At 44.3% G+C, this 141861-nt stretch overlaps 6 protein-coding genes and 1 pseudogene across 13 annotated transcripts; 3 read left to right on the top strand and 4 right to left on the bottom strand.

The window, feature by feature from the left end:
* The first annotated feature begins 16328 nt into the window (after nt 1-16328).
* SLC13A5 (solute carrier family 13 member 5) lies at nt 16329-44563 on the top strand. 3 transcript variants are annotated; one of them, XM_033089844.1, is made up of 12 exons: nt 16329-16467; nt 20916-21044; nt 21324-21460; nt 24284-24471; nt 25492-25660; nt 27199-27321; nt 32147-32362; nt 32762-32862; nt 33754-33872; nt 35850-36011; nt 39874-40011; nt 41181-44563. In XM_033089844.1, exons 1-12 carry the CDS (start codon nt 16366-16368, stop codon nt 41310-41312), a joined length of 1716 nt encoding a protein of 571 aa, XP_032945735.1. In that variant the 5' UTR covers nt 16329-16365; the 3' UTR covers nt 41313-44563. The 3 variants fall into 3 exon arrangements, with proteins under 3 accessions (XP_032945735.1, XP_032945737.1, XP_032945736.1); XM_033089845.1 differs by lacking the exon at nt 16329-16467 and adding an exon at nt 16496-16621 and having other exon boundaries at nt 41181-41434; XM_033089846.1 differs by lacking the exon at nt 39874-40011 and having other exon boundaries at nt 41181-41421.
* A 9223-nt stretch (nt 44564-53786) lies between these two features.
* On the bottom strand, nt 53787-70084 carry C21H17orf100 (chromosome 21 C17orf100 homolog). 3 transcript variants are annotated; one of them, XM_033091623.1, is made up of 3 exons: nt 69364-70084; nt 64524-64651; nt 53787-55015 (listed from the first exon to the last, which is right to left on the bottom strand). In XM_033091623.1, exon 1 carries the CDS (start codon nt 70052-70054, stop codon nt 69677-69679), a length of 378 nt encoding a protein of 125 aa, XP_032947514.1. In that variant the 5' UTR covers nt 70055-70084; the 3' UTR covers nt 53787-55015; nt 64524-64651; nt 69364-69676. The 3 variants fall into 3 exon arrangements, with proteins under 3 accessions (XP_032947514.1, XP_032947515.1, XP_032947513.1); XM_033091624.1 differs by lacking the exon at nt 53787-55015 and adding an exon at nt 60580-62286 and having other exon boundaries at nt 66662-70084; XM_033091622.1 differs by lacking the exon at nt 53787-55015 and adding an exon at nt 60580-62286.
* Nucleotides 70085-70120: 36 nt separating this feature from the next.
* On the top strand, nt 70121-76546 carry MED31 (mediator complex subunit 31). Its single transcript, XM_033091621.1, has 4 exons — nt 70121-70547; nt 71403-71480; nt 71817-71913; nt 76187-76546. Exons 1-4 carry the CDS (start codon nt 70148-70150, stop codon nt 76377-76379), a joined length of 768 nt encoding a protein of 255 aa, XP_032947512.1. The 5' UTR covers nt 70121-70147; the 3' UTR covers nt 76380-76546.
* Nucleotides 76547-76913: 367 nt separating this feature from the next.
* On the bottom strand, nt 76914-79677 carry TXNDC17 (thioredoxin domain containing 17). The gene is made up of 4 exons (XM_033091625.1): nt 79441-79677; nt 78802-78883; nt 78306-78381; nt 76914-77673 (listed from the first exon to the last, which is right to left on the bottom strand). Exons 1-4 carry the CDS (start codon nt 79583-79585, stop codon nt 77605-77607), a joined length of 372 nt encoding a protein of 123 aa, XP_032947516.1. The 5' UTR covers nt 79586-79677; the 3' UTR covers nt 76914-77604.
* A 153-nt stretch (nt 79678-79830) lies between these two features.
* Nucleotides 79831-137207, top strand: KIAA0753 (KIAA0753 ortholog). 4 transcript variants are annotated; one of them, XM_033091617.1, is made up of 19 exons: nt 79831-80038; nt 85354-85516; nt 92213-92837; nt 95418-95524; nt 96722-96784; nt 98175-98390; nt 100332-100542; nt 110791-111023; nt 112315-112481; nt 114309-114428; nt 115513-115602; nt 115837-115926; nt 118206-118284; nt 119303-119386; nt 122225-122410; nt 123552-123633; nt 126634-126754; nt 127223-127447; nt 135707-137207. In XM_033091617.1, exons 2-19 carry the CDS (start codon nt 85421-85423, stop codon nt 135822-135824), a joined length of 2913 nt encoding a protein of 970 aa, XP_032947508.1. In that variant the 5' UTR covers nt 79831-80038; nt 85354-85420; the 3' UTR covers nt 135825-137207. The 4 variants fall into 4 exon arrangements, with proteins under 4 accessions (XP_032947508.1, XP_032947507.1, XP_032947510.1 ...); XM_033091616.1 differs by lacking the exon at nt 79831-80038 and adding an exon at nt 83873-84676; XM_033091619.1 differs by lacking the exons at nt 79831-80038; nt 115513-115602 and adding an exon at nt 83873-84676.
* LOC117012774 (transcription factor BTF3 homolog 4-like) lies at nt 97562-98023 on the bottom strand. The gene is given in 3 exon segments (XM_033089205.1): nt 97562-97657; nt 97857-97978; nt 97981-98023. Coding segments are annotated over 3 exon segments (261 nt in total).
* On the bottom strand, nt 106532-107395 carry LOC117013968 (60S ribosomal protein L7a-like; annotated as a pseudogene).
* Nucleotides 137208-141861: the final 4654 nt, after the last annotated feature.

Below are 141861 nucleotides of genomic sequence, written 5' to 3'. Positions count from 1 at the left end.
TGTTTTGACGACATAACAAGAAATAGCGTGTAAGCTGTCCAAGGTTGTGGGAGATGGGAGAGAATATTAAAAGAAGGTTATTTCAATAATTGGTTTTGAAAAGGGATCTTGGTGAGGCTTTATTGTTTCAAGGGATCGCTGTGCTAAGGAAAATGATGTAATGACAGAGGTATTTCACTTCCCAGACAAAAATTACATGGTGGAATTGTGCCCACTTCTGTGGGTCGGTCGTGCCTTTAGAAGGAATCCTGTGGTCAGAATGGGCCTTAATCCTGGGAGACGTGATCATAGAGATTGCAGTCTCCCCAAGTATGACATGTTTGGGTGGGAGTTTGTTTTTCAGACCACATGCAATTGCACCAAATGACTAGTCTCTGGATGGAATTCAAGCCTGGGAATATCTGTGATTGTGTTTGGGGCAGACTCCAGGCCTGGCTGGATAGCGAAGTCAGGGGATGCCCTGCCGACTCCTGCTTAGTTGGCATGCAAAGGGGAGGAACCTTGTCATTAAACCCATGGGCAAGAAGCAGCAGCTCCACGGCCTTTCGTCTACATTTGTAGTCCCGAGTACTTTTCCCTTCCCTTCCTTCTGTCAAAGGTCTGTTTCCACACGTTCTCAGTTCCTTTTCCTGGTTAAAGCCCCACCTCCCTCACTTCCCCCTCCCATTCCCACCCAATCAGCAATCACAGCTCCCCTCTTTGTCCCCAAAGGGAGTATTTCAGGGACGGTGTTCAGGGGCCTTGTCTCTCTCCCAGGTGATTTTTTTCGATCGCAATCATGGTATGGTCACCTTAGGTGCTATCCATAGCACCACCTGACAATGTTATAAATTTTGCTTTAAATAGCTGGATGAATTCTAAAGAAATCATGTACCTGTATACAATACGATTCTGACACTAACCACCGGAGTTCGATCAAATTTCACATGATAAAGGCACAATCCCCCACAAGACGGACCTCACTTCAGTCACCAGCTGCAGCTTTAGGGATTCCCAAACCACCCACACTTCTGACTGGCTGTAAATTCTGGGATCCCCAGTACCCTCTAAAAACACCAGCCACAAGCTTGGGGGTCCTCAGGTTATGCTCACTTCTGATGAGCTGGCCACACATTTGGGGGTTTCCAAGACCCCTTCAGGTACAATAACTCACTGGAATAACTCACAAAACTCAGGATAGGCTACACTTATGATTACAGTTTATCATAAAGGATACAAACCAGGCCCAGCCAAGTGGAGAGGCACAGGGTGAGGTCTGGCCGGCTCCCAAATATGAAGTGTCCATGTCCTCAGGGATGTGCCATCTTTCCAGCACATAGATGTATCGTCAACCAGAAACTGTACCTGAGCCTCAGTGTCCAGAGTTTTTAATTGCAGATCCATGTTTTCATCTGCTATCATTTCCTTTCAACCCAAAGCACTTTATATACTATTTTGTAGCGTAGGTCTTTTGGCAATGAATTCTTTGTTTTCTTTTATCTAAAAGTGCCTTTATTTTGTCTCAATTCTTGGAGACTCTTTCCATGCATATAGAATTCTGGGTTGACAGATTTTGATTTTTTTTCCTTTCAGAACATTGAAAATGTTGCCTGCCCTCCATAGTATCTGATGAGAAGTCCCTGGTCATTTGAATTGAGAATCCCCTGTATGTAATCTGTCATTTTTCTTGGGTTGCTGTGAAGATTTTCTCTTTATTTTTGGTGTTCAGCAGTTTGATAATGATTTAGCTAGGTATAGTTTTCTTCATATTTATCCTGCTTGGGGTTTGCTGGGCTTTCTGTATTTTTAAATTTATGACTTTTGCCAGATTTTGGGAAATTTCAGTCATTTTTTGCAAATATTTTTCTTCCCCATTATTTCTCTCGTTTTCTACAGCCCAGATTAAATGTATGTTAGACATTTTGATATTTCCCTGCAAGTCCCTGAGGTTCGGCTCTCTTTTTTTTATCTTTTTCTGTGTTCTTCAGATTGGTTAATTTCTATTGATCTAGTTTCAAGTTCACTGTCTCTTTGTCATCTTCTATGTATTGTTAATATTTAATTTCAGATATTGTATTTTTCAATTTTAGAACTTCTACTTGATTTACTTTTATAATTTTTATTTTATCTGCTGAGATTGCCTATCTGTTTATTCATTACAAACATTTTTTTATGTCATCAAGCATGGTTACAATAACTTTTGAGATTTCTTTTTCTACTAATTACAACATATAAGTCATCTTAGAGTTGGGCTGTGTTGATTGTATCTTATTTTTTATTTTTTTGTAGAATGGGTCCCATTTATCTGGTTTTCTTTTTTTTTGTCAAACAAGGTGGGATTGAATCTTGAACATGGTGAATATTTTGTTGTAGATATTCTGGATTCTGTTATAGTCCTCTGAAAAGTATCAAGTTGTTTTTAAGCAGGCAATTAACTTATTGGGTGCAAATGCAGACTGAATCTCAAATCTCAGTTTAGATTTTTATCTGTAGCTAGGTTGTTTAAACCTGCATATTGTATGTGCAATTCAGGGATCATCCAGGGATTTGGGAGGAGTTTATATGCAGAATTTAAGACTCTCTCTTTACGACACTCTTCCGTTTCTGAGATTTACCCATTACTTTCCAACTGGTGATTCTCTGGCCAGAAAGAAAGAGGATTTTCTATTAAGCTTTAGGTGGCCTGCCTTTAGACTAAAAGCTGTGAAAACAGAAACTCACCCATTTCTCTTCCCCCAAGTGTTAACTAATGTCAGGCTGTTTCCAAGAGTCGGGTAGTGCTGTTTTTTGTTTTTGTTTTTTTCTCTTCTGTGCCTTCAGGTAGATGTTTTTCCAAGAAAGAAAGAAATTTATTTTCCCCAGAATTTACAGTTATTATGTATAGGAATGTCAGTCCTATAGGAGATTACTTGGCCGTATTGGAAGAGGAAATTCCTCTGCTTCCATCTTGAGGTGTCCACAAGTGTTGTCTTTCTTATTCCTGTCCCACTCCTATCAGACTCGCTCACTCCATTCCAGCCACACTGGCCTCTTTACTGTTCAATGAACTAAAACCATGCATACCCACTACAGGTGGGCATTTGTATTAGCTGTTCACTAATGGAAGCCTGGAAGTCTCTTAGCCCAGGAATCAGCTCCTTCACTTCTTTCAGGTTTGTTCTCAAAAGACACATCTCAATAAGACCTTTCCAGACCACTCCATCAAACATTTCTGCTACATTCCGTGACATGTCATATTTTACTTCCATGCTTTGTTTCCCCCCACCCCCCATCACCCTATATGTTTGATGGATTTTTTTATATATCTTTTTTCAACTAAAGTATAGTTCTATAAAGGAAGGCATTTTGGTCTTTTTTGTTCACTACTGCATCTCCAGTGACGAGAACATTGCTTAGGACGACGTATTAGGCCCTCGGCACTTATTAAATGAATGAGCGGATGAATGTAGGCTCTCGTCAGTACCCCACAAGAAGCATCTTTGTTGTTGCATTTTCCTCTCTGCCAAATCAGCTAGTCCTCCATTATGCAGAATTGCTTTGCTTTCTTTCCTCTGCTCCTAATTCTACTGGTGGGTTCATACCATTTCTCTATTGTATTTCGATCATTTTAACAGGAGTTGAGGAAGGCACAGAATTAAATACCTGGGTGCAATTCACCCTATTTAACCAGAAATCCAAGTTGTTCATCCCATTCTCACCTTTTACTCAGTATTTTTCTTAGCTTGTTTGGAAGCATTTCATTGTCCTAATAATTTAAATACCGATTTAACCAAAATGTTGATATACTATATTGAGAAGATATGGGGAAGTAAAGGAGAAATGGGTGGTAGCAATGTGGTAGGATTTGTGCAAGAGTGCTGAATACTTACCTTTATTATAGGAAGTCAATAAATAGTTTCTAAAATTGGCAAGTTACGAAACAGCAGTTGATTTTATTTAGAAATGTGGTGATAAATACTGGAAGAAAGTGCTAGCAGTACTGTTGCAAGTATGTGCCTCTGGGAAATAGGAAGAGGTAGGGTAATTCATTTGTTGTTAAAATAATGTTTAGTGCTGTTGAACATCTTGCTATAGTTCCTTCTTGGGAGCATCTCAACACTGTGTAGTGGTAGGAAGGGGCAGGGAGAGCAGCAGAGAGAACAGGCTGCCGCAATGATGACCACCGTGATGATCCTTAATAGCTAGATTAGAAATGTCACTAGGAGAATGAATTCTGCCATCTTTCATTCTGGGGCACTTCCACGTAGGGATGCTGATGGGAGAAGCAAGTAAGGCAATGCTGATCAGACGACACTGGCTCATTTTACCCTGACAGTAATCTGCTGGTGGGAAGAAGTACCAGATGTTGCACGTAATCAGGACATTCTAGGGCACGTGGTTGGGAGAACACTCACGTTTGTATGCAATCCCAAACTCTCCCTGTCTGTCTCCTTCTTTCTCTACCCATACTTCCTGGGGGTCATCTGAACCATCCCCAAGACAGATGAAAAGTACTGCACATGTCAATTCCAAATTAGGTTCATATATCCACTCTTTGGGGATTATAATAAGGGAAATCATTTTAGTGTAGTAAGAAACTGTCCCTCTGCTTGCACAATTTCCCCTCTGTTGCAATTCTTTCTTGATTATTTTTTCGTAAAATCATGTTCAGGGCACTGAACCAAAAGTTCCTTTTTGGTTGAAATTAAGCAAAACTAGGTTATTTATTATACTTACATCTTGTAAATGACAGCTAGGGTTTTGTTGATATATTCTCTGCTGTCCTTGGTTTTTTTTTTTTTGGCTAACATTTCTAAGCATTTCTAACATTTCCAGGTTCCCTATTTCTGTTTTAAATAAAATTTGATCTTTCTATAAACTTTAAGTTTAGTTTTTGAACTAATCCCCTCACTATTTTTATATAAATAAAAACATTATTATGAATTTTTAAAAAATATCGAAACTAAAAAAAGAACATCTGTTCATCCACTACTCAGCTTAAGAAAGAAAATATTAAAAAATAACAGCTGAGGTCTCCTGTGTACCCTAATTCTGTTTCCCTGCCTCAGCATATATAACTACTCTCCTGAATTTGGAGTTTATTATTCCCTTGCATAGTTTTTAAACATTTGCTACATATGTATGGACCCATAAACAATGTGTAATATTGTTTATGCATATTGTTAAAATGTACATATATTTTAAATGGAGGTAAAATATTTCTATAGCTTACTACCCCCCACCAGCATTATGTCTTTGAGATTTATCCACATTCAAACATGTAGGTCTAGTTTATTTATTTTAATTGCTGAAAGGTGTCTAATTGTATAACTATGCTCCAAGTTGTTAAACCATTCTCTTGTGAATTAAGATTTATAACTTTCCACTTTTTGTCATTAGAAATAATATCATAATGAAAAGTCTTCACAATAACTGACATTAATATACTCAGAAAGATTTTTTAAAAGATACTTTCTGAAACAAGAAACGAATGATATAAAAAAGACTATTCAAGGAACAAAAATTTTTAATTGAATTTCCTTTTAATTTAAAAGGCAATTAAAAATGTAATAGCAGAAATTTAAAAAAACAACTCTGTAGAAATCTTGGAAGGTAGAGGTGAGAACACTTCCCCAAAATAAAGCAAACAGACAAACAGAAAGGAAAGTAGGAGAGAAATAATAAGAAAATTAGACTATCAGTTCAGGAGATACAACATCCAAATAATAGGAATTCCAGAAAAAGAATAGAGAAATTGGAGAGGAAGAAATAATCAAAGAAATAATTTAGTAAACGTTTCCAGAACTTGCTCAGCACAAGAAAAGTCAACATCCTGATAAAAAGTATTTAATATGAAATTTCAGAGCAGTGGGAACAGGGGAAGATCCTGTGAATTTCCAGAGAGGATTTCCACAGATTTCCTTTAAAAAAAAAAAAAAAAAAAAGTCAAGAGCAAGAATGGATTTAGACTTTTTAATAGTGACACTGGGCATTAAAAGACAATAGAGAAATGCCTTTAAATTTATGAGGGAAAAGTGATTTTCAGCATAGAATTCTATATTCAACCAAATTTGATTAAGGATGGGTGTAGAATAAAGACATTTTTGATGCTCTGCTGGTTATCCTGATAAAAAGTGGCTTTTCCTTTTATGAACTGCCCTTGTCTGGTTTTGGTGTTGAGGTTATGTCAATCTCATAAAATAGGAGTGCATGTTTCTATTTTCAGGAACAATGTACATAACATTGGATTTATCTACTCTTTCAACTTTTTCCTTTGTTGAAAAATGTTCACAATAAGCTGATTGGAGAATAATTAGAGCAAAGGGGAAAATTGGAATCCTCACTCAGCCCAGAGGAATCTGTGATTTGCAGCCAGTCAAGGCCTTTATTACTATTTCGTGACACAAAACTTTGGACCCAGCACCAATTTGGAAAAGGGATCAAAGCTCACATTTTAATTCAGACATCATTTATATACACAGTGATCAAAAGATACTCGTACTTGCCTAACTTAAAAACACACAGTACAGCTTTCCCATCCCTGTGCTGCTTTCTCTCAGTCTTTAACTACTCCACTCCCCCATAATATTCACCATATTTTTACCATAATATGATAACCATCTCTGTATCCATACCCAGCTAAAATAATAAAGCATTTCAGATACAGGTGAAGTCCTCTCTCTAATCACAGGCCTCCTCCCCACCAGGTTAAAACTAGACTAAATTTGGTGTTTACTTATATTGATATTCTTTATACTTTTACTACTTCATTTGTATCCCTAAGCAAAATGTAGTATTATATGGCATGTTTTAAATTTAGAAACATTAACACACTCGTAAGTATTCTTCTGTAACTTATTTCTTTCACCAGATATTGTAAGCTTTCACCAAATACTTGTAAGCTTCATTCATATTTATGTGTCTGCCTCTAATTCCTTCATTTTTCATGTTATATAAAAATTTGGCATGAAAATACCCCAATTCATTTATTCATTTTCCTGTTATTGGACGGTTCCAATTTTTTGCTCTTGCAAACACTATTACCACAACTTTCTTTTATATGTCTCCTTGTACATATGTGCAAGAGAAGATTTTTTTTAGGGCAGTGGTCTCTGAACTTCTTGGCTCGTGTGCTCCCTAAGAGAATGTTGGAAAGCTCAGGTATCTCTTTCCACATTTTTAAGTTGGCATCTAAAATTTTTTTTTCATAAATTTAATTATTATTTTAACCATATGAATGCTTTACTTGTAGGTTGAAAATGGTTGAATATTAATAATTTCATATGGTTAAAACTAATAGTTGCAAAGAATGTCATGTCTGGTTATTATAAATATCATTTAAAAATAAAATTATTACTTCACTTTTTGAGCTGCATCCAATGGAATCTGTGTATCATAGTAACTTGATACTTGCTATTATCCACTTAAAAAAATACTCAAACTCTTTCTTAACAAACCAAAATTTTACATACTTTTCCCATGTATCTTATATCTCCATTCTATTTAGCTCATAAAACCTCTCAACATATTTTTCATTTGAAGTCTTCTATTGGTCTTCTAATCTTATTTCTCTGCATAAAAATATGTGTATAAATTGAAATACTCATGTTTTAAAGTTTCTTATAACAGATTCTAAGTGTTAAAGTTATCTTCTGTTTTGCATTATGACAACAACAATTATTAGTATACATTTGACCAAAGCAACATAAATGTAACATAGATTTTGATAATTATAATACATAAAAAGTAAAATTTGATTGGAAAGGCAACACAATAAGTTGATGGGGATTTTTTGTTGTCAATTATCAAAGGATGAATGTTACTTATATACCTGGATAAAGCAGGATTCAACATTGATTCTATTCTTATTTTCTGTTAGAGATGTGAACTCTGAGCAACTTTGTTCATATGAATGAACAGATAGAAATAGAAGATTTTTAAAGATCAGAGTTTCTTAATTCTATGAACTTTTCCCAAGTTACACCAAATTCACTAAAAATCATGTAATGATTTATCACAGAAAATTGTGTTTGTATCACTTGACAGCTTGATGGGGTTCTCACTCAATTTTGTTGACAGCAAAGAATTAGAAATCACCTAACTCAGAAAAACATTTGTTGCTGAGACTTTTAGGGTTCTTTTTTGGTTAACTTTCAAGAAGTACACCAAAAAGTCTTAGGATTTTCAAATGATCATTAAATATATCTTTCATGTAGAGGCATTGTTAAAGACCCAATATAATTGGAAAGAGTTGGGAAAACGAAAATATTGTTAATTTCAATACATCTGACAGAATAGAACATTTTCTGTTAATCATGTGCTTTAAACTATACTTGTGTCAAAATGTTTGAGCTGCAAATTTAGCTCATTTGGCTTATGGGAAGCATCGTCTATATAACCTAATTGTTAAAGTGAGTCTTTAAAAAATTGTTTTTAATTAAATTTATTGGGGTAACATTGGTATATGTACCCCTATGTTCATTGCATCACTATTCACAATAGCCAAGACGTGGAAATAAACTGTTCTTTGAAGGATGATTGGATAAAGAATATATATACTGGGTGGTGAACACACAATGTAATTTATAGATGATGTGATACAGAATTGCACACCTGAAATCTATGTAATTTTACTAACAATTGTCACCCCAATAAATTAAAAAAAAAAGAAAAAGTTAAAAAAAAAGTATATATATATATATATATATATATATATATATATATATATATACACACACACACTGGAATACCGCTCAACCATAAAAAAATATTGCCATTTGTGACACCATGGATGGATCTTGAGAGTGTCATGCTAAGTGAAATAAGTCAGATGGAAAAGGACAAGAACCATATCATTTCAATCATATATGGGGTAATGGGGTATAAAACAAAAAGCAACAAAGTAACAAACAAGCAAAGTCAGTCTTTAATGTTGATAAAAGCGAACTGGCATTTTAAGCAAATTGACCAGGCAGTTGGGAGGTCTGTGGCTGGAGCTGGGCTTCCTGTTACTCTCTAGTCCCGACTTCCTGTTAAACTTTATGGTTCTAACTTCTTCTGTGTGTGTGTGTGTGGGGGGCGGTCTGGGGGTGTGGGGGGGTGGGGGGGATCTATATAAGGGAGCCATCTTGAGAGATCGCTCTCTTTTGCACGTTGAGGGTCTTCCGGAAATTGCGTGTTCCCACACTGCTGTGGTGGTTTTTTCTTTTCCTGAATAAACCCTCTTTCTGATGAACTATCTAAAACATTATTTTTGTCTAATTAACAATGTCAAATTAACCATCCAAATCAGACTTACTTTCTGTCAAAAAAGCCTGATTTCGATTTTCCAATTTGAAAAGCTATGTTAATTTGCATCCCTGTAATAACCATCTCACTTCTGTATTCATGTAGCTCAAGTACCCAAGTTCATGTAACTTACATAATTTGATACTGTTTCTACAACATCACTTTCAAAGATGTAAGTGCCTTGGTCTTAATAATATTTATCATGTGTGGTAGGTCATATTATTTGCACACAATTCCCTCCCCACCTTTGCAATCCTTTCCTGTAGACAGAGTACATTTCCCCACCCCATGGACTTTGGACTTGGTCATGTGACTTGCTGTGACTGGCTGGTAGAAGGTAAGCATTGTATGTATGGTATGCTGTACCTGAGCAGAAGCTTTAGAGGTGCTGTAAGCCCTCTTGTTCCTACTCTCCACCAGGAGAACAGCATGTCCTGAAAGTGTCTGCTTCCTCATCCTGGGTTTCAGAATGAGAGAGCATGTGAAGCAGAACCACAGTCCAGAATGAGTATGGAGCTGCCCAGTCAACCCACAGCCAGGAGCAGAGTTGCAAAACCACAGACACCCAGCCGACTTGCAGCTGGGAGTAAATATTTGTCGTTGCAAGCCTAACCTAGTGAAAGCTGACCAATGCTCTCTTTGAATGGCAACATCCAGGACTCTGAGCAAATCAGGCCCTGACTTGTTAGTAACCAAACCTTGTTTACAAATAAAACTGTTCCCAAATTAAAGTGAGCAAACAAATGACGCCAGTCTTGTAACCAATCGTTAGAGCAGAGCTATCCAGGTAGAAACACTTAGTACCCTGCCCAAATACGAACAAAAAGACTCAAAAGTATCCAAAGTCCAAGAAATCTATTCATCAGCTGCCTTCCAAGCGCCCCTTATTCATATCACAATCTCAGCTGTGATACCATTTTCTTTGCTACAGTATCAGCCATAAAATATGAACTTGGAGAGGCTGGATTTATCAGTATAAGTATATATTTTCATTTACTACAATTTAAAAATCATTTTTAATTTTAGCATCGTAAGGAGTTGTAAAAATAGTACAGAGAGTGCCTGTATACCAGTTCTGCAGAGTGCCCCAATACAGCATTCCACATAACCATAGAGCATTATTAAAAACTGGAAATCGACATTGGTACAATACTACCAACTCAAATACAGTCTTTATTTAGATTTAATGATTTTTACATGCACAATATGTGTGTGTCTCTGTGTGTAATTCTACGGAATGTTATCACGTGTAGATTAGGGTATCCATCACCACAATTACGATATAAAAATGTTTACTCACTTTTTTATAGTTATATTCTCCCCCAACCCTAACCCTTGGCAATTACCAGTCTGTTCTGCCTCCCTCTAATTTTTTTCACTTGCAAAATGTTGTATAAATGGAGTAATACCATATGTTGCCTTTTGAGACTGGCTTTTTTTCACTCAGTATAATGCCTTTGGGATCCCTCCAAGTATGTTCTTTTTTACTGCTGAGTAGTATTCTACTCTATGGATGGACTGTATAGTCTGTTTATCTACTCACCTGTTGAACGACATGTGGATTGTTTCTAGCTTGGGGCTATTATAATCAAATTGCTATGAATATTCACATACAGGTTTTTGTATGAACATAAATTTTTATTTCTCTAGGATAAATACCCAGGAGTATGATGACAGGCTGTGTGGTAAATGTATGTTGAACTTTATAAGAAACTGTCAAACTGTTTTTCAGAGTGTCTGTACTGTTGTCTATTCCCATCACCAATGTATAAGAGATCCAGTTGCTACACAGCCTCACCAGTACTTGGTCAATATTTTTTTATTTTAGCCATTCTAGTAGGTGTGCATACGCATATATACTGAAATTTATGACAAATTTTCCTGAACAATGAATGTCTTCCCCACTTCATTCCCTCTATGAAGTGCAGTAGTATCTGCTAGGAAATAAATTTAATTGACAAAATGAACTTGACATTCGACATCTAATTAGCATCAAAAGTATAGTAGCTATGAATATTTTTAAGAGTAATCTGTGATTTCTTAGTCTTTGCACTAATTTGTATGAGTTTTCCAAAGTTAACTTTGATGATCACGTGAAAATGTTAAGCTTATTTAACTTCTTACTAGTATTCTCATAAAGATTAATTGGTGTAAGTAATCTTGAGAATGGAGAACAATGATGGAAGAAGCACATTTCCTGACTTGAAACATATTACAAAGCTATGGTAATCAAAACAGTATGGTATTGGTATAAAAACAGACACATAGATCACTGGAACAGAACAGAGAGCCCAGAAATAAATCCACACATGTATGGTCAATTAATATACAACAAAAAAGGAAAGAATATACAACAGGGTAAGGACAGTTTTTTTCAATAAATGGCATTGGAAAAACTAGACAGTCACATATAAAAGAATGAAACAGGACCACTATCTTATGCCATACATAAAATTTAACTCAAAATGGATTTAAGACTTGAATGTAAGACCTGAACCCATAAAACTCCTAGAAGAAAACATATGTGGTAAAACTCCTTGACATTGATCTTAGCAATGATTTTTTTGGACCTGACTCCAAAGGCAAGGGCAACAAAAGCAAAAATAAACAAATTGGACTACATCAAAAAAGCTTCTGCACAGCAAAGGAAACCCATTAGCAAGTGAAAAGGCAACCTACCGAATGGGAGGAGGTATTTGTCAATCATATATCTGATAAAAAGTTAATATTTAAAACATATAAAGAACTCCTACAACTCAATAACAACAAGAAAATATCCAATTAAAAAATGAGCAGAGGGTCTGAATAGACATTTTTCCAAAGACGGCATACAGATGGCCAATAGACATGTGCAAAGATGCTCACCGTCACTGATCAGGGAAATGCAAATCAAAACCACTATGAGATGCCGCCTCACACCTGTCAAAGTGGCTATTATCAAAAATAAAAATTATAAGTGTGGGTGAGGATGTGGAGAAAGGGGAACCCTTGTGCACTGTTGGTGGGAATATAAATTGGTGCAGTCACTGTGGAAAACAGTATGGATCTTCCTCAAAAAATTAAAAGTAGAACTATCATATTGAGCAATTTTAGTTCTGTGTATTTATCTGAAGAAAATGAAAATACTAATTTGAAAAGAAATATGCACCCCTATGTTCATTGCAGTATTATTTACAATAGACAAGATATGGAAACAAGCTAGTATCTATTGATACAAAAATGGATATAAAAGACAATCTTGCCATTTGTGACAATGTGGATGGAGCTTGAGGATATTATGCTAAGTGAAATAAGGCAGACAGAGGAAGAAAGATACTATATAATCTCACTTATATGTGGAATTTTTAAAAAATTACTCATAGATACAGAGAACAGATTAGTGGTTGCTAGAGGCAAGGGTGGGAGGTTGTGTGAAATGGGTGAAGGGAGTCAAAAGGTACAAACTTCCAAATAAGTCAAGGGGATGTAACATGGTGACTACACAAATACTGAATTGTGTATTTGAAAGTTGCTAAGAGAGTAGATCTTATAAATTCTCATCACAAGAAACATTTTTTTGTAATGTTGATGGATGATAACTACACTTACTGTGATCATTTGGCAATGTTTACAAACATAGAATAATCTGAAACTAATATAATGTTTTAAGCTAATTATACCTCAATAAAAAGCGGGTGTATTTTTAGAGCTGTATTTTATTAGAGGTTTTGTAAATCGAAGCTTTTGCTCAATCGATGGTTTTGTAAATCAATGACTTTGCTATAGAGATGGCATATTGGACTCAGCACTAATTTGGTTGTTCTTGGATTTTGTGGAGCTGAAAAACTTTCCTATATTTGTATCCTGTCTGGAGTCTGTTTTGTTGAAAAATACATCTGCCACCTTACTGTATCCCAGAGAATTCTCATCTCTATTTTCTTTAACATCCCCATTTTCTATTTATTAGCAATTCATCCATAGGCTGGTAAGTTTTCAAAAATGTAAATTGTACACAATGCTAATTCTGACTAGAAAGTAACAACTACATATTGAAACTGAGGTCAAATTGCTAAAACACATCTAATTAAAAATTTTTATACCAAAAAGTAGTAGACTTTCACTACCTTAGTTATAAGATGAAAATTCTATTAAATTATTAAGATGAGGATAAGAGTTGCATCACACAATTGCATATTATGTATCATTATAAGTAAAATTCCAAAATAATTTTGGTTTTACATATGTCCCTATTTTCAGTTAGGGACAAGAAATGCCTTGTAATGTTTGGATTCATAGTTTTGAGGAATACTATTTTTAAAACCCAATAAATAAAATATAGAATGCACCTTGATGATAGGTTCCTAAAAGCAGCCACATCGAGGTAAAATGCTTGCTACTTAATCCATTTTATGATAAGCTATCAATACAAGATATAAATTGATACGCTCTTTTTCATTACTTCATTTGTTTTCATGCAACGCAATATGTGGCTAAAATTCTAAGTTATTTGTGAAGTTGGGGGTATGATTAAAAAGCAGAGCATTTCTTTGGTAAATCAATTTGCATGCATAAATTGAACTTTCATTTCAGCTTTTGGGAATATTTAAATGACTCGAATTTAAAAAGCAGAAATAACTTTATTAGTTTATTACATATCACGATCAAACTTTTCTTCCGTGTTTAACATATTTAGTGAAAGAAAAATGTCTCTACTGCTAAAACCTAATTGGTCCAGCAACTGCCAGTAGGCATCAAATAGTCCACGCAATCTCTCTTCTATCTCGAGTTTCCATGTAAGCATGGGTCTATTTCTAGGCTCTTTATTCTATGTTACTGATCTATTTTTCTATCCTCTTGCCAATATTTAATAATTACAATAATTACTATAACCTCGTGAATCTTGAATTCTGATAGGTAATTTCCCCCCACTTCTCCAGAAGTGTCTTAACTATTCTTGGCACCTTGCAAAAGTTTGAATTTTTTGATTTAGCTTGTCAAATAAAAACTCTGTTGGGACTTTAATTAGAATTTAAATGAATTTATAGGTGAATTTGAGAGGAACGAATATCTTGGCAATGTTTAGTCTTCCCACCTATGAACTTGGTATAATCTCTACACTTGTTTAGCTTTTGTTTGTTGTCGTTGCACTTTAGTCTCCAGTATTCCTGAATTATCTTGGGATTTCTCTCAATAATTTTAATACTTTCTCATTCATCGGTGATTTTGACTAGCCACCAATGCTGTCTGGCAAATTTTACTCAGCTTGGAAGTCTCAGTTCAAATGCCACCTCCTCCGTGAAGCCTTCCCCATTTGCTTTTGTGACTCAGAGTATTTTTGTATATAATTGCAAAAGCAAGTATTAACTGATTGCTTACGATATGCCAGAGCATTGTGTTAAGCACTCTCTGAGCATTAACTTACATAATCTTTAAAGCAACCTTTTGAAATCATAGTTGGTGTTATTATCTCCATTTACGAAAAAAATAAGCTCAGAAAGGGCAACTTGTCTAAGGCACACAGCCAGGATGCCATAGGGCCAAGCAGCCTGGCTCCAGAGCCCATGTCCTAATTATGTTATACTCCCTTTCAAGCAGTTGTATTATTGTACTGAAATGGTGTACATGCATTCATTCATACATCCCAGGGAAAAAGTTGTTTTGCGTGCACACACTGGATCAGGCACTGTAAAAGGTGCGAGTTGAACATATGGTGTTGAATAAAAGACATTAAATAAAAATTACACCAATGAATATGTAGGCACAACTAGTGCTGAGTGCCCTGGGATGGGGCAGGGGAACCCAGGGTTAGATAATTGAGAATTACAAAGGGGAGAGGGCATAAGGCAGGCAGATGCAGGAAGGCTCTGGGGGAATATGTGTCCTTAAGTGGAAGTCACAGGAAGAGTCACGAACTTGATTAGGAAATGTGGAGTTTTAGGGCCTGAGGTACCCAGGTTGGAAAATGTCGGAAATGTGGAGCTCTGGGACTCCCGCACATGGCTGGGTTGAAGACAGAGGGTGGTAATTACTAAGAAGCAGGCTGTGGTTAAAACTCAAGCAGAGTTAAGAATCCCCAAAAGAAAGCTGCAGAATAAGAAGACAAGCAGGCAGAGGAGGAGAAGGGAGGAAAGAAAAAAGGGACAGACGTTGGTGGCCGTGTCTGCATCCTTGGACCTCCAGCACCTACAACAGGGCTCAGCACAGAATTGGTGCTCAGTGCGCGTTCGCAGGAGTTCTGCCAAATGAATGAACGACGCTGTGTGGTCTTGGTTAAGTCCCTTCCTCGCTGGATCCCCGTTTTTCTCAGTAAAATATCTGCTTGGGTCAGGCGGGCAGCGGGCTTCTGAGACCCACCAAAGTCGTTGAGCCCGTCGGCGGGTTGCGCGGGTGTCCGCTGGAGGGCAGAAGGCGCTCAGATTGCGGAGGACAGTGGCCTCGCCTCCTCTGTGATTGCCCAAGAGCGCCCGGGAAGCCCGGGGTGGGAGGGGACACGCGCGGGGTAAGGGGTCCTGTGGCCAGAGCAGCACGGACGCGGCGGAGAAGCCAGGAGTGACTCGGGAACGGGGGCCCCGCGGTACCGAGGGTGCGGGGCGTGGTCATCACCTCTGCTAGAGACCCCTCCGGAATGCGGGTGCGAGGGGAGGTAGTAATGAGGCGAAAAGGAGCGAGAGATTCGGGAGATAGATCCGAAAGACCGAGAGGCCGGTGGGGACTTTCAGCTGGGACCCCTGCAGGGCCCAGGAAGGGCAGGTGCGGACACAGAAGGGGGCCCACATGGCAAAGCAGGCAGAATGAATGACCGATCACGTCCCGTCTGGCAGCCCCGGGCATGCCTCTGTCCAGGACAGTTAGGAAAGGCTTGGAGAGTCATGAGGTGCCTGGGCCCCAGTCGCTCCTGGTGGGCCGGTCTCAAAGCGCCGGAATCCGCAGGAGCCTCCTGCAGCCGCCGGGTGGCAGAGTTGGGGGTAGGCGCGCCCCACCGACCCCGCCCAGGGCCCGCGGGGAGGCCCCACCGGGGGGGGGCGGAGTTGCCGCTGTTCCCCCCCCCCCCGCATCCACGGGGACTGTGGCCCCTTCTTAAGCCCGCGGAGCCTCTGGCTGCCCCTCACTCGCCTCTCCAGTCGGTCTCCCTCCCGCGCGATGGCCTCGGCACTGAGCTATGTCTCCAAGTTCAAGTCCTTCGCGATCTTGTTCGTCACCCCGCTACTGCTGCTGCCACTCATCATTCTGATGCCCGCCAAGGTCAGTTGCCTCTCCCGGCAGCCCCGTGGACTCCAGGCGCCTGGTCCCAGCAGCGGGCACCGAACCCAGGAGCACTGAGTTGGAGTGCACAGACTCCCGGGTGGGCACAGCTCTCCTGGGGGCGCGCGCACTTGGGAGCTCCGGGTGCCAGATGGTAGGTGCCCTGTGAAGAATTCCGAGGGGCACGGAGACCCGAGGCGCACCGACCTTGGGGTTCACAGATCCCAGGGTGCAAGAACTGTCCCAACAAGCACAGAAACGTAGATGTTAGCTCAGATCTCGGCCACACAGCACATCCATAGGCTCAGCCCGGGGCGCAGACTCTCCCTAGAGTGCATAATCTCATTCCCTCTCCCTCTCACCCACCCTAATACCACCCATGCTGACAGAGCCTGGGCGCTCGTCTTTTCCCCCTTCTGGCTCCAGCCTCTTCCATTAGCGATTGGGGACTTCGCAGCTATAGGTGGCTCCCGGTCAGTTAGGGACCTACAGAAAAAAATCATCACCTAAGTGGATTCTGAGTGCTGTTTTGCCACTCTCTGGCCCTTCTCTGAGCCTTGGTTTCCCTACTTATGGTCCACATTTCTATCCATCTCTGAAACCTAGGAAGCCACAGCTGAGTCAAAATCCTGCTCCAGCTGAAAAGCAGGTCAGGATTGGCCTGCTTCGCTCACTGCCTGCTGTGGCTGTGGCAGGAGGCAGACATGTTCCCAGGACTCACGCCTTGGGTGGCACCATCCAGGGCTGCAGGGAAGCGGTGTCCCATGCCCTGGCCTCCCACTGCTTCTGGGAGGGAGGCAGAGAATGAATGGCCTTGGCCACGGGGTGGAGGCGGTGCTGGGAGCCCTGGCCCAGGCTGTGCGGGGCTGTGTGAAGCCTATTTGGCAAAGGCCCGAGGCCTTTGAAGCCTTTTGTGGCTGCTGGCTGCTCCTTCCTCATTCCCTCTTTCAGCCCTTTCACTCTAAGCCCAGACAGGAAACCCCTGGCTTGCCCCCCACCTCCCAGGCAGGTTTGGCAAACAGAGGAGCTCTTTAGGGGATACTCTGGGGGCAGTCCTGGAGGAGCGGGGTTGTACAGGGGTATCAGAAAGCCAACTCTGCGAGAGAACTGGACTTCTTCTATTCACTCATCTTTGTGATTTTAGCAAAGCCCCTGCATTTTTCTGGGCCTTGATGTTCTCATCTGTACAATGGGGCAAGGTAGTTTGGTTCTGATATTTTATGGTTTTGGGTGCCCAAAGGAGTGATACTGGTTCCTAGGATGTGGAAGGGGGAGGCTGAGAGGAACATTTGGGTGGGCTGAGCACAGGCGCTGCATGGGCCAAGGACAGCAGATCCAACTGCGATGGCCCTTCAGTTGCCATACCAACTGTGAGCAGCCACTCTTCCTCTGTAGAAAGAAATTTGGGGCTGTTATTGTCTGTGGGAGGGAGCCAGGCAGGAGAGCTGTGATTTTGGTTCTGGCGGGGTGGGGGTAGGGTGGGGGGTGCGGGGAGTGATGTTCCCCGGAATAATTATAGTAGCTTGGCTGAACTTCCTGTTCCAGGAGCGTATGACTGAGACCCCACTCCTACCCTGGCCCCACCCCCACCCCCACGCACACAGATGGCCCTGGGCTGGGACCCCCAACTCAGGGTGTATATACATGTCATTAACCTGCCCTGGGAGTTAGGATCGGGTGAGGGAAGAGACGACATCGGTGAAAGTCCTTCCAAAGGCTGCCTTCACGTGCTTTCCCTCCCACTGGGGCAGGTGACGGGGAGCCTGGACGCCTGTCTTGGTGTTTTCTCCCTTTGTGCCTCTGTTTAGTCACCACTGACGAGCTCCCTGACCCTGGCCCCCAACCCCCAAAGCCACATCATTGTGCCAGGACACCCGGAGATATTGGCATGGGGCAGAGCTACGGGGAGGCCAGGGAAAGCTTGGCAGCCTAGCTGGTGCTGTCCAAGTGGGACAGTGACTCAGTGCACGCCACCCTCTGCCGGGGCCCTGGCCCCTCTCCTGCAGGCTTCCTTCTTTTCTTCCTCCACGCCACCTTGCTTCATCCCTGGCTTCATCTCTGCTCCACTTTTTCTACCCTTTCTCTGAGGACTTTTTATTTTTAAATAGCTTTTTAATGATATATTTTTTTGTATCATTTATTTTATTAAATTTGTTTTCAAAATCTTATTTTTAAAGTCTGTAAAGTATAAAGTAATAATGAAAATACTCTCAATTGCCATAATTTACTAAATTTTGATGGCCTTCTCTCCAGAAATCAATCTCATCTCTTCTCTTCTCTTCTCTTCTCTTCTCTTCTCTTCTCTTCTCTTCTCTTCTCTTCTCTTCTCCTCTCCTCTCCTCTCCTCTCCTCTCCTCTCCTCTCCTCTCCTCTCCTCTCCTCTTTTCATCTCTTCTCTTTCTATCTGGCTACACACACACACACACACACACACACACAGTATGTTCTCTTACCTACATTGTTTTTCACTAAGCAACATGTCATGGCCACCCTTGTTAATAATTATACGTGTGCATTTAGCATGTATTTATTGAGCCCCACTATGTGCTAGATGCTGATTTTTCATTCCCATTGTCCACTTCTAGCTTGGCTTTAAGTGCTTTTCCAGCCACATTCCAGCTTCACAGAAATGTTCTGAACCTACCTACAGGGAGCCGGGCTCCTCTCTGCAGGTAGAATCTACCTCATTCTGCACAGTTGCCACCTGCTCCTCAGATGGGTCTGACAAATCCTGCTCTCTCCACTGGGGGAGCATTCCAGATGAGGAGGGTCAAGTTTGCTTCGGGGGTGGGGCATTCTCCTGGGCCTCGTGACAGTGGCATGGAGGGGAGGGGGCAGTCAGCCTTGTGTCTTTTGTATTGGTTACATTTGGCACCTCCAGGAACTGTGCTGTGAAAGTTGCTTACATCTACCACCTGCTCTTTCTAAGTTTAGATAATAAAAATTCACCAAACACTTTATGTATGCTATATGTTAAAAATGGTACTCTTAAATCCTCGATTTCCAGGTGAGGACATGGAACAAGCAGGGAGAGGGGCCACGGTTGGGAGTGAGAGGAGTATTTTATCAGTGACATTGTTGAGTGACCGTTGAAGGCCAGACAATGGCAGACAGTGGACACTGATCAGGTCGGCCTGGTGGCAGAGCCCGGGCTTCTAACCACACTGTTGTCCTGTCTTGAGTCTGGTGGCTTCAATCAGCATTGATACCTGCAACCCCCAAGCAGGGGACTGGAGACAGTTTTTGTTGTCGCAACTGGAGAAAGTGCTACTGACATCTAGTGGTGCGGAGGCCGAGGAGGCTGCCAAACATCCTACCATAGGACACCCATCCCCACAAAACAAAGAATCATCCGAAAATGTCCATGGTGCCGAGGCTGAGAAACCCTGCATTAAACGGGAGGGACATGTCCTGGGTGCTCATGGGATGCTGAAGGAAGATTTATTCTTTTATGACTCAACTCAAACAAAGACTGTCTAAGTCTTCATGCAATGTTTCATGCATCTAATATGTGCTCTTTGGGGTGATGATAAGCAGTGATAGCGTACAGGTACATCTTCACGGCAGTGTTGTTACAGCTCCTGCTATGCTGGCCCATTCCTCTAACAGGCATTTACTGAGCGTCTCCTAAGTGTCAGGCCTGTGCTGGGTGCTGAGGACAGAGTGAATCCACAAACACGGGCTCTGCCCTCAAGGTGCTCGCTGTTTGGTCGTGGTAGTGGGGAGACCGTCCAGGAAACAAATGATGACAACCCCATGTGCAAATTGCCGAGGGTCTGGGTGGGGAGGAAAACACAGAGGGAGGACACAGACCCAGCCTGTGGGGGAGGTGGGGACAGGTGCCCAAGGAGACATGCTGAGCTGAGCCATGCGGGGCGGTGTGTGTAAGAGTAAGAGCTTCGGTTATTGCCAGCGCTCTGGGGTAGCTGGCACTCGGGGTATAAGCGGGCAAGGAAATGCGGTTGGAGGAGTCTTCAGGGCCTGCTCCATTGCACTGGGTCTCCTAAGTCATGCTAAGGCATGTGGGTTTTGTCCTGGAAGCAAGAGAAGGCTTTTAAACAGGGAGTGATATGATCAGATTTACAAAAGAGAAAGAAGGAGCAGCAACGTGGTGTGATACAACTAGAAAGATCAAATTAGAAGATAGTTGCAGCCATCCAGGCAGGAGGAGATGGGGCCTGAGCAAAAGCAGCGGCCGTGGTGGGTGAAGGTGGGAAGGGGAAGAGGCCAGAGAATGAAGGTCTAGAAGCAGTAGGTCTTGGTGACTGGGTTGGGATGAGGGAGAGGACAGAGTTAATAATAGAGACAGAGAGGTGGTTAATAATGATTATAATAAAAATGCCGATGAAACATTAAACAGTCTAGAGACGTGGGTATTAGTATCCACGTTTAACACATGATGAGACTGAGGGCAGCAGCATGCCGAGGCCTCAGGGCTGTCTCTTCAGTTTGTCAGGTGTGCCTACGTCATCATCCTCATGGCCATTTACTGGTGCACAGAAGTCATCCCTCTGGCTGTCACCTCCCTCATGCCTGCCTTGCTTTTCCCACTCTTCAAGATTCTGGACTCCAAGCAGGTGAGCAGACCCAGGGGGTCCCGGTGGATTCCTTCTCCTCCCCTTTGCTCATTCTCCAAGCCCCTCTCTGAGCTGCCTCGGCCCCAGGGGACCAGGTAAGCCCACCGTGGATTCTTTTTGGCACGCAGACACACCACTTGACCCTCCATCCCCACGTCAAGCTGTCCATGAAGTCAGCATCTGGTCTGCTTGCCTGTCTCTGGGGACTTGGGTGGCCATGGGCCCAAGTAGTCTGTGGCCAAGAGACAACCCTGATGGGGCCTCCCTGCCCCCTTCCAGGTGTGTGTCCAGTACATGAAAGACACTAACATGCTGTTCCTGGGCGGCCTCATCGTGGCCGTGGCTGTGGAGCGCTGGAACCTGCACAAGAGAATCGCCCTGCGCACGCTCCTCTGGGTGGGGGCCAAGCCTGCACAGTAATTACACCTTCCCTTTCTTGCCACAGGGCTCTCTGTGGGCCCCAGGGCGAGGGAGGAGCTGTAGCACAAACCGATCACCCTTAGGTGAGGGCTGGCTGTAGGATTACCTGGGTGTGGCGGGCAGGTGGACCTCTGGATGGGCATGTGACAATCTTAGCAGGGGATACCAGATGCATGGGCAGTGGTGGGAGCCCGTGGTGACAGCAGTGGGTAAGGGTTCTCTGAATCCAGGGGACACTGGTTAGCAAGGGTCCCTGGATGTTCAGAGGACTTCCTGGAGGAGGGCTGCAGAGTTCCACAGGGAACAAGGTGGGGGAGGCTGGATCAAGCCATGCCTGATAGGGCATTTGTGGGGAAAGCAGACCAGAGGTGGTTCAACCACCCAGCTCAGGGGGAAGCAGAAAGGTCATCCTTCCAAAGCTGGCACATCTAGTCCCTCTGTAAAGAAGCTTCTTATCTCATTTTCTCTCATGTCACTTAGGATCTTAGCTTCTCCCTCCTCTCTTAGGTCTCCCCCACCAATCCAACCAACCCATGGAGTTGACATAATCAGAATCACCTGGGTATTCTGAGCATCTGCTATGCCCCAGGCATGACATAAGAGCTTATTTATCACCTTATTTAACTCTCACAACTCTTGAGAGTTGGGTATTATTGCTACCACCCATGTTCTGTACACGACGAATTTGAGATAGTGGTTAAATGATATGCTGACAGTCACTTGGGGACCATCACATGCGACCTGGCCTGTATGATGAGGCCTTCCCCCGTCTAGTCAGGCACTCAGGATGCACCTTTGTTTTGAGGCAATGCGCTCCCTAAACGATGGTGTGTCCCCCGCTCCCAGCCCCCCCAGCCCAGCCCTGGCAAGGCAGCAGTTCGTTAGTTCACAGCAAATCCCTCCTGAGATGTCCATGTGTCAGGAAGTGTGAGGGGTCCTGAGCCCGCAGACCCTGGGCTGCCCTCTGAGAGATGTTACCTGGTTCCCTTGGTGCCTCAGGCTCCCCTGAGAAGAAAGCTTTGTGACTGGTCTCTGTTACCTTTTATGGTAGCAAGCCCATCCAGTGGTTGGTTTGTAGGTCAAATCAAAAGCCATTGCATTTTCTAGAGATGTGAGACCTCAGGGGCCTCAGAATTCTTGCTCTCAGGATCCTTTGAGTGGCCAGCTTTTCTCCATTAGCAGGTGGGCCTCGTTCTGAGTGTGCTGAAACATTTTTGCTCCCAAATCCAGGAAGTTCGCACATGCTTCTGTGCTCCTTTCTGCCACCTGGCTTCTTCTCTGAGCTTGGCTTCCAGCTGTCCATGGCACTGCCTGCCCGGAGGGTGACCTTCATGTTGAGGCCCCCTTGGTGTCTGGGGACATCATGTCAAAGCCTTATTCATGCAAACTTGGGCTCTCCTCCCAGCCTGGATCCGAGCCTTTGTTCTCACGGGTCCATGAGGCCAACCCTCATGGATACCAGCTTGGACCTCGGTGCAGTGCAGCCGTCAGGCAAATTACTGGCCCTGGGGAGAAGCCTGACTGCAGAGGGCCATGGAGACCGAGAGCAGTTGCTTCCATCCAGCCAGCCGTCCCCAGGTGCCTTCTGTTCCTGGCCTTGTGCTGGGGTGCATGGAAGCCATGGAGAAGAACCAGACCCTTCCCCTGCTCACCATCCGAGGAAAGAACAGACAAGGAAACAGGTCCTCTGAGGCCAGCCAGTGCTTAGTGTTGAAGGAAGGATGGAGGAGGGTGTGTTCAGCCATGCCTGGTCTGACCGGGAGGGAAGTCACAGAGGAGGGACCTTATCTGACAGGTTTTTGAAGGACACTGAAGAATGTTCTAGGCAGATGGCCGATGTGGGACAGAGGTGGAAGACAGGTGTTACACATGAAGGGAGCATGTTTTCTGAATATTGTTTGTTTGATCTGATCCATTGCAGAGTGGAAGGGGTACAAAGTGTGTGTGTGCAGAGAGAGGCAGCGAGGGTAGGGGTGTCAGCCCCTCCCATGAGGGACATTCCACTTCCCCAGGCTCCACCCAGGCTTGCCCTACCTCTGAAGGCTACTCTGCAAGCCCTTCTGAACGTAGAGGAGAACAGGGTCTGGGGTGGGATGTTGGAGCTACCTGCATGTAGGGCTGCTCCAGCACACTCTTAGGTCACACAAGGGCCAGCTCTTCACATCTGGATGTTGGTGATGCCCCTGCTAGATGGGCCTCCTTAGAACCATGACAAGGGGCTGAGAAAGGCCTCTTGGTGACCCTGAGAGTCAGCAGACTAGATGGCAGTAATGTCTGTGGGAGAGAGGTAGGAAGGAGAAAAGAAGGAAGGCAGGGGAGAGGGGAGGGGAGGAGGGAGGGAGGGAGGGAGGGAGGAGGGAGGGAGGGAGGTGGTGAGGGAGGGAGGGAGGGAGGGAGGTGGTGAGGGAGGGAGGGAGGGAGGGAGGTGGTGAGGGAGGGAGGGAGGGAGGTGGTGAGGGAGGGAGGGAGGGAGGTGGTGAGGGAGGGAGGGAGGGAGGGAGGGGGTGAGGGAGGGAGGGAGGGAGGTGGTGAGGGAGGGAGGGAGGGAGGGTGGGAGGGAGGGAGGGAGGGAGGTGGTGAGGGAGGGAGGGAGGGAGGTGGTGAGGGAGGGAGGGAGGGAGGTGGGGAGGGAGGGAGGTGGTGAGGGAGGGAGGGAGGTACTACAAGTACATCCTCTCCTGGACTGCCCGGTCTTGAACTGGCCTCAGCACCCTGGCCTGACCTCTGCACCCCTGCAGGGGGACTAAAGGCTGGGGAAGGAGGTGGGTGGGGTGGGGTGGGGGTGGGACCCTCCCGCTCTCCCTTCTGCTCCTCTGCAGGCTCATGCTGGGCTTCATGGCTGTCACAGCCTTTCTCTCCATGTGGATCAGCAACACGGCCACCACAGCCATGATGGTCCCTATTGTGGAGGCCGTGCTGCAGCAGATGGAGGCCACAAGCACAGCCACCGAGGCCGGCCTGGGGGCCCTGGAGCTGGCAGAAAAGGGCAAGGCCAGTGAGCTGCCAGGTGAGCCCCCGGCCGGGTGCTGCCAGGGTCCACGGTAGCAGCCTTCCCCTCTGTGGCCAAAAAGCTTTGGCCACCTCCCCAACTCCTGGAACCCACTTTTGAACAGACATATAAGAGAAATACTTAGAAAACGCTATTTTCCTAAGTTTTAGGGATGTAATCATTGCACAAAAATTAGATCCTTTAGTAGAACTTACAGGAAGTTCCCCCCGTCAGTTCCCGCCAATCACAGAAATCAGTGCATGCTCATTTGATTATTCATTTGGGCATCTTTTGAGCACCTACTGGGTGCCCCTCACCCCTTCGTCCTCCTACTCATCCTCAGGGAGGCCTCCCCTGAACAGCTCAAACCTCTCACCCGCTCTCTGCTGCCCCAGGTATTGGGGTGGTTGTCCCTTGTTGCTTCCCCGCTAGGGGCCGAGCTCAGGGAAGTCAGACGGTGCCTGTTTTATTCTCTGCCTTGTTTGCTACACCATCCCCAGGGCGCAGCACAGGGGGGCTTGGCCCATGCCGATGGCCTGATGGCCAGACCCTGGGCCTGCTGAGGTGATGCCGACACATCCATACTTTGGACCCATGGAGCCCAGTGGGCAGGGTAATGAGGCCCCATGTGCAGTTCTTCTGACTTGGGGAAGCCACGGGGTGCCACAAACCAGACACTGAGGGAGCTCAGACAAGGGAGAGGTCTTGCCAGGAGGGGAGGACATTTGAGATGGATTTGGACCCCCCACACACACACACACACATGGAGTGACCAGCTGGAGCAACAGCAAAGAGGCAGGAAAGAAGGGCGTGTGTCTGAAGTTGCTGAATTTGCACAGGGCATCGAGGAGACTTGAGGAAGCCATGGGAAGGGACTGCGGGAAGACAGATAGAGCCAGACTACAACTTTGGGCTGGAGGCTGAGGAAAACCTGTGGAGGGAGCCAGCATAGCTGGCATGTCCCCATCCTCAGGTCAGCAGCAGAGCTGAGCCGATGGCCTCCAGGATGGCTCGGCTCACGGAGCTGTGTCACTACAGGAAGCCAAGTGGTTTTTGAAGGCCCTGCTATGGGGCAGCGGGAGAATTGTGACAGGAAGAGCATGTGCAAAGCCATGACCCTGTGCGTGTGCTACGCCGCCAGCATCGGAGGCACTGCCACCCTGACCGGGACAGGACCCAACGTGGTGCTCCTGGGCCAGATGCACGAGTGAGTCACTGGCCATGCCTTCTGGGGACAATTACTTCGGCCCTGGGTTTGGAGGGACCCGCCCACCTCTCCCTCCTCCTCAGCGGGGCCGTGGAGCTGGGGCCTAGCAGAGGTGGGAGGATGTGCCCCCATCAGCCTCTGGGTCCCAGCGCTGTTGCAGCTGCTCAGGACCCATCAGGGGTGGGAGGTGATGACAGTCCTCAGACCTGGTTGATTTCTGTCCTGGGGTAAGTCCCACCTTTCTTTCCTGGGCTCAGGATTCTCACTTGGACAGGTCAAATGATTGAACTCTACCACTAAAGTCAGGGGAAAGGACAACGTCGTCCCAGATGTTGTTGGGTCCTTGGTTAAAATTTGGGGAAAACACACACCCCTACAGATGTTCCCCTCAAAGCTGGCTCACCGACCTTGGTTGTAAATGGTGAAGGTCCTATGCTATCGGGGATCGAGAGATGGTACAAATGTTAGAGGTTAGGTCACTCACTTTGTCACCAGCTCGTTCACTCTAGTTCCTCTGATTGCCCTTGATGTGACCAGTGTCCTTGTGAGGCCCCAGGTAGACCACAGGGGTGGTCTGTGATCTGGAACTTTCTTTGGCCACAAAGGGACACAGGGCTTGAGGACCCAGTTCCGTGCCATGCCTGGCCTTGTGTCGGGTGGGGCTGGCATCACAGAAGTGAGGGAATCCTGGGCCCTGTCCATGGGCTATTCGTGGTCAGCTGAGGTTAGCAGACACCTGGAGAGTTCTAGGTGGGTCATGTCAATGCATTAATGAAGGTAAGTATAAACTGCAGGGGGCACGGAGGGAAGGAACTTAAATATCATGGTGCCCGTCCTGGGCATACAAGAGCCCTGGACAAGTGGGGAGGGCAGCTAGGAGGTGGGAAGGACAGGCCTGGAGCCTGGCTTGGCACAGCTGAGATCCAACAAGCAGACTATTCTGACCCCGTGAGTGTTTTCTGTAATGATAACCTTACAGTTCTCCCTGCAGTTCCTTTGAGAAAAAAAAAAAAAGAGCTGTCAGGGCTGAGTGCAGAAAGCTCAGCTTTTACTTTGACACCCTTGGGCTAAAGGGAGCAGCTCCTAGGGGAGGGAGGCAGAGCCTGGAGTGGAAGTGATCTTCTTCCAGCCCCAGAAACATCTTCTGGTCCCACCCAGGCAAGCTTTGAGATTTGCTTCCCTGCGGGAACCCTTCCTTTGCAGAAGCTCACAGAACGAGGGTTCTGAGGCTCGGTGGACCCTCTGAAGCGGTCGGCCAAGTTATGTGTATATAACGGAGTATTTTTCTGGAGGGAAGGGCCATGACTTGCATGAGACTTTCAGCAGGGTCTGGACCCCTACGAGGGTCAGTTGGTCACTCCTTAGGCTTGTCTTGTGTGTAGCCATGTTCTGAGGCCCCCCCACCTGATTGGGGGTATTACCAGGTGGTGGACTTGGGTGGCTGGACCTCAGGAAGAGGAGGTCCCTGCTCCAGACTGTCTCGAGGGGTCCACGGCTCAGCGTCTGGTAGAGATGTGGACCGGTATTTCTCCCTTCAGATTGTTTCCTGACAGCAAAGATACCGTGAACTTCGCGTCTTGGTTCGGATTTGCCTTCCCCAACATGGTGATAATGCTGCTGCTCGCCTGGTTGTGGCTCCAGTGTATTTACATGGGATTCAAGTAAGTTTGAGCTGCTTCCAGAATAGCGTCTAATCTGCCATGCGCCTGCAGAAGAATCCTCAGACTCAGCAGGCAACCCCACAAAGTTCTTCCTGCTTGGTCCTGACTCTTTCTCCAGCTCCACCACCTGTGTTTACTTGGACAGCCTTGAGCTCAAGCGAGCAGCTCCTAAGGGTGGGAGGCCACCTCAGGCTGCTCACTGAGCCTTTTCACATGCCGCTCCCTCTTCCTGGAATGGCATTCCCTGCCTTCCCGCCTTCCAGGCACCTCAGCCTCCCAGGCCAGCTCAAATGCTGCTTCCTTGGGGACACCTTTCCCGGCATTCCCTCACCCCCGTCCTGGAATTCCATCATGGAAGAAGTCCTTGCTTCTCCTCTGGGCTGGCCTGGCACCTCATAGCCCTGTCCCTCAGTACCTGTAGTCACGTTCCAGGGCTGCTTCTGCCCCCGTCCCGGGCAACTCTGGGACCTGTGGTAAGTCCTCTCTGTCCCTGGCACCCCGCCTGGCTCCTGACCCAGGGAGAAAGAGCAGGTGTGCCATCAACGTGAGTCAAAGCAATTCAAGGGAATCTTGTCCCCATGTGCAAATCGATACTGCTGGACAAACTTCCACTTGGCTGTATGTGTCCCTTAGGTCAGGTCACAGCTGACTACTGACAAGGTCCAAACAATCCAAACCCACACCCTTTACCGAATGCCCACAATGTTCCCAGTGGTGTGTGGGTTCTGGAAAGTTCACCTTCCTCTTCCCAGCACCCTGGCAAGTTGACCAAGAGTCAACCTTGACAGCAGCCAGACTTTGGACAGAAACCATGAGGTGTGCCTGGCACATATCTAAAAAAGCTGTTGTGATTTTAAAAGGCGCAAATTTATCTATGGCGCAAAGGTGACCCTGTCACCCTGGGATGGAAAGGACTTAGCTGTGAGCCATGTGCTCTGGACCCTCATTCATGGGCAGCTGGAGCCAAATGAAACATGGGGGCCTAAGTGGCCAGCGCAATGAAGTCTCAGAGGCGGGAGGCAAAAGTGCCCACCCAAACCTGTGAGTTAATGGGGAAGATCGGGCAATTTTGTTAGTTTTCTCCTAGAGGAGGGACTGTTTTGAAAACTGCTAGTAAAAAAATCTCTATCCATAATCAAAATCGTCATAGCAACGACATAGGAATAGTCGTAACTGTCCCTCCCACGCCACAACCCTGTGCAGGCCGCCCGTGAGAGGGAAGCTGCTCCCGAGGGTGCTTGGGGCACAGCGTGGTTTTGATTGAAGCCCTTTGCCCTGCTTCTTGCACCTGCTTCAGCAGGTCCTCACGTCCATCCAGCAGGCCTCAGGCAACCTGCCCCAAACCTTGCAGGCTGCTCGTGGGTGTCGGTGTCTCCTCTGGGACAACAGCAATAATAACGACCCACGTCTACCGAGTGCTTATTAAGTGTCAGATAAGATTTGAAGTACTCTACATTTGTCAATTAATCTTCATACCAATCTGTGCGGTAGGCACTCTTATTATTCCCAATTTACAGATAAGGCCACTGAGGCAACCAGAGGGGAGATGGTCTATGCAGGGTTGTAAAACTTGGCCGTCATGGGACTGACATTTGAATCCAGGCAATTTGGCTCTGGAGCCTGGGCGCGCTACCCTAGATCCCTGAGTCAGTCAGCCCTGGCTGCCATAGCAAAATGCCACAGATTGGGTGGCTTAGGCCACAGGCATTTATTTCTCACAGTTCTGGAAGCTGGAAGTTCATGATCAAGGTGCCAGCAGGTTTGGTTCCTGCGGAGAGCTTTCCTCCCGGCTTGCAGAAGGCCACCTTCTCACTGTGTCCTCACGTGGGGAGAGAGAGAGAGAGAGAGAGAGAGAGAGAGAGAGAGAGAGAGAGAGAGAGAGAGAGAGGGAACACTGTCGTGCCTTCCTTTTCGTATAAAGGCACAAGTCTCAATCGTGAGGCCCCATGCTCATGACCTCATCTAAACCTAATTCAGGCCAGCCTCCCAATAGCGTCACACTGGGGGTTAGGGCTTCAACATAGGAATTTGCAGGGACGCAGGTCAGTCCATAACAGTCCCCGCTTGGGAAGGCTGAGGGTTGCTGCCCTTGACTCCCCGGGGCCTAGGTACAGCCAGGTGTCAGAGGTACCAGCTGTAGCCTCCCCCCAGGCTGGGGTTGGCAGGGGCCTAAAGCCCTGAGGCCCACTGAGTTCCCTGGCAGAGCAAGCAGAGGGGAGCTGGCCTGGCCCCACAACCACAAGGACACCACCGGCCTCTAGAAGTGAACACCATGCCCCTGGGAACTCACAGCCAAGGACCTGAGCTGCGGTTCACTCACCCGGCATAGCCTCCCTCTGCTCTTGTTGACCAGCAGGGAGCCTGGAGACTTCTGGAGTCTGCCTGTGCTTGGTTCAGGCTTGCCACCCATCCCACCCCTTCCTGGCACGCTGCTGCAGCTCAGGAACCCTCACCAACGAGATGTATAGGGCGGTGGTGGTGGTGGTGGTGGGGAGGGTGGGGGGCTTAGCTCACAGGGAGCCTTGTTTGGACAGCTTTTTACCATCAGCTTGAATGACAGAACAGCAGGAGATGTCGTCCGGCCCAGGGCATGTCCTGCCATGTACCAGGACGTGCCTCCGTGCCTCCTGGGCCACCTCACCTGAAGCAGGGGGAAGCATCTCTGCTGTGCCCTCACTCGCATCCCTTATCCAAATGGTCATGGAGAGCCATTGCCTTTGGCCTAATCCAGAGAAACTGTGTGCGTATCTTCCTGAGTTTATGGGTGACCTCCTTGGCCACTTCCAGCCAAGGGATCCACAGACCCTCCGGGATCCCCCAGGACTAATGGAGTATCACTGCAGGCTTATACCCAACTTTCCTAACCAGGCTGATCCCTGGATTAATGGTGGGGGTTCTTCTGGACCCCTGCCACTGCAGAGGCACACGGGGGCTTAGGGGTCCTTCACCTCTCCTTGGCTCTGCAGCATATTCACCATGTTCATCTGCATTGTCCTGAAAGCCATTCTGCTGTAGGAGGACACTTGGCACCCACCCCAGTCCCAGGCTCCCACCGGTAAACTGGATCCATTTGCCTGCATTTCATGCCAGCCCAGCAGTCACCAGATGGGATTAACCCAGAGATGAGGGTGAAACTGCTTAGTGTAAGAGGGTCCGGAAGGCTTGGCTAGCTGTGGAGGGCCAGCACTGGATAACTGCCGATGCAATGCTGCCCCCAGAGTCCACGACCATTGTGGGGTCAGGACGTGTCACCAACATCAGACGTGGGCTCTGCAGCTGGGAGGACCAGACAGCCCTTATTCTGGGAACCTGAAGTCTCGGGCCCAGCCTCAGAGTCTAGAGAACGACAGGTGGCAGGCAGCAGAGGTGTGCTTGGTAGAACACGGACTCCCACGCCAAGGGGGCGAGGCCACTGCCCACACTGGCAGAGTCACCTCATGCCAGGAGATCATGGAGGGTGTACCCAGAAGGTGACCTTTGGGATGCACGGCCTTGCCCCTTGTCCAGCACGAGATCCTGGCAGGCTGTGCAGAACTGAAGCCCCATAACTGCTGCTTCCTTTCCCAAGCCCTGAGCACCCGGGAGACTATGTCCTAACATCCTGTGTCCCATGTTTAGGTCCCGCCTCATCACAAGTGTGGCCCTCACCCTCTCACGGGCAGTTTACCTCCAGCCCTGGCTTCAGGCTTCGGTGTGTGGCACCCATTCCAACATGCCCTGCCCTCCTATGAAGTCTGTCTTAGGCCCCAGGAAGGACACCCACATCTCTAGGAACCGTCCTCTTGGCCTGGCCCACCACCTTCAGGCTGAGAGGGACTGGACGATGGATGGAATCTCTCTGAGGAGAGAAGTCCTACAGGTCTAATCCTGGGCCCCAGTGGCCCCAGTTAGTCCCTCCCCATGGCTGAGTTACCCTCCACACCTCCTCCAAGAATCCCTCCTTCCTATGCCCTTTGCCGGCACCCTCTACAGGAGTTCCTGCAGTGCATCCTGGGTAGGCCGTGTTGGCCAATGGGCACTGGTCTCTCGGGAGCCCATTCACAAGCAGGGCCAGGGCTGGCTTCCTTTTCCATAGCCATGCCTGCTGCTATCTCCAGAGTCTCCTGGATCCCAAATCTTACCTCTCCAGCTCCTTGGAATGCAAGCACCCACCCTGCTCCCTGCTCGGCCCTGTCTCCTTGTTCCTTGTGTCCTCTTGTTCCACCCCAATGATGGAGCTGGCATCCCAGGACCATCAAAGGCATCTCCAGGTGGCAGTCAGAGGAGAAAGACTTAGGAAGCATGTGACAGAGCCCTGGACCCACCTCGAGCCAGCTCCAGAGCGCATGGCCTTCCCCTAGATGACGGGAACAGCTGTCTTCCAGGCGACTAGGCACCTGCTGGGTCACCAGCGGTGGCCTCAGTTCTGCTTATTTCTGCCTCTGATGCTCCCACCCACCTCCCCATCTCCGTCCTCATCCGCCCTGTCCTGCTCAGCCTCCAACCTTCCTGTCTGCCATCTCTTTTCTTGTCTCCACTGTCCCTGAGGCCTGGCCCAGACTGGCCACTCCATCTGGGCCATTTCTAGCCTCCTTGGGGAATACCGAGGCACCCTGGGGCATGTGCTGGGCACACATAACAAAGACTTCCCCCCTGCGTCCTGTGAGGTAGGGGAGGCAGAAGACAGAAATGAGGAGCAGGGAAGGGACTTGCTCAAGGTCCCCGCAGGTGGCAGGCAGCACCATAAGCCTTTATGCCAAGTTCTGCCGCCCAGTCCGGCTTCCATCCGACCAGCCCCTGACCTAACCAGCTCGCCCTGCCATTCTCTTGTCTTTGCATCCTCTAGTTTTAAAAAGTCCTGGGGCTGCGGGTTGGAGAGGAGGAATAACGAGAAGGCTGCTTACGAGGTGCTGCAGGAGGAGTACAGGAAGCTGGGCCCCTTCTCCTTCGCCGAGGTCAACGTCCTGCTCTGCTTCTTCCTGCTGGTCAGCCTGTGGTTCTCCCGGGACCCCGGCTTCATGCCTGGCTGGCTGTCGATCGCCTGGGCTGAGGGCGAGACACAGTAAGTGAGTCCTTCTGCAGCATCCTCCACGGCACTGCTGGGTTCCGTAGTTGAGTTCTGGACGGCTCTGTTGGTTCCATGACTCATTTTTTTCTCACCAATCTTCATGACAAAGCCCCAGATGTATTCCTGTGGCCCCGCCTGCCTCAGCACAGGCTGCGAGAGGCAAGTGAGCTGTTCAGGGTCCCCCAGCGTTGGTGGCAAAGCCAGGCCAAGAATGGAGGTGCCTTGGTTTCCAGCCAGAATTCAAACTACTGTCTGATCTGTGTCTTTGGGGTTCCAGTTTTCATACCCAGCTAAGCCCTTTTCTCCACACAGGGGCATTTAGACACGGTACAGGTTTGGTGCATGACAGCTACTACAGCTGAGCTGGCTCATCCTGTATGCTCTCCCCCCCAGATATGCCTCCGACGCCACTGTGGCCATCTTTGTGGCCATGTTGCTATTCATTGTGCCTTCGCAGAAGCCCAAGTTCAACTTCTGCAGCCAGACTGAGGAAGGTAAGGCTCCTGTCCTGGCCTCCCATTTATCAGGGTTGGGACCCTGGCGGCAAAGGCTCTCAGTGGGAGTCCCTGGGCTCAGGAGGGAGAAAATCCCCCCCTACTGAAGAGGATTGGCGAGATTACAAAGTCTGGACAGAGGGGGTTATTCAAACCTTCCTTGGGTATTGTTGAGTGCAAAATCCCTTCTCTTTTGCTTTTTAAAACCCTTGAAATCTTATTAATATTATAACTGGCACAGAAAAATATTTCCCATTTCCCATAATGTCGTCAGTATTTCCGAGTTTCTCTCTCCCTCCTAGACTTTATCAATAGGCACATATAATATATGGCTGTAATCAAAACACACAATTTGAATCCTGTTACTTTGTTGTTTTTGTTTTTGTGTTTTTGCTTGGGGTGACAAAAATATTGCGTGCTATTGCCGCAGTCTTCAAATTTATTGTTTCTAATAACAGCATTGTATTGCTTCGGGGGACTATAACCATTTTCCCTGTTATGGAACATTCTGGCTGTTTTTGAATTTTTCATGATTATAAATTAATGTGTTCATGTGTATAGCTTTTTCTTGGAGGGTGTTTCTTCTTTGGGATAAGTTTCTAGGAGTGATGTTGCTGGGATGAAAAGAGTCTGTATGTCTTAATGGCTCTTAAATGTGTTGCCAAATTGCTTTTCAAAAAGATTATAACAATTTATAAGGCTACCCGGGGTGTGAAATAGCTTTACCGTGTCTTCACCAGCAATGGGTGTAGTAATTATTGTAAATTTTAGCTAATTTACAGATATGAGATGGTACTCATTGTCCTTACAGGCTTTAATTCCCCTTTGTTAGATCTCCTTTGCTTTCAAATGCTGCTCTGTGTATGTGTGTGTTTTATTGTTTCTTTTCAGAAAGGAAAATTCCATTTTATCCCCCTGCACTGCTGAATTGGAAGGTGACTCAGGAGAAAGTTCCCTGGGGCATTGTGCTGCTACTGGGGGGCGGATTTGCTCTGGCCAAAGGATGTGAGGTAACTTCTCTAGCTGTGAGCTGCTCACAGGGTCCCCTTCTTTCACCAAGAGGGCAGCCAAAGAACCATGCCCCTCCAGCTCTGCAACCCTGGGCTGGTTCCACTGACTGTACATTTCTTGAGGACAGGGAGTTTGTCTTGTCATGTGTTATACGACTAGAAACTCTACACCACAAGTAGCGCCTGGAATAGAGAAAGTACTCTGAGTGACTGCAGAAATGAGTGAATTTAAGTGACCCTGGTTAGCCAAGATAGGCAGAGGACACTGTGAGGTCTCCTTTGGGATTTGGTAATAAGGATCTTTGCTCTGATTTAGTCCAGGGAAATCTTTCTTTCAAGGCCTTGTGAATATTTTCACCATTACCTTTGTTTGGTTCTCCTACTTGCTGAACTCTTTGTTGATATGGTTGCCATTTAAAATGTTTTCTCTAGCAAAGTATGTAGCAGTATAGAAGGGGAGAAACAGCTTTTGTGGGAAAACACCCCAAAATGTAATTTTCTTACCTCCCCGCCTTCCCTGATAGGAAAGAGATGAGCCACAGGGAGGGATGAGCCGGCTGGAGGCTGCTATCCTCCACCTGTCCATTTGTCCATCTGTGTATCCATCCATCTGTCCATCTGTCCATCCATCCAGGAATAGAATGTAATCGATAGGTCTATCTTGTCACTGCTGTTTCCTTAACATCTAAGACAGAGCCTGGTGCATGGTGGGTGTGTAAATGTTTTGTGGGTGAACAAACCCATCCAGCTAGTCACTTTTCCATCCAGTCATTCATTCATTCATCAAAGATTTCTATTATGTCCATGTGAGGCCATGCACCGGAATGACAGAGGAGATTGAGACATAGTCCCTATTCTCGAGGACTTCACAGTCCAGAGAGGGGGACATATATAGAAGAGCATTTCAGGAAGACGTGACACATGAGTAAAGGAATAAGTGTGTGGTGTAGAGCCGAAGGACAAGATGAGGCAGGTGAGGCTAACAGAAGCAACTTCACAGAGGGTCTGGGATTCAAGAGCGGGAGTATGGACTTTATTCTTAAGGCGCTGGGCAGACACGGAAGAGTTGAGGCCCGAGCGTGACTTGGTCGGACCTGCACTTGGGAAACATCACTCTGATGTCCGGAGTGGAGGCGTGGGCAGGCCAGTAGTTGAGGGAGACTCAACAGATGCTCTACCGCCTGCATCTCACTCCATCTCAGAACACTGGACTCCAGGAGCCATTCTCTCCTTGAAACTCCCTTCTCCTTTGGCTCCCAAGACACCATTCTCTCCTAGTTTCCTTTTAACTCTGACTGTTCCTGTTCAGCCTCCTTTGCTGACTTTTCCTCTGTTCTCCCTTAAATATGTGTGTTCCCCAAGGCTCTGTCCTTGGTCTCTTCTCTGTTTACTTTTCATTCTCTTCCTGGACAATCTCTTCTCAGCCCAAAGCACCAAATCCATATTCCCAATTCCTGGCTCAAATCACTCTCCAGAGCTTCTAGAACGGTGGGAGACTGAGAGGAGACAATGGACATGAGATGTTTGGGGTGACTGATTGGATGGAAGCGATGAGGGGGGCAGAGACCCCCAGGATGACTCCCAGTTTTCTAGGTTGGATAGCAAGTAGATGATGTGTCCATTCCCTAAGCTGGGGAGCCCAAGGAGAGCAGTAGAATCGGGCTAGAGAGGATGAGTGCAGGTTGGGGGTATGCTGAATCTGACATGCTCACAGGACATCTGGATGGAAATTTCTAGAAGGAATATGGATGTTTAAATCTGGATAGTACACCAGCTGGGCTTGAAATACAGATTTGGAGACAGTAGAGTGAGGATGGAGATTGAAATTGCAGGCATAGATGAGATCACCTATGGCAAATATGCAGAGAATCGGAAGTGGGGATGGGCTGAGCTCCCTGGAGAAAGAGGAGTGTCCCTTCTGGGCCTGGAGGAACTGTAACCTAGCTGCCCTGTGATTGCCCTCCTGGTGCTTCCCAGGTCTCGGGGCTGTCCGAATGGATGGGGAAGCAGATGGAGCCCTTGCACGCGGTGCCCCCAGCGGCTATCACCTTGATCTTGTCCTTGCTTGTTGCTGTGTTCACTGAATGCACAAGCAACGTGGCCACCACCACCCTGTTCCTGCCCATCTTTGCCTCCATGGTAAGTAACACTGCTGGGGGCAACTGTTAGTGCCCATTTCATAGGAAGCTGTTCACCCGCAACTGTGTCGTAGGTCACTAGAGTGGCAGTGAAATCAGGGACCAGAGCCTGACCAGGCTTTGGGGACCTCGGTCTCGCCCTGGCTCTGATAGGATGTGTGGGCTCTTGATGACCCTGGGCCTGCCCTCAGTGCTTTGCTTGTTCTTCTTTGTATTCTCTGTGCTAGCCAAAGCACTAAGCATGAATCAGGGGCTCAAAATTTATTTGTAAATGTAACTGACCATTTCTCTAGATGGGGAGACAGGATTTGCAGCAAGGAGGAGTGGACTAATGCCATGGGGGAATGATAGAGGGTCTCTGAATATGTAGCACTGGTGTGCAGAGATGGGGACGCCACCGGCTGGGACCCACCAGGAAGAGGTCTTGGGGAAGGTGGGGCTTGGGAATGGTCGTGGGGAGAGGATGTCTGGGAAGATGGAGAGCCCAAGGAAAGGAAATGGGGAGCATGACTGAAAACTCCCAGAAGCCTTGGGCCGTGAGCCCAGGGATCAGGAATGAGTGTGAGCTGAGCCCAGAGAGGTGGTGGGTCGTGGTGGAGGGGGGCTGCTGAGTGCCAGGCTAAGGAGTTTTGTTCTATGGGCAAGCATGGTTTTGGGTTGGGACTGAGAAGAAAGCAGAGCTTATAGGAAAATCAGCTGTGATCTTTTCTTGCATTTCCCTCTGTTATTTATCACATGGGGATTCTGACCTCAAGGTGGTACAGGAAGAGCCCTGGGTTTGGAGTCAGAAGACCTGAGTTCAAGTTGTGGGATCCTCGAATGTGTCACTTAAGTTCTTTGCTCCCACACTTGTGCTGAGGGTTGAGTAAGATGAGGGCGATGAAAATCCTCTGGATACTGCAAAAGGAGCCTGGGAGAGGTTGTGGTTGTCTCTCTGGAGTTGGGAAACAGACTTACTAAGGCCTGAACACAGTGCTGTCGTTTGTAAATTTCCATTTGGCTGCCCGGGTACCCATGTGTTTACAAAACAAACCCAATGGTTTCTCCTTCTAACCCAAGAGAAGAGGAAAAGTGTTAGAAATAGTAAGGTGGCCCCTCTCCCTCTCCCCTAAGCAGCTGCCCAATCAGATACAGCATGGAACATCTTTTGATGCTGGGCGTGTGGTGAGTCCTTTTCCCACCCCCAGCAAAGGCCTGGCTTCGTCACCTTTAGCCCCAGCAGTGAGCCCTGAGGGCTCCAACCAGAGAAATGGAGGTCTTAACTCAAGGGGGTGGCCAGGCCCTTTGAAAACAAGCTTTCCTAGAACCAGAAGCCCCAAATAAGATTCCTCAGTTATCTCCAAGCCCACTCACACTCCTCAGCACCCACCTGTGGGAAAAGAAAAGGTAGTGACCCTCCCATCTGGGTCACAGAGCCACACGGCGTGCATACACCATGTATACCTAAGGCCAGGACAAATGGGGGAACCAGGAAATAGACAGGCTCCTGCTTAGTACTCCCAGAGGGAGTGTAACTGGGTGCAAACTCCCTTCCCCAAATCTACTACGCCTCTCATATTGTATACATCTATTACAATTCCACTGACTCTATTCCCTATGCTGTACTCCACATCCTGTGACTATATGTATATTAAATTATAGTTGACATTCATTGTTATTCAGCTTCAGATGTACAGTGCAGTGGTCAGGCATCTACACTGTCCAGGAAGTGGTCTCCCTAATAAGACAAGTGCCCATCAGATACCCTACAAGCCTTTTTTTTCTTTTTTTAGATTTTTTTTTTAATTGGGGAAGGGGTACAGGACTTTATTGGGGAACAGTGTGTACTTCCAGCACTTTTTTCCAAGTCAAGTTGTTGTCCTTTCAGTCTTAGTTGTGGAGGGCGCAGCTCAGCTCCAGGTCCAGTTGCCCTTGCTAGTTGCAGGGGGCACACAGCCCACCATCCCTTGTGGTAGTCGAACCGGCAACCTTTTAGTTGAGAGGATGTGCTCCAACCAACTGAGCCATCTGGGAGCTCAGCGGCAGCTCAGCTCAAGGTGCCGGGTTCAATCTTAGTTGCAAGGGGCGCTGCCCACCATCCCTTGTGGGAGTCGAGGAGTTGAACCGGCAACCTTGTGGTTGAGAGCCCACTGGCCCATGTGGGAATCGAACCGGTAGCCTTTGGAGTTAGGAGCATGGAGCTCTAACCGCCTGTGCCACCGGGACGGCCCCCATACAAGCCTTTTAAGAGACCTGTTTACCCACAGGAACTGTAAAACCTGCTCATATCCTATGACTCAGCAATTTCACGGCTGCAAATATGTCTTGGGAAATCATCAGAGATGCCTACAAGCATATACAGTTGACACTTGAACAACGCGGGGGTTCGGGGCACAGACCCCTGGCACTGTTGAAAATCCCCGAATAGCTTTGACTCCCCCAGAACTTAACTACAGGCTCGCAGTCCCTGGGGAATTGGTTCCAGGACCTCCCTTGGATACCAAAATCCACAGATGCTCAAGTCCCTTATACAAAATGGCACAGAACAATGCATACAGTTGGCTCTCTTCATCCACAGATTCCCAACTGTGGCTGGAAAAGTGTTTTCAGTCCATGGTTGGTTGAATCTGCAGGTGGGAAACCTGGGGATATGTAGGGCTGACTGTATATTTATTGAAAAAAAGTCTGGGTATAAGTGGACCCACACAGGTCAAACCTGTGTTATCCAATGGCCAACTGTGTTATAAAGATGGACATTAAAGAATTATTTAGTATAAAATATTTCTATACTATCAAACCATTAAAAAATCAGTTTTGAAGAGCCTTTAATAAAATGGGAACATGTATCATTTTTTAAAGTTGAAAACGTAATACATGTGGCTTGAAATGTCTAATACCAAAGAGTATAGATCTTAACCCTCTAGAATCCTCCCTAGAGACTTCTGTTATTAATTTCTTAGGTATCTTTCTGGATGTATTTTAAACACACACACACACACTCTTTTTAAACAAATGATATTAGTCTGTGGTCCTGTTCTGCCTCTTAAATTTTTTAAAAATCTAACTATAGATCTTGGAGATCTTTCCATGTTAGCACACAAATCCTACTCAGTTCTTCTTTCCACCTACCAACTATTCCATTGTTTGCATACACGTATTTTATTTATCCATTCTGCTGTTGATGGCCATGTAGTCTGTTTCCTGTGTGTTTTGCTGTTATAATGTCGCCATGAACATCTTTGCATATATGTCTGCCCTCATGTGCATGTAAATCTGCATGCTAGATTATTAATTTTGATTTTGACAGACAGTATGAATTACATCATTCATTCAACAAATATTTAATGAGTGTCTGTCTACTCTGTGCTAGGTGCCGTTACATGTGGCTGAATTTTAAGCTGTAGAGTAAAAAAGATGGATCCCAAATTCCATGTTTAAAATGATCGCAAATGTGTACATAAAAACGTGCATACATAGAAGCATCCGTAGGTGAGAATACATGGTCCCTACCCTCTAGGCCCTCGGTCTGTGGCAGGACGGAGAGATGTGTGCACACGTGGGCTGCAGGAACACCGGAAGATTCCTTGCAGTCTAAGTGGCCAGCATGGTCTGTGGCACATAGTAGGTGCCCAAGGAATATATGTTGAATGAATTAGGGGGTTTAGAAAGGCCCCTTGGAGAGATGGCTCTGAACTCAGCCCCCGGGGTCCAGCAGCATTATTACCCAGAGACATGGCAAAAGGTAGAAGACCCCGAAGGACAAAGGCACAGAGGTGGGAACGTGCACAGTACATTAGAGGAATGCTTTTCAGAATAATGGTCCCTGGGAGCTTTTGTTTTCCGTATCTGTGACGCTGACGCTGCAGTGCTGTGTTTTCCCCCAGTCACGCTCCATTGGCCTCAATCCGCTGTACGTCATGCTCCCCTGTACCCTGAGTGCGTCCTTTGCCTTCATGCTGCCCGTGGCCACCCCACCTAACGCCATCGTGTTTGCCTATGGACACCTCAAGGTTTCTGACATGGTAACGCAGCCGCTTTTATTTGCTCCTATCAGCTTTGATGCTTTTGCCACGAGGGATGCCCCGTTTATTAATGACGTGTGATGTCATACGATTTGGGAAAAGCACCGAACATCCAAATCTATCCTCATTGTTTGCACTTAGATGCAGCTTTTCTTTGTTTTTTTGAAATGATCTCAAATTTCATACTGCTCTGTCTCCCAAAGCTGAGAGGTGGATTACAGAATCTCCCACCTGGAGGTGCCCGAGTAGTCAGCAGGGGAGCTCTCACTGAGCCCCTGGAAGGGGTGAGGGTGGGGGTCCCAGATGGCCAAGAGGGACTTCACAAACTAGCAAGAACCCGTGATATGGTGAGGAGGGGCAAGGCTGAGATGTGCGTGGGGTCGGGGTGTGTGTGGGGGTGCTAATGACAGCCGAAGAGATTGACAGAGGCATCTGCAGACATAGAAGCAGGGAACAGAAGATGCCTTGGGATGCCTTGGAACAGAAGATGCCTCTTCAGTTCTGCTTTGCTTTGTGGCGTCTGACAGGGGAAGGAGAGCAGATTTGCAGCTCTGGGAGGGGAGAAGCAAATGCATGAGCAGGGCAGGCCAGAAATGAAGGTCCCTATCAGGTGTCAGTTATCTCAGAGCCTCTGCTGGGTATCTCTGGGACTCCATGGAACATTCTCACAAAGAGGGTGGATCCCGGACTGCAAACTCAATTCCAACAGGAATGGTTAACGAGCATGAGGAGGCATCAGAAAGAGCCAGAGGAAGTTCTTGGGAAGCCAGTAGGTGCTGGTGGGGCGGTAAAGGTGCTGGGTGAGCACAGGACCTAGAGTCAGACCCAGGCTCTCCCAGTAACTCCCCGAATGGCGGGTGCGGGGAGGTTTGCCTCACATCGCCTCCCCTCCCGGAAGCCCCGTTTTCCAAATGCTCGAGTGGGAACAGAGAACCCATCATCTACCTGTTTCCCAGGGATGCTTTGAGCACTGGTGATACTTACTGGGCATGAAGTTGCTTTGTCTGGGGGTGGGGTGAGCACAGAGCATGGCGCAGGGACAGGAGGCCCAGCAAACTAGACTTTGTCTCCTTCTCTGCGAACACTAATTCCCAGGGTCTCATTCACCTTGGTTCTGACAGCCCGGCTAGCCGAGGATGCTTGCTGACTCTGGCCCTCTGTTTTTCCAGGTGAAAACAGGACTAATGATGAACGTAATTGGAGTCTTCTGTGTATTTCTGGCAGTCAACACGTGGGGGCGGGTCATATTTGATTTGGATCATTTCCCGGACTGGGCAAATGTGACACATATTGAGACTTAGGAAGAGCCACGAGACCACAACACAGCCCTGCCCTCCTGAGGATTCCCGAACCTTCTGGCACACCTTATAGCAGAGCTTTGGGGTTCACACCCCAAAGTGACACAATGATGCCCACACCCCACGGAGACCCAGGCCCAGGTCATAGCTGGGGTTGGGCAGCTGGAGGGCAGGTTCGGAAGTGAAGGGAGCCTCCCAAGAGGCTGCTGGCATCCATCTTTCCCAGGGGCCTGCCATCATCTCTGGGACACGCAGGCTGCAGAAGGACCAGGATGCAGGCTCCTGCCCCACTCAGCCTCAGACTGGCCCCACACTGGGCTCCGGTATCCACTTGCTTAGCTCCAGAGTCATCTAAATGGGAATCAGATCCCAGCTTGAGAGGTGAGAAAACTACCTTCCAGAGCCCATGCCTCTTGTTGCCGATTTGGGGCTGCCTCGGATCACTCCTGTCACTTGGAAGGGACAACCCAGCCCCGGGACCGCACATCTGGTCCTGGGCAGCTTCCCACTGCTGGAGTAAGGGTGGGAATCAGAGCCTCCTGGAACCACGAGGAGTATGGCGCCACCACCAAAGGATGAGGAATGCGAGTTGGTTACTTACGGACAACATCACCCACAGCACGCCGTGGGCGAGTCTGCTCCCCTCTTTACCTCGCCCCGTTTTCACTGACAGTTTAGATCCCTTTCCCATCTTCCCAGTGCACCGCCTTCAACTCCTAGAGCCCTGTGTTGTCTGGGCCAACATTCGCTGGGATCGCCTGGCTTGGGCCCTCTGGCACCCTCTTTTCTCCCAGGCAGGTCAGTTAGGCTCTTCTGGAAGATGCTTTTCCTGCCAGCCCACACAGCTGGGATCACACTCCACGTATGGGCAGCGATGGCTCCTTTGGGGTCTCGGGTATCTAGGTCCTCCCTTACCTGTAGGCCCAGAGTGGACACAGCAGTTAATCACCAAGAGCAGGGTCCCTTCGGAGTTATTCTGTCCTGCCAGAGTTCAAGCTCCCCCAGGGAAAGCCTTCCCTTCGCTGACGGGCTTTCGCAGCCATGCTGGGTGGTGACAGCATTGTTGAGAAGGAGCAGTGCTTGGTGGTCCCTGAGCTGACAGGCCCTGCCCATGAGTGACTCTACCTGAAGTTGCCGGAGCAAAGACCCCAGAGTGGCTGTGGGAACCCTCAGAAGCCCTAGGAGAGAGACATCAGCCACACCTACGCTTTTGCCCATCAACTCCATTTTCTTTTTGTGGTGCTCCGGAAGAGAGGCAGTAGCCGATACATGAGGTCCATGGATGACATTGTTCAGGGCAGCGGAAAGTATGGGAACCCAAGGGAATCCCCTCAAGGACCGAGCGTGTACCTGGCCCTCTGGGTCGGAGGATTCTTGACTGCCCCGTTTACCTCCCATGGAAAGGTGCACTGTGCTGTCTCCGGCTTTCTGGGGTGGGAGGCAGGCAGATGAGTGAACACTTACTCACTGGCCACCTCCTGTGTGCCAAGCCTCTCTGTACCTGGTGCATCCACTACTTATCTCATTTGACCTTCGCAGCAGCCCCGTGAGATAGGCAGGTGTTATTATCCTTTGTCTTTCGAGAATACTGAGGCTAGAGGCCAAGTCACGTGTCCAGAGTCACATATCATGTGAGTGGCACGTAGGGTTGCAATCCAGATTTTTGGCCTGCATGTCCACTAATCCTTCCTCATTAAGGGTCTTGGCCTTATAGGACCCATAGGGAAAAGTGAGTGGCCAAGAGAAAGTCCACCCCAAGGTCCTTCCTGCTCAGGGAAAATCGTTAAACAAGAGCCCCGTTTTGCTGCCTCCTTTGAGATGGGCTCACGACGATGTTGGAGCACACAGGGCTGATGTGTGCCTGAAGAAGCAAAGCGTTTGGTTGGAGACAGAAGTACGGAAATGGCTACCTGCTCCCCATACCAACCTAACACTGACGCACCCCGCAATCACAGCTCTTCACACTGCAGCTGTGGATGTGTGTGCCACAGCCATCTGAGGGCGCCCCAAGGATTTGCACTGCCTGCTGGGTCCGGTGCCAGCGCTGGGACTGACCCAGAGCAGGACACTGTAAGTGTGGTTGCTAAATAAAGAAGTGATCGGCGTGGTCAGTTAGATGCACACCTGGTGGTAGTGGGCAAGGTCAGTGAAGGTCATCCAAGGTGGGCACTGAAAGATGCGTGGGTCTGGCCAGGCTGATGGAGGATGCAATGGGCAGAGGACTCTACCAGACTCCATGGGGTTGAGGGCTGACGAGAAAGCTGGGTGGGGGCTTCCGGGGAGCAGGTGCCATAGTTGAGGAAGCTGAGCAAAGGCTGTTACTATACAGCTTCTCTTAAAGTCGGCAGGAGTTGCATTAACATTTATGGCCAGTGCCAGTCAGGATTGCTTTTAGCTGCAAGTAAGAGAAAACCCAGCAAACAGTAGTTTAAACCATAAGGATAGTTTACGTCTACTTAACAAGAAGTCTGGAAGTAGACAGCTGCTGGCTTTGGTCCAGCCTCTCTCTCAGGCCATCAAGAACTTGGGCTCCACCATCTACTCTGCCATCCTGAGGGTGTCTTGCCTTTCTCTACTCTCATGCTTGGCCCTCATACTACAGATACATCTACATGGAAGGCAGGAAGAAAGCAGTGTGGGGTGGGGTGCGGGCCTGCTGGCGCCTGCTTCAGCTTTCCCTTTTATTAGGAAAGCAAAAGCTTTCCCAGAAGCCCCGACAGACTTCCCTTTATGTCTCATTGGTCAGAACTAGATCATACCCCCACCTTTAGGCCAATCATGAACAAAGGGCAGTTGGCATGCTGTTGGAATACCATGAGACCAATTAGGACCCATCTCTTGGGCTTGGGGAATTGGCCTGTGTTTCCTGAAAGGAAGAGATTTCCACCCAGTACAAAATCTGGGTTCTGGCAGGAAAAAAGAGAGGGGAGCTATCGGGTAGGTGATGAACACAGTCTAGTGTTATGACCCTTTCAGAGGGCTGCCCTTCCTCCAGTCTACTTGAGTGGCTATGTTTCCATGGAATTCAGTAGAAATAGGTTTTAGGTAGGAAGAGAGTGGATGGTTGTCTGGTCAAGGGCTCAGTTCTGCTTCCGCTTCTCCTTCTTCCCGGAGACCCACTGGACTGGGAGGCTAAAGTCTGAGTCCTGACATCTGACACTGAACAAGTCAGTCCACTTTCTGGCCCTCAGTTTCCATTAGGAAGGGGCTGGACCAGAGGATCTCTATGGGCCTGGCCCCAGAGTCGTGGATCCTCTTACCCCACCTGATCCTTCATCTGTTTGGGCCAGATGCAGCCCCCTCCATCCCCCACCCCCGCCCCCATTCTCCATGCTGTCTCATCTTGGAGTCTATTACACAGCCTATACCCGTTCCCATCTGGGTCTCAGATCTTTTCCCCATCTGTATTGTGCCTCTTACGTTTTGTAAAGAGGTCCTACCCAAGACCCCTGAGTCCTCTCTTAGTATCTAGAGCAGACATTTGGGCCTGAGGTTAGCTGAACACGTAATCTTGACCAAGACTGCTCTCTCAACTGTTTTGCCAGGGACTTAGGACTCCGTAAGGATTCTATGTATCCCGAAAGTCAGGCCCAGGGTTCCTTACTCTCTGACCCCAGAACTGGGACCCTGAGCTGGGAACTTCCTTAGGGAAAGGCCTGGGCCTCCTTCTCTGGTAGGACCCGTGAACAAGGCGTCTCCTGGGACACATGAAGTCCTCGCTCCTCCCCACCATCTCTTGAACACTAACAGAAATAATGGATAGTGAGGCTTTTGCTCTGGGGAGCAAAAGTGGGGAATCATGTCAGTAGCACAAGTCCAATTCTCAAAATAAGTCCATTCTTGGTTGAGGACCTTGATGGCATGCTCTTGTTTGTGGAAATAAAGACCAAATGCTGGATTGTTTGGTTAAAAACTATACCTGGCAGTCCTATTCTTAGATCAGAACTCCTTTTTCCAGGGACTCTCTCCCTCTCGTCCCACAGTCTCTGAAAAGCTTTGTCTCCCCACCCACCAGGGAAGCTTCCTTTCACATTAAAAAAAAAAAAAAAGAAATCCATCAAGATAAACTTTCCACACCATGGGACCAGTTTTTACATTCCTTAACAGAAAACTTATCGTTTCAGATTGGAATCCTTGTAATCAGATATTCTGTTTCTTTCCAGTGGTGTCCTGAGCCCGGGCTCAGGTTCTCACTTCCCTGCCCTAGGAACGTCTTCCAGGCCCTTCCCTGATCTGCTTGTCCAAACACCCACTCTGTCCTTGGAGACGCAGGCCACCCACTGCTGGCAGTTTGAGAGCAGTATTTATGTCCCTGCTTCCAGCGGTCAAGGGTAGAGAAATACTAAAATTCAATCTCAGGGAACCCTATTATCTAATCAAGAAATTTTAACTACTTTTTATATTAAAAAAATATGAACACAGTAAAAGAAATTCCAACAGTACAAAAAAAGTATTGAGACGTGTCCCTCCCACTTAAGACGTAAGGCCTCCATCCCCTTCCAGAAAGACAAATACTGTCAACAGTTCCTTACGTGTCTTTCCAGATATTACACATATACGATCTTATGTGATAGATACATGTCCTTCTTCTTACATATGGGAGCATACTATACACATTTTCTGTCCTTGTTTTCACCCCCCACCCCAGCCTTCACACCCCTGCTAAAGTTATTTGGAAATCATTCCATTTCAGGACAGGGCATATTAAATTTGATTAGGGTGGGGTTTTTGTTTTATTTTTGTTTTTCTCGTTCAATAGTTAATTTTGTTTTTAAATTGAGGTAATACTCAATTCAATGAATAGCATAGATTTTAAGTGTACAATTCAGTAACTTAGAACTGTCTACACTGTGTCAGCAATACCCCACTTCCATCTCTTTCCCCCTGAAAGTTCTCCTGCCCGTTCAAGTAACCTGTATCTTCTCTAGGCAGCCACTGTTCTGATTTCTGTCACCATGGATGAGTTTGGTCTGTTAAACTTTATATAAATGGAATCCTACAGTATATACTCTTTTGTGTCTGATTTATTTGGCTTTAACGAAATGCTTTTGAAATACATTCCTGTTGTGTGTATCCGTTCATTCCTTTTATTATTGTTGCTAAGGAGTGTTCCATTGTATGAATATGCCACAATTCGTTTATTCTCCTTTGACAGACATTTGGGTTGTTCCAGTCTGGGGCTATTATGAATAAAGCTGGTATAAAGTTCTCTTTTTGTGGACATATGTTTTCATTTTTCTTGAATGTATGCCTAGGAGTAAGCCTCAGACTTTTTAAGAGCTGCATGGCATTTCACTGTAAGTATAAACAGTATAATAAACAAGTTCCCTATTGATGGACATTTAAGTTGTTTTCAGTCTTTTGCTAATACTGTAATAAACACGCCTGTACTTACATCTTTGTGCACCTATGTGACTAGAATACTTTCTTGGAATGGCATGCTGGATCAGGGGTATGTGTATTTAAATATGGGACAGATATTGCCAAATTGCTTTTCAAAGAGGCAGTGCCAATATGTAGTCTCAAGAGCTGTGCATGAGACCTTACTCTCACACACCCCTAGCAACTCTGAATAATCAAATTTCTTAATCTTTGCTAATCTGATAGTTGAAAAATGCTATCTCATGATTTTCATTTTCATTAAATTGCAAAGAACATTTCCCCACATATTTATAATCTACTTGTGTATCTCTTTTTGTAAACTCCCTGTCTTTTTCTCATTTTTTGAGATTTTTGTAAAGGCCTTTTCTTATTTGTTTGTACTAACTCTTTATATATTAAGGAAATTAGTCATTTATAGTATATGTTAAGATCTGGTGAAGCTAGTTACTGTTTATTCTTTTTAATATTTCCTCCTAGCTATTCTCACATATTTTTCCATAAGAATTTCTGAATCAGCTTCTCTAGATTCAAGAAAAACCTGGTTGGCATTTACCTCTCTGGCTAGCTCTCCTACTACTGTTTTCTTCTCTCCCAGATTTCTTGACCTCAGCATTATTGGCAACTGGACCAAATAATTCTTTGTTGTAGGGAGCTGTTTGTTGCACTGTGGGATATTCAGCAGCATCTTGACTTCTAGTCACCAGATGCCAATGGCGGCCCCCCGACCCCCACTTGTGACAATGAAAGATGTCTCTAGGCATTGCCAAATGTCTGAGAAACCACTGACTCACTCTCATCTTGTGACACTGCTCTCCTTAATGTTCCTAGAGCATGCAAAGGACACTCCTGCTCCCTCATCTCCTTTAAATCTCTGCTCGAATGTTACTTCTCAGCCTGTTTTAAATTATAAACCCCCCACCCCCTCCCCAGTCTCTACGCTGTCCCTGATTTTTCTCTATTACACTTTTCATTTTCTAATATACTACAGAATTTACTCCTTTAGTTCTTTGTCTCTCCTCCGTCTTTAAGAGTGTAAGTCCAACGAGGGCAGAGATTTTTATCTGTTTAGTTCATTCTTGTATCCCCTGTGCTTAGAACACACCTGGTACATAGTAGGTGCTCAATAAATATTGAATGAATGAGTCAGAATGGATTTGTAGATTGGGTTAGGTGACAGATGACATCTTTACAATAGTTATCTATACAATAAAACGGTGTTTCTCCTTATAGTAAAGCTTTCTTTTATGTCTTCCTGAAAAGTTTTAAAATTTCTTACAAATAAGGAATTCTAATTTTTTTTTTTTTGGTAGGAACCATTTTCCCAGCTTGATTTTTACTTTTCCTATAAGTGGACTTGGGGAATGAAACTGCCTGACTCACAGGGCTGGGGAAGGCGCTGCCAGCAGGATACCAGGCCCCAGGGACTTCCCTGGCAGGGTGACTCTGGGGCTGTGGTGATGTCTGGAGGCCCTCTGCTTCCCACCACTCAGCCCAGAGCTTTTCCTCAGTCTCCTAGGAGGGCTTTGGCCTTAGCTGATGGTGCTTCCTAGGCGACCATCCCCACCCTTCTCCCTGAGGGGCTCTAGCCATGAAACATTGAAGAGACACTGCTGAGGACAGTCTCGCTGTGAGGCCTCTGCAGAGAACCAAATGCTCATCTATGAGCTCTCTTGTGGGACAGGTGACAAGCTGGGGTGACTGTACGTTTCATGGCCAGTTCCCTAGCCTGATGAGAGGGGCCTGTGCCGGGGTCCAACCTGTTTAGTGGAGTAGGTTGTAGGAAGAGAGACCTTTCCTTGGCAGGGTCTGAGAAGATGGAGAACGAGTGTCCTGCCATGCCTGCATCTCCTCCAACGCTTCCCGATGGGCCCCTGCTCCTCACCCTGCAATGGACTCCTGCCCAGGCCTGAACTGTGGGAGTGGTGGGGAGACCCGAGGCACAGCCCAGGTCTGGACCCTCCTCTCTGGGTGTGGCCCTGTCATGCAGGGTCTCTGCTCCCACTCCCCGCACAAGAACGCAGGATATGGTGAGGCCAAAAAGGAACACCCAAACACCCACAGAGCCACAGATAGGGGAGGCATACTGCTATAGTCTTGCTGGCAGCTGGGTTGGAGACACAGGAAGCAAGAGCCACAGAGTCTGCAACCCACTGCCCACTTCTCTGCCAACCAACCTCTCTTGCTAGCTGCAATCCTCTGTGCTAACTGCAATCCGCTCTTGCTAGCTCAGCCACCATCTTCTTGCTAGCCCCCATTTGCTGCTAGTGTAGTCACGGCAGTTATATTAGTGGCCAATGGCTCACTGGTTACAGCTGATGGCCAACTAGCCACAGCTGACGGCCATCCAATCAGTTGACGGCCATTTACTACCCGAGGGAGCACCTTTCCATGTGAGGGCGAGAGCCTGGAAACTGCACTCCTGGCTCTGTCCCCACAGGCTCCTTGCCTGTGAAATGGGCACAATAACCCTTCTGAGGTTCTGAGAACTCTGGGCTGGCCACACATTGGGCACTTTGGGTAGGGGGCTGCTCTGATCTCATCAGCCCTGGGTGCTGCTCCCCGGTGTCTCCGTGTCGGCAGTGAAGATGGCTGTCAGGACCACGTGAGCCCCAGGTCCACCCCGAGGTCACCCTGACTGTGCCCTATGCAGCCTCCAGGTGGGTCTGAAACGGTGATCTAGTGCCACCCAGGGAAGGAATAAGACCTTTAGAAACACGGAACTGCAAAGAGATTATGGGGCCGGCTCCTCTTGGGTAAGTCAACATAAAATGAGCTACGCCTGCGAGGTGAGATCACAGGCAGTGAGTGTTGGTGTACAAAGTGCTGTGTAGTGTCCTGCGTTACACTCTGCCTGGGACCTCTGTTGGGGGGCTCCCAGCAGCCCTGCTCAGAGCCCAGAGCTGGGAGACCTGGAAGGCAGGTCTGGGCTGTTTCAGAGGCTTGGCCAGGGGCCCTGCAGGCTGCAGGGAGGCTGGGAGGCAGGCCCTTGGGGGGCTGTGGCAGTGTCCCGTGGTTCGCCACTTCACATTTATAGCTACAGTGCTTCTCAGTTTACTGTCCCTGCGGTGGGAGGTCTGGCTCTCTGAAAACCACAGCTGTGGTTAGTTGGGTGCCTGCCTGAGTGCTGAGTTGTGAGGGAGGCTCAGAAGTTTCCCAGGACGCTGAGGCCCAGCCCCCACCGCAGGCTTGCCCTGGGCTCTTCCTAGAATCTGGTTCCAGGCTAGAGGGAGCTGCCAGGATATAGAGGGGTCCCCTGGCGCCCCTCCGCCTGTTGGCCTTGCCAAACAGTGGGTGCTCCTTTAGGCCCCATTGGACTCTGGGACAAGGGAGTTGATGGCGGAGGAGAGGATGAGTTGTGAAACTAGAGAAGGGGCTCACTAACCAGGGCTGGGTTGCCTGGAGCTTGATACTTGGTGAGCACAGAGGAAGCATGGAGATGCTCTCTCCACTCTGAATTCCTTACTCTGCGGGGCTTCACATGTAGTCCCGCTGCCAGAGTGGCTGGCTTGTGCTTCCCCTGGGGAGGTGGATGAGTTGTCTAAATGCTGGCAACTGGGCTGGAGCCAGCACCAGGACCACGCGCCTGACTCCAAAGCCCCATTCTGTTCACTGCACCATGTGGACCCCAAATTGTGTTTGAACTAGGGAGCAGGGTCCTACTGGCTTGACAGAGACCTGGGAGGAGCAGGGCCTGGCTCCTGTGCACCCAGTGCCAATCTGTCCTGCTCTGGCTCAGCGAAGGGGTCATCCAGTCACTGAATGACTCCCTGCCCTGCCTTCCCCAACCTGGGCCCAAGGGCCCTGACTCTGACCTGCTCTTTGGAAACTCTGGGATTAGAAGAGCAGGTCAGGGAGGGAGGGAGTCTGGGGCCGGGCATGAGACAGGCCTCCGGGGCATCTAGAAGCTCACACCCTGCAATCAAGGGAAACCCCAGAGAGCAAACAGGGCAGGGTACGGGAGCAGGTAGGGCCTTGATTACCGGGTGGCGTGTGGAGGGGACCCGTAGGAGGGCAGGGCCCACCTTGGGAAGGTGAGGTGGGAGGGCAGCTACCTAAAAATGGAGCTGATTTTCATATAAATAGAACACCTATTGGGTGTGTTCCTTTTTCAAAGTTAGGATTTATTTCAGTGTTCCCTTCCTCAGCAAACACTCCTGGCATGCCAGCCTGTGGTGGTTTCAGCTTAGTGACCAGGGCAACTGGCTGGTTCTGGGCACGGGTGCCCTCGGTCTGGGTTTCTGAAGCCAAGAGCAATTCAATTCTACAGTTAACTGACTGCAGCTGGATGTTTGGTCTGCGCTGACAGATGGGGTCACAAGGAAGAATCTGGTCCTGTCCTGCCCTCCAGGGTGTAAACAATCCTCTTACAGATTGTTGGGAGGGGACAGGGTTAACTCAGTCTGGGTCAATCAGGAAAGGCTCCCAGGGTCTATTGTAAGCAGAGTTTCCAAGGATGAATACAACTTTTCCAGAGTCTCCTTTTTTCTTGGAACAAACAGTTAAGGACCTACCGTGTTTTCCGAAAATAAGACCTAGCCGGACCATCAGCTCTAATGTGTCTTTTACAGCAAAAATTAATATAAGACCCAGTACTATATTATTATTATATTATATAAGACCGGGTGTTATATAAGACCCGATCTTATAGTAAAATAAGACCGGGTATTTATTATATTATATTATACTACATTATATTATATAAGACTGGTCTTATATTAATTTTTGCTCCAAAAGACACATTAAAGCTGATTGTCCGGCTAGGTCTTATTTTCGGGGAAACGTGGTAAATGCCAGGTGTCAAACTAGTAAGAGAGAGACAGGACATAGGTCCTGAGAATTTTAGTAGGAAGATCATGTGAATAGTGACAACATCTTAAATGTTAAAACAGAAGTGTGTGCAAGCTGCATCAGAGGCCAGAGGAGGGAACCATCCATTCTATGTGGGGACGTGAGAGCAAGGGTCCGCCCGGGGAGCTGGCTGGTTTGTCCTGGGGAGTTGAAGCAGTGGACTTGCGCTGATACGTATTGGGTTTGGGCTTTCACAGGCCCAAGTGCTTAGCAAGTTGCCCACGGGCATGGGCCCACCAAGCAGACGCCAGGAGTGGGACTGGTGGTTTCAGGCCAGTTGTCTGTGGATGAGCTGTGTGCCCTGGGCACCTTCGGACAAGTGGGTTCTGGCTCCCACTTCTTCATGTCTGAGCTAGGTGGCTTTGAACCCCATACTTCACCTCTCTGAGCTCCATTTGCTGACGTCTGAAGTGGAAATCATGATAACACGAGTCACACCTACTTGGCAGGGTGCTATGAGTATATGAGAGGATGCATGTGAAGGGTCTCCTGCAGTTTATTGACAAATGGGAGCTGTTCTGTCTTCCCTGTGGGGCTCTCAGGTGGCGGGATGAGGTGTGGGAGAGCCACGTGGAGGAAGGGGCAGTGATGCTCCAGAGCGGTGAGCAGGGGCCCAATCCCACTCTTGCTCTGGCAGGGGCATCTTTGTGGGACTGATAGGTGGTGTTGTCTGGTGGATCCCAGCACAGGGAAGGGTGCAGCCCAGTGTCCACGGGGGTGGGGGGTGGGGGGCTACATTGCCCAGGCCGGGTTAGTCACGGGGGCCGTCTGTGCAAGCCTGGCTCCTTCGTGCTCCTTTGTCTTTTACTCCTCTTTCCTGGATGAGGCCCCTCTGGGCAATGCCAGCCTGTCTGTGACAACTACGCCCAACAGCCAGGGCTTGGCCCACCTGACTCCAGGATGCCAGTTAGTTGGGGACAGCAACATTCATGCGTCTTCTGAGTGCGGAGGCTCTGAGATGGGCCTGATGGAGGGAGTCTGGCCTGCTCTGAGGATGATGGTCCCTTCAGGTCTCCCGGCCCCAGGCTCAGGAGGGCAAAGCGGTGGCATCCTAATTGCTCACAAGCATCAGTGGTCTTCTCGAAAGCCCAGGGCTGACTTGGTCGTCATGCAGGCTGCCCTGGGAGGGGCTCCAACAAGACGGGCCTTGTGAAAGGCCTGTTACCTGCCAGTGCTCGGCATCCAAAATAGAATCTTGAGCAGCAGCAAGGCCTTTAATTCAATGTGTCCCAACAGCAGGTCGGTGTGGGGATAACTATGATCTGACCGGTCTTGAACTATAATTACGGAGTCAGAATAAAAAATTACAGGCATTGTGTGGGCTTGTTTTAAATATAACGTAATCCATACTGTCCTCTCTCTTATTTGCTGGATTTGAGGTGGAGTCTTTGGCAGTTGGCAGGAGTTTTGCCTGACGTGTAGCAGATAAAAATGACCCTTGGCCCAGGGAAAAGGACATGGTGGGAGGCCTCCCCAGACCCTTAATGTTCCCGGCTGCCCACAGCCCACAACCACACACACACACACACACGCGCGGGCATCTGTGCAGTTCTCTTCATCGTTCACATTATCTGCATGTAGCATCTCCCCGACTGGTCTCCCTGTCTCCAGCCTCCCCACTACAAGTCCACCAGAAACATGTTTGTATCAACACAGTCTTGGCACTTAAGGACCCATTCATAATGCCCTTCTGTCTATAGAAGGTAAATCCAAACCCCAAGTTCCTTCATGCCAGGCCCCTGGACCACCTTTCACATTCTGTCTGGGAACAGCAGCTATAAGACAGAGGTGAAGGACAAAGGCCCTGAGGTCTGACTGCGTGCGATCAAACTCAGGCCCCGCGTCCTACGAGCTGAGTTTGGCCCAGGCAGGTTACCCGCTCTGTGTGCTGCAGCTCTTCCACTGCTGCCCTAGGTTGTCGTGAGGATGGAATGAGGTGGCATACTCCTAGAGTGACCCTAGCATGTCCCTTTTCCTCACCAAGTCTCAGTTTACCTATTAGAAGGAAGCAATAGACTCATTGCTTTAAATCAGTAAATGTTTTTCTAAATTATATATTCTTGGTGTAGTTGGGTGTGGTCAGGTGGGCACGCGTTAGTTCAGCCTCCTGGAAAGCAAAACAGAAAATGCATATATAAAGTCTGAAAACATGCTTATACCCTATAAATAGGAATCTAACCCAAGGGGAAAAAATCAAATTGTGGACAAAGATTTATATTGAAAAAATATTTACTTTTGTGTGTTTTTATGCTCTTGAAAAACTGAAAACATAAATGCCCAGCATTTGGGGAACAGGAAGTATTTACATTGTGTCCATTCAAAACACTCTATGTCATCGTTAAAAGGGATGATGAAGAACATTTCATTATGTTGAAAATGCTTATAATCTAATTTGAAGTGAATAAAGCAGATACAAAATTACATACCATATTGTATGATCTCAGCGTTAATAAAAATACACACAACCGTAGGAAAACAGTTGAGATGGAAATGTAACAGCAGTTATCTTTGGTGAATTTATAGGATTATATTTTCCTCTTTATTGTTTTCAGTATTTTCCAAATATTTTCGAATGGGCATGTACCACTTATATAACAATAATTTTTAAAAGAGCTGAGTGTTGAAAATGGTAAAGAAAATGAGAGGGTAGAACTTGACATCTGAGTTCCCACCTGGCTTTCAACGATCGCTGACTGTAAAGGGCTAGGACTGTTCACAGGGTCTGTGAGGCGACAGCAGAAACCCCAGTTCTCAAGACCCGCCTGCCTCAGTGACTAGCAGCAGCAGGTCGGGTGTCTGGACTCAGCAATTCACCACCCCTGGGGCTCCCAAGTGCATCCGCGCAGACTTCCCTGGAGGTCAGCTGCCTTTCTGACGTCTTTCTGAAATGTCCCAAGTGCTCCAGAACCTTCGATGCCTTCCAACCTTCAGCTGGAAGTGAAGCAGTGACCCTGTCCCTGCCACACCACGGAGTGTTGGTGTGCCCCTACCCACCTGGGTCGAGTGGGTTTTCCACCCAAGAAGAGAAGCTCCTTCTGCCACTTTAGGCAAGGGGCTGGTTGGAGCAGGAAGATAGGCTGAGCTGCTGTCATCAGTGTAGACCCCTCTGCTCTCTACTCATCTGGACTTTGGGGACCCCATTCACTGGCTCTGTCAGACCATACGTGCCCAATTGCTGGGACATGCAGGTCCCTCTGGCAAGTCCATTTGTCCTGAGGGTGGAGAGCCTGGAACACTTCGTTGGAGGAGGTAACTGAGGGAGAGCCCGGTCACTTCCCACCGTTTCTCAGGAGGTCAGCCCGGACGAGGCCACCTGGAGAGATGAAAGGGGCTCCTGATGAGCCGCTCCACGTGGAAGTAAGGGCCCTGTCTGCACTCAGCTCAGCGGGGGAGGGAGCCCTTACAGGCCAGAGTGTCTGGGTGTAGCCGGCAACTTGTCCAGGCCTGTCCAGGACCTCCACGAGCCAGCCACGTGCCTGCCCAGTTAGAAACCAGAGAAAGACAGGAATCAGAAGCTGAAAGACCAAGACAGCCAGACAGGCTTACAGAGAGAGCAAGGACGGCTAACAGCAAAAGGCAGGGAGACCCAGAAACAGACTGAGACGCAGTGTTGCCCTGCAGGGAGACAGACCATCACCAAGAGTGAACGCCAGGGAGGAGCCCAGCACCTAGAACACGCTGCTCCTGGCTGCCATCAGGGAAGCGCACATTACAGTAGCCTGACTGCCACTTTACACCTACTAAATTAGTGCACATTAACACAATAACATCTCCTGCTGCTGAGGTTGTGGTAAAACCAGCTTAAACACACTGCCAGTAGCCCTGGAAATTAGCACAGTGTTTGTTTTGAGGACGAAATTGGGCAATACAGCTCCAGGGCTACGAAAACGTTCATCTCTTTTGACATGGTAATTCCACTCCTGGGAAAAGAGAAATAATTCAACAGAAAAATGACAGGTTTATACACAAAAGATGATGAGTGCAGTGCTGTCCGTTAGCTACAGGATGGCACCAGGAATAGGGAATGTGAAGACTCAATAACAACATATCCTTATGATATGTGCAAATAAGCAGGAAAAAAAAACTGTCCGAAAATTAATAATTACGTAAAACAGCCGCCTGGCTGCCCGAGCAGCCCCACCCTCGTGGGTGAACAGTGATCCTTGCCTCCCGCTGACCAGACAGACACGTCTGTCTTCCCAAGGGTCCTGCCCGCCGCTCCCTGTCTGGAGCTCTCTAACCAAGAAGGCTAATCCGCAGACCTCAGACTGGTGGAGAGACAGTCTCAGCCACGCCTTCCCACCTGGCCAGCTCACTCTGGCAGCCCTAGGGGGTCTGGAGGATGCTGGCTGTGTCACTGCCATGTCACGCCTCAAGGAGCCCAACCAGAACAGATATGGTGGAATTGGGTTCTCATTTAAGAAAAAGAATAAAGTGATGTTTCTGGCTCTGAAGTGTCTTGTATTTGCAAGCACAGCAATCTGTTTAAGCCAACTCAGGTCTGGACTTCCATCTGGAGCATCTCGGGGTGAAGGCAATTTAGCACAGACTGATGAAAAGGGAAGGAGGAATCGTGGGGTCACCCCGCCCGGCTTGCCCTAGCACCCGGAGGCACTGATCTGATTCTAAACTCAAACCATCCAGTTCTGTCTTCCCCTCCCTCCTGGTGGCCATCCCAGAAACCAGCAATGAGTGAGAACCCAGTAAATCGTGGATGAATGAAAAGGAGGAGAAGGGAAAAAGACCCCGTAGTACAAGAATGAGCATGTGTCACCAAACAATTCTGTCTTTCTTCAAAGCCGGTCTGGCTTTCCAAATGTGCCCTCAATGATGCTCCATTTAAGCTACGTCCCTTGTGCCTGCCCTGCTTACTGCCAGGTGATGCCCTGTCGTACAGAGGTGGAGAACATTCACTGACCATGCCAGTGTCCAGACAAACCTCGGTCCATGAATAGTTACTGAACGCAAAGAGGCTTTATTCATAGTCCCCGCCCTTGATGCGCTTTCAATCTCATGGAAGAGACACGAGTAAACAAGAAAGAATAATTTAAGCAGCAATCATGTGGGTGCTTGTGAAAAGCAATTTCAGAGGTGGGGAATGAGAACATCCAGGAAGTGGGCTCAGGGTGGGGAGGAGGTGGAAATGGAGCACAGCCATGAGGACAGGCAGGGTTTGACCTGTCAGAAGGCACATCAGAGGGCCAGAGGCAAGTGCAAAAGTCCACTGTGGTCTCTCCCAGCTTCTCCCCTGTGACCTAGCCAATGCCCTTGGCTTAGTGCCAGTCTTGCCCAGCCTGATGCAGAAACTGCAGTGGTGGTCTCAGCCTGAATCCAAAGTGCTGAGGTCCTGAAACTCATCCTGACCATTTGTTCATGCATTCCTTCATTTGCTCGTACCACAAACATTTACTGCACGCCTGCTCTGTGCTAGGTACTGTGATAGGTTTTGGGGGATATAGTGACAAACAAGTCAAGGTCCTTGCCCTTCCAGTGGGGAAAACAGACAATAAACAAGCAACCAATAAAATAAATTCACACTAGAGAAATATACGGGTTGGGGGAGTAGAGTGACGAAGGTAGGGGAGAAGGAGGGGGTATTTAATCAGTAAAATCAATATCTGATTTAACATCTAAATGATGAGAAGAGGCAAACTGTTAAAAAATCTGGGGAAGAGCATTCTACGCAGCACACATGGAAAGTGCAAAGGCCCTGAGGCAGGAATAAACGTGGCATATTTAAGGATTAGCATGAAGGCCAGCAAGGTGGAAAAGGACTCAGGGATAAGGAAGGGGTGGTAAGAGATGAGAGCAGAGGCAGCAGGGAGCCAGGCTAGATCATGATGCTGGCTCCTGGGCTCCAGGGAATTACAGCATGCTTTGTGTGACAGCCAGGCTCCTGCCGTGAGTTAACGGTCTCGGTACTGGGTCTAGGCCCTGCACACTAATATGCTTGACTGGGTGCTGGGACATGCCACACCCTCACCCAAAGTGCCCTCTGGGTCAGACGAGGACAATGGACAAGCGACACCTGGTGTGCCATCCTTTCAGCTTCTTTGGTTTCCCCCACTCCCATTCCTGTGCTCTCCTCCTCCCGTTCTTGCAGGGAGTGGTGCTGGAGTTCCAGCATATCTTGCAAGTGTCACGGGAAGTGTGCTGGGCAGGAGTGAGCATGAGCAGGATGTGGCTGGAGCAGAGTGCCGAGAGGGGCCTTGTGGTAGATGATGCCAGAGAACTGCAAGCCAGGCTAAGTATAGTGGAGAGAGCTGCAGAAGCATGGGAAACGCTTGAGAAAGGGAGGAAAGAGTGACATGGTTGAGAAAGGTAATTTTGGTGACATTTTGAAGATGGATCAGAAGAGAGGAACGGAGACCAGGCAGAGAGATAGTAAGATTTTGAACTAGGGCAATGCCCATGGGTTGGTTGCAAGTGGCCAAGCAGATGGACCCACTGGACCGACTTTCATTGGGGTGGGCGTGGTAATTGTGAGAAAGAAGTCAAAGATAACCGTGATTTCTACCAGGCAAGTGGGCAGACAACATTTCACTGAGGAACAGCAGGTGGAGGTGTGAGTCATGGTGGGGAGGAGCGGACAGGAGGCAGATGAGCTAGTTTGAGACACTGAATAGAGGATGAATCTAGGCCATCAAGGAAAAGTGTCCAGGCCATGAACACGTGGTGTCTGCTGCTCAGGAGAGAGGTCTGGGTGGGACGGACAGCAGCATGCGGGCAGCAGCTGGCACTGTGAAATGCTGGGGTAGGGTGAGCGAAATGAGCAAAGAAGGCTGGGGCAAGAATTCTGGGGCCCACGGACATTTGCTGGGTTTGGGGTCGGCGGGGGTAGGACGTAGTGAAAGGAGACTGGGCCAGAGTGCAGGCTCATGGACCACCCATGGAGGAAAAATGTCGAGGAGAGGATGGTTCCCAGTGTCAAATGCTACAGAAGGGTCAGGGAGGATGGGACTGAGAAGCAGCAGGAAGAGACAGCGGGAAGGACAGATCTGCAAGGGGAGGGAAAGACTCTCAGGCTGGGGAACTTTAAGCAGTGTGTGCAGACAGCTCTTTGAGGAAGCCTGGGAGAGGATAAGATGAACCACAGCTTAGGGGTGCTGTGGCGTGAGGAAAAGGGAGTCCGGTTTGGGAATAGGGGAGACGAAACGTTTTTGTTGATTTAGGCAAGAGAACAAGGCTTCTTTCCTCTTCTTGCTCCGCTCAAACCTCAGGCTTCCTGGGACTGTCCAGGCCCTCCTCTCCAACAGGCATCTCTTCCCAAGTGGTTGTCCGGCCTCCATCTGTCCTTGCTCAGGGAGACGGTGCACCCCACTGGGTGGCAGGCAGGCAGCCTAGTTCATCATGGGACTAGCTCAACTATTAGAAAAGCTTTCCTTGGAGATACGGCACAGATATGGCAGTGTTGGGATTTCAATGGCGCTGGGCTTTCTGTTTGTAGATCTTATAAAACATTTCAAAAATTCTTCCTTCTCTTGAGCCCCCGTGCATCTCCTTGTAGACTTTTACCCTCTGATTCTAGATCTGCTCTTGAGGCTTCCTCTGACCGACAGCCCTTCAGATAGCAGACGGAAGCCGTGCCCACCTGATCTTCCTGACGTGGGCTTGAATGTCCCCTGCTCCTCTGATGGTCTCCAGGATTTCTCCTGAACACACTGCACCTTCACTATCCTTTGAAACAGATAAACTACTAGACTAATAGAGACCTATTCCTCTTGGACCCACAGAAGCTAGTGGGTAAGAGCACAAGTGGTTAAGAGCCAGCCTGGGTTTGCATCCTGGCCCAGCTTCCTCCTCGCTGGTACCCTGAGTAAGTCACGTAACTTCTCTCTGCCCCCGAGACCTCACCTACCTCATGCAGCTGTGAAGAATGCATGAGTTAGGAAGTATAGAGTGCTTCGAGGAGTGTCCAGGGGACAGTGAGTGCTCAAAGCATGTTCACTGCTCTCAGGTATCAAAGCCCCTTTTGGACTATGAAACACAAGAGTCCTCCCTACATCAATGTGGGCAGGTCACCTGAAGATGCTTTGATTTTCCAAGATGAACATGTGGGCCCAATCCTGAATCATAGGACCTTGGTCTGAGAAAAACAAGACACCTGAAGCATCCGCCCCCACCCCCTCCCCAGGGTGTTTTGGAAGTGCAGAGACAAGAATCCAATCTGGGGATGGAGAATGGAAAGTGGCTGCAGCAAAGCCATCTGGAGAGCGCCTCTCTCATAGAAGCTGTCACTCCTGCAGGCCAAGGAGCCGGGTTTTCTGTTAACTGTCAGTCACCTCAGGCCTGACTTCAGGCCTCTGCCTTGCTTGGCACTCCCCTAGGTTTCTGCTCATCCAAGGATCAGTCTTTGCTGCCGTGTAGGGATTGCCTGACCCCTGCTGTCCACTCCCTGTCATGGGCACAAACTTAAAGGTGGTCACTGACTGGCTGGGGGGTGGAGGGGTGGGGCTGGCTGTAGTAGGAAGAGACCTCAGATATACACTTTTTTCCATCTTTTTTGACAGTGACTCCCAACATTAATATATTGGGGTGGGGGGCGGGGGGTCGTGAGGCCCAGAGAACTGAATTGACTTATCTGAGGTCTAATTTCTCAGTCCCTGGGAAGAAATGTGTTGTCTTGTCACAGGAGGGGAAAAAGGAAACAAAGGCAGTCTATCTCTAGGCTGTCCCTGGCCCAATGATATGCTAAGTCTATTGGTCTTTACCACATTCGGAGAGAAGCCCCACCCCCAAAGGTCACCAGAGCCTGGGTACCAGTATGCAGTTATCTTGGCAGAGCCATTTGCAGACCTTCATGGGTTTTAGACATCCTCATCTTTGGAGAGCCTGACCCTATCATAGCATGAATATTACCACTTGTCCAATTGGCACTTACTAATTTCAATTTTGTTTTTCTCTTTTTGTAATTTGAAGCCTTCAACCATTTTTGCAGGCCTTTAAAAAGTTCCCAGTTCCTAGGTGTATAGCCTATTGTGTCTAATGGATGAAGTGGGCTTGGGTCTGATACAGGAATCAGATCAATGAAGACACACTAAAGAGCAATTTCACTACGTAAACCCTCTTTCCTTGCGGGAATGTGTTTAGGCCACTGCCAACTAAATGCATGTTTCTGGGGCTGAAATCTTTGCTATCCTGATAGAGCGGTGGGGGCAGTGCCACTCAGGGACTGTGTGATTGACAAGCTGTTCTCACTCTGGGCTTCAGTTTCTGCATTAAGTAAAACAAAGGGATTAGACTAGATTGATGATTTTCAAAGATTTTATTTTAACACTAGGGCACTTTTACAAATGAAATGTCACTATCAGGCAATATGAGCCCTCCGATGGACAATGCTCTGATCAGCCCTCTGAATCAAACAGATAAGAAGGTAAGTTTGTGAAGGCATCTAGGAGAATCCCCCCTAGGTGTCTGTAAAAATATAGAGGTTTCCTGCAGAGAAGGGCAGGCTTCATGACCCCTGAAATTCCCAAGGCCTTGATCAGACCTCAGCTCTAAAGAACAGCACAGCATTTTCCAAACCCTTTTGACAGTGGTGCACAGTAAAAAAAAATAAAATAAACAAAGCGTACGTCAAGCTGGAATACACATGTTCTGAAACACAGTGTTCATGAAACATACCTTTATACTGTAAAAGAAAATACTGTCCCATACTTGGGATGGATCAGGGACATTTGGAGAATATAATCTACAAATCTCTTCTTGAGAATCAACTATATTTCTGATAAAATGCTTAAGCAATTTTCTGATGAATTTTCATGGGAATAAGACCTCTGTGAACCCAGCTGTCTTATGTACTCAGCTAATGTCAACTTTGGGGGGCACCCAACAGCCTTCAGCTGTCTTTCAATAAATCTAATAATCCTTAACCTTGTATCCAGTCTAACAATGGTTATCTAACCATTGTCTTTTCCTATTCAATACCCGTACTAACAGATACTTGTTGAATTGTCCGGGTAGAAGTCTATGCCCTTGCTATGAGATTGTAATAAAAACAGTGTTGACAGTGGGTTATAACTAAATGGCCTGAAACTTTTCCCTTCCTTTCCTCCATTCATTCCTTAAGGGTGTGATGCACTGATATTTTCTGTTCTATTCTGTTTTTTAAAAATGCTGACTGTGACCCACTAAATTGATTTCATCAGTCTTTAATGGTTTTGACTGGAAGCTTCAAAACCTTCAGACTAGCACTCCTGGAACTATCTTTTGAAACTTAAAAAAATTAATGAAAACTTTAAAAAGGGAGCGAGGCACAAACTTTGAGACTATGTTTGCAATGCAAACGAGAATTTGTATTCAGAATATTGAAAGGACTCATAAACATCAAGAAGAAAAAGACAAGAAAAAAGAAAAATGAGCAAAGGATATGAACAGGCAATCTCAGAAAACGAAGGTAATAAGCATATAGTAGGACGCCCTGACGCACTGGTAGACAGGAAAAGGAAGAGAATGGAGTTATTAAAACTGAGAAACTTAGAGGAGGAACCCCAGAGACCTGAAACTCTTATCTCAGAGAAGGGGTGTCGTCAGCCAGCCGGCACTAGTGTTCTGAAGTGGGCTACAGGAGAGCTGGTTCTTCAAATATCAGAAAATTGCAGGTGGATTCAGCTGCCGCCAGGTGAAGTGCTGCTGGAGGGACAGCCGCTCCCGAGGCAGGAATCACAGAAAGCAGACAGGAAGGTGGCGCCCCTCCAGCCCAGATGGCGCCCTCTAGTGCCCCTTATTGCCAGAGTGCAACGTGGGCCTGGGGGTGAAACAGAAATGCGGTTTGTGCAGTCACAGCATCAGCCACAAAGTGGAATATAGAGGAAGGATTTGGAGTCAAGGGACAAACACAACTGCCACAGCCCATTATATTGGCTAACGAACTTCCACACAAGAAAAAAAAAGTTGTTTCTAACACAATGCAACTATGCTTCACTGAAAGAAAGATGTTATTACCATCTCCCCCCCAAAAGGGACACAAAGTCCCAACAATCATTGTAGCCCCTCTCTGGGAGACAGTTACACTATCCATCTCTGACTTATAATTCCACATTCAGTCACAGATACACCTGACTGTTCTGTGATCTAAAGATTAAATTGTAAAGTTAATGTCCAATGAAACATATTCATTAAAGAGGCAGCTTCCTGCCAGGGTGGAGTAACAGGGATTGAATTTACCATTCTGTTTGAGATAACTGAAAACAAACAAACAAACAAACAAACAAACAAACAAAAACTACTGGATAGTATTTATGACAGATTAAACATTGCAGATAAAAGATTAGTGAACTTAAAGACATAGCAATAGACATTATCCAGTGAAATACAGAGAAAAAAGAGACTAAAAAGAAAAAGAATAGAATCAATGGCCTACTGTACCTTTAATTGGAATCCATGAGGATAGTGTGGCAGAAAAAATATTTCAAGAAATAAGAGCCAAACAATTTCTAAACTTGATGAAAACTATAAAACCACAGATCCAAAAAAACACAATGAACCCCAAGTACAAGAAACATGAGGAAAACTACATAAAGGCACCTCATAATCCAATTGCTTAAAACTAATGATAATGAAGACACATTAAAAGTCATAGAGAAGTCTTTGTACAGAGGAACAAAGATTAGTAGGACAGAGCAAGGTTTCTAGTTGAAAATAATGCAAATCAGAATGCAGTGAAATAACACTGTTAAAGTACTGGAAGAAAAAGAAAATAAGAATTCTTTACCCAGGAAAAACATATATAAAAAAAGAGGGCAAAATCTACACTTTTTTGGACATACGAAAATGGAAAGAATTCATTTCCACTAGAAAAAAATGATTAAAGAAGTCCTTTAAGTAGAAGGAAAATGCTACTAGACGGAAGTCTGGATCTACATAAAGATAAGAAGAGCACCAAAATGCTAACTATGCGAGGAAATATAAAGAGTTTTTAAAAGTTATTATTTAAATTCCTTTAAAAGCTAATCAACTGTTTAAAGCAAATATGTTACCAGTGTACTGTGGGGTTTATAACATACATACAAGTAAAATGTATCACAATAATAGCAAAAAGCCCAGGAAAAATGGAAGTACACTGTTGTAAGGTTCTTACACTACACATCAAGTAAAGGTAGAATATGATAAGTTAAAAATGTATACTATAAATCCTAATGAGACTACTAATATAAAATGAAAGAGTAACAGCCAACAAAGGAGATGAAACGGAGTAATTAAAAATACTAATACAAAAGGAAAAAGGAAAAAAGGGGAACAATGACCAGAGAGAACAAACAGAAAACAAACAGCTAGATGGTAGATTTAAATCCAACCATATCAATAATTACAGAAAATATAAATTGTCAAAACATTCCCATATTAGCAGAAATTATTAAGTTGGATTAAAAAAACCCAACTATATGATACAATAGATCCATTTTAGATATAAAGATACAAATAGGTTGAAAGTAAAAGGGTAGAACAAGGTGTACCATCTTAACAATAATCAAAAGAAAGCTGGGGCAGCTATGTTAACATCAAATAAAATAGATTTCACAGCAAAGAGTATTATTAGGGCTAAAGAAAGTAATTTATTAATGATAAAGAGGCCAATTTATCAAGCAGACATGATGATGCTAAAGGTTTATGCATCTAATAACAGAGCTTCAAAATACAGAGGGTACCAAAGAAATGTATACACATTTTAAGAAAAACCGTATCAAAATCACGCTGATGGTAACCACTTTGAGCCCCTCTTGTAATTGCAGAAGTCAATTGTGACTAGTAGTCATCTTTTGTTATTGGTATATATTGAATATTATCATTTTAATATAGTTTTTTTGCTTTCTTAAAAGGTGTGTACATTTTTTTGGCATCCTCTGTAGTAATGAGATGTTTTTGGAGCCTCACAGGAATGAGTGCTCTATACAATTGCATATAAAAGTTATTTCTTTCTTCCTTTTCTATTAAGTATTATCTACCATGCTAACTGTAAATTGATGTTAAAGACACTATACATACCTTTCTTGGACTATTAAAAGAAACCATCCTGGGAGGCAGTAAATAGTGGTTGCAAGAACCTTTGCTCTTGGTAAGTTACTTTTGGCTTCTATGGACTTCAGTTTTTCCATCTGTACCATGAAGATCAACTGTTTTGAAAAAAAAAGTTTTAAGCTGTAAATTCTTTCTCTAGCCTAATAACATGTGGAACCCATATAAGCCTGCGGAACTCTGTAGAAGCTGGGTATCCAGGGCTTGGGTAGTCGTACTAGCCATACTGGGATGGGAGCAACAGCAAGGATGCAGAACCAGGAATCCTGGAAGAGCTACGTGAGGACTTGAGCCAAAACCTCACTGGTTGGGCTCTTAATTCTCCCCATGGCTTGTGTGATCTGGGGAAATGTTGTCATGCAGCTGCCTGCCCGTCTGTCCCCTCGTGCCTACACCTAAAAAGAAAGAAGAGTCTGGGAGACTGTTCCTTTCAGGGACTTTGCTTCACCTTTGTGCTTACACCTTATGTCTCCTTGCTTGGCCCCAAAGGATGGCTGGCTAGCCAATAACGGGTAAGATTCCTCAACAGAGGAATGACCTAAGACAGGCACAGTCACGTGGGGACCATCAGGAAAACGCACGGGGTTGATAGAGGTGGGCATAGACCCCCACTTTCCCCCATCTAAGGAGAGCTTCTGCCTCTGTGGCTGTATTCCTTCCCACAACCTGCTTGGGAAGTGATTCTAGATTTGATAGCATCAGTTCTCCTTCTCAGCAAGTTTCAGCATAAAGGTTTTGTCCCCTGAGGAGGTACAAACAACAACTACTAATACATCACAGGACTTTCGGCAGGCAAGGTGATTGGTGTGAACCAGTTTTCTGGTATGATGTATGAGACTCACAGACCGTGGAGAAAACAATGCTACTTCTTTGTATGTGCATCAATAAAAGCCCCAAGGTGGCCCGATTCGGGGCTCTCAGTCCTTTGAGGCTGTGAGACCCTTGGCCCCTGTTTCAAAACTTTGAGTTCTGTTTCTTTCTTAACCCTTCGCGGCCCCTTCTCGTTCTCTCACTGCCTGTGTTGCGCTGCATGCGACAGGGAAAGATTATCCTATTAACAGCGTTCTTTTCAAGTTATTTTCAATACAACTGGTAGCAAATACATGTGACAAACTTTGTAAGCTGCCCTCAGCTTACATATAAATGAGTGGATGGATTATGAAGAAAATGACAGGTGCTGACTTGTACTTATTTTTCAACCTAACCTATTGGGCAACAACGGAAGGCCAGCCACAGCTATGTCTGAGCTCAACAAATCCAAGGGTAAGCAGGTGGAGCCATTCCAGGCTTTCATGGCGGGAATGGAGGCACAGCATTGTTGTTTGCTCTTTACTGAGCACGTGTATGTGGCATCATGTACCATGTCACAGATACAGCAGCACCAAGCTCCTTTGGAGCTTCCAGAAGCAGACAGTGTGGGGAGAATGCTGACACACGGTATGAGCAGCAGACACTTATAACACACAGCAGGTACATTAAACATTATGACAGACATAAGCTTCTTTAACACGTGATCATTTTACAGCTGTAGGATCTGATGTGTAAAACAGTGTGTACAGCAAATATCTCGTCACCTGCTTTTCTTCGTGTCTCTTATCTTTTTTTTGACACTTGCTTGCTCTGGGTATTCCTTTTTGGATTTCAGTTTTGAAACAGGGATAAATGAAATTGGGAGGAAGAAACCTAGGTAAAACCCTTCGTATGAAACAAGGATAACAAAAAGAAGCTACCAGAATCTTATATCCTTCAAAATCATCTAGAAACCCAGTGTTTGGCTTTTTCACAGTAACCCGCCAACCAGTCTTACAGGTACGAAGAAGGGGGATAGAAGTAGTTAATGCAGAAAAGTCTAGAAGGATATATTCCAAGTTGCTGACATTATTTCCAGAGGATGGAAATGGAATGATGACAAATTACTAAATTTTTCTTTACACACCTTTGAATTATTTCATTTGTGACATTAAGCACGTATCACTTTTGTAATAAAGACAACAATGAACATTGTCAAAGAAAAGCAACAACTTTGTTCATTTAAAAAACACTGGTGAAGAGAGTGTTTGTCTATAATGCACATGGTCTATCATGTTGAAAAGAGTTAGTAAGCTCACCAAAGACCCAAATTCCGAAGTCTAATTATTAGTTTCTAGCGGAAGTTTTATGAGGTGGAAGCATGAAGGTAGCCTCTGCGGTTCTGTAACGTTCATTCCGCTGGCCTGAGCCCCTAGTGCACTCTCTCCTGTAATTAAATGAAGAAATGTGGGTATGGACTTAGCACAGCGCCTGGAAACAGCAAACACTCTACCTCACAATGAGGTCCCACAGAATCAAGGTCATTTACATGCTGCTAGATGGGACTGGTTTCCTCCTGGGGTAAACATCACACAGATTATTGAAAACAGAGACGTAAGGTCTCCTCAAAAAGCAATATATTCCTCTCCTCTGAGAGCTCCTGCCCTGACATTTGACAGAGGTTGCTACCTCTAAACCTCTCCCATAGCATAATCCTGCTATTACTAGTGGGGTGTTCCCCGCAATGGACCATGCTTCAGCTTTCTAAGCTGCTAGAAGCTTCAAGGTTTTCAGTCTTGGTACTACTGACATTTTGGACCCAGTGCTTCTTTGTTGTCAGGGGCTGGGTAGGGAATAACGTATGCATTGTAGGATGTTTAGCGGCGTCTCTGGCCTCTACCCACTAGATGCCAGTAGCATCCAACACCTACAGTTGTGACAAAAATATCTTCAGACATTGCCAAGTGTCCGCTGCAAGGCAAAACTGCCCCCAGTTGAGAACCACTGTAATAGATCAGTTCAGTCATTCTTCAGCCATCCCATAAGAACCTGGGGCTAGGATACACATTAATATCCATGCACCCCCGTCTCCCACAAAAAATACACCCCAAAACTTGAACTTTCGAACCTTTGTTTTGAGACCTTCTTCCCAGGAACAGTGTAATGTTTACTGTGAACGTCAAGTTCTCTGAAACATCTAACATTTTAGTGCAAACCTTCTCACGTATTGGTGGCTACCAGATGACTACAGGCAGAGAAACATTAGGTAGGTCAAGCCAGGCCCTGTGGGGATGAGACGGAGGGAAGAAGTGTTCAGCCAGCTGGTCTCCCCGAAGGACAAGATCTCAAATCCATTCATGCAGCACAGAATGAGCGAGACAGATTGGCAGATGGTAGTCCCTCAGTCCCATGGCTTTCAAGATCATCTATGTATTGACGGCCCCACATTTTCATTTCCAGTCCTCACCTCTCACACAGTGGTCAGCGTCTTGCATTGAACTACCACTCAGCGTCTCTATTTGGGTGTTGCACAGGCATCTCAAACTCAGCATGGCCAAAACAGAACTGATTTTCCTTCCGAAACCTGGTCTCCTCCTAGTATTTCTTATAAATGGCCACACCACCGCCATACACCACACTGCTCAAGCCAAAACTCAGAAGTCATCCTTGATTCTTCTATTCCTCTTTCCCTCACCTCCATATTCCTCGGTCACGTCAGCTCTGCCTCTAAACCCATCCCTAATCTGCCTTCTTTTCTCTAGCTCCACTTCCACAACTCCGATACGAGCCACCGCCACTTCTTACGAGACCATGGCGTTCGATTCCTAACTAGCTCTCGTTTCCTCCCTTGGCCCCTCCATCAGGGTTTCTCAATCTCAAACTATTGACATTTTGGGCTAAGTAATTGTTTGGTGTGTGTGTGGCGGGGAGAGGGGTGTGTGCTGTCTTGTGAACTATAAGCTGTTTAGCAGCATGCGTAGTCTCCAACTACCAGAGGCCAGTCACAAACCTTCCTCCCACCCCGGCCACCAAACTGTGACAAACAAAAATTGGCAGGGGGCAAAACCACCCATAGTGGAGAACCATGGTCCTACATCCTACACCCAGAAGCCAGGATATTTTGAAAATATAAATTGCATCATGTCACTCCCCAGCGGAAAACCTTCCAAGGTCTTTCCATTGACCTTAGAATACAACCCAAGCTCCTTACCGTGGCTTACAACATGTCGCTGAACTGGCCCCTGCCTACTTCTCTCACGTCCTCTCTTCCATACCATGCTGTCCCTCACTAAGCTCCAGCCACACTGATCTTCTTTCTTTCCTTGAACAGTCCAAGCTTGCTCCCATCCACTCTTTGCACTTGCTGTTCCCTCTGCCTAGAATGCGCTCTTCCTAGATCTTTGCATGGCCCACTCTTGACCCACACAAATTTCAGCTCAAATGATACTTCGTCAGCAAGGCTATCCCTGATCACCCTACCGAAAGAAACCCCTTACCTCCATTCTCTATCCCATTACGCATTTATTTCCTTTATAGGGTTAATCAGAAGAGAAAACTGTGATTTTGTCATTTGTTGTCCGCCTCTTCACCGGAGTGTAAGCTCCTCAAGAGCTGGGCTCTGTCTCCCTTGTTCACTGCCATCGCCCAAGTGCTAGAATACCTTCTGGGATAGAGTAGGTACTCGATAAATATTCCTCCATTCCAGCTCCTCAAATTTTAGGTCAAGTTTCCCCTATAAGATTATTCTTGATTGTTGATGTTGTTGACTTTCATTTTTAACTACACGTGACCTATTTTAAAAAGTGTGTGGCTGGGGGTACCATGTACAGAGCTTAGTATAAAGAAAATGCTCATTTCGAAACATAAACAAAAGCCAATTAATTAATTAATGAAAGTCTGTTCCTTGTACCTCAAGTTTTTAGCAGCCGTTATCCTCACTCCACTGGTTATCATTTCAGTTTGCTCCCTGTGCCTAGGTTTGAAGCAATGGTTGTTCAGGGACTATGAATCTCAAACTCACCTGGCTGAGGTTCAAACAGCCTCTCTGTCCACCAACTCAATTTATACAGTATCATGGGCCTGAAAACGTTTTGTGCTGGCTTCAAGTTAAAATAGCTGCCTGGATCAGAGGTAGGATGGTCCAAGGTGCAGCATGGTCAATAAATGTTGGCTGAGTCCGGATACCGTAGCTTGGCGGCTTCTTACATTGATTTATGGGGCTGTTTCCATGAAATCAAAGATGATTGGTTCACCTGGCAGCTGGGTGGCTGCAAACTGGAGGCAACTCCGTCCTGGCTGAGGGCCATGGCTTTTCATGACCCCTCGGAAGCATTTCATCTGGCCATTTTTACATTCTGCCTGGCTGCCGGCTTGTCCTGTCGGCTCGGGCTCTCCACGCGATGCACAGATGTCTCTACCCGCCGGGACGAGGCCTTGACGTGGCGGGAGGACGTTTCCGTGCGCTGCGAGGAGATTTCCACGTGCTGGGAGGACACCTCGAGGACGTGAGGGAACCGTTTCCCAGAGGCGGACAGGGAAGGCCCTTCACTGCGGCGCTGGGAGGTCTCCACCTGCCGGGAGGACGTGCACACCTGCCGGGAGAAAGTCTCCACGCGGTGGGACGAGGTCTCCACGCGGTGAGTCGACGTCTCCTTGTAGCGAGTGGTCTTCACCTGGGGCGAAGCAGGCTTTCCCCGAAAGGGTGAGGCCATTCTACCGGTGTAACGGGGCCAAACAGGCCTCGGGAGCCCCCACAGCCCATGTACCAGGCAGTCTAGCCTCTGGGTTACGTCACAGGGTAAGGGATGACGTCACAATGGCGTGTTATGTCACCGCGGACACAAGGGTGGACGAGAGTGCCCCGACACGACGACGTGAAGGCACAGGAGTTCCATGGAGGCTGGACTCTCCCTTCCAAATGCGGGGCCCTGCTCACAAGCGCTTCCTTGGCCACAGCATCTTGCCCTCGCCGGCCGGGAGCCGGCGAAGGCGGAGCCGGGACTGAACCCGGGCAGGCCAGAGATGGGCGGAGCCTCCTGCCGCCTCGCCAGGCTGTGCCCGCCCCGCATCCCACACTGCCCTGCGACAGGAAGGCGGAGCCGCGTTTTCCGGAACTTCCTCCGCCACTCCGACCGTTGCTGTGTCGGGCTGGTGGCGTTTTAGCGTCTTTGCTTGTGATGGCCGCAGCTGTCGCTATGGAGACAGGTCAGTAGCTCTCTGAGCCGGGAGTTTTCGCGAAGAGAACTATCTCGGGCCCAGACATCTCCTCCGGCTTCCCCGGACTCCTAACTCCTGGCGGGGTAAGAGTTCGGACCCGGAGGCGCGAGGGCTCTTCTAGCGTCTGGAAAGGCGAAGGTAGTTCGGCCTTTTCAGAGTCAGATTTGTTCGCAGACCTTTTTTTCCTCACTTGCTAATCAAAACACCGATCCCACGGGCTTTCTGGCCTGGGCAAGACTAACCGAGAGTTCAATCTTAAACCGTCTCTATTTGTTTCCTGCCTCTCGAATGAACTGCAGAAGTTTGAAATACGTCGACACGCTTGTATATTTTTCTGCCACTGACGCTTCTCACAAATGCACACACTCCGTGATCTTGCAACAACTCCATCTCTTTTTCAGCTTGGATTCTAAACGTTTTCCTGATTGATTTAGCATTCACTTAGCTTTTGCTTAATCACGGAACAGTTGTCGTAACGCATTATTAAAATAGAGGAAGGCACAGTTATTACCACTTACCGCAGTGATCATTGTTAAAATCCTTACATAGTGGCTCACAGGAGATAAATATCCTGCCTCCGGTGTTTCTTGTTTTCTTTGATGACATCTCTTTAACTGTAGAGAAACTTCTAACTTACTCCTTCTAATCAGGGCTTTGCGTTTCTTCGCCTTCTAAGAAAGGTTTATCTCCTTTCACACCCAGGTTAGGGAAAAACGATCACCTGTCCTTTATGTAGAAATGTATCTCAGCATTGGTCAGGTTTCTTTCCGGTTTTCTTTCTACAAATCAATATTATGTACAATGACCTCCATTTGGGATGATTTTTGCTATCTTCTCTCCTAGATGATGCTGGAAATCGACTTCGGTTTCAGTTGGAGTTGGAATTTGTGCAATGTTTAGCCAACCCAAATTACCTTAATTGTAAGTTGTTGAGCACCTCATTGAATTGAGTAGCTGTTAATGATTTCTGACAGAACAGTTGCAATTCATAATAGTGTCTACTTTTATACATTCTCAATTGAATGGAATTACTGCTACACTTATACTGGTGTATATACATACTACATATATGTGTGTGTATATATATATGTGTGTGTGTGTATATATTTGAGCAAAATTGGACTTGTTTTTTGAAATTAGTGTGTGTTGGTGGTGGGGATGTTAAATAAGTGAATTCTTTATGTTAGGAATCACAAATCAGTAGTCCAAGGATTGGTTTGCTCTACAGATGTATTCTTTTTTTTTTATGCCTTTCAGTTCTTGCCCAGAGAGGTTACTTCAAAGACAAAGCTTTTGTTAATTATCTTAAGTACTTGCTTTACTGGAAAGAACCAGAATATGCCAAGTATCTAAAGTAAGTTTAATTTTTATAGTCCTAAATATGTATATACCTTATTATACTCCAAAACACTGCTATTTAACAGACTTCTTAGTTTCACACTGGAAAGAATATATTTTGAATGTCTCCACTTCTTTTAGTTGGCACCGCCTTACTTGACACACTCATCTCTAACTTGAATTACTGCAGTAATCTACTCACTGGTTATCTCTGCTTCCACTCTTACCTTCCCCCCTCCACACCATCCTCAGCTAAACAAAGGAAAATAATTTCATACACAGAAGCCATATTGATCTCTTAAAAATGTAAATCACACATGTTATTTTCTTGCTTAGACTCTTTCAATGATTTCCCATTAGAATAAAATCCAGTCTCTTAAGCTAAGGTGCTATATGATATGGCTTTTTTATCTGACGTTATCTTGTACCATTCACCACATACTGGTTTTCTGACCTCAAGGAATCCAAATTCTATAAATGAGATAGCCATGGGCTGAAAATTAAAGAATGTAGAAAGAGGTAATTGTAAGGAAGGTTTTGTGCAGAAGGTAGCCTTACCTGTGTCTTAATAGCAACTATTCTTTTTTTAGGGCCTCCTAAGTGCCAAGTATTGTACTAATTTAAAACACACACACACACACGCACGCACAATTCAGGCTGTGCAACAGATACTGTCATTTTAAGGGGTACTAAATTGCAAGAAGCATGTTAATCACAAACCTGCTTTTAATGGTAAATAATCTTTGAATTATTTGAACCTCTGCTTTGTTTTAACTAGGTAGTCAGAAAGCAGTAGTGAAACTTTTTGTCTTTTTCTTTTTCTACACAAACACAAGTTTGAGAGGAAAATGTTTCATACTTGTACTTTGTCCTGGTCAATTTTCTGATGTGTCTAATAGCTGAGTCACAAAGCCCACATCCTCCTCCTGCCTGCAGGACCCTTTGTACCTTACTGGCTCCTTATAAACAACCACTTACTATCTAGAGAAAAGACTTTTTTATTAGATTGCAACATGTATGTATGTAGACTTAGAGACTCAGCGTTGGACACTGAGTCTTTAGTCTTAGACACCATCAAGTTCACACACAGCGCTGCTGAGATGATTGTCTACACTGTGGTTAGGTTTCCAGTGAGCACATATTGCTCTCTTCAGGGACAGCCAATTCCATTGTTAGTTAAATGCTACAAAGTTCTTCTTTAAATTGTGATATACCTCCATGTAGCTTCAACCCGTGTTCCCAGTTTTGTCCCTGAATCTAGAACCAGTCCATGCCCTATGGAGACAATGGCCCTTCAGGTATTTAAATTCAAGAGAGGCTGTAAATTAACTTCTGTGGCATATCATTCAGTCTGCACAGGTTTTTATTTTAATAATTGCCAGCATTTAAAGATTGTAGAGTTTCATGTAATAATCCAGATTTCTAGCTACTTTTTGCAATCTGGAAAAGCTGGTAACTCCAGGCCTTTCTTGCAAATCAAGACATGGCTAGAGCTGAGAGGAGCAACTGACTTTTTGACACTTTCCACCATTTGACCTGCTTCACTAACAGCCAGTATCTGCACTACAATGTCTCTTACATTTCTTTTTCTCAACTACCCTCAGTCCTTTCTCATCTGCCCTCCTTCGGATATTTTGCAATTGTGCTTTGTTATTCAGCCAAGAACTAAACACAGGCCTTCAGATGTAAGGGTACAGTGGACCAAATAGCATTTTTTTCCTTCATACAGACATTACACTTCTATTAGTTCAACTTAAGTTTCCATTACCTTTTTTGGGGGGTGGGTGGGAGGCAAAGATTCCCATTGTTGACTTGCTGGGAGCTTTATGTGAACTAAAATTTTTCAGTTATTTCCATTAATATTATTAATTGAGTTCGCCATTTATATTTGCTCACTTTTTAAAAATCTAAATGCAGAACTTTCTTTTTGTACCTCATATTGTTAATTCTATAATTGTAGCCTACCAAAATATTTTTAATTTCTTATGTGTCATTTAATGTATTCTGAGCATTGTCTTCTATAAGTTTGATAAATGATCACTGTATCTAAATTCCCGTTATTGACTAAATGCTACTTGAGACCATTCTCTTGGTTGTCACATTGTTTTACAAATGAAGAAACTAAACCTTAGAGAAGTTAAGTACCTTGTTCAAGGCCACCCAGCTGGTGAATGGAAGAGCTGGTATTCAGACCCTTTTTAATTACCAGTGCCCTCCTGAAAAGGAAATAGCCAGGGTACGTGTGAGTAGGGCATTCCAGGCTCAGCTACCAACAATTACAAGTAACCGTGAATCTTTGGAGTGGAGATAGCAAACCTGTAATGTGGTATTGGGCCCCGCTCTTCAATGAGGTCCTTAGTGCTGGTGTCACTTGGGAGCTTGTTAGAAATGCAGAGCTCAGGCCTGACCCCAGACCTAGTAAATCAGAATCTGCATTTTAAGAAGTGAGTCATATGCATATTAAAATTTGAGAAGCACTGCTGTAGTCATTGTTTTCTGAACTTTAGTTACTTGTACAATTTTGGCTCTGTGTACTTCCTGTGTGGTTTAATGTTGTTTAATTGACTCATTTAAATTTTGTCTTTTCTATATGAAATAATTTCACTTACAAAACAGCTTGGAAAAATAGTAGAGAGAATTCCCGTATATTCTTCACCCAGATATTCTAAATGTTCACATCTTATAAAACCATAATACAATCATCAGAATCAGAACATTAACATTACTGTCTAACTTTATTATCTAATCTCATTATCAGACCTCATTCAAATTTTGCCAGCTGTCTGACTAATGTTCTGTTTGGTACAGTATCAAGTTTAGGCTCATGTGCTGCATTTTGTTATGTCTTCTGAGTTCCTTAGTCTTTCTTTTTTTTCCCCATGACTGTGACACAGAAGTGATCTTGTACATCAGGAGTAACAGGAAGTCAGTTTACCCACCACTGGTAATGTTAATTTTGATCATTTGGTTGAGGTGGTGGCTGCATTTTCTCCGTATCAGGTTACTACTTTTTTCTTTTGTATTGAATAAGTATCTTATGAGGAAATACTTTGAAACTATGTAAATATCTTGTTTTTTTATAATTTTTACCCACTAATTTTAGCATCTATTGAAGATACTTGCCTTAAAGAATTTTAACTATGGTGATTTTCCAATTACATCATTCTTTCTATATTTATTAGTTGGAATTCAGTTGTAAGGAACATTCCCTCGTTCCTGATTTATTCATTTAAAAACTTGTTTCAGTATGGACTCTTGGATTCTTATTTTTATTTTGTGGATTATTATTGTGTATTTTCTTGCTCTAGTGATTCCAGATAATGGCCATTCGGGGCCCCTTCAGATTGGCTCCTGACTACTTTAAACATACCTTCATCGTAAGTTTTTGAGCACTTTTTTTGGACACTACATAATATTCCAGACTCATCTTGTACTTCCCCTGCCTTAGCCCTGGAATCAGCCACTTCTCCAAGGTATCCTGGAAAACATGATTTAAAATCCACGATCTGGGCACTAAGTGTGCTCATTGGTACCAGTCTCATTGCTTCTAGGCCCTTTCAGCACACAAAGTTAGGAATTCTGTGAGTGTGTGTGTGTGTGTGTGTGTGTGTATTTCTGTATCTATCTATATATTAAAAGTCGGAAGTTCATACTGATATTTTCAATTCCAGCTCAATAACTGGGTTCACTCTCGCCTTCCCCTTTATCTGTCTCTTTTTCTAATAGCCAGAGATTTGGCTGTCTTTATCCATAGTACATTTACTTACATATTTGTTCAATCTCAGAGAATACATAAAGTAATTTTAGAATTGGTATGTCCACATGGAAATAATAGAGTACAATATTTGTGCATAGTTCTTTCTGAAATTGACTTTTAGAATACAAATTGTCTTTTTATCCTTAATGATGGAAAACCAATAAGTTATCAATTAAACACATAATTACTAAAATTAAAATGTTCATGTTCCTCATCTTGGAAACCACCAGAATAGAATAGCATGATTTGCCCCCAAATATTGACTCCGCTTACCAGTTACTGTGTGGTCTTGGGCAAGGTACTTAATATTTCAGAACTTAACTTTTCTCACTTTTGACAATTTGCTTAATGCTGACTTTTGATCATTAGCTTCTTTGCCTAAGCAGGAAAAAACAAACTTTGTACTACCCAAGTGTACTAAGTTGATGTTATAGAAGTGGTAGGGTATAAGCTCATTTTTGAGTAACTGACACAGAGCTTGGCATTATTGACTTAACTTATGTTGATCATTAACTTATAAACTTAAACCCAGGTACCCTCAGTGTTTACACATGTTAGAACTGCTCCAATATGAACACTTCCGCAAGGAGCTGGTGAATGCTCAATGTGCGAAATTTATTGATGAGCAGCAAATTCTGCACTGGCAGCACTATTCCCGGAAGCGGATGCGCCTTCAGCAAGCCCTGGCAGAGCAGCAACAGCAAAATAACACATCAGGAAAATGAAAAGCTGGATCCAGACCAGACTCTTAAGACATGTATATATTGCTTTTGTACAGTGAAGACAAAAAGACTTCTACCTACCTTTATTGTGGCAGCAGCTAAAACCTTTAGTGTGCTATTTAATCCAACTAACTTTTTATTGTTAATAGATTACTGCTGTTGAACCAAAACCATTTCTGCTTTGATTTACCTGTGGATTTTTAAGTTATTGTTAGTATTTAACACATTCAATTGAATGGGAACAGCAATGTTAGGTGCTTTAGATCTGTTTAAAGAGGCAGTGGGGATGGGGCAAGGGACGGGTCACCAAATGGAGTCAATGACCTCTAAATGAGAGCACAAGACCTGCATCAAGTTTCTTAAATTCTGCAGGAGAGGAGAACATACCTATATCACTATTTGCATTGCAAGAGAGCTTTATGGAAGAATCATTGGTATGTCGCTGACCTACTGATGGCAGGACGATTGGTGGTTAACTACTAATTGGACTCTTGACCTTAGACGAGAACAACGATGAGGAGCCTCAAATACTTGTGCTTATTTGGGAAAGCTCACATTTTGTTTGGCAGGTTCCACAAGCCAGGCACTGCGTTAAGTGTTTAGTTGCATTCTCATTTTATTCTCAGAATAATCCTTGTTCTTATAGGAGGAAACTGAGGTTTAGAAAAGTGAAGTAACTTGCCTGTGGCTACACAGCTAGTAAATGGTAATCAGTGACTGACTCACGGGCTAGAGTCGTTCCCACCACTAGGTTATATAGTCTCTGGCCTCTGCCACCCACCTCATCCCAAATAGGGAAGCACATTCAGAGTTGTAAAACAAAACTGCCTGCATGAAGCAGAGGCTGGATTAGATGTGATGTGCTTTCCTTCAGTGGTTAGGTTAAATTCTAAATTCTAAAGCCGAAGATGTTTTAGAAATAACGGTTCTTTGTAAATTCATGGAATTTGAGGTAAAAGTTCCTAACTCCTTTAGAGATTGGGAAGCTGTCTAATTTCTATTACCTCCAGTGATACATTCCTTTGCGCTAATACTGCCACTCCTGAAGATTTATTTTACCTAGCTTAGAAGGTTCATGAGCATTTTAATATAGCACTCTATTGTTTAGACATACTAATTGTTTTACATCGTAATTATTTATTTATTGCTAACATGAATTCAAAGCAAATATGCAGTTTCTTTTAGACTAGAGCAAATCAGGAAATCAAGACAATTGCCATTTCAAATCTTAATCTTCAGAGAACAACATCTCCACAAGGTTGGCCTGAAGACACTCAGATTCTACCAGTTTTTGAGGCTGTAAGAGAAGAACAGTCAAACTGTAACCCACAACTACAAAAATGTTATTAGGAGAGGATAGAGTTGTTCTGCTTTGAATGACACAAACCTTGGAACAGAGAAATTACGCCATTCATGAATTATCAACCAGTTGCAACAAGTTTTAGGAAATAGTTAAGATTTTTGCTTTAAGATAAATCACTTGGCTCTAAATATAGAGACTAAAACAGGAAACAGCAAGCCTAATGCCAACACCCTTCCCCTCATCTCTTTAATTTAGAATCCCAGTGCCATGACTAAACTAGAAGAGGTGCCCTTTCTTTTCAACCAGAATTATGGATTAAATGGAAAACCACCACTGATGCCAGTGTTTTAAGAAATTATCTGTAAACCAACTTTCTTGAACAGTGCTTATACAATTTTAAATTAAGAATAGCTTTTAAAAAGCATGAAAAAGATGTAATATTTAGATATTTGCATTATTAATAGTTTATTGGGATTGGCCACGGGATGAACAGATGCACTCTGAACAGGAATGTGATGTGATGTTTGCGATGGAATATCAAGACCTTTTCAAATTTGAATCCAGAACAAGTTAAAAGTTTTGACAGGGTGAATTGTAGCCCCAACACATTAAAGAAAGATACTCACCGTTCCATATTTAAGTAGTGTAGGCACTGCAGTTACTTTTAAATTTTTTCTGAAGTCATTATTTGGATCTTTCCAGCTATTTTGAAAAGAAAAAGTGATCATGAAAAACATTTACTTGGTTTCTTACGTTTTGTTTAATATTTTACATATTCCTAAATTTAGTCTTTTAGCTATTGTTTTTGTTGTAAACATTTAAAAAAAACCCGAGGACTGACTTATCTATTCCCCCAAATAAAAACTTTCATTTAAAGTGTGATCAAAATATAAAATAAATGTAAAGACAATTAAGTTCTGAACTAACACCAGCCAAATTCATTGAATTAGCCTTCCCTAATGCAAATGGCTGAATATTGGAAATTTTTATTTGTATTTAATGTCTTATCATTGCTGGACTTATCTGACTACCTTAGAAGGTAGAACCTGAGTCCCAAGGTCCTTCCCGTCTAAGTTTGCAAGTCTAGTTCACGTCTGAGATACAGTACACACTGCTACTTACTAAGGTTTTTCTCCTACTTGGCAGTAGATGAACACACACCCTTCACGAACATGCTTCAGCCCCTCTCGGACGACTGGTTCAGCTTCCAAAAAGTAGATATAAAATAATCACACATCAACTGTACAATCAGGCACAGACACACAGGGCTCCTCTACCCTCCCCTCAGTGTTGCCAAGAACTCAGACTTTAACCTACAGTTAACAGAGGAGATTAACAGAAGTCAGGTATTCTCTGATTTGAGAGCCACTTTAAGGGGAAAGGACTCAGTCCCAGTCCTGATTTGTCGCGACGCCACAGCGCCCATAACAATGGAAGGCATAGATATTTGCTGACATCCAAAGGAGACCAAGTCACGTCTACTGTAAGACATTAATCATACTGGGGACGTGAAAAGTTTTAAAGGACTGGATTCTAAGATTATATGGGTCGAATGGTAGGAAGAGCACTTGGGGCGGGGAAGGACTTCACAGCAGGAGAGACGGGAACAAGGCAGGAGAAGGAGGCAGGATGACAGCTCTGATCGCCCTGCAGATCTCCGGGGGCAAGACTCCCTCTACCTCTTCCCAACCCCGCTCTCCGCCATCGCCTCGGCCTTCCCGTCATTTCCTCTGGGCGGCAGCCCCCGAATCCCGGCCTCACCCTGCACGCAGTCGGGGCACCAGCTTTTCCCTTCGGCGTCCTTAGAACCGGTAAAGTAGGCGAAAATGGTCTTGCCTTTGTGCAGCTCCACAGCCCGGCTGAAGTCCTCGAAACCGGACACACTCACCTCCTGGTAGCGGGCCATCGGGAGAGCGAGCGGCAGACAGCCCGCGGAGCCTTCGGGTCGCACCGCCGCGAGGCGGGGCCCCACGTGGGGCGGGGCGAAGCTGTTTCCGGGTGGCCTAAGAGGGCGGTGCCTAAAGGATCCCAGAAAGCTAGGAGGTGCTACGGGAGCCTCTGAAGGCCATGCCTCGTCCGTACCGTCTTTCTGCTCTCACTTCTCCGATCTTACGGTGCTGGCTCCATTGCGAAACCCAGGCTTCTGCCCCAATCTGTTCTGGGCCCCAGCCCCGTTTACAGTGGCTGCAAAACCTCCCGCCATGCAGCCGCTGGACCCTTAGGTGGTTTAGGATCCTTAACGGCTCCCAAGCCGCCCTGCGCCGGTTGCTATGGCGACTAGGCGAGCGGCCGGAAGCGAGGCCTAATTGGGACCCCCCCCCCGCCCACTTCCCCGTAGCCGCGCCCTGCCTTAGGCCAGGTGGGCTCGGGCCGGAGCTGGGGGGATTCTGGGAAGCTGCGTTAGGAATCATGGACCTGGGGGAGAGGAGACCCTGACCCGGGGCAGATCCTGCCGCTCGTCGCCCCCAATTACCTATTCTGCCTAGGCTTTGGGGGATCCGGGACTGGGGGACGGGCGTGCGGGGCTGGGCGGGGGTGGGCTGCGAGGGAATAAGGCTACGAGGTTGGAGCTGAGTGTGTGAGTGCGTGTGTGGAGCAGCCTTGGGAACAAGGTGTTAAGACAAAGTGCCCTGGGGCTGCGTTGGGGAAGACGGGAATTGTCCTCGAGCTATGAGCAGGGCGGCTGGCCGTGGGGCCTGGCCGAGGCTGCGCAGGGGCGAGCGGGTGGCAGAGATGCCGGGCCGCGGGGTGGGGCCCAGCAGGTCGGGCCGCGGAGTCCGACGGCCTGGGGGGAAGAGGTGGGGTGTAGGGACGTCCCGAGGCCGTGGATCTAGTCGCCGGGTGAGGTCCTCGGTGTGGGAGACGCGCTGTGTGAGTGCAGAAAGGCTGCAGGACGGTCGGCAGAGAAGACGAGCTGCCGAGACAGTTGAGGCCGAAGGGGCGAACGAGGCTTCGGAGACACCTGGCCCTGCAGGCTCAATTGAGGCTGCAAGGGACCCTGGGGCTGTGTTGGTGAACGGGGACGTGGGGGAGCCCCAGGTGGTGGGGCCTGCCGGGTCTGTGTGGGCGACTGGCATTGGGGAGGAGGAGGAGGAGGCATTTTGTAGGAGTCCTCGGGGCTGTGAGAGAAAAGGTCGTCCAGGATCTATGGGGCACGAGAGTATTCTGGAGCTGTGGTTGAAGGTGCAGGCCATGAGGGCAGCGTCAGGATGTGGGGAAGGAAGCAGAGTCGAGCTCCATCCTGTGCCTGCAGGAGAGGGGCCAGTTGAAAGGGGTATACCTGGCCGGGCTTCATGGATAGAGACCAGCCGTGGTGGCCTCACAGGACCGTGGGTGAAAGGACAGGCTAGGACAGTCCCCCAGGCCTCAGGAATATCTGCAGCTACTGATGTAGGGCCGAATTGTGAGAGGCCCTCCAGCTCGTGTGGGCAGGGACAGGCTGGGAGGGTGCCTCCTGTGGGGGTGCTTGGGACTGTAGAGACAAGGTCTGGGATTGCGCCACACCTGCTGGGGAGAGGACTAGCGGAGGGGGTGCCTGGAGCTGTGGAGGAGATAGGTTATGGCGCTGCCCCAGGCCCATGGCCAAAAGCACCAACTATGGGAGTTCCTGGGGCCATGGTGTGGCCTGAGGCTGTAGAGGTACCCAGAGCTGTGGAGGGAGGGAGAGGCTATGGGGGTGCACCAGGTCTGTGGGAGAGGGGTCTGTCAGTGCAGGTGCCTGGGGCTCTGGCACAAGAGGCAGTGTGTGGGGATACCCTAGGCGTATGGGGCAGGGCACAGGCTATGGGGGTGTCCAGAGTTGTGGAGGAGGAAACTCCAGGCTTGTGGCGGAGGAGACAAGCTCTGGAGGATGTAGGCCCTAGGGGTATCCCTGGCCTGTGGGGCACTGGGCAGCCTGTAGGGGTGCCTTGTTCTGAAGAAGAAACTAGACGTGGCGGTGACCCAGGATTCAGTGAAAGGGGACAGGCTGTGTGGGTAGAGACAGGCTCTGGAGGTGACCGAGGGTCATGGGAAGCTGCACAGACTGCAGAGGTATCTAGTCCTGATGAGCAGAAGGCAGGTCCTGAGGTTGCTCCAGGCCTGTGGGGTGTAGGACAGGCTATGGGAGTACCTAGGGCTTTGGGGAAGGAGACAGGCTGTGCGAATGTCCCGGGTGTGTGGGGCGCAGAACAGCCTGTAGGGCTATCCCAGGCTGGGGTGGTACTAGGAGCCATGGGCGAACATGGGCGGTATGGTGGCATCCCAGGCTTGTGGGACAGGCAGCAGGCTATGGGGGTACCTTTGGCTGATGCAGTGCCAGGGGTTGTTGGGGAGGAGACATGCTGTGGGAATGTCCTGAGTCTGTGGGAAAGGAGGCAGGCTATGGGGGAGCAAGAGGCTGTGGTGCCCACAGCTTTAGGGGTCTGTGGGTCTGTGGATCAAGAGACTGGCTATGAGGATATTTCCTGTTTGTGCAGGAGGAGACAAGCTATGGGCTTGCCGGAGACAGTGGGGGTGTCCGAGGCATCTGGCATGCCCAAGCACAGATGTGCTCCAGCCACCGGGCTACCTGCAGCTATGGATGTGCCTGGGTCTGGGAGGGTGCCTGCTGCTGTGTGGGTGTCTGGCCCCATGTGTCCGGAAAGCAGCTCTAGTGATGTCTTGAACCTGTGGGAAAGAGTTCAGACTGCCAGAATACCAGTGGCTTCGGGGGTACCTGTGTCCACCGAAGAGCTGTGGCCTGTGAGAGAGGATGGTGATTCTGCGGCTTTTCCAGGATCATGGGGAAGGAGACAGGGTATTGAGGTTCCCATGACTGACAGGGTTTCCGTGGCTCCTGAGGTACCCGGGCTTGTTGGGGAGGAGACTGGCTCTGGGGGTGTCACACGATCGTGGAGAAGGAGACAGAGTGCCAGGGTTCCTGTGGCTGCTGAGGTGTCCACGACTTCGAGGGTACCTGGTCCTCTGGGAGTGGAGACTGGCTCTGGGGTTTTCTCACACTTGCCAGGAAGGAGACAGGCTCCCGGAGTACCTGTGACTGCAGGGGTGCCTGTGGCTCCCAGGCCTGTGTGGGAGGAGACTGGTTCTGGAGGTGTCTCAGGCTTATGGGGAGAGACAGAGACAGTGCAAGTATTTGCAGATGCCAACGGTCCCACAAGAAGGGTGATGCCCGCCACTGCCAGGATGCCTGGGCCCAAAAGGGAAAAGATGGGTCCTGGGGGCATCTCGGGCTTGTCGGGAGGGAAACAGACGGCGGGGGTACCCATGGCTGTGGGGCTGTGCACAGCCACGGGGGTGCCTGGGCCTGAGGGGGACGAGACACTCTCTGGGAGTCTCTTGGGCTTATCGGACAGAGGACAAACTGCTGAGATGCCTGTGGCTGCTAGAATTGCCATGGCTGTGGGAGCACCTACAGCTGCTGGGGTTCCTGTGCCGATGGTGGGTGATCCTAACTCTGGGGATGTCCCAGGTGTATGGGGAAGGAGACCGGCAGCTGAGGGGCCTCCTGCCTCCAGGGCTCCAGGACCCGTGGACAGGGAGACTGGCTCTGAAGGTGTGTCAGGCATGTGGAGAAGGAGACCCGATGGAGTAGTCCCTGAGGCTGTGAGGGTACCTCTGTCTTTGGGGGTGCTTGCAGCGGTGGGAGTTCCCATGGCGGGGCGTGTGCCTGCTGCCGTGTGGGTGACTGGGTCTACTGGAGAAGAGGCGAATGCTGCTGTCTCGGGCCTCACAGTGGTGAGGAGACCGTCCACAGAGGGCCCAGGGGCTTCAGAGCAGGAGACAGGAGGGAGAAGTGTCCTGGGGCTAGCAAGGAGGAACCTGGCCCCAGGGCTGTCTTACACCTGTGGGCGTGGGGACAGGTTATGGAGCTGCCCAAGGTCTGTGGGGGAAGAAACAGACTATCAGAATGTGCCGGGATTCTCAGGGACAGGAACGGCTGCGGGGGCGAATGGAGCCGTGGAAGTGCCTCCCGTTTCAAGGGAGGAAACAGGCCTTGAGCATTTCAGGGGTCACCTGCAGCAGAGCAGCAGGAGACAGACGGGAGGGGTGTCTGGCATCCGAGTGAGGGGGAACAACTTGGGAGAAAATTGTGTGGAGGGGGACAGAATGAGGGGGGCATTCCAGTAGTATGTATAGGGAACAAATTGGAGGGATCCTGGGACTCTGGGAGGGAACAGTTTGGGGGGAGATTTGTCCTGAGTTGTGGATGAAGGTACAAGCTGTAGAGGTGTCTCAGGATGGGAGCGAGAGATCCTTTGTGGAGAGGTCCCACAGTACGCGGTGTAACAAGTTGGGTGGATTCCTGGAGCAATTGGAAAGGGACAGGTTGCAAAGAGAGACGTGTCCCAGGACTTTGTACAGGGGAACAGTTTGGGGGTGGGTGTCCCTGGACTGCGTGTGTGTGTGTGTGTGTGTGTATGTGTGTGTGTGCAGTGTCACTTAAGGTATCCTGGAGCTGTGGGGATCACCTAGTTTTTTTCCCGTGGAGAACGGATTATTGGGCCTTTGGCATCCTGGGGGAAGTGTTGACCACGTAAACGTTGCAGACGCCCCCCCAGGCTCCTTCCTTCTGTGGCCCCAGCCCCTGAGCCGTGCTGATAACCAAGCCAGTCGGTGGCCTCGCTCATGTGCCTCCTCCCATCTTCGTTTTTGATCATGTCTCCACAGCCTTAGAAATAAGGAATCTTCTACAACTGCCTTTATATTCCTTCAGATGTATCTGTCTTTAAGCAAATCCAACCTACAAACGTTGGGCTTATTCAACAGCTTAAATTAAAACCTGAATTTCCCAATTGATTTACTATGGGATTCTTTCAGAGAACAAGTTCCCCAGGACATTTAACACTAGTTAGTTTATGGGGAAAAAAATCAGCTTAATTCCACAAATACTGCGTTAAATTGTCCGCTATGCTCAAAACACTGTGTTGTGGGAAATATCAGAGAAGAGCAAGACAAGGCCCTTACCCTCAAGGAACCTTGTCTAGCTGGGAAGATGGGACATATGCCTGTGAAATAGGTAAATACCAACCTGACACAAGTGTGTGATCAACACGGGATGAGTACAGGGATAATAAAGTGTACATCAAGGAGGCATTCAGAATGGGGAAAGGCAGTGATACGATGGCTTACACGATGCTGTCAGATATTGTATTGCACTGTGTATAGGATGGAGGGAAGATGGGGAAATTGAAGATTTAGAGAGGTCATTCCGCCAGTTAATGGCAGATCCTGGCATAAATCTATATATTCTGATCCTGCAGGTTTACTTGGAGTCATTCAGTTATGTCCTTTGGAGCTACCTAGTACAGTATAACTGCTCTTTGACAAGTGGTTAGGACTTATTGATGTAGACTGTCCGTAAAACTGCCGAACTGGGAAGGGCTTATTGACCATAACAGAGCCCTGTTTTGGAAATGATGTCTTACTGGAGACTCTTGAGATTTGAAATTTAGAATGGAAAGGGCTCAAAAGATTTGTTATTAAAATAGTGTGTCCCCCTATTCTCTTGGGAATTTCAAAAGTGGAGTTGCTTTTGTGAATGGAAGAATCTCATTTGAGTCCTTAAGCACCTCTCTTTAGCAGGAGGTCGCTGTGGGCGACTTGTATTGTTTCATGAGCATGGCGCTGTGTTTTACTTATTCTTTCCCTTTGTGTGAAGACACTTGGTCTGAAAGTAGCTTTTTTTCATTTTAGGCCACGGTTTTAGGGAAGAACTGTCGGCTGAGGACTAGGCTTTCACTATTGTTCTGCGCTGTCTGACATGATGGGACCAGGCAGACAAGCTTCAACCTGTGTTCATCTAGCATCCGGTGTCCAGCTAGATGGGAGGAGTGACGCCACGAGACTTCAGACCCAGGTAGTTTTGCTTTTTTTCTTCATATTTTATTCTGAAACATTTTAAACATGAATGTTGAAAGAAAAGGACAACGAACACCTTTTAACCCTACTTCTAGTTTCAACAGTTGTAACAATTTGTCCTGTTTTTTTCTATCTGCCCATCTCTAAAATGTTTGCAGAACCGTTTCAAAGTTGCAGATATCGTGACACTTCACTTCCAAATATTTTAGAATACTGACCCTAAAAATAAACTCTTCTACTTAATCATAATACCATTATCATGCCTAAGAAATGGACCCAAAATTTTTTCTAATATTACCTAACTAGTCTTTATTGAATCAATTGTCCCAAGATGTCTTTACCTCCAACATTGTTTTATGAAAATCTTCAAACGTACAGCGAAGTTGAATTTCACAGTGAACACCTAGATTCCATTACTATTTCACTATATTTAATTGCGTGTCTATCCCTCTAGAATCCATTCATTAATCCATCTTATTTTTTGACCTACATCAAAGTAAATTGCAGACACAAGTACCTATTTCAGCATGCATATTATATCCTATAATTCATTCTTTTTACCTTTTTATCTTTTGATGTAATTTTTATATCTGAAATGAATACATTGAAATGTCTACATCTTGCACATTTGCTGAGTTTTGACAAATGTATACACATGTGTAACCTGTACTTCTTTAAAGATACAGACCATTTCCATTACCCCAGAAGGTCCTCTTCTGTCCCTTCCCAATCAATCCCTACCCTGTTCTCCAGAGGCAACCACTTTCTGATTTTTTTTTTCCACCACAAACCAGTTTGTCTGTTCTAGAACTCATATAAATGGAATCATATACCATGTGCTCTTTTGTAGAGGACTTCTTTAATTGGTTATAATGTTTTTAAGATTCATCCATGTGTTACATGTATCAGTAGTTTGTTCCTTTTTAATACTGAGTAGTATTCATAGCGGGAATGTACCCACAGATTGTTTATCCATTCTGCAGTTGATGGATACCTGGGCTGTTTCTAGTTTGGGTTATTATAAGTGAAGCTGCTATGAATATTCTTGTACAAATCTTTTTGTAAACATGTTTTCATTTCTCTTAGGTAAATACCTGGGAGTAAAAGCTCTGGGTCGTAGGGGTAGGTGTATGTTTAATTTTTAACAAACCAACAGAGCTTTTTCCAAAGTGGTTTTACCATTTTACATTCTTACCAACAGTAAAGGAGAGTTCCTCCAGTTACTCCACATCTTTGCCAATATTTAGTGTTTCTTTTAAAAATTATAGCCATTCTGTACATTATGCAATGGAGGATTACTCTGCTATAAAAAAGAGTGACATCTTACCATTTGTAACAACATGGATGGACCTAGAGGGTATTATGCTAAGTGAAATAAGTCAGACTGGGAAAGACAAATACCATATGATCTCACTTACATGTGGAATCTAAAGAACAGAATAAACGCGCAAAACAGAAATAGACTCATAGATACAGAAAACAAACTGATGGTTACTAGATGGGAGGGGGGATTGGGGGCTGGGTGAGAAAGGTTAAGGGATTAGGAAATACAAATTGGCAGTCACAGGGATGTAAAGAACAATATGGGGAATATAGCCAATAATATTGTAAAAACTGTATGGTGTTAGATGGGTACTAGACTTATCGGGGGGTCACTTCATAAATCTTATAAATGTCTACCTGCTATGCTGTACACCTGAAACTAATATAAAATTATATTGAATGTCAGCTATAATTTAAAAAAAACAGTCACGGGATATAAAGTACAGCATAGGGAATATAGTCAATCATGTGATAACTATGCAGTGTCAGACGGGTAATAGACTTATTGGAGTTACCACTTTGTGAGGTATATAAATATCTAATCAGTATGTTTTATACACCTGAAACTAATAAAACAGATATGCCACAGAAAAGAGGTAGTTTTATTGTACATGGAATAAGTTAATGTTTTAAATACAAGGAATTTTTAATACTGGGGGTACCAAAAAAGTGTATACAAGTGGACACTTTGGTCAACGTTTCTCAAGCAGTAGTTCACCGTAATCAGAAGTATCTGGACGCTGATGGTAACCACTTTGAGTACCTGTTGTAATGGCAGAAGTCAAACGTGATTTGTATTCATGTTTTTTTTATCGGTATATATTATTACAATTTTAATAGTTTTTTCCTTTCTTAAATTGTATACATTTTTTTGGCACCATCTGTATATGTTTGTATGTTGCAAAATGAGTATTTAAACAAAGTTTTAATAAATTGCAAAAAAAAAAAAAATTATAGCCATTCTGGTGGATGTGGTTTACAAAGAAATTTTTGTTTTTAATTTGACATAATTTCAGGCTAACAGAAGAGTTGCAAGAATGGTACACTGATTTCTGGAAACTTTTCTCCCAGATTCCCCAAATATTAACATTGTATTACACCCTCCCACTTTCCCTCCCTCCCTCCTCCCCTCTCTTCCTCCCACACTTTTTCTTTCTCTACACACACACACACACACACACACACACACACACACACACACACACACAGTTTCTAAACTGGTTAAGATTAAGTTGCAGACACGATGCCCTTTTATTCCTAAATACTTGTATGTGTATTTACTAAAAATAAGAATTTCTCTTACATAATCATACTACAGTGATCAAAATCCGGAAATTACACTAAAATATTGCTATCCTGTAATCTACTGACCTTACTGAAATTTTGTTAGTTATCCCCAAAAATGTCCTTTGTAGCAAAAGAAAACCCAAGATCGTGTTTCTTTAGTTTCCTTTAATTTGAACAGTTTCTGAGGCTGTATTTGTATTTTGTGACATTTTTGAAAACTACGTGCAAGTTATTTGAGGATTTTTCTTTCAATTTTTGGTTTGTTTGACATTTTCTCCAGATTAAATGCAGGTTCTACACTTATGGCGGGAAAATCACTGACGTGGTGCTGAGTTCTCAGTGCGTCATATCAGGAGATACATGCTGTTGATTAGTCCCATTACTGGCAGTGTTAACTTTAATCATTGATTAAGGTGGTGCCTGCCAAGTTTTCTGTTGTACAGTTACTCTTTTGCCTTTTGTAATTGAAAATATCTGTCCTGAGATTATGTTAATATCTTTTTCCTCTGCAGACTTTCATCTACTAGTTTTAGCATTCATTGATGATTTGCCTTAATCAATTTATTATGATGGTTGGCAAATGATGAGTTAATTATTTATGTATCTGTTTGTTTATATCAGAGCAGACTCCTGCATAGAATCTTAACTTTATGCAGTAGGTTATAATCCTTTACCCTCATTGTTTATTTTTATGTTCAAATACATATTTTGATATTCAGATGGTCTCTGACTGGGCCTACAAGAGCCACTGCAAGCTGACTCCAGTCTCTCTTTCACATGTTTTCATCAGTCTTTGACCACTTTTTGGTATAAAGAGATATTCTGGGCTTAGCATATTTTTTCCCTGTCCCAGTCCTGGAATCAGCCATTTATCCAAGGAGACTTTTTCCCTCTAGCGCAGGGGTGTCCAAACTGCGGCCTGCAGGCCAACTGCGGCCCGTGATCCATTGTTAACTGGCCCGCAGCAAATTGCAAAAATATATTTAGTTTACATAAATAAACCAGGTGAGGCAATACGTACTTCACCTCGAGTGAGTGGCCCGGCTGTTTGTGTATTTTACCGCATGTGGCCCTTGGTGAAAAATGTTGAAGAAAGTTTGGACACCTCTGCTTTAGCGGATAATGGAATTTAGAAATCAATATCTGGGTACTAGATATGCTCATTGATTCTCAGGTATCATTGTTTCTAGGCCCTGTCAGGGGACATAACTGGCAAATAGATGTATATACTTGTGTGCACATACATGCATTCACATCCACACTCACATCTCTATCCCTCCCTCTCTCTCCTTTCACTTCTCCTCTCTCTTTCTCTGTTCTTCCCTCCCTTTCTATGTATCTGTCTGTCTATCTGCCCATTTGTCTGAGTTCACACAGACATCTCCAATTCCAGTCCAACACTTTCCATATTTCTAACTCCCTTGCTCAACAGTGTGAAACCTCGCTCCAGTTATCCACGATGTATTTACTTATTTGCACAATCCGAGAGTGTACAAAAATGTTTCAGAAGTTTGCTCCATGCCTCTGCAAGAGAGAAGCCTACAAATTAGAATTTACTATTTGTTTAGAGTACTTTTTATCTTTAGCCTATATGAGGTCATATAGTCCAAGTGTTATGTTCAAAAATTAATTGGGTTAATTTTTTTAACTCTTGCTTTTTAGTGTGGTTCTGTTATTCATTTGAAATTCAGTTTGGTTTGTTGGTTTCTGTTAGTATTCATTTTCAGGGCTTTCCTTCATGCTTAATTTTATTTATTCCCTCCCTCCTTCCCTCTCTTCTTCCCTTCTTTTCTCCCTTCCTTCCTCTCTCTCTAGTATACGTGAAACCTTAACATGGTTCCAAATATACCTGTACAAAAAGGTATATTCAGAGAAGTGTTATCCCCTCTCCCATTCCCTCTATCCTTTCCACCCAATTCCTACCCACACCCTATGTATGCCTAATCTTAATAGTCTCTGATTTTTCTTTCCTGTGTTTCTTTTTGCACAAATGATCAGATGCATGTACATTTTCTCATGAAATATTTCTCTGCTTTTCTGAAGGGTAGCATATTACAGATACTCTTTGCACTTTGCTCTTTTCACTGCACAATATATGTGAGCAATCCCTCCACGTCAGTTCACAGAGAAGTTCATAGAGATTGTCCTCATTCTGTTTTTATATTTTCACAGTATTCCTTTGTGTGGACATAGCAAAGTTGATTCAGTCATTCTCCTACATGGGCATTTAGGTTGATTCTAGTGCTTTGCAATTGTAAACAATATAGCAATGAGTAATCTGTGCATAGGTACTGATGGAAGTGTGTCTTCAGAAAAATTCCCAGAAGTGAGACTGCTGGGACACTAAGTAAACATATATGTAATTTCATTAGATACTAGCAAGTTCCCCTCCCTAAGTTTGTATCCATTGGCATTCCCTCCAGCACTCTAGGAGAGTGTCTGTTTTCCCACAGCCTCTCCAACAGCATGTGTGGTCACACCTTTCAATTTTGCTAATCTGTTGCTATTTCAGTGTTTTCTTTAAATTGTATTTTATGAGATCGACCAACTTTTTTATGCCTTAGGGCCATGTTTATATATATTTTTGGTAAATTGTCTATTCATGTGTTTTTCCAACTTTCTATTTAGTTCTGATCTTTTTTTCACCTTAATTTTTAAGATTTCCTTGTATGTAGGGAACCCTTTGTATTCACAAATATTTTTCTTCCAATTTTCATTTCTTCTTTGACTTTGTGGTGTTTTTTTTCACCTAGAAAACAGGTAGCAGTTGTTTTTAAAATTATTTTATTGTAGTAACATCTATCACTTTTTTCTTTTATTGCACATGGATTTTGAGTCATAGTTAGAAACCCAAGTTAAAGAGGAATTCACGCATATTTTTTTTTCTAGTACTTTCATCAAACCGCCCAGGTAATTTGGGTTGTTTTTATTAATACTTTGGGGGAAAAGACTTTCTCCACATAAGGCTGTAAGTTTCAAATGCTGTTTCATCAGTCTGTACACCCTTCAGATGGTAACTGTTTTTATTTTTCTCTCTTATAACCTCTACTAACAACTTCTTTTTCTAAAATACTTTTCTGAAGTTTTACCACAATGGGTTTATTTTAAATAGACTCTTCACACACGTGATTATATAAAATACTTTATTGTGAGCGTTGGGGTGGGGCCATTCCTTAGATAAAGGGATCATAGCACAAGCTTCATTAGTTCATCGTTGACAGGCCCAAAGCTATAGGATTGTTTGTTGCATTTGACCTAGTAATCCCAGAACAGATAATTTATCCCAAGGAAATAGTTTGAAAAGAGAAAAAAAAACCTAAATGCATGGAGATAGTAATTGAAATAATATTTCAATTAGTGGGAAAACTGGAACAATCTAAATGTTTAATAGTAAATTATAGTTAGGTTAAGCATGAAAAGGCCATTAATTGGATTTTGGAAATGTAATAATGAAAATGAAAACTGTGGGAATTTGGAAACATGCCTATCTTTGCTAAGTGAAAAAAATGAATTAAAACTATGATTCGAGCAGACAGAAACTTCAGCCTGCATAAGATAGTGTAAGTGGACTGTTTAGAGCAAGATGAACTGAGGTGCAGGAAAAAAGATGGGGTCCAACCACCAGATGAAAAATCTCAGCAAGACCCGAAGAAGTATTATCAAATCGCCGAGGTCCTATGTCGCTGTGTGGTGTATCTGGGAGCAGCTTTTAAGCATGTTCATAATGGATTGTATTGGTCACTCGATGGAAGCTGATATTTTGAAATAGGACAGAAGTCCATCTCCAGGGTGTTGGGGAACTTACTGGTTGCTGCTTGAAGCTTTCCGGTTGACGTTTAGAGGAAGATCCTGGTATGCTATTAGTAAACAGAAGGATAATACTATGGGTCTGAGTGATCGGAGGATAGACAGAACCAGGACAGAATCGGGTGTATGAGAGTGGCTGATTTAACAAAAGAGAAATATACCTCTTACCACTAATAAGTGTGTGGGTGAAATTTTAGAAACTTGATTGTAGACATATACCAACTATGCAATACGTTGTTTTTCTAATGAGCGCTTACTTTTATTTATTTTTTTAAAGCACCAGCTGCAGTTTAATAAGAATGTTCCTACACATTCAAGCAATTTGGCAACCCACTATTCTTGCCCACATGCAATCAGAATTGAAAAACTGAAGCACTCATACAATGAGTCGTACCATTGTAAAGATTTGGATTTTAGAGATGGTCCTGACCTAAGCAGTTCTGTTTCGTTTTCTGTCATCTCGGAAGAGAGACTTAGCTATGCTGTCCATCTAGCCAAAAGAGATGTGAAACGAAGACAATTGGAAGAACATATAAAAGCACACCATCTCAGAAGTCAGCCCCAAATCTCTCCGAGATGTGGACACACTAACCATAAAGTATCAGACCATAGGGTGGAAAGGAAAGAGTCGAAGAGTCAAGAAGTCTGTCGTTGCAGCCACCAGCCATCCAAAGTAGAAATTTCCAGCTCAGGTGCCAAGGTATACCTGTACACATCTCGTCCAGGACAGTCAGATCTGACCATGCCGAATTTGCCAACCACCCATGATCCAGAACTTCAGCCACATGCCAGGACAGGTGACCAAAAAAGCCTACGTGACCACAAAAGCCTGCTAGAAGTTCAGCGACTCCAGAAAGAATTGAGCAGTTGTATCCATAAAATTGAAGAAGTAACTATAAAAGGTGAGCAAAATTGGATTCTTCACTTTGAAGAGATGCCATGAGAGTGGGATAGTTCAAATATTAGACTCATGTAAAAGTAATTGCGGTTTAAAAGGTTAACAATTGCAAAAACCACAATTACTTTTGCACCAACCTAATACATTCCTTTGTGATCTCTGCCCCCATCAGATTTTACTCCCTCCTTCTGTCACTAGAGTGAGCACTCATGACCAGACAACTGGACTTTGACTTTGACTAATGTCTTTTTTTCTGAAGAGTTTGCTCTGCCCTAGCCCTTCTTTCCAGCAGAGGCACATGATAGCTCCTTTCCCGTACGCTGTACTTAGTAATTGACCGACCTAGGGCCCAGCCTAGCATTTGGGGTACCTGCTGTCTGAACCTTAGGTCTTCTGGTACCAGAGTGCAAATTGTCCTGTAATGTTTTGCTTCTTTATCCAGAAGTCCTTCTGACAAAATTATTTTTAACTTGTTCAGAAAAGAGCGTAGCATATGCGTATTGTAGAGGAAAACGGTTCTAACTGAGGCAACAGTTAGATGAATACACAGCAGTGACAAGGGAAGTGGTGGGCATGTGTAAAATCTGACGACAGGTTAGAAAGGAAGGTGTGTAATCACCATATACTGTTTTTTGCAACTCTTCAGTGTTCTGTCTGCCTGCCCTTGCGTTTCCTGAGAGAATAGAGGATTGGTTCCTCTGGAGAATTTAGGGTTACCATAGCTAACAAGTAGGGGATCAAGCCCAGCTGAGAATGCAAGGAGCAGGGAGTTGGGCATCCCAAGGATCTACCCTGCTAGGATAGTGCGTAGTCTGTAATGACCTTTTGCATTTTGAAATTAATTTATATATGCATATGTACATAGCTGCATGTTACATGAAGAAGTTTGGTGCCTTACAATAATACCTGTGGTTGAACGAGATAGAACAAACATGTAAGTGAGGATATTGCAGCACAGGAAAAAATAAGGAAAGGAAAACTCAGATTTATTTGGGATGGACTACAGATTTGTTTTTGAGCTTTCTGGCAGCCAGCTAAAGGGGAAAATGCGGTCAGTTGCAGAATTTAAGAAGTCTAAAACAGAAAAAACAACTGTGGAAGGAAAACAATTATTGCACATCGTATTCAGGTCAGAAAAAATGTCTACTGCGGGTCTTCATAAAGAGTATGTTGTGTAATATGAACAATTCGAAAATGTTCCTGTGTCCGGATACGAGGAGCGTCATGCTTGTTTCTTGTAGCGTTCCTCACTGTCGGTCTGTGGCAGGCTTTGGTAGAAGCCTTGCTCCCAGGGGAACAAAGCCACGGGGCCCACTGCTCTGATCATGCGGCCAGCAACCGGGGGAACCTTTAGAGCAGAGCTCCCCAAACTCCCGGGTTGCGTGTTTTTTAGTTTTGTTTTGGTTAAAAATGCCAATCTGTCACAAATCAGTACTTTCTAGACTATCGTAAAAGTGTCACGAAAAATGGCATATTGCTATAAAAACCTGTAAATGCATACATTTGATTTCTGCACTTAGCTTGTCGTGGGCTGGTAATCGTTTGCGATGGCCCCTATCTGCAGCCCACCCTTTCAGGAGCCCCCAAATACCCAATTGTGCTTCCCCAGTGCTGCTCTGCAGACTGGTTGCATCAGAACCATTTGTAAGGTGAGCAGTTAAAACCCCGCCTGAGCCTGCTACCGCTGATACTCATAGAAGTATGTGAGTTGGCGTTTCTCCATGTTGTGCAGCCCCAACAAGAGACAGAGCGGTTTGGCTTGTAGGCCCCTCTAATACAGCATCTGTGTCCACAACTCCTGATTTCAAATTTCTGATTTCTTCAAAACTATTTTCATTAGTTGAGTTTTCAATGAGTAAATATTGGAGATCTGAATTTATAAAATACACCTATACTAATAAAGCACTGCTTTCATCGGACTTCTATGTTGGAGTTTTACATAAGAATTCGTTTTGTGTAAACCTATTTGAAGACCACTGACTGGGAGGAATGGATTGGTTGCACATCCCTCAGGCAATCTTCCAGAAACAATTTCTTTGAACTAATCTTTTGAAAATGTGGTGTATTTTCTGTGTATATGAGGTTCTGCTTCCAGACAAATCTAAAAAGTCTTCGGACATTCATATAATCTTAATATGCTGGAGAAAGGATTTCTCTTTTGGATTCAAGATAAAGTGTAAAAGAAATCTTGCTAAACATAAAAATAGGACAATAAAGTGTTTTTGAAAACATAGAAAGCATGACAGATTTTGGCTCCATATAAAGAATTCTAAAATAGCAAGAGATGCTTCACAGTAGACTAGGCTGTCCAGTGGGGTTTGGTTCAGGGAATTCCTGCAAAGAAGGAGCTGGACCTAGTGAGTGTCTTCATGTCCCTTCCATCTCTGAGTCGGTACACAGCCCCACGCATTCCTGATTTCTTGGCTAATGACAAATGACATGTGTTGTTAGGACAGCCTCATTTTTTTATCTTACTAAAATAGAGGTCTTCAACTTTATTATCTCTTTGAGTAATGGAAATTTTTGTAAGTTAATGTATTTGGTTTATAATCCACTTTTTTGGGGGGTGGCGGGATATTTTCAGATAGAATGGAAGAAGCCTTGGATCCAGACATGGAGCGGCGAATCCGTGTCAGGAGGCAGGAACAAGCTGTTCGTTCTGCCCGGACGCTGTATGTCCTCCAGCAGCAGGTACGGAAAGCAGGAGGGTCCGCGCAGCACATGCAGCCTTGAGTATTACGTCCTCAGAGAGGTCCAGTTTTCCTTTTGTCTCAGGATTATTAGCACCAAAGTATCCTCCATGAATTCTGATGTGTTTGTGAGATTCAATTTCCTGAACACGCAAATGTTCTTTTTCTTTTTGTCATCTGCCTTTATGTGTGTGTGTGTGTTGCGTATCTGTGCCCAAACTCCTTAAATAGTGGTTTTCAACTTCCTGGTGTCAGAGACTCTTGAGAATCTACTAAAAGCCATGGGTCCTTTCCCCAGAACAAATGCTTATACAGCACGTATTTTTGCAGATGAAGTCAAGGGGGTCAGTTACCCTAAAACCCTTGGTCTCCAGTTTAGGAACATTAGTCTTAGAAGAAAGGGACCTTGTTAGTTTTCCCATCTGTCTCGCGTTTATAATGTACTAGAAGCTTAGTAATGGTAAATGATTTGATTATCTTTATTAAATAGTAAAGAATGAAGACCATGTTAAGGGTCTTTCAGGACACATTTAGAGGCTGATAAACAGACATTTATATTGTTTACATTGCAAGTAGATTTTTAAAAGTGTTTGTTCTGACTGGAATGCCTTACTCATTAGTAAGTCTTTAACTCATTTCTGGTCACTTAAGTCACATGTTGGCCTTATTGCTTGAACTCAAAACTGGACCTTTCCATTTAAAAGAAAATGCCTGAGTTAGATTTTGTCCTGTATTTCTTTGGGAGGTTTTGTTTCAGTCCTTACTCTGCATTGCTACCATAGAGATTGTTGTAAAACACGCATCTTACCATGTCAGACCTCTGCTTAAAAGACTTCAGTTGGCTTCTCTGTAACGTAGAGGATGAAAGCTAAACCCTTTGGCGTGGCACTGAAGACTTCACGATGTGGCTCTCCTACCTTTCCAGGGTCACCTCCACCTTCACTCCTTCATGTTAAATTCCTATTACATTGGGGACGAAGGGATAGAAGGTGGACACTGTCCTTTATTCACCATCCCCAACTGAAAACCAGTAACTCTTTTTTGGGTGCATGAATGAAGAGCCTTGTCTCATTTTCAAGTGACTTGAGTTGATAATGGTTATATTTGGACAAGACAAGCTTTATTCTTTTCAAAGGATAAGTGGAAAAAGATCAGTGGAAAGGTATGAAGTTTTCGTTTTTCCCCCTTTACAAAACAGGTGAAAGAAATCCAGGAAGAATTGGATAAATTGAGTCCACATAAAATTAAACACACTAAGAAGGTATGATGCAAATTAATTACGATTAATACTTATTATTCATAAATTAGATTTCCAGCGTTTTGTTAGTATTGTGTGTGTGTTCTCGGCACTAATACTGTCTTAAGTGCTTATAGAAAACTATTAGTGAGGGCATGGGCAGCTTAAGTATTCTGAATTTGGGGTTACCTTCCAAGGAACAGGTTCTGAAAGTAGGTTTTTGTTCTTGCTGCTCATGTAAGAAACAGAATAACAAACAAAAGACTTTGTCATAAGAAAAACTTTAAACTTCATAATTCCCTTTACTATGAAAACATTTTCACAATGGAAATAGTTCAATATAGAAAGAAAATAGACGGTAAATATTCTTTTTCCTCCCCCAAATGTAAAGATTTCTTTTCTTTCTATTGGGGGAAGGAGGAGGATAAATGGAACTGTTTTCCATTTTGCTCTCCACTGTATACACACACATCCACACGCATGCATGAACATACACACACCAAAAATACCCCAAACAAGAAAAGAAACAAAAAGCCACGAATCAAAAATCAAAACACCCTCAAATTGCCCCAATACTTTCTTTGTATTTTGACCAAAAAAATAGATCCTGGGAAGAAGTGCAAAATGCGAAATCAAATGACCAAAAAATGCTGAACAAACAGCATTATTAATATACAAAATCTTTCTATTACTGAACTAGTAACAGTTGATGTGCTCTGTGTCTGTAAAACTTTGGAACCACATAGCTGATCTGTTAAATCTAGTCCATGCCAGCTTCCAAAAACCAGAAGAGAGTTAGCTTTATTTTTGATGCCTCACCAGGATTTTCTGTGAGATATGGAACATCATCCTCCTCCTCGTCAGTATCTTCTGGTTTTGGTGCTTTGCTCTCCAACACTTGCCGAGGGAACTGTTCAGCTAACTTCCTAAGACTTGTTAAGCTGTGAGCACCAAGTCCATTTAATATTCCAGGAAGCATTTCTGCGATTGGTTTGGCCTCTGCATGACCAGTAATTGCAAAGGTGTTAGCAGAAAGGGAAGCTTGGGCTTCGGGATTGTTGAAATGAAGAACTATCCCATCATTCATCATATTCACCTCTTCAATACCAGCTACGTTATTTGCAGCCAGTTTTTTTTTAAGAGAACTCTCAAGTTTTTTGTCGTCAGCTGTAGCTGTTCCGTGTACCACCTTCTTTCTGAGAGCTGTACCCTTGCCCCTAGCTGGACCTGAGCCTGAAGTTTGGCTCACTTTTCTTGATTCATGCTGTCGGTAAATCTGAAGCAGGGAGGGTCCTCCAACACCAGCACGCAGCAAGAGCAAGAAGGCTGCCTCCTGTAACTATTCTTAGGGGTTGGGTTAATGTCAAGAAGTTCTGAATACTGAAATAACTTCTCACATTTCATTTATTGCCAGTCATGGGCAATGTCCAGGCTGGCAGCTGCCCATCGCGGAGCCATTCGGGCCTTACAGATGTTTGTGACTCAGTTTACTGACCAAGGGGAGCACTCAGTTTCTGCTCGGTGTAGGGAGCTGGGCAGTCTTATCCGCCAGCTGTCACTCTGTTCTGCCAAGCTGAATGCTGATTCTTCTGTCCCGGATGTGGTGATAGATATCCTGCAACAAATTGAGGTATGAAATTGACTCTAACTTTTGTTAGAAGTGCATTGTTTCCAAGCAGGGAAGTCATGTTTATCACCTCCAAGTTTCATTGGGATTTATGCAGACTACAAGACAGTGCTGCTGCACCTAGTAAGTGAAAGCTTTGCGAGGGCAAAAGTAGCACTTCGTTTTTATTTTATTGTTTTTACAGTCTAGTCTATAACATTGTATTTCACTTCTTTGGGAATTGGTGGCTAAAACATACAATACCTCTTAACCAGGTCCTTTAATTAAATACAATTATCCATTCTCTGATCGTGCCATTTAATAAAGAATTTATTAGCATAGGAAAGGAAAACAGTGAAACACTCTTACATTAGTGCTTTGATTAGAATATCTGCGTAGTCTAGATAGATTTTTGAAAAGAAGAGACAAAGATATATGGAAGCAGAGCCTCAAGTCTCATGATATGACTAGAGACTTCTGGAAATCACAACTGACATGTACTAGTCAGGAATGAATAGTGTTCTTAGTTCTTATTGGTAACAAAGACAACAGAAACAATATACCCTTAAATCTTTATAGTTCTCTGAAGTTCACAGAGTGCTACCACATTTTCCCATTTCATCTTTACAGCAGTGCTGTGATTTGCAGTAGGTTTTATTACTACTGTTTTACAGATAAAATTTTAAAAAGCAAAGGTCAGTGAGATGACACAGTTACTTCTCTTGAGAGCTGGGAATTAAATTCCTATCTTCTGACTCCCATGCCACTATCGTTTTCACTGTACCACACATTGTCATCCACCAATTAAAAGACGACCTTTATGTTAGTGTGACATAGTAAACTGTTAGCTGGAGAAGGAAGGTGCTATAGTGGGGAGAATTGTGGACTAACTGACATACCAGTTCCACCGTTAACTAGCCCTTGGTGGTCTGTAAGTCCCCTTCTACTTTTACAGTTTCCTTATCCAGCACATCGTATGTTTGTGATTTGTATTGGTTACATTCGTGTATATAGAACTCACTATCAGGAATGGTATTGTCAAATGCAGACCTTTAGATAGTATATCAAGTCGTGATGCCTTTTAAACTTATCCATAAGAAAATTTATTGGCCAAAATGATTTCATTTAGAGGGCGTAGCTTCATAATCCTAGAAAGGATTTGAAGAGATTTCTACCCTTCCCAAATTTTGAGCAAGAGTCCCTTAACATAATATTTCTTAAACATAATGTTTATCTCTCCTACTTTTGAAAACATTCAGTATTGCAAAAAATTTATTCTTTCTTCTTGTACTGCAGCATCTCATAAGTTATTATTTTCACATTGTCTTACTGTCATCTGAACTAAATCTCCCTGGCCGTGTTCACTTGTCCTTAATTTGTACTGACCAGATGGAGACCAGGCCCTTGCTGCCTGGTAATGAGTAATTGGGTATTTATTAGAGGATATTCCTCTTTTAGAAAGCGGGGACACAGATCTCCTACCATTGTGGTACAGGAGTGACCAAAGCCGTTGGACTTGCAAAGTTTCCTGTAGTTTATGAAAATGTATATTAAATGTAGTCTGCCCACTTAAAGTAGTATTTGAGTTTATGAGGTTTTCATTAAGAATTAAAATGCTTTTAAAGCATGAAGGTTATATTCTGAAGACTATGGTAAGTTCCTAAAATAGTGATCCTTAATTTTAGGATTTAGATGCCTTTAAAACTATTCATATTCTTTCTTTTTGCTATTGGTTTTAGTGAACTAATTGTGTAAAAGAACATGCAGAATTCCTTTCATTAATTAATTAGATTTCCTAAATAATAAAGTTTTAAAATTAAATTAAGCAATATTTCATTAGCCATTGGAAATAGCCATTTAATAACACATTTCTCTAGAGTCCTCATTTTCAGTTTTGTGATTAAAAGTCAGACTTTTTAATCACTAAGAGTTAAACTAAGAGAATAATTGACTGTTTCATGGCAGGCTTTGGAATCCCTCCTGGAAAAGAAACTGTCGCCAAAAAAGGTGAAGAAGTGTTTCGGTGAAGTCCGGAGCGGATTTCCTGTTGGTAGCCAAAGGGCCCTAGAGAGACAGCGAAGCGCATCGCCAAAGAGCGAGAGGAGACCCCTCGTAGCAAAGGAGATATTTCCACGGGAAACAAGACGACCTTCCGTGGCAAAGAAGCTTCTTGCTGGTATGTGTCTTAAAGTGTTTCTTGCATGGCATTTCATTCTTTGGAATTATCTGTACTGTAACATTTGCAACACTGAGGAGAAAGTGAGGATTTAAAACCTGGTCCACAATAGGTGTCCTTGAGTGAGGATAAGTGAATAGTCACCAAGATGCTTCCTCAGGCTGGAGGCTGGAGTATTTATTCTTCCATAGAAGAGGATGAAAAAGCAAATTCCCTTTTCCTACATCATAGCATTTGGGCTACCCAAAGTAAGTTCCCACAGAGGAGAAAGTTAGAGCCCCCCCGCCTTTAAAGTTTATTTTCATTTTAATGATATATGCATATACACGCACATTTGATGTTTCTGTGTTTTTTTTTGACGTAGGTAATACATTCTTGTTATTTCAGGAAGTGGAATTGCTAGCTTATGTGGTGTGCACGTTTAAACAGATACTGTCCACTTGCCCTTGAAAATGGGCATACAATTATGTTTTGTTAGCAGTGACCGTCCGTATGTATTCTCCCATAGCCTTGCCAACTGCTTTATATAATGAAATTAAAAAATGTTTCTAATCTCTCAGCGGAAAATGGTATCTTACTGTTTTATATTGCATTCCCCTGATTTCCAGTGAGGAAGATTTTGTTCCTCTCATGTGTTCCTTATCCATGTTTCTTTCCTCTTCTGCAGTTTGTCTATTTATAGCCTTTGCCCTCTCCCTGCTGGGTTATGCCTTTTGCTTATGGATATATAGAAGTTCTTTTATATATTCTGGATCATAATCCTTTTTTGTTTACATATATTACAAATATTCTCTTAGTTGCTTAGTTTTGAAATTTGTTGATACGTTTTCTGGTATAGAAACTTAATTTCGTAGGCAAAATCATCATTCTTTTTTACATATTTTAATATTGCGTGAAGCAGTTCTTCCCTCTTTGTTCTTCTTTTTCAAAATTTTGCTGATGGTGATTGCGTATCTTCAGAGGAATTTAAAATGAGCTTGTCAAGTTCCATGAAAAATGATGTCCAGATTTTGATGGGTATTACACTGAGTTCATAGACTAATTAGGAGAGAAATGACATCTTTACAATATGAAGTTGTCTTATCAATTTATTCATGCCCTTTTTCCATTCCTGTAGTTGAATTTTATGATTTTCTGCATATAAGAATTCCTGACATAGGAAGGAATACATAGGAATTCCTAAATTTCTTGTTAGGTTTATTTCCAGTTTTTATATTTTATGGTTTTTGTTGCTATTGTGAGTGGGATCTTCTTTTTATTACATTTTGAAATTGGTTATTGCTACTTTGAGGAGAGCTGTTGGATTTGCACATTGCTCTTATATCTGGCACCTTGCTGAAGTCTTTAATTTGTTATGATAAAGTATACATTTGGACATTTCCAAAATTGGGATATATTCTTAAATTGATGCTATCTTACAGTTAATTAGAAATATTTCAAAAATTTTCTATTGGGACATAAAATAACATGTCTTACACTTGATGTTTTAGAGTTGGTGAAATATGAAATTTTGTTAGTTAATTCTTTTGTATTTTTCCAGATAGATGAGATTACTTACAAATAAGTAAAGTTGTGCCTCTCTATTTGCAATTTTTATACTTTTTCTCTTTTCTCTTCCTGTTTTATTTAATGGGTTTTAATTCAGAATACTACTGAGTAATAGTTAGGTATAATGGTGGACATCATTTCCTCCTCAGACTTAAGGGAAATGCTTCTTCCTATGTGACGCTTACTGTTGGTTTTGGCAGATCTGAATATGAAGTTAAGAAAATTTTCTTCTGTTCCTGTTTTGCTGAGATTTTCTTTTCCTCTCCTTTTTTCTTTTTCTCAGTTAAACTGACAAGAGGTATATGTATTGATAGTGTTTTAAAATAGTTTTAAATTTTTAATACTGAATTTTTTTACTATGCTATTTATACCAGAGTGTGGCTTAATTCAGTAAACCAGTGGAATATACATAGAAAAGTATACACGATATAAACTTACAGCTCAATTAACTATCAGAAAACAAACATCTGTTCAATCACTGCTCAATTCAAGAAATGGAACGTTATGACCACTAAGAAATCCTCCCGTGCCCTCTTTCAATCTCTGTCCCCTACCTCCTTCCCCAGATTAACCATTACTCTGATTTTTAATGCCATACTTTGGTTTTGCCTGATTTAGAACTTTATAAAAATAGAATTACATAATTAGGTATTTTCTTGGGACTGGCTTCTTTCACTTAACACTTTGTGAGATTCATCTATTCTGTTTGTGTAACTGTGATTTGTTTATGTTCATTACTGTATTCCATTGTAGAATATATCACAATTTATTCAGTTGTTTTAATTATTGAATTTTTTCCATATTTGGGCAATTATGAAGAAAACTGCTGTGATTGTTCTTATGTGTCTTTTGGTACATGTGTGCATGTGTTTCTCTTGGGTATATTCTCAGGAGTATAATTGGTGTGTCACAGGGTATGTGTTTGTTCAACTGTAGTAGGTAAAGACTTTTTAAAGTTTTATCATTTTACATTCCAGCCAACAATGTATGAGAACAGTTGCTACACATACTTGTCAACACTTATTATTATTAGTTTTTTAAATTTTAGCCACCTGGTTGGTACGTAAGGCTATCATTGAGGTTTTAATTTACAATTTTCTGGATGAGTGATGGTGTGAGTACTTTTTCATATATTTGTAGGCCATTTATTTACGTGTCTTCCTTTGTGAAATGCCAGTTCAAGTCTCTCACCCACTCCTCCCTCCCTCTTCTCTTTCTATCTTTCACTTTCTCTTTCCCTTCCTTCCTCTGTCTCCTTTCCTTTTTTTTTGATTGTAGGAGTTCTTTGTAGGGGTATTCTGCATAAGGAATCTTTCTGTTATCTATATTGTAAATATCTTAATAAAAATATGATGTGGTTTGCTTTTAAATGTTGCAGTGGTGTCTTTTGATGAACAGATTCTTAATTATACTGTCATCCAGTGTAGCAGTCTTTCCTGTATTTTTGTTTTTGTATCTTTTTTTTTTTTTTGTATCCTGTTTAAGAAGCTTTTCCCTATGCCACAGTTAAGAAGACATTTTTCTATGTTATTTCCTAGAAAAAAGTTTCATTTTCTTCCACATACATATCCAGTTGAGCTAGCACTATTTGTTGAAATGTTTAATTTTTCCCCAAAATGCCACTTTTGCATAAAGCAACTATCCACATACTGGGGGTGCTAAAAAATGTATGCAAGTGGACACTTTGGTCAACGTTGCTCAAGCAGTAGTTCGCCGTAATCAGAAGTGTCTGGATGCTGATGGTAACCACTTTGAGCACCCTTGTAATTGCAGAAGTCAAACTTGTATTCACCTTTTGTTATTGGTATATATTATTACAATTTGAATACAGTTTTCCTTTCTTAAAATATGTACACATTTTTTTAGCTCCCTCTGTGTGTGTGGATCAGGTTCTTGGACCCCTGATCCCTTCCATTGATCTAAGTATTGGTTCTTATGCTGGTGTACATTCTTAATCATTCTAAGTATTGATATGTGGACTAGCTTTGCCACCTGTTCTTCTTCCAGAATATCTTGGCTAACCTTGACCCTTGGTACTTCCATAGAAATTTTAGAATCAGAATTTATCAATTTCCACCCCCCAACTCCCACCCCCTGAAAACAACAAAAACCAGCCTATTGGAATTTTGATGAGGAGTTGGTATTTTCACAATATTGAATTCCCCACCCCTCAAACATGGTGTATCCCTCCATTTATTTAGGTTGTCTTTAAATACTCTCAGTAATTTATTTTGTGTGTGTGTGTGTGTGTGTGTGTGTGTGGTTTTGTTCGTGTTTAATTAGATTTATTCTTTGGTATTGCTATTTTCAATACTCTTGTAAATGATATCTCTTTAAAAATTTAATTTCTAATGTATATTGCTGATGTATAGACATACAATTGATCTTGTATATTGGTCTTATACCTAGCAACTTTGCTAAGCTAATTTATTTCTAGTAATTTATCTGTACATTATTTGTGTTTTGCTATGTATATAATCATATCACCTATAAATAATCATTGGTTGATTTCCTCCTTTCCAATCTTTATTTCTTTTTCTTCTATAGTTTTCTGGTTTAATTTACTTGATCTATAGATGACTGATATAAAGGTATGTTAAAGTCTCTTATGATACTTGAGACTTCCTTAATTTCTGACAGTATTTTTTATTCATTTTTGTTTTGTATATTTTAGAATTGTGCTCTTAGATGCATAAGAGTTCCTGACTGTTCAATTTTTTTGGTGGATTTTATATGTTATTATTAAATATTTCTTTGTCTTTTTAATGTTACTCACTTGAATTAAGTTTTGTTTGGTATTAATATTGCTTCATCTACCTAACTTGTTTGACATTTACTTAGGATAACATTTTCCATTCCTTTATGTTCAGTCTTCCTTTGCTGTTTTATTTTAAGAAAGTCTTAAATAGTTTATTGTTGATGTCTTTAAACCTGACGTAGAGTTCTGTATTTAACGTACATTTGCTGAGATTAATGATACATTTGAACTTCTTCCTACCTTATTTTGTTTGTCATTTGCCAAGTTTTTTTCCTTTGTTGTAATTTACTATATTAATGAAGGTTTTCTTGTTTTGTTTTGTTTCCTCTACTGATTTGAAAGTTATACATCAGTCCAGTTTTCATTTGATTTATTTCTCAATCTGCCACTAATTTTGTGCAGCCTTAATAGTTTAATGCAGCACCTTTAACATGAATGTAACAAAGCCTAATTTACTGGATTACTGTTACAGGTTTATCCACTATAATGTGATACTTCTTTTGTTGGCAGTTAGAACTAGTATAGTGTCTGCCTTTGCCAGCCTTTCCCTTCAGGACAAGTATTATGTCTATTTGCTGTGATGCCTTCTGTGACCAGTCTGGCACATAGTTAGGCCCTTAAGTGAGAGACTCTACAGAGAGATGTGATTGAATAAGAAAAGGCTTCTGAGCAGCAAATCATGGTAGTTTGAGTTCTGGTGTTGGGGACTGACTTATACTCTGGAGGAAGTGTGGAGAACTTTCTATGCCTGCACATAGAGATGTGTTTCCTAAATGAATTAGGCAATTAGATGTGCCCATAACTGATTAATGAAAAATGAGGACCAGCTTCAGAGAGAGAAGTTGGAAACCTTGCTAATCTAAAACTCACCTTAGAAACAATAAGAAAGCAGGAAGATGGCCACCCTGGGAAAATCGTGGACCAAAAAGACCTCACTTCTAGTCTCGGCTCTGCTAGTTTGTGATCCTGGATTGATGACTTCATCTCTCGAAACCTCAATTTTTCATCTGTAGAATGGGGATAATAGTCCTTAAGCTATGTGACTGACTTTGCTGTTGTAAGTAGCAAATTACATAATTACTAAGTGCTATTAATGTAGGGTGTTGTTTCATAATAATAATCATCTCAAATTATAAAGAAAAGTTAGGTTATATCAGGCATATTCTGAGAAAACAAATTTTTGGTAGCCATTTAAACATGAGTTTTGTCAGTTTTTTAAAAAGTAAAGCTACGTGGTCATAAAGAAATAAGTTTCAGTTATCTGGAAAATGCATTTATGTGGAACAACTCTCTCCTCCCTGACAGGGCAGGATAAATGGTTCTAGCCCTGGACCAATGTCACAAGATGTGGCTCTGCCGCTTACTCTCTTTGTGACCTTGCAAAAAACACTTCACTGTTATTTCTTCATCTGAAAAACTGTACTGATCATTGTCCTGCCTGCTCTGTGTGTCATGGTGAGGCTCAGATGTGAATGTGAATTATGTCATAAACTGAAAAAAGTTTTGTGCAGATGTGAGAGATAATAATCATTGTTATTGTCTGTATTACAAATCGGGGTGTAGTTATAGTTACCCTCTTTACAAATTTAATACATCTTCCCCGCATGTAGTAGCCCTCCTTTTTTTTTTTTTTGAAGGAGAGTTTTTATTACTTTTATGTACAGAAAATGCAGCAGTGTACACTCATCCCAGTTTGGTGGCCAGTTCTTTAGCTTTGCCTTTTCCAGCCTGGCAATGCGAACCACTGATTCGGGCCCAGGACATTGCCTCCCCAGTGACGGCAGATCTCACCATATCTGTCGTAATTGGTCCCCATAGCTTCCGCCCGCTTAGCCAGCGTTCCTTTGTCTTCCGAGTTAACCTGTGTGAAGGTGACAGTGTGCAGCTCTTCCTGTGGACTAGACGCCCCAGCCTGGCCTTGCCCTTGATATGCAGTAGGGAACACCGTCTTACAGCACAGGGCAGGCAGGAAGACAGCCGGCTGGCTGGGATCCGTGTCCTGTGCAGTCACCACCAGCTGAGCCTTCTTGTTCTCCACTGAAGTGGTGACAGTAATAGGCCCTGCTCAAAGGACAGGCGGCCTCTTGGTGGGGACGTCCTCTTTGTCGGCGGTGTTTTCTCAGCCCGAGCCAACAATCTCTGCTTTTTCTTTTGCTTTGTCTCTGGACTGTACTTGTTGGCCAGATTAGCCTGATGACTACCCTCTTTCCCCGAAGATAAGACCTAGCCGGACCATCAGCTCTAATGCGTCTAATTTTCAGAGAAACACGGTTAGCTGTCTGCTGGTACAAGGCCTGGCTGAGCTGGTTAATGGCAGGAGGCACTTTCAGGCGCTGATAGAGAATAGCTCTTTGCTGCTGTAGCCGAAAGTACTGGGGCCATTTGACAAAGTGAGTGAGGTCCCTTTTGGGCTGGATGTCCTGTCCGATGCCAAAATTCTTGGGCCTTTTCTCAAACGGGATTTACCACCTTCTTGGCCTCTTGCTTCTTCATGACAGCAGGGCCCGGCGCCACCTTCTTCCCCTTAGCCGCCTTCCCTTTCGGCATCTTGGGCAGCAGGAGGAGAGAGCTGTCCCTCTTACTTTTATTTATTTTATTTGTGTTTTAATTCTTGCCCTTATGATCTCGATTTGAGAAGGCTGCGTTTTCTGTTTCTGTTTTAGATGTCACTCTACCTAATTTGTCCATTCTGACTTCCTAAAGTCTCCTCTTCCCTACCCCTCACCCTCAAGAAGTCACAGGGAGCTACAAGGGTGGAAAACGTCTCTCTGCCCTTTTCAGTTGGGATGTTTGTGTGAGCCTAATTAGATCTTATGATTGATGTAATTATTGGCTGGTGAGTTTCTGTAGCGGCTTCTGAAATGTTCTTGGAATGGTTGATTGCACTAGAGTAACTTGTCATATGTAAGGACGGTGGCTCCCTCCCCACCACTAGCAAAGTCCACAGATTCAGCTGCCCTGGACCTTGTTCTGCATTTACATGTTGATTTATGCAAATCATAACTGAAAAGGCGTCAGGACCTAGAGGTCGGAGTTGGCTTGCTATATGTAAACTTGGAGGGTTAAATAAATTATAGAGCGAGGATTTAATCATAGTGTTCTTTCCAATTTACATTTCCCTGCTGTGTAACTGACTTCCATGGCCTTGACAAGTGCCAGATGAAAGACGTGATTCAGGGGATCTGAATCTGGCTCTTGATCTGCTGCTGTTAGAGCAGTCCGAATACAATTTCCCTTCCGTTATGAACCACTTAAAACATACAGAAAAAGAAGGAAAATAGTAAACACCTATGTATCCACTACCCAGATTTAACAAATTTTAGCATTTTTGCTTTATTTGCTTCAGAATTTTTTTTAGACATAAAATATGACAGATACAGCTGAAGTTTCTTTTGTATTTCTCTCCCTATTCTATTCCCCTCCATCCCTCACCGGAGGTTACTCTTGTTGTCATTATAATATGGACCTGTTCTGTTTTGATACTTGTACTGCTCATGTATCTATCTATCCATAGGCAGTGCACAGTATTGTCTCAGATGCTGTACATTTCATGTAAATGATATCTTACAGTAAGCATCATTCTACAGTTTGCTTCCCCACCTATGTGTGTAAGCCTTGTTCATATTGATACATGAATTCTAATTTATTCATCTAGCTGTTGTATAGGTTTCCTGTATGTGAAAAAAAAATACCATCCTTTATTTTTAGCTCTTAGTTGATGGTCATTTGGGCTGTTTCTAGTTTTTGCTTATATAAACAGTGATGCAGTATATACAGAGGGTGCCAAAAAAATGTATACACGTTTTAAGAAAGGAAAAAACTGTATTAAGCTTTCAAGGCTCAATAGATACTGATAACAAAAGATGAATGCAAGTCACATGTGACTTCTGCAATTACAAGAGGTGCTCAAAGTGGTCACCATCAGCGTCCAGATACTTCTGATTATGGCGAACTACTGCTTGAGCAACATTGACCAAAGTGGCCACTTGTATACATTTTTTTGGCACCCTCTGTATATCCTTGCTTGTGTATTCTGGTGTACACATGTGAGACTTCCTCTAGGCTGAGTATGTCCTAGATGTGAAACTTGTGGGTTGCAGTGTGGGCGAGTCTTCAGCTTTTCTAGAGTAATCAAGTTGCTCTCCCAAGTGGTTGAGCCAGTTCACTGCTGCACTAGGAGCTCGTGAGAGCACTTGTGTCTCCACATCCTTGTTCATACTTGGTATTTCACATTAAAAATTCTCCCCCAATCTGGTGGATGTAAAATTGTACCTTACTGTCTTAATTTGGATTTTTCTGATCACTGGTGATCACCTTTTCATGTCTTTATTGACAGTTCAGCTTTTTTCTCTAAATTGCTAATTTCTATTCTTTGCTTATTTCTTTGTTGGATTGTTTATTTTTCTTAATAGATTTGTAGCTGTTCTTTGTTTATTCTGGATGTTAATCCTATGTTAATTATGCATTGCAGATATCTACTTGCAGACTCTGGCTTGTCTGTTGACTTGATGGTGTCTTTTTTTTAAAAGGAAGTTGTAGCTTAGTGTAATTAAATTTAAATATATTAATATTATATTTGAGTTTAAGAAAGCCTTTTCTGCCCTGATGTTGTCATGGTATTCTTTCCATACTTTCTTCTAAGAGCTTTCAAGTTTTCCTTTACTTATAAGGGTCTTTGTTCCATTTAGAATTTAAGTGTTCAGTGTGAGGCAAGGATCCTGTTTTATTTTGTTACCTGTGGATAGGAATAGTCTCAGCTGTTGAACAAGCAGTTCACACTCACTGATGTGTCATGCTGCTATTGTCATACCCGTTTTGCTTCACTGGTCTCTGCCTGTTCCTGCTTCATTCACTCCCACATTGCTTTAATTATTGTAGCTTTAAATGAACACTGTGTCTCTGGTAGAATGAGACTCCCACCCCTGTCCCACTCCCCACTTTCTTGTTTTTCACAATTATTTGGCCTATTTTAGGATTTTACTCTTCATAAGAATTTTTGGATCAACCTGTTTAGATCCACAAAAAAAAAAAAGATTGGGATTTTTATTGAATTTGCATTTGAAATTATAGGTTACTTTGGGGAGAACTGATGTCTTTACAGTTTCTTTCATTCATGAAAATAATTTATTCTTTTAATCTTCTTTCATGTCCTTTAAAAATACCTTTAATTTTAAGTAAAAGTCTTGTATCTCTTTCATTAGATTTCTTCCTTAGTGCCTAATAGTTCTTGTTGCCAGTGTTCTAGGGTAATTTTTTTCTCTTCCATATTCTCTGGTTAGTTATTTTGATATGTGGGAATGATAATAATTTATGTACGTTATTCTTCTTTTATCCAGAGACATTGCTGGACTCTTTTTTTAATTGTAATTTATTTGTAGATTTCCTTTGGATTTTCTATATAGAAAGCATTATCTCATCTTCAAATAAAGACAGCTTTATTTCCTTTCCCATGGCTAGTTGAATGTCATGTATGGAGTTCAGACTTTATTCTATATCAAATTAGAAGCCGTCAAAGTTTTCGAGAAGTGATATTTAAATGTTTACATTTTAGAAAACAATTCTGGTAGCCTGGTGAAAGTGTGGTTGATGACAAAGAAGGGGTCAGTTAGGAGATGCTAGTACTATAGTCACAAGATGTTGCCAGCCTGACCTTGGGTAGTGGCAGAAAGACAAGAAGGGCAGAGATCAGTAGAAGAGCAACTTTAGAATTAGGGTCAAAGGGACCAGGTAAATGAGTAAATGTGGGAGATGACCCTTAGATTTCTGCTTGTAGAAGTGTAATAGTCATAGGATGAGGAGCAGCTCCAGTGACAAACCAACTCAGTTCTTAACAGGGCTTAGATAGCTACTTGGAGAGTATCTGTTGGTAGGTAGGTAATCATTCTCACCGACTTGATTTAAATACATTTCCCTCAGTTTGCCCTTCTGAAATCTCCACATAGATAAGTGTCAACCTGATAAAGAGCTTCCAGTGACCCAGAGGTTGGAGAATGAGTTTGATGCGTTAGATGCGGATATGCTTCCGGAAGAAGCTCCATCTGCTCGAGACCAAAATGCAAGCTTCAAAGAAGAGGCATTAGCTCTGACCAAAACAAATCCAGTGGAAAAGAAGCTTGTGACTGAGCAGGTGCCATTTAGGAAGAAAGATACTCTGGCGTCGGCAAGACTACAGCAAGTATGGAAACACTTCTGTCTTTTGGCCCATTTGTATTGACCTGACATTGTCCGAGGTCACAGAGACTAGTAAGAGGTGGAGCCAGGATTTGAGTTCTCAGGCATTTGAATGCCAGAGCCCTTAAGTCCAACTCTCTAAATTAAGCTAACTTAGCTGAGCTCTAGGTTGTTTTTATTTTTTAACAAAAAAATAGCAATTTTTCATATTGTTGCTGGAACAGGGTGTTCTCTCTTGTGCTGACTTGGTAAGACCCTAACTAATTTGATACCAACGTCCTAATCTGGCAAGCTGTTTTAAAATTCAGTTTTTTTCTGCTTCTGATTTGGAAGTGTGACATGTAAGGGGATTAAGATTTGGTGCCTGCTAAAGATAAATATTAATAAATAATAACCACTCAATATTAAAAGGCATCCTACGGTGAGTATTTTCTAATATGGCTTTGGGAGCCAGCTGGCTTGAAACTATATTTTATTTTAAGCTTTTATATAAAATTTAACTTAAAGCCCTACCAGGGGCCAGAAGACGACCTCCTGGTCTAAATGTCCTGATAACGTGGTTACTACCACATTGACGACGCTGTCCAGGGGCTTCTGTAGCAAACTGACACATTGTCAGGTGACCCCAGAAAAAGGCTAGTTAGCAGTTAACACCAGTTACTGATGGATCGTGGGTTTGCATCACGTCTTTATTCCTTTCCAAACAGACTCTTATGGGGAGGTGGGGATGGGTCAGTGGGAAGTCAGGATTGAGTCTATATGAATTCAGCTTGGGGCTCTTCTCTAGAGATGGCTTCGTTCTCTGTAGTGTTTTAAAGTAGCCCGATTCATTCCGTTTACATGGCATATGTCTCTCTCCTTCATCATCTTTCTCTTCTTACATTAATCTATGTAATCTTCTAGAAACTATGTAATCTAGAAACCCATTTTACAGGCGAGAAACCTGAGGCACAGTGAGGTTAAAAGCTTTTGAACCAAGAATGTTTTACAGTTTACCTCTTTTGTTTATTTGTTTGTTTAGGAAAAAATATAAAAATAAATATATTTTATATAAAAAGATGGCAAAGTCAGGGATCCCAATTTTATACCTCCTTTACCCCACCCTGCCTCAACCATGGTTGTGTCAGTATAATTTACACCCTCCCCCAATTTTCCACCACGGTGCTTTCCAGCTTGGTTTTTGCTGAATGGATGCATGAATAGCGTAGGGGCACTTGAAGCTTCAGTAAGTCAGGGGCTAAAACCAGTTTCTCTGATGTCCATTTGACTTCATAATTCATATTTATCTCTCACAGGGATTCCACAAAGCTGAAAAAAGTAGATCAACCCAATCTCACAGCAAAAGCAGGTTGCAACGGACAACAGTCTCATCCAGATTAAAAATGAATCCACAGCCTGTGAAAGACAGTAGGGCCCCTTGGATCCCTCCAAACCCCACCTCCCCATCAGCGTCTCCTAAATGGTATGTCACGTCCGAGGGGCCACTGGGGCATGTGATTTAATGTTTCCTCCACAGGTCAAAGGTGACCTACTGTTTAGAGCAAATAAAGCAACAGCCTTGGTTCCCATGAAACAGAAAAGCTTCTTTGGGTGAGGAATACATGGGACATTTTTGTCTTAAAGCCCGTTGGTTCCCTGTTCTATCTGACTACGGGTAGAGTAACTTGCCGTGGGCCACCCCGACATCGTGTGGACATACGTCGTCGTCGTGTGGAGGGTCATGGGCTTCCCGCCACCCAATGGATTCCAGTCACTTGAGGCCAGGAGTTGTGCCTTCCGGATGTCTGCATGTTTAATGCCTGACCCTTAGTATATCTTCTTAGGCATTCAGTAAATCTTTGCCGAATGAATAAATACTTTAAAGTAATTCTAATTCCAAGTGAAGATAATTACGAATTATAAAACCATGCAAATCTCATAGATACTTGCCTGACTGCAAGGGACAGTTTGGATAATGCTGACATTATTGCCGTGTCATCCGCGTTCATAGCGGGTGGAGAATGAGGAGCCGCCATTCCACAGGGCCTTGTCCTCCAGGGGCAGCGGGGTCCTGTTAGGTGGAAATGGTCTTTGGGGAATTGGTTAAAGACAAAGGGGAGCTTGTTTACCATAGGACAGTACTTCTTGCAAGCACAGTGGGAAGGACCAGCAGGTAGGACAGTACAAGGAAGGCAGCAGAAAGCAGTAACGTGGGGAGAAAAGCGAGAGGAAAGGGATCCGTGCTGTGGGAGGCTGGCAGGAAACAGGGTGAGAAGCCTGGTACAATGGATTCCCCTTAGGACTGAATGACTCTGAATGAATGCTTATGCTTGTCTGTCAGCCCTCCCTCTAATGTTGAAGAAACCATGTCTAGAGAATTGAATGTCCTGCTTACCTAGCAGAGCTGGGACTGATATCAGGTCTTCTGATTTCATAATGTGCTTTTTCGTTTATCTGCTCTAAATTCTGTAGTTTTATATATGTGTTAGTATAGACTGTGAATTCAGTTGGTAAGCTTATAAACATATCAATTAATTGATGGGTCTATTGCAAGCTAAAAATATGCAGTGGACTGTCTTCTAAAGTGTACCGTGTTTCCCCCAAAATAAGACCTAGCCGGACAATCAGCTCTAATGTGTCTATGGAACAAAAATTAATATAAGACCTGGTCTTATTTTACTATAATATAAGACCGGGTCTATAATATAATATAATATAATAACACAATATGATATAATATAATATAATATAACAATATAACATAGTAAATGTAATATAATAAATATAATATAATATAATACCAGGTCTTATATTAATTTTTGCTCCAAAAGACACATTAGAACTGATTGTGTCCGGCTAGGTCTTATTTTTGGGGAAACCCGGTATGTGAGGTGGGTGGGGGAGGGGAGCGGACAAGGCTTCTAGCTCAGTGCTGAGTTAGGCCTTGTAAAGGTACAGAATTGCTCTGTAATATGGAATGTAATTAATGACCCAAATCTGTATATTATAACTGGGTTTTGTTGAAGTTCACTCATCATTCTGTAATTCACAGGGTTTTTTTTGTTGTGTTTTTTTTTCCATTTAAAATAGTGATCGCTCCCATGAAGCAAAGGCGAAAGTCTCTCCTTTAACCCTGAGCCTGAATCCTGGAGGAGCTCAGGTTTCCTCACACTTGTTTCCACATTAAGTCTCCATGCTGGGCACCAGCATTCCTTTAATGCTCTTGTATTCTCTGAGATAGCGCCTTCTGATGAGTCATTGGGTATGAAGTGAATGGTTTTATAAAGGCATGCTTTTCTGTTTTGTGCAGTGCTGCCTGGTTAAAGGTGAAATCCAGCTCCAAAGATGTCACAAAAGAGCAGTCTGTCCAGCAAGAAGATCCTCAAGAGGAAGGTCAATTGAGAGGTGCTGTTGAGCAAGAAGCAGCTAGGTGTGTGCGGGTATTTTTCAAATCTTCGAAAATTTCAAGGTCCCTTTCACATAGATTCTAAAGTAAACTCTTTCTTCTCTTCCCTATGAATAAAGTTGGTTAATTAAAATGTCAGTTACTAACCTTTTCTGTCAAACTATACAGCTTAGACAGTGAACCCCTCTTTTATTCCTTCTTATGTCATTCAAAAATTGTGTGTGTCAGTTGCCTACCACTTGCTTGTTTTGCATGTGATACAGTTGTGAGCTCTATGCAGACTTTATTAAAAGGAGCTAAAAAGACAGAATCCCAACCTCTGCTTGTTTAAAGTCAGTAGGGAGGACGTGTCACTAGCTGTAATTTAAGATAGAACATGGTATGCACCCTAAAAACTAAAGGGTTAAGAACTGAGAGATTTTAGAATGGGGACGGGATACTTGTTGCTGTAGAGATCCAGGGTTCATGGAGGGAGATGGACAATAAATTAGGACTTGAAGAACAGGCCTTAAATGGGGAGTGATGACGTAGGTGAGAACATTCCCTGAGAAGACAGCAGTGAAAACAGGTCTCTTTTGTTTGGCTGAAATTGTTCTTGCAATTATGGGAAAGCAAAAATGAAAATGGGCCATGAAATAATTTGATAATATTCACATATCCTAAGCTCAAAGAATCAAAGCCCTTCCACACACAGTCAGGTTGTTTGGAGTTAGCTTTTCCTTTCCGTTTTTATTTGACTTCACTCTGCCTTTATGTCTGTCCTGGGAGTCCATTTCTTTGTCTAAACTTGTAGCCACAGCAACAGCTTTATTTTTATAGTCAAACAAGAAATCCAAAGTCCACTGATGGCTCGTTTTCTTGACAATATTCGTGGGCAGTTTTTTGTTGCTCTACACACTAGCTAAGAGCACTTTTGCACAGAAATGTCTTTTTACACAGAACGTTACATGGAGAGCTTTACGGGTACAGAAAGGTTGCATTACCTCCTGGGTCCTTCGTGGAGCCAAGATTGGCGTTCTGGGGGACCCTGACTTCCAGTTCGTTTCTGTGGTGATGGCACCCTGCAGGTCGAGGCAGAATTGGTTTGACTCTTTGTACTGTCTGCTAGACTTGCTTGGCTTGATGCTGAAACTTCCAAAAGATTGAAGGAACTTGGAGAATTAAAAGCTGAAGAAATGGACAAAATGCAAAAACAGAGGTAAATATCTATTTCTGAGGTAGAGAAAGAGAAAGCAGGCCTGGTCTATATCTATCTTTTTGACAACTAATTGAGATTGTTTAGAAATGTAGTCACACTCTTTATTGGCTGCCTGCCTGCTTAGAAGACTTTGAAGTCACCTAAGAAGCCTACAGTGGAGCCAAGATTAGAGCCCCAACAGAGTCCTGGCTGCTTTGAGGAGAGTTAGGGTGATTGTTTTGTACTATCCTCCAGGCTCGATTGGCTCGATGCTGAAACTTCCAGAAGAACAAAGGAATTGAATAAACTCAAAACTGAAGAAGTGGATAGACTTCACAACTTGAGGTACGTGTTTGCTTCTGTGGAAGAATGCTTGCCTATTCTAATTGATCTGGATAGTTTTACCAACCAAGCAGGACTGTTTAGGCCTCACCTCACTAAATGAATGAATGAGTGAATGAATGAATGAATGAACACCTGCATGCCTACGTGTGTTTTATGCAGTATTTTTGCTAGGAAATGCTTCCTTTGTGTGGAGTTTGAATGATAACTGAAGAAACTTCTACAATTTGGGGGAAGTTCTGTCTGAAAGATGAGTCTTATATCTGTTTGTTTGTGTGGCCCTCAAAGGTGCTTTTCTCCTGGCCCTGTAGAAGGTCATTGTGCATGGCTGCCCACATGAGCGAGTGCACAGAAATGTCTTTTTAGCTTAAATGTAGCCTAAGGTGTTTGAAGAGGTTGCCTTTTTCCATTTGCCCCCGAAGAGTGTTACCCCCTAACTGTAAGCGTGAAGGAGTTTGTGAGGAGATTTAGTTGATGCGGCTGCCCCTGCAATTGGCTCATTTTTCTAGCTCTGATAATAATTCACCTGAAGTCAAATGAACAGAATTCTCATTGCAACAGCTGTGTATTCTGTCACCAGTCAGGATAGAGCGTTCATTCCCAGACCGGAAGGGCTGTGGCTGTATCGTTAGAGGGCCAAGATTTTTGTTTGTTTTTGTCTATAGTTAACATTTCAAGTCATACAATCGCAGCATCTTAGGATTTGAAGGACCTTTTTCTGCAGCTGATACTTCCAGCCCCTCTGGCCTATCTGCATGCAGTAACTGTCCAGCATATTTACACGCAGCCTCTGTGACGAGATGGCCACTACCATTTGGGGCAGCCCCTTCCTTAGTTATCTGTAGCAATCAGAAGGCATTACCTTAGATTGTTCTGGAATTGGATTCCCTATGACTCCTACTCACTTGTCCTTCAGACCATATTAAAAAAATGTAATCCTCCGTACCCCAGTTATCCCTTTGAGTATTTTTTTATTTGAAAAATCATACATGTAGTAGAACATACTAAATGCACACATAGAATCCAAAATATGACTAAATGAACACCCGTGCATCACCACCCCAAACCAAGAAACAGATCATCACCCCTCCTCTAAAAACTCCCATGTGTTCCTCCTCGGTTGCATCCTTCTCTTTCCCCCCAGAGCTAACAACTGTCTTGATTCTGTCCTGTGAATCTTTTCATTACCCTTATTCATAAATCCATCACCCAAAACTGAGAGGCAAGCACAAGCCTAGCTAAACAAGGAAAGAGCAGTGCTGCTGGTACTAGGTGAAGATTCCCAGGGCCACGTAGGCTGAACAGTCTGGCTCAGAATCTGCCCTGAGCTTCCCTGAGAGTGTTCAGGCACCCACCTCAGGAAGTCAGTGGGCAAGGTCACGAGTGAGTCTGTGCACATATTGGCCTTACTACCTTTGGGGCCTCTGCCAGTGAACCAGGTACACTGGCATGTTCTGGAAGAAACCTGATTAGGGGAACAGTGGGCTGCCCTGTGTAGTTCGTTCCACTTTATTGTTGAGTAGTATTCCATTGTATGAATATCCCACAGTCTATCCATTCTCTGTGAATTAACATGTGGGTTGCTTTCCATCTTTAGTTAGTATGGGAGTTCCTTTACAGTTGTTCCCCCTCCTAGCTGATATTTGGTATTGTCCATATTTTTAATTTGAGCCATTCTGGTGAGAGTGTGTTGGTATCTTGTTCGGTTTTAATTTGCATTTTCTTGTGCTGTTTAAGTCAACAGTGCAAATTGTGGGGGTTCTCAGTTTTTCTCATTACTGGCCAAGAATTCAAATTTCTCAGGTCAGCTAAGTTGGTTATTACTTTTGTCCTGTTTTCCAGGACCATTTTTTCCCCTTCTTTTTGTGGGTTTATGTCTATCTCTGTTATTGTGGGGTTTGCGGAGGGAACAAAATTAGTTTCATTTGTTCAGTCTTCTACCCTGTTGAGGCAGCCATTATTCTTTTAAAATGCGCTGAGAGCTTAACATACTTCTTCAGATGTTATCTGAACCCTAGTCCTCAAAGTGGGGTCCAGGGCCAGAGGTTTCGCATCACCGGGGAGCTTGTTGGGAATGCAGAATCTCAAGCCTCACGTAGACCAACTGGATCAGAATCTGCATTTCAACAAGATCCCCAGAGGACTTGTATGGCCATTAAGATGAGGGAAGCATTGTGGGTTTATACTCACTTGATTGTCCTTCACCTGGAGTGGTAAATAAATATGCAAAATAGGATAATTTCTTGCTTTCAATTTTAATTTTCAATTTTATTTCTAAATAGTGATTCTGCCACCCAGTTAGCAGACAAGGTAGAGAAGACAGTTCTGGAGCATTTGAAGCCTCTCCTGGCCAAGGCTCAGGTAATGTGGTTGCTCTCATTTGCTTGCCTTCTGGAAGTTCTAGAATAAAGAGAGTTGTTCTAGAGGTCACGCTGACCCTTTATAGGACTAAGTGTCTGGCAGCTGGAGGCTGCAGTGCTTCTTGTGCAGTCTGGGAAGCGTGCTGGGTGGGCACCTGCAGACCACCACACACTCGTGGTATGCCTTCCAGCGTGGCTTAGGGGTAAAGCCCAGGGGAGGAGAGAGGAAGTCCCACTTTTGAGACAGGTGAGATTTAGTTTGGGGAATGAGTTTAGGTTGCGATTTCCATTCTTGATCAAATAGATCTGTTGGTGATGTTGATGTCGAATTAACTGCTGCCACTCTAATCCTGTGCTCTTCACCTCAGTGGTTTGGAATGGTTGGCTCTGTTTTTCGAAAGGAGAGAGATGTTAGGACAGTGTCTGTGTACAAACCAGTACTTTTCTGAAGGTGAAATTGCATACAGCGTTACCAACAGGTTGTGTCATCTTCCTATAAGCAGTAAGCTGAATGCTGTGGCCAGACCCTGTAGATCTGCCCTGTAAATAGAATGAATAGATGAAGCCACATAGAATATTATCGTCTTAAACGGAACGAAGGACGTTCTGGGTTCCTGGATAGGCCACTGAATTTCTGTATTTCTAGTTTAAGAAATATTAAATTATTATTAGGGTTCATGGAAATCTCAGGAAAATAGAACTAGAAAGGCTCTTAGAGACCAAATCAACCTCCTCATTTTATCAATGAGGAAACTGTGGAACAGAGAGGTGGAGTAGTTGCATCAAAACACACAGCTACTGGGACTATGTTTACAAAGTTCAGGGAAGAAAGGGGGCAGAAAGCCAAGATGAACATGTGGCATTTAATTTCATGGTGACAAAGTGCTTTGAATTGCTGCAACAAACCTCATGTAACTAAAGCTGATGCACACACAAGTTATTCTGGTAGCAGAATTCATTTGTACTAATATGGGTTGTGCATTGTTATAATTCACGAACATGCTTGTCTGTTTTGATAGAGAGTCAATTCTTCTTTGGAAGCAGATACTCATTTGAAGGGTCGGCCGTCAGTGAACACAGCGACAGCCCAGCCTGCAGAGGAGGTGTGTGTTGTGTAGTATGGGTATTACAGACTGACACTGCTGTGATTACGGGGGGTAATGTCTTCGGGTGTAAGGAAAATGACGTGCAGAGTACTGTGCAAACGAGATTATCCTACTCCAGAAGGGTGGAAGTTATTTTTTACATTTGGTATGTTAATTCTTACAGTGTATATTTAGCACTGTGACTTAGATCAGCCTTGCAGACAGCTCACAGAAATCTCTAGAGCCGCAGGTTTTTGTCGGTGGCTATTTTCCTCTCCTCCTGATGACAGAATGTGGGTGCCCTGCGTGACCCTGAATGTTGATGGCCTGCGGCAGAAGAATGGCTGTCCTCATTTCCTTTTATTCAGCCTAGTTTTGCTCATTACCGGCCTAATTTCCTTTATGCTTAGGGCCTCATATTTATTGTTAAGCAAGCATGTTTTCAGAACCCAATAATGACCAATATCTAGCCTGACAGAGAGAAAAGGTAGCAAGAAGAAAAAAATGATAGCATTTAAGGGAAATAAACCCAACCTGTTCTGTGGTTGTCCGCCCTTGCGCTCTTCCTCTGGAGGACTGCGGTTCATGTTGTGCGGGAATGTTCCCACCCTCCCGGAGCTGTGAGTGGCAGGTGCCAGTTGCATCCACTACGTCTTTGCGGAGGTTGGAAAGAGGTTACTGCTTTATGTGCTCAGAGCAAGTGTGACGGTTTGAGTTAGAAGGAAGCTCCACCAGCCCAACAACCTTAGTACAGGAAGAAACCTTTGGGACAGGAAGATTTTGTGCAAAAGTATCCCTATTCTTACGATTAAGCAGTATTTTAGCTGCAGCATACTTGCATAATCTTTGTGTTTATAAGTTTATGGTACCAATATCTTGTGACAGAATCTCATATGAGGTGAGGTTTCTAACACTACGTTCTGCTCTTACACATCGGGTTTGCTGTGGCTTGGTGTTTTGTGCAGGCAGCACAGCCACCGAATAATACTTTCTTTCCTAGCAAAGTAAGGAGACTCACATCTAACCGAGGGAGGTGACTCCGTGTGGCATTTTATATGAAAGAAAAATGAAATGATTGTGTTGTCAGAGAAGTAGACATGTTTGAATATTATTAAGAATGATCAGCCTTCTATATAAGAATTCTACTGTAGGCATTAATTAGTCTTTAATACAGTTTATTGAAAAAGAAAAGTAACTCTATCCAGTATTTAGTATTCTGTATTTAGTATTTAGTATATGTAGAAAAAGAAAAGTAACTCTTAAACATCAGGCAGCACCATCAAGAGTTAATATTTACAAATAACTGAATAAAAACAAACAAAAAACCTAATCAACATTGGCACGATGAAGTGAAAAGAATGATTTTTGCTATGTTAATTTAAAAAAAGCTGTGTGACCCTGAATGCAAATACTTGGAATTCTCCTTTCTAAAATGGAGAAGACATGTGCTGTACTTTACAAGTAAAATACAACTCTCAAACAAGACAATCTCTCAAACCAGGACAAAGCTCTCAGAAGGTACTGTTATAAAATATCTGTCTCTTGCTGCTGCAGTTGTCATTAGCTGAACTTACAAATGAAATACATTTTTCCAAAATGTTTTGTTTTTAGTTAAGTTATATATGCACATAGCTAAAAAATTTCAAACAATTCCGAAAAAGCATAATATAAAAAGTTAAACCTCCCCACAAACAGATACCATATGTTGTTCTGTACCCAGCTTTTTTCTTTATATTTTGGTGATCTTTCCCTGTCAGCATATTGAGACCTTCCTTATCATTTTTAATGGCACACAGTGATCTCGATAGTCCACTCTTTATAGATGAAAACTATACAAATGCACACATCTTAATTAACTAGACCTGTACTATTGGTTTACTTGTCTCTAGATTTTTTTATAATTTTATTGTATTGGTTATTCAACTAATTTTTATTTCTTTAACTTTAATTAAGGTTGGACATGTCTTCATATCTTTATTGGTCAGTCATATATTTTCTTCTGTGAGTTCTTAAGAGGTTTTAAAATTGGCTATGGCAATAACCATTCATTGAGTGTCTTACTTTTTGCCAGCTACTGTCCCAATATGCAAGTGCTCATGTAATCCTTACAACTCTGAAATATAAGATAATTATTTCCATATTACAAATGAGAGGATTGAGGCCCAGGGAGGTTAAGTGAACTTGCCTGTATTGCAGGCTTATCAGGGGGCAGACCAGAATTTAGTCCCAGAAATGTTTCATTCCAAAGCCTGGTATCATTTCACCAGCAGACATTGTTTGCAAAAGCCTCTTTCAGAGCAGATTCTAGACATATATTAGAATCATATGTAGACATGTGTATATTAGAATAAAAAGAAGTACAACGCATGTGAAAATGCTTTGCAAGGTATAAAGTGCTTTGTGAATGTCAAGAATACAGTATCAAGAAAGGCTGGTGAAGCTCTACCAGGTTCTAGGTAGAAAGTCTCAAGCAAAGACAAAGAATCATGAACTTTGTGATGTCATGGACAAGATGTTTTTACAAAAGCATTGAGCCAAAGAAGAATAGATACATCCTCTGGAGTCTGTGATATGTGAAATATTGTTCTGAGTTGAGCACAAGGATCACATTTGCTTTACCAACTTGCAAAACGGGTATTAACAATAGTTTACATGGACAATAATGGTATTACTTGGTTATCAATGCTACCATTTGAATGACTGTGGTAAAAATTGCACTGATGTGATTGCTTTTGATATTTACTGACCTAAGAGAAGTTTGATTTAATGTAGAAACTCTGCCACTTGAGCTATTAATCTCTTAAGTTTCTCTGTTGTCTTTGTGTTGCCTTTCCATTCCCCTCCCTTGTTTTGTAGACTACCGCTGTTGATTGTGAATCCAACAATGTCCGTCAGCTGGATAATTCTTTAGAAGATTCCTCTCGTGAGTTCTGGGCTGTGACTCAGTCCAGGATCTTGGAGCCTGATGCCTTAGCCACTTTGGGGGACAGCAAGGACAGCCCGTATCTGGAGACCATGATGATCCGAATGGAGGAAATGGAGGTAAGGAAGGCCTGAGGCTGCCAGCTCCAGTTGGCCGCTGGGGGCTGGCCTCGCTGAGGTGGAGCATAAGCAGCAGCTCCTCGCGCTTGGGTAGCTTTAGTACTTCAGAATCACACGGTCCTGACTTTGAATGCTAACTCAACTGCCAGCTGAGTGTAGGACCTTGGCAAAGTCACTTACCCTCTCTAATAAGTAGGGTGTTTTTAAAGATGAAATGAGGCATGAAGTATCAGCACACTGCCTGACAACTCAGGAAGTGATCATTATTCATATTCCCTGGTATCACTGATATGTGATCCGAAAAACACCAGGACCATCTGTCCATCGAATTCCTCATCCCTCAGCTCGTCAGTGCTGTTCAGTCGCCTCTTTTACCCCACTAGCATGTGATCCTGACAAATCACAGATAAGTTTACCTTTTAATTCTCATGGTACTACTTTAGGATGCTTTTCTCAGAGTTTTCGATCTCAGAAGTTACCCCGCTCAACCCTAGGATTGTTCAGAGCAGAAATTTGAGACCCAATAATGGAGTGAGGTGGCCAAGGTCACGAAACAGTTCCTGCCAGAGGTAGGGTGAGAACCCAGGTCTCCAACTCCCAATTCAGCATTTTTATTTCGTTTTTAACGGCACCATGATTACATCTCATTTTTGGCTTTGCTGCTAAATAAAATATTATAGAGAAGACAATTTTTTGTTGCTGTTTGAAAATTTAAAGATTTATCCTAGTCTTGTAACTGATATCTCCTTGTTGGGAGTAACTATTCAGACCTGAAGTGTCGGAAATGGTAGTCTCCAGCCATGTGTGGCCATTTAAGTGTGAATTAAGATGATACAAACTACTCACATTTTAAGTGGTCAGTAGTTTGTGGCTGCTGTATTGGACGTGGCAAGTATAGAACATTTCCGTCATCACAGCAAGTTCTCGTGGGCAGCGCTCGTCTCGATTAGATTAACTAGATTAATCACTTCATTTTATTTTAGACCTCGCCTCATAAGCTGGTCACTTCCTAGCCTGGCAGATGCCCATTTCTGGCGATTGTGTCTGCATCAAATGTATCTGCTGAACTGTTATGTTCTTACTAGCTCTGGTTTGTAATGAAACTAATTTTTTCTCATAAATTAAACTTTTTTTTTTTAAGAAATACCAGGAGACAGTTCGCCAAAGATACAATAAAATCATTTATACTGATCTTCATCTTTGGATGCAGGAAGAAAAAAATGGTGAGTGTTCCCTTCCACTGTTTTCCCGAATAGTATATTCTGAAAAATTTTCAAACATACAGAAAAGTTGAAAAAATTCTACAGTAGACACCCATATGCCCACCTTTTAGATTCTACAATTAACATGTTGCTGTATTTGCTTTATTATATATCTATTTATCCTCTATCCATCCATCGATGTTTTTTATTTTTGGATGCCTTTTAAAGTTCGTTACAGACATTAGTACACGTCATCCTAAACATTTCAACATTTATATTAGCAACTAGAGTTTAATATTTATTTATGGCTTTTTCCTTTTGAAATAAAATTTACATATAATAAAATGCACAAATCTTAACTGTGTCATTTGATGGGATTTGATAAACAGATGCACCTTTGTTACCCAAACTCCTTTCAAAATATAGGCAATATCATCACCTTAGAAAGTTCCCTATGCTCCTTCCCAGTCAGGTCTCCACCACCCAGGCAACCACTGTGCTTTTTTTCCACTATAGATTAGTTTTGCCTGTTCTAGAATTTCATATGAATGGAATCAAACATGCATGTTCTCTTGTCTAAGGCTTCTTTCATTTAGCATGATGCTTTGTGGATTTATCTATGTTATTTATTTCCTATTGCCACTGGAACAAATTTAAGTTTGTAACACAAATTTAGTGGTTTAAAACAGAGGTTTATTCTCTTGCAGTTCTGCAGGTCTGAAGTCTGAAGTGAGTCTTAAAAGGGCTAAAATTGAGGTGTTGGCGGCTTCCAAGGCGGCCTGCTGCCCTTGACTTGCAGCTGTACGACTGCAGGCCCTGCTGCGGTTGTCACGTTGCCTCCTCTTCTGCAGTCACATCTTCACATGACTGCCTATTGTAAGGACACTTTGGTCACATTGAGGGCGCACCCCAATAGTCCAGGGTACTCTCCTATCTCAAGGTCCTTAACGTAAATGTCCCTCTGGTCAGGGAGGGGAACATTCGAAGTTTCCAGGGATTAGAAGGTGGACACCTTGGGGGCCCCGCGTGCAGCCTGCCACGCTGTATCAGTAGTTCATTTCTTCTCAGTGCTCATTTTGTTCCCCTAATGGGTAACCATTTGTTCTCGTACCATTTGTTGAAAAGACTTCACTTTTCTCCTCCACTTTTAAAAATTTATATATATGCATTTTGGCTGCAGTTGCTAGGCTGCTATCACAATTTTGGCTGGGAAGTGTTATTCAAATTCTGTTTGAGTCATGCTTAAGTAACTACCTTACTCAATGAAAGGAGGAGAATAAAATATGGTTAAACATTACCTCTAAGGGAATTTAAGTACGATGAGTAGTAAGGGATGTAAAGGAAATTATGGCTATAGAAGGTTTCTAACAGCAGCCTATGTCGCATATAATTTTTTTTAAATATGAGTTTGGGGTGTTGTCTTAGAAAAAGTATTCTCCACATCAAATTTGGACAGAAGGATGAACCACCTAAACACAATACTAATTTGTTCCTTTTATGTTTTCTGTAAGTTTCAAGCACTATTCTATGCTCATGTTTGTTCCGTCGTCCCACTAACACCGCTGCAGCTCCCACGATCATCTTCCTACGCATATAACAGGCAAACACACCATTCTTCAAGGCCTGACTTACGTGATCCTACTTGTGCCGGGTTTGCGGTGCTTTTCCTGGTGTTCCTACACTGGAGCTTGGCTGAGGACTCCTTCCTTGCCTGCGAACTCCCATAGACTTCTGGCCTGCCCTGCCATGTGTCGAGCTGTTTGTAGAGGGATCTTATCTTTCTCAGCGAGGCCACAGATTCTTTGACGCCAGAGAGTTTGTCATATTCAGTTGTGTCCCCCACTGCACCTGCCATGGGCCCAGCACAAGGAGGACCCTTCTAATCATGGCTCAGTGAATCAAGGGGCGTCGTAGCATCTTTTGTATGGAAGCAGAGGAAAGGGAAGGGTTGAAGGAGGTTTGTTTCACTGATGGTTTGGCCATTGGCTACAAAGTTAGGTTGCATCATGCAAAAGACAGTCTTACCTAGAACTCAGGGCTTTTTTCTTTAAGGGCAGTTTGAATTATTAGTCACTATCTGTGACTCTGCATAAAGTCTAGGTACATATTGAAAAGGAGCTCTTTGGAACACTAAGAACTGCAATGAATTTTTGGACACTTTAATTCTAGAATCATGAAATCATAATAACAACCCTATGTTTCTAGTTGTTCTGATTGTATGTTCAATTGCAACCCATAACCAACTTTAAAGTGATTTTTTTGAATTGTGAAGTGTCTAATCTGTATCTCCGTAGCCTCTCTTTCTGTGAACAATTGAAAATTGATTGTACTCTCAGTAATATTTGTATAAAAGCTGACTTATGCAGTATTTCTGACAGTAAGAAATCATAAGCATATAAATGAGTCAGAGAAAGTTATTTGACTTAGAGATGCTCTTTACCTAAGAGAAGGACCAATTTTTTTCCTACATTTGAAATGCATTTAAAATTATAAATAATCCAAAACTCAAAAGAGCTGTCAAGCTTGCAAGGTATAGTTAATAAGTTAATATTTTGACTATCATCATGCAGATTTTCCAGCAATGCCCGTAGACAAATTAAGTCAGCTAATTAAGTGTTCAGGTATGAGTGGTTTTCTTCTTTCTCCCTAATCAAACCATTTAAAGGTTAAAAAACAAACCCAACTGCTTAATAAAAGACTCCTTCAGTGGGTGGCTGGATCCTAATGGAACCCACATAGCCAGGGGCTTTCACAGACCTCGTCAGGGAGTCTCCCTCAGAGCCAGCAGGGGCTTCAAAAGTCTGTTATTTCTCAAAACTGATTCCTCATTGGTTTGTTTCTTTGTAACTTTTAAATTCACCTCTTCATTTAAAATAAGCATTTTTTCCCACTGCTCCCTAAACCTGTTGTGCTTAAGAGGTGTGCGTGTGACTTCCTCACAGGCACGGGCCAGTAGGACAGCTCTGGGATATGCACTGACTTTTCTTTATATGCAGTCATTTTATGCCTCTTCTTTTCTAGACCACAAAATCCCAGCAGTAAATGAAAGGCCCCTCTCTCCTCATCCAATCAGGATCACAAAGGTAGCAGCTAACGAAGACCCAAACGTGAACATCGTGTTAGAAAAGCCCTGGGATGGCAAGTAAGTGGGGGCAGGCTCTGATCTCACTGTGGTTGGTTGCCTTTGACGGTGTTGAATTTCGTGTTCCTTCAATTCCTACAAGTCCGAGAGAAATTCTTCTGAGCAAGATCTTACCAAACTCCAAAATGGCTCGGTAAAACAGTGTGTTTGTAAGATGGGCACAGAGTATAGTGCATCTTAAGGAGTCTCATTTTTGCAGTTGAAAGCATCACATTGGCACACGCAGTTGGGCTGATAATTACCGCGAGATTTGCTGTAAATTCTTTTGTCTACGGGGCAGGAATTCCTACCGTGTAGAGTCAGTCCAGGGAAAAGGGGAAAGTGAGTGGTGATAAGAGGTTGAGTTTTGTTTGGCGTGAGAACGAAAACTGAAGCCTTTGGTTACCAAACCATCAGTGTGAATGACCAGTTTACCCTCGATGATTACAGATGATTTTGAATGTTTTCATGACTTTTATTTGCTCTCAGTTCGCTGGATGAAAATGTGGGAACAGAAGAGGAATCGGAGAAAAGAGAGGCTCCCCTCCTGCCCCTTTCAGAGGGTCCTCAGCAGAGACAGGGGCACGTTGCCCTCTCCGTCCCACCCGGAATGCGGTCCAGCGTTGGTGACTACTGCGGCCGTTTTGAGCAGTACCTCCGGATGGTGTCTCACGAGGCCGTGGGCTCCTTCAATCCTTGGCTGATTGCTGAAAGGTCAGTGAAGTGTGATGTGCCTCTGGTTAGGAACCAAGTACCGAATGTTAACTGATGGAAGGGCTGGAGAAAAGACTGGCCGAAGTCTCGTGCTGGGCTTTCAGGCCCTGGAGTTCGTTTCAGGGGCTGCTTTTGGGCTCCTGGCCAGGTGTCTCTGTGGACTACCTTAGTTCAGGTAGAGGAGACTGTCAAACAGCCTGGGTGATGCCACCTGAAGGAGTGCTCTGCAGCCTCCCCTCCGCAGGCGGAAGCCCAGTGTTCAAGTCAGGGAGGGTTTCCTGTTGCTGTTACGGAGGGCTCTGTCCACCAAAGACCACGACGTTTACTGGGCCAGGAGCAGTGGTGTGCTGAGATCTTCACGGTTGGGACAAACGCACAGAGGAGCGGCCGACCTAGGGACTAGGCCACATCTTCTTTAAGCCTTCTCTTTCCAAGGGTCACCCCCCTGAGAAAAGTCGTTTTGTGGAGTCGTAAAACACAGTCCTACTGCTACCAAATTTTTGAAGCATGGATAACCTTTTTTTATGTAGTTAGTTGAAAAATATGTGTAAATTCATTCTTTTTAAATAGGGCCCAAATTTAAATTCCTTATAGGTATCACTTTATTACGAACATGCAAATATTTTTCATCCCTGAGCCAATAGTATACTGTGAGTCCATTTCTTTCTTGAACAAGTTTTAAACATATTCCAGGAGTTAATAATTGCCTCTTTTTTATTTGGTTATTCTTTTATATGTTTATTCTTTCCCCACACATTAGCCAACACCTCTCAGTGTAATTTTCCCCTTGATCAGGTAGATACTATCAGTTAATCCCTGTTTCTCACCCCCACCCCAGCTCTTTCCCCTGAGACCCTCTCTCCTACCATCTGGCCCAGCAGCTTTCTAGATCTGTGTGGGGCTTTTGCCCTGGGACTTCCTCCTTCACCTCCCTGGGTGTCAGGTTACCTCCTTCCCGTGTTAGAATCCCTATTTTCTCGTGCCTTTATCCCCTCTTTCTTGGTTTACTCTCTTATTTTAATGGAGCATATCCTGCTTGGCGTATTGGAGGAAATTTCTTGAGACTTACATGTTTGAAAGTGTCTTTGTTCTATCTTCATACTTGACTGATGATTTGACTGGGTTTAAAATTATGGGTTTATTACTTCCAAAGAATATATACCTGCCTTCATTTGCAGGGGTAAAGGAGGGATTGTCACTTAGCTGCCAGGAGCAGGGGTGGAGACCTATCAATCTAATTGCTCGTTCTGCAAATTTTCAACCTGTGCCCTCATTTTCTACCCCATGCCTCACTCCACTTTCATGATTCTCGGTACTCTTACTTCCTGAGTCTTTCTGATGTTTTGTGAGACAAACCAGCTTGCTTTTCCTTGGCATCTTCCTCTGCAGACTCTTAGGTTTCACCTCCCTCTATGCTGCTGAATCACTGAGGATTCTTCTATGTGCTTTTTATCTCCTGAAAATCTTAAGACATTTCTCATCTATTTTTGTCTTTTTCACCTTGTAGATTTATGTATGCATTTATCTATTTCCTTGCATTTTAGTGGAGGTTCGGGTAAGAACGGATGTAATCGCTTATGTTCAGTCCCTCAGGTATAACCTAAACCCCTGAGCCTTCTCTTTATATAAAGCACCCTTCGAAGCATACGAGACCTTTTGTTCTGGTTGAGATACACCTTTATTTTGTGGGAGAAGATAATAGGTAAACTTGACTTGCTTTCAATGTGTGAACACGGAGTCCTGTAGCACGCTCACTTGTTCTCCCTGTTTGGATTGGTTAGGCTCACTGGCATATTGGGACATCCAAAAACAAGCTAAGGAAGGTAGACTGTCTCCTGTACATTCTTACCACTTGATAAATGATACATTTTGTTCCTAGTTGTTTTGTTGATGTAGGGAAAGCTTTCTCAGCCTACAAGGAATAATAGGTTAAAGTGTGGAAGACAGAGCTGTTAAAATATGCCTGGGTTTTTACAAATGTTCTCTTCCTCTGCTATCCTTTGGTCCTCACATGACAGTGCATCTGAATTTTCTAGCTTTGTTTTGGATCTCTCTTGTTTTTGTTTCTGATTTGAATGTTTTAAAGGGAGAGCTGTATTGATTAGATCTTGAGAAATTATCCTAAGACAGTCGAATTCATTTAATAGCCTCTTGTGTGGGGAGAGCGTAGATGAATTTTTTTTCCTTTTAATGTCTCCATTTCTCCTTACACCTGAGGAAAAACAGTGTTCCATTGATCAAAGGGAGCAGATGATATAAACTGGATGTAAATAAAGGAGAGATTGTGAAAGAAAAGGCTTAAGGTAATGCTTTGGAAAACAAATTTTTAAGGATTCCGGGTTTGAAAAACAAATCAGGAGGCTTCTGGTTGAGAAAGACATTGAACATATGTATTTATCTGTATCCCTGTGTAATGATATGTCACTAAAAGAAGAAATAAAAGGCATGAACCTGTAAGTGACAGCAAACAAAAATTTTGGAAGCCATAAAGCAGTTAGACAAATAGCAAATGACTTAGTAGACCAAAGAGTGTCAAGTGCCTGACGAGGGTGAAGCCAAGAACCAAGCTGATTTATGTAAAGGAACATTGGTGAGACTCAGAATGAGAAGCACCAGATGCTTGTAAGGCATGGGTACAAGTGAGGTAGAAAATGGGGCCTTGGGTGAAATTCACATTCTTGAATATAGCACAGAGGTAATATGAGCAGACATTTGACAAAAGCCATGAGAGACTCTGGCCTCTTATAACTGAGAAAAAGAATTCTGAGGAAGCCAAGACAGTGCAGAAGGGAGAATAAAACATTAAAACAAACTGAAATTAATATTGTCAGAGAAATAAATGGAGCTATTATACCATGAAACAAGAACAGGACACTATAAAAAAGAAACTTTTAAAGAATAAAACAAAAGTTCTTAGAACTTAAAAATATGATGGCTAAAATAAATTTACTAGAAAGATTCAAAGAAGATAGTCAGATCCCTCAGGTAGTAGAATAAAAAGAAACCAGGAGATAGATAATAGAAAAGATTTTAAAAAACTAAAGGATCATTCTAGGAGATCCAGTGTCCAAATCAGCTCTGGCTGTCACAACAAATACCATAGGCTAAGTGGCTTCAACAACAGAAATTTGTATCTTACAAGTCGGGGAAGTCTAAGATCGCGGTACCAGCATGTCTGGTGAGGGCCTGCTTCCTGGTTGGCAGGAAGCCATTTTCTCACCATATTATTACATGGCTGAGAAGAGAGATCAGCTCCCTTGTGTCTCTTTTACAAGGGCACTAATCCTACTTGTGAGGGTTCCACCCTCATGACCTAATTATCTCCCAAAGGTCCCACCTCCAAATACCATCACATGGGGGATTAGGCTTTAAGGTATGAATTTAGGGGGTGTGGGGGGACACACACACACATTTTTTAGTTCATAGCATGCACATCTGAAGAATAGGAGTTCCAGAATGTGAGAACAAGGTAAAAGGAGGAATGGGAAATTATCAAAGAAATACTGTAAGAAAAATTTCTAGACTGTTAGTCTCTAAATTGAAAGAGTTCATCAGTTGCCCACTGTAAGTTCATGAGTGAATAAATAAATAGAACAGAACACACCATGACACATCATTATGAAAAGGAAATCTGAGCATCCCAATGTAAGGAAAAGATGACAGAAGGTTCCAGAGAGTTAAAACTGGGCATATTCAAATAATCAGAGTGAGAATGGCATATTGTTTCCAGTAGCAACACTGCTAGATGATATTAGAGCACACTTCCAAAATTTGACCTAGAATTCTGTGCTCAGTTAAATTATCAATTAAATACAGGGGTAAAATGAAGACATTTTTAGGTATGCAATGTATCCAAAAATCTAGTTCCCCTGTACTGTTTGCCAGTAAGCTGCTGGAGGATGCATGCCACCAATACAAGGTGTACATTGAGAAAGAGGAAGACAGGATTTAGGAAACTTAGACTGCAACGTGGAACTTCCAGAAAAATGGCAAAAGCTATTTGCAAGAGAAGACTTTTTCAGTGAGCATAGATAGAAAGCAACTAGTCCAGATTGGAGTAGGAGGACGGAGGACTCCAGGAGGGGGAAGGCAGGGAAGGAAGATTAATAATGAGGAGGAAACAGATACATTATTTAATGTGTTTGAATGTGTTGGGAATACCTTGGTATTTCATAGTACGATGATTTCATAGTACAGAAGAATTAGTGATAGGAATAAAGAACGCAAAGCAAATATAAAAACAAGGTAATCACTTCTGGTTCTTAAATGACGCACATGGTAACTGGGACCACTTCTTCCACTGAGGATAACTCTTTATAGAAAAGCTAGATTAAAAATAACACATACATGCTGGAAGGCATTAGGAAGTTAACTAGGTAATGGAGAATAACTGGGGCAGGATCCTGGAGAAGAGAGAGACCCAGAGAAGACAGAAGACAGAGACTCCCCCTGTCTGGCGCTGAAATCTCATTTCCGGAGGGAGATAGTGGCATTTTGGACGGCCTTTTCAGGTCAGAGGCCAGAGGTGGGGATTCAGGGCTTGCTGTGATGGGGGAGTTGCCCTGGTGAACTTGCCTCACTTTTGATTGGGACCCTGAGGGTGGCACTCTGGAAGTAAGGGTGACGTGGACGCCGGTAGACCCTCTAAGGACTGTTCTCAGCTCCAGGTTATCTCAGTTCCTGAAATTAGATTGTGATGATTCTAGATCATTGTCCCCAGGCACTAGGCAGAAGCAAACATAAGTTTTCTCTCAAAGCATATAACATCATCTTATGACTTAAAGTATTTCTAGAATTTTCAAATACAATGGCTGCTATATGGTGAAAAATAACCAGGCAACAGTGAGATATGACAGTAAGAAGAACAGACCCACAGCAGCTCCAAATGTTAGACCTGTGAGACACAGATATTAGAATAACGGTGCTGCTATGTTCGTAGAGATACAAGACACAATTTGGAATTTTGGCAGAGAACTGGGAACCAAATTAAATCCAAATGAACATTCTAGAACTTAAAAATACAGTTTCTGAAATGAGGGATTCATTGGATGGGCTTAATAGCAAATTAGACACATCAAAAGAAGAAACTAGAGACTTGGGACATAGGACTGAAGAAAATATCCAGAGTGATGCATGGAGACACAAAAAAGATGAAAATAAAGAAGAGAGGGTAAAGAGTCAAGGTCTAATATAATACATATGTGGCTGGCGTCTCAGAAGGAGAGGAGAGAGAATGGGTCAGAAACAACATTCAAAGAGATAATGGCTGATAACTTCCCTAAAATAACGACAGACATTAAAATTAATCCATAAACTCTAGAAGCTCTAATAGCCCCGAGCAAGAAAAATAAAAATAAGTCCATACAAAGGCATATCATAGTATTGTTGAACAATCAAAGATAAAGAGAAAATTTTAAAACCAGCTAGAGGAAGAAAAAAAGAGAAACAGAAACAATGGAATCTGGAAGAACTGGCATAGCTTTTAAAGTTCTAAAAGAAAAGAACTCCTAATCCAGAGTTCTAAACCCAGTTGAAATATATTTCAAGAAGGATGGTAAGAGGTTCCAAACAAAGTTGAGAGAATTTATTACCAGTAGACCTTCACAATAGGAAATACTAAAAGAATATTTTTTAGGCAGAGCAAAAACAGTCACACGTGAAAGGTCAAAAATATAGGAAGGCATGAATTGTTTAGAAGGTCAATATGTAGGTAAATGAATATTGACTGTATAAAAACAATAAGTGGATGTCTTCTGTGTGTGTGTGTAAAACACAGAAACAATGGCATGTAAGTCAGGAAGATGATAAATAGAGTTGGTATCCTGAGGTCCTAGCATTGTCTGGGAAAATGGTAGGAATATCAGTTCACGCTAGATTTTAAATCAGGGATTTTTGTTGTAATCTAGGGCGGCCACTGAAAGAATAGTAGAAGAGTGTATAACAGCCAAATTCATAGCAAAAACGGAATGTAATGAAAATTCAGAAAATCCAAAAGAAGGCAAGGAAGAAGAGAACAAACAAATAAAAAATACTTAGTGTTTTAGTAGTAGAAGCTCAAATATATCAACTGTATTAAATGAAAGAGAACTATACATGCCATTTAAAAGACAAAAGATTGTCAGAATAACCAAACAGCTGGGATGGGAGTGGGTAGAAGGGACAGGAGAAGCGGGTGAGTGACACTTAACCTGCATTTACCTTTTTTGTACAATTCTGACTTTCGGAACCATGTTCATGTTTCCTCTCCATCCCTCCAAATCAACAGGGATGGGGGAAATTGGAATACAAACAGAACTGTAACTGTATTTCCAATAAATAACATAATCATGCTAAAGGGAGCAGGGACAGATGAGAACTAGTCTAAGTAACTTTTGAACATGATATAATGACTCTGTGCCCTCTGGCGAAAGACAGAAAGAATGTAAACACATACTAGATTCTGGTAAGTAGGTTTCTTTTACTCGGTGGCATAGGTTAACGATTCTAAAACTACTTTCTCTATATTTTAGGATTGATCAAATATGTAAGCATATTATGAATAATGAGAGCCAGGTTTCTGTGGGAAGGCTAGAATGAATCCTCTGTGCTGAATGGGGACCGGGGGTATTATGAACTTCCACTTTCTGATATAGACATAGCATGGGGTGTGTGTGTCTGTGTGTCTGCGTCTGTCTGCCGAGAGGGCCCGGAGGCAGTGAGCACGCTTAGTACCCAGACCTTGGTTTCTAAGTACTATTTTCCGTGAAAAGGTAACCAGGGCTTTTTGGAGAAATGGCGGATTCCGAGACGAGGGCTGGGAAGGTGTCAGATGAGCCTGAAACGTCATGTTCCAGGAAGGAAATGCTCAGAGAATGATGGGGACATGGCAGGAGGACCCAGGAGCCAGCTTGCAGGGGCTCCTACTGGCCGATCTGGGACATTTTGCGTATCAAACTAAGTCATAATAGTAATGGATTATAAACTACTGAATAAAATAAGGATCTGTAAGGCCAAACCTGTGTGAGGGAGGGAGGAAGTAAGTGAGTGAGTGAATGAATGAATGAATGAATGAATATATGAGTAAAGGAGAAGGGAAAGCTCTTCATTACAGTGAAATGTCAACTATTAAATAGAGAAGGAATGATGGAATTAGAAAATCAGTGTTGGCAACCCTGTAATAATTGATTCAAGCAAGTTTGATGAGAAACAGGATATTTACATAGTCTCACAGTATCTCTCCACAATGTATTTATTAATTACAAAGGGAAAACAGTAACTTTACAAAGGGAGAAACCTGGCCAACATCACTGTAACCAAGTGATAAAAGTTAACCTCTTCAGTTGTAAGACAGAAGCACTGAGGAGATACGCTATCCCTTCTGTGGCATTTGTTCCAAAAATGGAAAACCTGAATCTGACCAGGAGGACACATCAGACAAACCCAAACTGAGGGACATTCTACCACAGAAAAGGCCTGTACTCTGTAAAAAAAAATAAGGTTGTGAAAGACAAAAACTGATGAACGATTCCAGATTAAAGGAGACTAAAGAGACATGACAGCTAAATGCGACATGGGATCCTGGGTTGAATCCTAGGCTAGAAATAGTTTTCTTTTAAAGGACATTATTTGGACAGTTGGCAAAATTTGAAAAAGGTCTATGGGTAAGATTAGGTAGTAATAGTATTGTATCGATGTTAATGTTAAGATTTTTATAATTATCATGGTTATTTAAGAGAATGTTCTTGTTTTTAGAAAATGTACACTGAAGTACTTGAGGGATATCAAGTTTGCAACTTACTCTCAGATAGTTTGGAAAAAAAGTTGTGTGTGCGTGTGTGTGTGTGTGTGTGTGTGTGTGTGGAGAGAGAGAGAGAGAGAGAGAGAACACAAACGTAGAATCTCTTGCTTCCTGTCAGGCACACACACATCCCCTCTGTCAGGCAGTTACGCAGCTGCCAGCAGGGCAGGGCATCTGGACCTGGGCTGTGTCGACTAGTTAGTTTTGGTCACCTCTGATTTCAGCCATCTCAAGGATGAGTTCCATCCTGTGTATAGTGAAAGCGCTTCCCTCCAGCCTGACTTTGGGATCTAAGCGTCTCCTAATATCTAGGAGAGCAAGGCCTCTCACCTTTTCTTCTTCAAAAGTATCTTGGCTATTCTTGGCCTTTTGAATTTCCGTTTAAATCTTAGAATTGACTTGGTAGGTTCCTCAGTTGAGTAAAAGAATGGCTCCCGTATTGAGCTACGTACCTTTCTGTAGCTGTGTTGTTTGTCTTCCAGCTTTTCAGATGAGCTGGTCGATGAAGCGCTGGGAGCCGTGGCTGCTGAACTTCAGGATATGTGTGAAGATTATGCAGAAGCAGTCTTCACCTCAGAATTCTTAGAGGCTGCTACGTAAAGGCCCTCCAAGATGGGGGCCCCTTATGTCCCACTGAAGAAGGGACAGTACCACACTTTGTTTCCAGGCCTCAGGAAGTCTTTATCTTCAGCTCTTCGCCCAGGCCAAGAAGGTGCTGACTCCTGCAAGAAGGAAATGCCCTAAGGTCATCCTTACTGCGTTTTCTCACCCCCACAGCAATGGTTCTGGTCGTCTGGGATGGGCATTGTGTTGTATTTATCAGTCCCCAGGAAACACGGATTATGACAATGTGATATTTACTGAATGTATAATTTTCCTATTGAAATATGTTCATTCCACTGCCTGAGTATGGAGATCAGAATGTTTTGAAAGGTAATAGGTATATTTCATACAGGGATTCAAGTTGCTGTTGAACCCACGGGTGGCATTAACGCCATCAATAGTGCAGTTACTCCCTGGTCCCATCACCTGGCTCATGTTGCCGTCTTTGGCAATTTCCTGTCAGGACCCCGTCCCACAGTGGGTTATGGACTCGTGGGGAGCACAGGGTTTGGTTTTGTTGCCAAACCTCTGCTCTGCTGCAGCTCATTAAAAATAGGAACCCACAACAATAAGCACACATTTCTCTCATGTTCACTTCCTCGGTGGCTTTTCACATTTTGAGTTCCTGAGTCTTTTATTGCCATGGCTTGACATATTCCGGTATACAAAACTTTTTCTGAATTCAGAGGAAGCTTGAGGACATCGGGAGTGGGCCGGGCCTTCTCTTGTGCCTGGTTGAAGGTACAGAGCTCACTTCCATCTCTGGTGAGGTCAGAAGTTCCTGCATTTCCGCACCACGCAGGACCCTGGTGTGGGAGGAAGAACCTGTCTGGGTGATATGAAGACCTCTGTGTCTCTCCAGAGAAAGGAAGAAACTTAAGAACCATGAGAGCTTGGTCGTTGAACATCTCCTAAGTCCTATTTTACCAAGAGAAAAGCCTCCGTGTTTTCAGAAATTCTGAATTCAGAAAAAGAAATGTGCATAAGCCCACTGCCTGGAAAAAGGTTCCCTCGATGTTTTGCCTGAGGCTTGGTGAAAGAATTGTGAAGGATGAGTGATGTGAGACTTACCTTACAGGATAATGTGAATCTTTTTTATAACACGTGTAATGTCGTCATCTGGGATTTTTCTCTGAAGTACAAGAATTTCAGGTGATAATTTAAGCTGCTTGATCCCACTTATTTGTACAAAATTGATTTTCGTTTAATGTTAATGTTTTCCTGCTTAATTTTATGTAACCTCAGAATTAAAAAGGCATCAAGGGAAATTAAAGGTCTTTAATTTGAGGAGTTAAAATGTGTACACTTGACTTGATAGGAGCATCTGTCATTGATAGCTTAAAGTAATTTGTGTGGCAGTTTTTACTGTGCTGATTTTTAAAATAAACTCAGTATTTTAAAGTATGTACGTGTCTGTTTGAAATAATTTATATCTCCTTTTTTTTCCACAAAGTGAAATGTGATTTACAGAAACCACAGAGAATCCTGTTATATTTGATATGAACATAGTGGAGTATTTCCCGCCCCCTGCCCCCTGAAGGAAATAAATGGTAATAAAAGCTAACATTTATTGAGCACATGCTATGTACCAGGCTTGGCTCTAAGTGCTTCCCATGTATTAATTTATTTAATCCTCATATTATCTGTGTGAGTTGGCTACCATTATTATTCGTTTTATAGATGAATAAAATGAGTCATTAGAAAGGGGAAATTATTTGCCCAAACAAACAAACCTATATTCAGTGATGCCACCATGATGGATTCACTTATTCCCATGAAGACAATTGTCACAGTTTTTGAGAATTCACGCAAGTACGTTCTCCTACCTGCCTCCTGTCCCCACTCAGCAGGACCTAGACGCTGCCGTCAGGAGCACGCCCTTTCCTCAGTGAGCACTTCTTGTCCACTGAAGGGTCAAGTCCTTTGCTTTGCTCCAGGATCTTTCCAGTCTCTCCCCTGCTCCTCCCACCAGAGGGGTCTCCCCGTCTCTGCCTCAGTGTGGATGAGGCTCACGCCTGCCTCCGCATCTGGGGTCTGCTTTACAGCTCCAAAGACGCAGGAAGTTGAGTGCTTCAAATATAAATTGTCCTGTTTGTAGCCTTGCGCAATCCCAGACGTCTAGAATTTGGGTTCTTCATGAACACAGCCTGATTGTGTGTAGGTCATTCTCTCATCCCCTGCAGTTTTCTCCTCACCTGTTCATGTATCGTTTTCAGAAACGTGCGTTGAGTGTAGCATTTCTGTGTTGCTTAGGCTTCCCAATTTCAGAGATGCTGAAATTCGTAAATATGTTTTTCGCCCTCCCCGCTGCTCTGTCCAGCTTCACAGCCCTGGTCACGTGGGGTTTTTACTAGTTTACGTGTTTGCCTCTAGCTTGTGTAGCTCTTCGAGGGCAAGGCCTCTGCCTCGCATGTAGCTAGTGCTCAGTAAATTCTTTTGAATTAATGAAAGAAGGAAGGCATACTTTTTCTTGGGAGGGTTTTGGTGCAGGGCTCTATCACGTGTCTGGACAGTCCGCACAAATTTGTGTTCACCTCTTGTGACCTGCTGTGGGCTGCCACCTACGGAGAACTTCATATCCCGCTCCGATGCCCTGATGCAGTCGGAATTCCAGCTCAGAACCCCCGGAACTTGTCTCCCTTCTAAACAAGGGGGTACGCCTCGCGTCCTCACGATACCCGTGGCCCTGAGTGCCTTGGTCAGCGAACTGCAGAGCGGGCGTGTGGGCCAGCGGGGCTTGGAGTGGCCTGGGACTGGAGAAGAGGACGGGGAGGTGAATGGGACCATCTCTGCTGTGGTCCCTTCTCCCTCTGCCTGTCGGTGCTGGGGCCAGGGAAGAGGGGGTCAGAGGAGAGATGGTGATGGGAGAGTCTGGTCCTCACGTCTGTTGCTCACAGTTCCTGCTGCCCTGAAGGTAAGAGGGGGGTGGGCGGGTGGAAGGCATGCCTGAAGGAGGCATGTACTGCTGTGATGGACAGCGCCGGGTCTGGAAGGCAGGAGTACGGGTCTGAGTGAAGCCCGCAGGGCCAACAGGAGAGGAAGGGGCTCTAGACTGAGTCGGAAAGGGTCCCGTTTTCTCGGCGGCGTAGTGTAGGCTTCCTTCACTCGGGTATGTTTCTGAGAGAGGGATGAGAGTTGCCTCAAAACCTGTAAAGAGGAGGGTCTGTGCCACCACATCACCATGCTGTTGTCATCGCGCTGTGGAAGGGCCAGCTGCTGAGAGCTCAGAGTTCTTTGCGCTCCTGAAAAAACAGCAGAAAGGCAGCAGCCTGCATACCAGGTATCTTCTTAAATGTTGGCCTTCTCCTTCGGCCCTGTTGGTTCAAGAGCCGAGATCTGGGATCTGTGTGGACACGGGCATGTTTGTTAGGTGGTTGAGCTCAACGGCATGGTCTGGGTTCAAAGGGCTTCCACGAGACATCCTGAGTGCTTCCTGTCAGGCTTCAGTAAGGGCCCCAGGAAACCCCAGATTGGGACCCCAGGCCTGCTGTCAGGCCCAAGGGAACTCAGTCAACCGACCCGTCAGTGTGGGCGCCAGCCCAACCCAGAGCACACCATTCTGATAACCAGACTATCCCAGACTATTGATGGCTTCTGTGATCGGGCCTTCCCTTCATGCTGTAGCTCTAATACTACTGTGTTTCCCCAAAAATAAGACCAGGTCTTAGATTCCATTTTGCTCCAAAAGATGCATTAGGGCTTATGTTCAGGGGATGTCCTCCTGAAAAATTGTGCTAGGGCTTATTTTCCGGTTAGGTCTTATTTTCAGGGAAACACGGTAGGTATTTCCCTTGCCAGCCTACCCAGGGCCCAGTTCCTGTAATACTGGGCTCTGCTTTGCTCTCACCAGTCTTCACATGGCCTAAAATATAGCTTCTGACCCTCGGCCTGGGGCACAGAGCCCTGACACTGCACCTGCCATCCTAGATGTACTCCCTTTATCTGCTGCACTCCCTAGGGTCCCCTTGGTTGTTTCCATGCTCCATCTGCCTAGTAACTCTCATCTATTTTTCTTGAACCAAACCTGCTACCTCGTCCCATTTTTTCTGGCTGGCTTTTCATGTATTCTACCTGACTTTTTGCTGTGGCCTATAACTGAGTGCATCCATCTGTTCCTGCCACCTAATCTGCTTCCACCTCCAGCTCTCTCCCCGCTAGCAGGTGTGTCCAGAGGATAGGCTCACCATGTCCTGCTGCCTTGAAATAAGTAAGACATCTTCACTTCCCTCCTTCCCTAAGGCCTGGCTCAGTGTGGGGTCTGCCATGGGGGCTATTCCCCTCCCATTCCTCCGTGGAGCCAGGAAAAGCCATTCAGCTCTCCTCGCGTCCATCGTCTCTTCTGGCCACTGCTGTACTCTCGTCACAGGGTGGTTTCTCCCCTTGGGAAGTCCAAGCCATCCATACATGCCATCCCTTGGCCCCTCTCTCTGTCCATTCCAATACCTTAAAGCCTGTGGGGACAGAGCCAGGAGTGCAGTTTCCAGGCTCGCAGCCTCACATAGAAAGGTGCTGGCTCAGGTAGTAAATGGCCATCGACTGTGATCAAATGGCCATCAGCTGTGGCTAGTTGGCCGTCAGTTGTAACCAGTGAGCCATTGGCCACTAATATAACTGCTGTGGCTACGCTAGCAGCAAATGGGGCTGGAAAGAAGATGGTGGCTGAGCTAGCAAGCGGAGCAGTGAGGGTTGCGAACAGTGTGGCTCCTGCTTCCTGTGTCTCCAACCCAGCTGCCAGTGAGAGTATAGTGGTATGACTCCCCTACCTATGGCTCCATGGGTTTTCCTTTTCGGCTTCACCATGTCCTGCGTTCTTATGTGGGGAGTGGGACCAGAGACCCCTCCTGTCACCCCGCGCGACAAAGCCCTTTGGAGAAAACCTTAAAAGGTTTAGTAGTTTCTGGAGCATTCTTACACCAAAAGATGCTTAACTCCTGCATGTCAGCAGCCAGCTGTAAGTGTGCCCCTGGGAGCTAATCAGCACCCACTCACTGTCCGTCCTCCTCTCTTGTCACAGCCTTCACTTCCCCAGGTGTTATGGGCCCTTTGATTTCCTTGCAACCCTCCATCCCTGTCTTCTGCTCCCCATCTTGGGGTCTCTTCCCTCACTTTCCTCCCACCCTCCCCCACCCTAGCCAGACCTCACTGCCTCCCTCCTGGACCTAATCATGCATTTCCCTTCTGCTGCGCTCGGCTCCCTAGAATCTCCCACCCACACATCCTTCCTCTGTCTTCACTCGGTCTTGGTGAGGTCAGCCTGAGCCCTCGCACTGGTGGGCTGCAGAATCCTCAAAAGGACTTGGTGCCTATGCTGAGAAGCCCACTGCACGTTGTTGCCACCCGCTGGGCGGGCCCCCCAGGACCTGAGTCTGTCTCTTCCCATGTCTGGCAACCTGCTTGGGAATGGGAGAACTCCAGGGAGGCTCTGGCTCTGACATACTGTGATCAGAGGGGCAGGAACATTCAGGTCCCTGGTGGACGCGTGGGCTCTGCCATCTACCCCACAGCCCTGGGGCTCCCTAAGTCTGGGCTGAATCGACCCAGGAAGCCCCCAGCAGACCGTTTCCTCGGGAGCTCACAGGAGGCTGGAGTCCAGAGAGCTGGGGAAATAAAGCTGGCCACTGGACCCCATGCAGCCACCTTCCTTTCTGGCCTCTAGACCCCTCCTGGGAGAGAGTCCAATCTCCAGGGCCAGGCTTAGGAGGAGAGATGGTTAACCACAACTGTCCAGCACACCGTTTTTATAGAGTTACATCTAGAAAGGTTAGGTGAATAAACATCATCCCACATCTACTCAGCACTTTACAAAATGCCTTTAAATATATTCTCTTCTCCCTTGAGGTTATTGTAACCACCCTGCTTTGTGTACTGGCAGTAACTCAGGCGAGTTAAGAATGTGAGCCACAAGTTAAAATCCCATGTGATCCCCCATGGCTCAGTTTCCCAATCTGTGAAATGGGCAATAGCAGTAGTTCCCACCCAGGGTTATTGTGAGGATTAAGGGAGATAATCCACACGAACACCTAGAATAGCACCT

This window comes from Rhinolophus ferrumequinum, chromosome 21 (genome assembly GCF_004115265.2).
Source record: "Rhinolophus ferrumequinum isolate MPI-CBG mRhiFer1 chromosome 21, mRhiFer1_v1.p, whole genome shotgun sequence".
NCBI classification, from domain to species: Eukaryota; Metazoa; Chordata; class Mammalia; order Chiroptera; family Rhinolophidae; genus Rhinolophus; species Rhinolophus ferrumequinum.
This window is presented reverse-complemented; position numbering and strand designations above follow the sequence as displayed.

What these genes read in the sequence shown, in the direction of transcription:
- SLC13A5 (XM_033089844.1), top strand. Translation starts at nt 16,366, where the DNA reads ATGGCCTCGGCACTGAGCTATGTCTCCAAGTTCAAGTCCTTCGCGATC. An exon ending in GTGGGGGCCAAGCCTGCACA is followed by an intron (nt 21,461 to 24,283) that starts GTAATTACACCT and finishes GCTCCTCTGCAG; the next exon opens with GCTCATGCTGGGCTTCATGG. An exon ending in TGCCCATCTTTGCCTCCATG is followed by an intron (nt 36,012 to 39,873) that starts GTAAGTAACACT and finishes GTTTTCCCCCAG; the next exon opens with TCACGCTCCATTGGCCTCAA.
- C21H17orf100 (XM_033091623.1), bottom strand. Translation starts at nt 70,054, where the DNA reads ATGGCCTCACCCTTTCGGGGAAAGCCTGCTTCGCCCCAGGTGAAGACC.
- MED31 (XM_033091621.1), top strand. Translation starts at nt 70,148, where the DNA reads ATGACGTCACAATGGCGTGTTATGTCACCGCGGACACAAGGGTGGACG. An exon ending in CAACCCAAATTACCTTAATT is followed by an intron (nt 71,481 to 71,816) that starts GTAAGTTGTTGA and finishes TATGCCTTTCAG; the next exon opens with TTCTTGCCCAGAGAGGTTAC. An exon ending in GAATATGCCAAGTATCTAAA is followed by an intron (nt 71,914 to 76,186) that starts GTAAGTTTAATT and finishes ACTTAAACCCAG; the next exon opens with GTACCCTCAGTGTTTACACA.
- TXNDC17 (XM_033091625.1), bottom strand. Translation starts at nt 79,585, where the DNA reads ATGGCCCGCTACCAGGAGGTGAGTGTGTCCGGTTTCGAGGACTTCAGC. An exon ending in GTGCCCCGACTGCGTGCAGG is followed by an intron (nt 78,884 to 79,440) that starts GTGAGGCCGGGA and finishes ACTTTTTGGAAG; the next exon opens with CTGAACCAGTCGTCCGAGAG. An exon ending in CAAGTAGGAGAAAAACCTTA is followed by an intron (nt 78,382 to 78,801) that starts GTAAGTAGCAGT and finishes TTTTCAAAATAG; the next exon opens with CTGGAAAGATCCAAATAATG.
- KIAA0753 (XM_033091617.1), top strand. Translation starts at nt 85,421, where the DNA reads ATGATGGGACCAGGCAGACAAGCTTCAACCTGTGTTCATCTAGCATCC. An exon ending in ATATCCTGCAACAAATTGAG is followed by an intron (nt 98,391 to 100,331) that starts GTATGAAATTGA and finishes GTTTCATGGCAG; the next exon opens with GCTTTGGAATCCCTCCTGGA. An exon ending in CCTTGGCTGATTGCTGAAAG is followed by an intron (nt 127,448 to 135,706) that starts GTCAGTGAAGTG and finishes TTTGTCTTCCAG; the next exon opens with CTTTTCAGATGAGCTGGTCG.